Source organism: Mustelus asterias, chromosome 2 (assembly GCF_964213995.1).
Source record: "Mustelus asterias chromosome 2, sMusAst1.hap1.1, whole genome shotgun sequence".
Taxonomy (NCBI): domain Eukaryota; kingdom Metazoa; phylum Chordata; class Chondrichthyes; order Carcharhiniformes; family Triakidae; genus Mustelus; species Mustelus asterias.
The window spans coordinates 158,623,566-158,745,461 of NC_135802.1; the positions used below are offsets into that span (position 1 = coordinate 158,623,566).

General features: G+C 46.7%; 1 protein-coding gene and 1 pseudogene across 1 annotated transcript; one reads left to right on the forward strand and one right to left on the reverse strand.

Annotated features, from left to right (window-relative positions):
• The first annotated feature begins 30,280 nt into the window (after nt 1-30,280).
• lars2 (leucyl-tRNA synthetase 2, mitochondrial) lies at nt 30,281-121,533 on the forward strand. The gene is made up of 21 exons (XM_078199672.1): nt 30,281-30,314; nt 35,877-36,123; nt 36,917-37,045; nt 39,935-40,026; nt 43,167-43,227; nt 50,888-50,977; nt 52,136-52,279; nt 59,156-59,263; nt 60,584-60,743; nt 70,112-70,216; nt 71,669-71,784; nt 74,596-74,879; nt 78,132-78,230; nt 80,472-80,609; nt 82,010-82,113; nt 84,285-84,467; nt 85,617-85,786; nt 92,075-92,152; nt 104,538-104,649; nt 114,596-114,723; nt 120,905-121,533. Exons 2-21 carry the CDS (start codon nt 35,890-35,892, stop codon nt 121,082-121,084), a joined length of 2,715 nt encoding a protein of 904 aa, XP_078055798.1. The 5' UTR covers nt 30,281-30,314; nt 35,877-35,889; the 3' UTR covers nt 121,085-121,533.
• Nucleotides 57,683-57,896, reverse strand: LOC144482038 (U2 spliceosomal RNA; annotated as a pseudogene).
• Nucleotides 121,534-121,896: the final 363 nt, after the last annotated feature.

Genomic DNA, 121,896 nt, shown 5'->3' on the forward strand with positions numbered 1-121,896 from the left:
AGAACACTACAGCGCAGAACAGGCCCTTCGGCCCACGATGTTGCACCGACCAGTTAAAAAAAAAACTGTGACCCTCCAACCTAAACCAATTTCTTTTCGTCCATGAACCTATCCACGGATCTCTTAAACGCCCCCAAACTAGGCGCATTTACTACTGATGCCGGCAGGGCATTCCAATCCCTCACCACCCTCTGGGTAAAGAACCTACCCCTGACATCGGTTCTATAACTACCCCCCCTCAATTTAAAGCCATGCCCCCTCGTGCTGGATTTCTCCATCAGAGGAAAAAGGCTAACAACGCAGAATCGCTGAGCAGAAACTGATAGCCAAGTTCTGCACACATGAGGATGGCCTCAACCGGAATCTTGGGTTCATGTCACACTATCTGTAACCCCCGCCATTTGGCCTGGGCTTACAAAATCTCACTAACTGTCCTGGCTTGAGACAATTCACACCTCTTTAACCTGTGATTATCCCTCTGTCCACTCGCACTGTCTGTACCTGTAAAGACTTGATTCCCTGCAAAGACTCGCATTCCAACCATTATCTTGCAATTGTGCCTTTGTCTATATATGCCATGTTTGTGAACCCAACTCTCCACTCACCTGATGAAGGAGCAGCGCTCCGAAAGCTCGTGATACCAAATAAACCTGTTGGACTTTAACCTGGTGTTGTGAAACTTCTTACTATTAGAGAAGGGATTTAACCTTGTCATTTGACTTTGTAATATTTCAGAAACTTGCTAAATTCTTTTGGTATTTTCTGACAGGGACTTAGCGTGGAAAAGGGAAATCATTATGATAGCTGAGCATCGCTCTGTATAACACCGTGGGCATTCCACACAGTCTATTTATCATAGCTGGCAATTGGTGAATCAGGTTTGTAGCTCGTGTTACGGCAATCTGTGATTAATATTTAATCAGGAGGCATTCTTTTTAGTTTAAATCGTGATGGTTGAAGTGGGGCTTAGCCTGCACAGCTGACAGAATTATTCAAGTATTACTAAGTGTATTGCCATTATCTGCACTCTCAGGGAATGAGTGCAGGATAAAATCAAATTACTGACACGCTTAGTGAGTGAGCCACAGGAACGACAATGAAGTAAGAATAACCAAAGCGCGTTTTTCTGATTTGTACTTGAGATGTGGGCATTGCTAGCAAGACCGACATTCATTGCCCATCTCCAGTTACCCTTGACAGGTGGTTACCTCTGAGCCAGGAGCTCCAGGTTCTAGTCTCCCCCAGAACTTGATGGCCAAGGAAGGTGCATTCAAAACGTGGCCAAATAGTTTGAGAATCAACCTGCAAAATCTTCCCAAACACACACCAATGTCAGGTGGTAAGAGTGACATCTTCTTCGGAGACTTCAACATGTCATCGATGAAGACGAACATCGTGCCAAGGCCATCCCCACACCCCCACTACTTACCTTCAAACAACAATGCAACCTCAAACCATTGTTTGCAGCAAACTACCCAGCCTTCAGGAGAACAGTGACCACAACACCACACAGCCCTGCCACAGCAACCTCTGAGAGACGTGCCGGATCATCGACATGGATATCACCATCACACGTGAGAACACCGCCCACCAGGTACACGGTACATACTCATGTGACTCGGCCAAAGTTGTCTACCTCGTACACTGCAGGAAAGGATGTCCCGAGGCATGGTACATTGGCGAGAGCATGCAGACGCTTCGACAACGGATGAATGAACACTACTCGACAATCACCAGGCAAGAATGTTCCCTTCCTGTTGGGGAACACTTAGCAGTCACGGGCATTCAGCCTCCAATCTTCGGGTAAGCGTTCTCCAAGGTGGCCTTCAAGACACACAGCAACGCAGAATCGCCGAGCAGAAACTGATAGCCAAGTCCCGCACGCATGAAGGCAGCCTCAACCGGGATCTTGGGTTCATGTCACACTCCCTATAACCCCCACCATTTGGCCTGGGCTTGCAAAATCCTACTAACTGTCCTGGCTTTGAGACAATTCACACCTCTTTATCCCTCGCTCCACTCGCACTGTCTGTACCTGTAGAGACTTGTGAATTGTCTCAAAGCCAGGACAGTTAGTAGGATTTTGCAAGCCCAGGCCAAATGGTGGGGGTTATAGGGAGTGTGACATGAACCCAAGATCCCGGTTGAGGCTGTTAAGATTCACATTCCAACCATTATCTTGCAACTGTGTCTCTACCTATATAAATGTGCCCTGTTTGTGAACCCAGCTCTCCATTCACCTGATGAAGGAGCAGCGCTCCGAAAGCTCGTGATTCCAAATAAACCTGTTGGACTTTAACTTGGTGTTGTGAGACTTCTTATGGTAGTAAGAGCGGGGGAGACTCCTGGTCAGCCACGCTTGACGTGGAGTGGCGCCCCTTGAGATATAAGCCCCTGGCGACAGACTAGTGACCTGTGGCAGGAAAACCTCGCTATGGAATCAGATGAAAGTCTGCCTTGTGCGCCATTAATGTGGGAAGAGAAACAATGACAAGCAATCTTATAGCAGTGGCCCTAGTCCTTCTGTCCCCCACAAGTGGAATCATCTTATCAATATCTACCCTCTCGAACCCTTTCATAATCTGAAAGATGTCTCTCAGGTCACTCTTAGTCCTTTCCTTTATAGACGGAAGCATCAACATTGCTTTGTGATGAAGTGAGTGGATTTTCTTTCATTGTTTCCCGGGAGCTGGGTGCCACTGGCAGGACCAGCATCTGTTGCCCATCCCTAATTGCCCTTGAATGGAGTGAGTTACTAGGCCATCAAAGCCAACCACATTGCTGTCGGACTGGAGTCACATGTGTTGTGTTATTATAATGACCTTGGGCTTATTTACTGTACAAGACAAAAGGCACCAATCGCTCATGAAGGATTTGGGTAAACATGTTGTGGGTTCATTTATTAAGACTCGGCACATGAGAACAGTGATGCATGAATATAAATTTTGAAGACACCAGAGCTGTGTGTGTGTGTGCTCTGCTCCAAGCAAAAGTGAAACTAAGGTCAGGACTTTCCAGCCCCGTTGTGGTGGGACCCAACACAGGAGATTAAGTGGCGCACTCAAAATTCCATTGACTTTCAGCAGAACTGGATAATCCTGACAGTGGACGGGACAGGAAAACCCAGCCCTAAGATTAGATCACATGATGTATTTACCCTCTAATGATGTCATATCGATATCCCTTAAAGGTATATTACAACATGTAGGCCAGACCAGGTAAGGACAGCAGATACCCTTTCCTAAACAGCATTGGTGAGCCAGATGGACTTTTACAGCAGTCAGTGAGAGCTGTCATGGCCACCATTACTGAGACTATCTTTTCTTCCAGATTTACTGATTGAATTTAAATTCCACCAGCTGCCGTGGTGGGATTTGAACCCGTGTCCCTGGAGCATTAGCCTGGGCTCCTGGGTTACTAGTGACATTGCCAATGTGCCACCAGCTCCCCCAAAAATGTGAGTTTATATCAATGTCTCTGTCAAGCATTAAGTTCCTGATCTGAATTGTGCCATCACTGCCAAGCAGAAAGCTGGCATTTTCCGTCAGTTAACCAGCCGTGCACTTAACTATTTGTGGGGTAATCACCCAGATCTATTCCCCCAGCAGAAAGCCTCCTCTTCCATTTTTTATTCGGTGCTTCCAGCTCACCAAGGAAGCCAGTCCACATCCAACAACCTGCTCTGAAAACTCTGCTTTTGTATTGACAGTTGTGACAAATTCCAAAACAGCAGCTGAGACAATCTATAACATCTAAAACTGCTTGAGTCACTGTCTGTGCGGAGTCTGCACGCTCTCCCCGTGTCAGCGTGGGTTTCCTCCGGTACTCCGGTTTCCTCTCACAGTCCGAAAGACGTGCTGGTTTAGGTGCATTGGCCATGCTAAATTCTCCCTCAATGTACCCAAACAGGCGCCGGAGTGTGACGACTAGGAGATTTTCACAGCAACTTCATTGCAGTGTTAATGTAAGCCTACTTGTGACACTAATAAATAAACTTTAAAAACAATCAACATTACGAATTATCTGGTCATTATCACATTGCTGTTTGTGGGATCTTGCTGTGCACAAGTTGACTGCTGCAGTTCCTACGTTATAATGGATGCCTCGTTGAGTGCTGGGAGCTTGCGGACAATATCATAACGGGGATCGATCAACACAATGTTTCGCGGCTCCCATACCAATCACCCTGCCCATCTTCCACCCAATGACTACCCAGATCAAAAGTACACTCCCCTCGCTCCCCCCCTCCCCCACCATCCTATATTAACCCCTGATATGAAATGTTGCTTCAAAATGCTTTCTCATTGGGTAAGCTTTTCCAGGCCCGCCCACCACTGGGATTATCCAGTCCCACCGGGTTGCCAATTTAATTTCGGCGGGATCCCATAGTGGGTCCCGCCATGACGGTGATGGAAAATTTCGGACATTGTTTCTTCAGCTAATTTTACAGCTCTGCAAGTTTCCTATCAACCTGGAGCAGAATAATGCAAAGCTTGACAATTGCAGCATAATTGGCCAACCGTTGCCTAGCAACATTTAGAAAGGAATATAAAACAATATATTTATTAAAGAAAGAGACTTTGATATTTTATGAGGGGTGGAAGCAAATTAATTCCAATAAATCCAAACCAGCAGAGGAAATTATAGATTTCCTTAATATTGCCAAAGCGAAGAGGCCAAGACCAGGTACAGTAATGATACTTGATTAAATTATCAGGCAGTTTATCTGACATCCAGTACTGGAGGAGCAGAAATTTCATAGAATCATAGATAGCCTACGGTGCAGAAAGAGGTCATTCAGCCCATCAAGTCCTCACCGACTCTGACAGAGTATCTCACCCAGGCCCATTCTTCCACCGTATCCCCAAAACCCCACACATTTACCATGGCTAATCCATGTAACCTATTCATCTTGGGACACTAAGGGGCAATTTAGCATGGTCAATCCATCTAACCTGCACATCTTTGGACTGTGGGAGGAAACCAGAGCACTTGGAGAAAACCCACGCAGATATGGGGAGAATGTGCAAACTCCGCACAGGCAGTGACCCGAGCATCGAACCCGGGTCCCTGGCGCTGTGAGGTAGCAGTGCTAACCAACGGGCCACCGTGCCACCTCTTAAATATTGGGAAGAGTGAAGCCATTGGTTTTTATAGAAGGAGACCATTCGGCCCATCGAATCTGTACGACCACAATCCCACCCTATTCCCATAACCCCACACATTTACCCTGCTAACCCCCTTGACACTAAGGTCAATTTAGCATGGCCAATCAACCTAACCTGTTACCTCCACCTTTGGACTGTGGGAGGAAACCGGAGCACCCGGAGGAAACCTATGCAGACACTGGGAGAGCGTGCAAACTCCACCCAGACAGTGACCCAAGCCGGGAATCGAACCTGGGCCCCTGGCGTTGTGAGGTAGCAGTGCTAACCAACGGGCCACCGTGCCACCTCTTAAATATTGGGAAGAGTGAAGCCATTGGTTTTTATAGAAGGAGACCATTCGGCCCATCGAATCTGTACGACCACAATCCCACCCTATTCCCATAACCCCACACATTTACCCTGCTAACCCCCTTGACACTAAGGTCAATTTAGCATGGCCAATCAACCTAACCTGTTACCTCCACCTTTGGACTGTGGGAGGAAACCGGAGCACCCGGAGGAAACCTATGCAGACACTGGGAGAGCGTGCAAACTCCACCCAGACAGTGACCCAAGCCGGGAATCGAACCTGGGCCCCTGGCGTTGTGAGGTAGCAGTGCTAACCGTTGTGCCACCGTGCCGCCTATTTTTGGTCCCCAGTCCAAATTTCATTCCCTAGCAACCGAGTCCATCCCTCTCCACGGCAACAATCCGAGATTAAGCCAGTCTGTTTGAGGACTTGATGTCACATTTGACCCTGGAGGTGAGCTTCCGACTTCACATTCATGTCATCACTAAGACCGCTATCAGATCATGTGACCTTTGCCCCCGTCCCAGTTCACCCATTGTTGAAACTCTCACTTGCGCCTTCATTACCTCCAAACCAGACTCGTTCAACGCACTCCCTGCTGCTCTCTCACATTCGACCCTGTTTGAGGTCACCCCAAAACTCTGCTTCATGTGTCTTAACACGTACCGAGTCCCGTGTCCCTGTCACCCCCCGCCCCCCCCCCCCCCCCTGTGCTTACTGACTTAAATTGATTCCTGGTCAAGAATTGTCTTGATTTTAAAATTCTCATCAGGGGCCGGTGTCCCTTCACCAGATTCCCTTTATTTACAATCTTGTCGCCACTCCTAAGAGTGCTTCAGGTACACAGTCAGAATCCGGAGTGCCAATAGCCCTCAATATGTACACAGGTGAGGGTTCCTGTTTGGGAGGGCAATCATTACCTCAATCAGGGAGCTCATACTCCAAGAGGCCAACCTCATGGGCCTCGTTGACTCATTACTCCAATGCTCTCAAGTCCCTCCAAGGCCTTGGCCATCATCATCACTGTAATCTTCGCCAACCCGACACAACCCTCTGAGGTATCGGCATTCCTCTGGACTCGTAAGCTTCCCTGATTTTAATCACTCCACCATCGGTGGCCATGCCATCAGTAAACTTGGGAATTCTCTCCCCAGACCCATTGGACTCTCACATTCCTCCTTTAAGACTCTCCTACCCCTTTGACCAAGCTTTTGATCATCAGACCTACGGCGGAATACCACCCGTCACGGAATCGGAGCGGTCAAGGGGCGGACAATGGAAATGTCCGTCAACCTTGGGCCGGAATTTCGGGTCTCGCTCGAGCGAGGTCGTAAAATCCTGCCCCAAATATCTGTGGCTGAGGGCAATATTTTGTTTCGTGATATTCCTGTGAAGCACCTTGGGACATTTAATGATGCTAAGGGTGCTATATAAAGACAAGTTGTTGTTGTCAATGCCAATGAGACTTACAGGTGTGAATATATGTTAGGCAATAATGTGCAAGTAACGCCTTACATTAAATGGGGACTCAATCCTGAACTATCGAGAACTATTGAGTTACAAAGAGAGAATTAAGAGCCTCATTTGGTGAGATTGATTCTCCCTGAGTTGGAAGTTAATAGACAAATTCGGTTTCACTTTCTCCCTCTGCTGAAATATATTTGGAAGGTTCAATATCTTCCGATCATCCTGTTTAGGAACAAGTAAAGGAGTTGGTTTTCATTCAGTCCAGTGGGAGTTGTAGTGAATGATTCCCAACAAAATTCAATTGTGTCGCCATGCCAACAGTTTGATAAATTAAGATTCTGTTTATCTTTGCTACTTTTCCGCTCTCCAGAACGAGCTGGTTCCTCCTCCGGCTCCCATTCCATGTGTTTTCCACCCTCTCGCTCAGTCAGCAATTCGTGTGTGACAGTGAGTGTCAGAGGGGCAATTGAACTCTATGCGGTTTCACAGTCTGAAATACACCCACAGGCATGGTGGCACGATGGTTAGCACGGCTGCCTCACAGCTCCAGGAACCCGGGTTCAATTTCCGGCTGGGGTCCCTGTCTGTGTGGAGTTTGCATGTTCTCTCCGTGTCTGCGTGTGTTTCATCCAGGTGCTCCGGTTTCCTCCCGCAGTTCAAAGATGTGCGGGTTAGGTGCATTGGCCATGCTAAATTGCCCCTTAGTGTCCCGGGATGCATAGGTTAGAGGGATTAGCGGGGTAAATATGTGGGGTTAAGGGGATAGGGCCTGGGTGGGATTGCGGTCGGTGCAGACTCGCTGGGCCGAATGGCCTCCTCCTGCACTGCAGGGATTCTTGGTATTTTCAGCAGCGACTACTCGATAGTGACCAGAAATGGAAGCCCAGCGTGGACCATGTGGGCAAAATGGCCTCCTTCTTCTCCGTAATGACTCTATGGGTTGAATTTTAGGGGCACCGTACTCCCCGCCCCCTGCCATCGGTCAGCAGCAGACCCACCAAAAAGCCTGGCAGCCATTTTCCACTTGGCGTGGAGTTGGTTGGCTCAGGATGAGACTTTTGCCCTCACCTTGGGGAGGGTGTCCCACCTTGTGGAGGTGTCAGCCAATCCGATTGGCTGGCAGCTCTGTAGTCTCAGCAGCGCCATTTTCTAGTGGTGGCCACTGCCGGAAGTACAACTGGTCCACCGAAGGAGAGGAGGTTATGGAGACCGGGCTTCAGGGTAGGCTCCAGCTGAGGGTGGGAGACAGAGGTGTTGGGGCGGGGGAGGAGGGGGGGACAGCGAAGGGGGGGCTGTGAGGGGAGGAATGCTGGTGTGGTGTGGAGCCTGGTTTGGAGGCTTGACATAGAGGGTTGCAGGGGGAGGGGTATGACCTTGGCGGGGGTGCCTCTGCTGTGCCACTAGTGATACAGAAAGGAGGTTCCCCACCCCATTGCCTGACACCAGCTCACCTGGTTAAAGCTGTAGGCTACCTGCTTGGAAAGAGCTCTTTCTCTATCCAGGTAACATAGCAGTGCGAGTCATGAATTGGTCACTGAAGGGCCTCAATAGGCCCTCGGGCATTGGGGCTGCAAACCATAAAATGGGAGCCAGGTTGGGGGTGGTCAAATAGCCAGTGGGCAGCCCAAGCCCTGCATTGCCCTGCATTTTACAAGCCCACCCCCATACCTTCAAACACATCAGCTGGGAAGCTCACCACCCAGCCCCATGACTGTCCCTCTCTAATGATGTGGAGATGCCGGCGTTAGACTGGGGTAAACACAGTAAGAAGTCTCACAATACCAGGTTAAAGTCCAACAGGTTTATTTGGTAGCAAAAGCCACTAGCTTTCGGAGCGCTGCTCCTTCGTCATGACAAAGGAGCAGCGCTCCGAAAGCTAGTGGCTTTTGCTACCAAATAAACCTGTTGGACTTTAACGTGGTATTGTGAGACTTCTTAGTATGTCCCTCTCTAACTCAGAGTGACTATTTCCGCCCCTACAGCCACTCATCTTAGATCAGCTAACAGATTGCAGGCTGGGGATTAAACCTCAGGCATTCCAGAGAAAAGACACGGTGCAGTAAGAGGCCATTCAGCCCGTCGTGACTGCACCAGCCCAGGAAGAGCAAAACAGAAACTAGCCATTCATTTTAATCCCATTTTCCAGCACCGGGTCTGTAGCCTTGCAGGTTCCAGCACTTCACACACAGATCCAGGTACCTATTAACTGAGTTGAGAGTTTCAACCGTAACACTTTCCTGCTGTGTGTTGCTTACCAAACTCACGGGGCGGGATTTTTCGGCTGCACCCGCCCCCAAGACTGGAAATTCCTGCTCGAGGTCACGTGATGATTCCCGTGGTGGGAGGAACAGGAAAATTCCGCCCACTGACTTATCAGAAAATCATATCGGAGGTTATTGTCTCTCAATTATATAACTAACAGCAGCGAGTCATAGAATCCCTACAGTGCAGGAGGAGGCCATTCGGCCCAACGAGTCTGCACCAACCACAATCCCACCCAGGCCCTATCCCCGTAACCCCACACATTCACCCTGCTAATCTCCCTGATACTAGGGGCAATTTAGCTTGGTCAATCAACCTAACCCGCACATCTTTGGACTGTGGGAGGAAACCGGAGCACCCGGAGGAAACCTACACAGACATGGGGAGAATGTGCAAACTCTACACAGACAGTGGCCAGAGGCCGGAATTGAACCCGGGTCCCTGGCGCTGAGAGGCAGCAGTGCTAACCACTGTGTCACCGTGCCGCTCATCACATTATCATCACACCACATTAATTCATGACAATCATGTTAACGCTGTTTTAAAATTCTCCCCCCTCTCCCCTCTTTTTTTTAGTTATGTTTATTTTTCTCTCCAGGTTTTGTAATGAATTAACCTACAGAGTGGATCAGTTTTAAAGCTAGCATTAGATTTACTATTGCCACATGTACCGGGATACAATGAAACGTATTGTGTTGTGTGCTAGCCATACAAATCATACCATCCATAAGTACATCAGGGTAATTGAAGAGTGTAGAACATGGTGTTCCAGCTACACAGCAGGTGCAGAGAAGACTCAAGAGGACACTGCCAGTAATTCTGGTAACTTTACAATTGAATTTTAAAAGAACAGAATGATTATAATAGATGTAAGGGGAGAGTCTGCTAGAGACAGCTCGCAAAGACTCACCAGCCTTATCACTTATAGAATCCTACAGTGCAGAAGGAGGCCACTCGGCCCATTGAGTGTGTACCAACCACAATCCCACCCAGGCCCTATCCCCATTACCCCACCCATTTACCTGGCACTAATTTAGCATGGCCAATCAACCTAACCCAGCACATCTTTCAGACTATGGGAGGAAACCGGAGCATCCGGAGGAAATTCACGCCGACACGGGGAGAAGGTGCAAACTCCACGCAGACGGTGACCCGAGGCCAGAATCGAACTTGGGTCCCTGGCGCTGTGAGGCAGCAGTGCTAACCACTATGCCACCGTGCCGCCCACAGAGAGTGTCAGCTAACAAATATAGGTCTCAGGAAATAACAGACTTACTCAGCAATAACCTGTCCATTAAAATGAATGGTCGAATGGTGCTGGGTAAAGATCATTGTCCATCAGGTCCTCAAGATTTCCAATTTCCCACAGAATGATTTCTGAAGATTACATTCGAAGATGTATTTACAAAGCTTGACGTGTGAGGAGCGTCTGAGGACCCTGGGTCTGTACTCGATGGAGTTTAGAAGGGTGAGAGGGGATCTCAGTGAAACCTACAGAATATTGAAAGGCCTGGATAAAGTGGATGTGGGGAAGATGTTTCCATTAGGAAAAGAGACTCGGATCCGAGGGCACAGCCTCAGAATAAAGGAATGACCCTTTAGAACTGAGATGAGGAGGAATTTCTTCAGCAAGAGGATGGTGAATCTATGGAATACATTGCCACAGAAGGCTGTAGAGGCCGGGTTATTGAGTGTATTTAAGACAGAGATGGATAGGTTCTTGATTGGTAAGGGGATCAAAGGTTATGGGGAAAAGGCAGGAAAATGGGGTTGAGAAACTTATCAGCCATGATTGAATGGCGGAGCAGACTCGATTGGATGAATGGCCTCATTCTGCAGGGATTCTGTCTCGCATCCATTATGTTGGAAACTCCCTGATCCCTTTCCCTGTGGACAGAGGAAGATAAGACACAGAAGCCTCTATTTTAAGCTGGACTGGAGTGTAAGGCCCAGGTGACCAGATCAGTCCACCATCAGGCCTTTTGGCCTCTGCCCCTCATTGTTGGGGCTTTGCAGTTGCGGTTGTGTCTTGTATTCAAGCCCCACTCCAGAGATTTATGCCCACAATCCATGCCGGCACTGCCGGTGCTGTACTGAGGGAGTGCTGCACTGTCAGATGTGCCCTCTTTCACTAAACCAAATCTTTGCTCTCAAGAGGGATCTGTACGACCCCATTGCACTATTTCAAAGATGTGCACGGGGGTTTCCCTCAGTGTCCCAATCAATATTTTCCCCTCAGCCCACTGGTCACGATCTCAATGCTTCTTTTGTGGGATCTTGCTGTGCACCAATTGGCTACCATGTTTCCCACAGTGTGACAATGACCAATACACGATTGGTTGTAAAGCTCTCTGAGCCATATTGAGATTGTGAAAGGCACAGTACAGATCCCCTTTGCTTTGGGTGTTTTATCGTACAGCAATTCCATGGAGAAGGAGCAGCCCACAATAAAACTAGTGGGAGTTTGGTGGCATTTAGAGAATATCACCCCACTGGCTATACTTAGACAGACAGTCCCTCCAGATTGCAGATGAGTTGTCTCCACTTTGGACCGATGGGTTCTGAGATGGCTGATAGTCCAAAGCACGATCTGCAGACTCTGCCATCTGTGGGTTAGGTGGTGCAGGAAGGGTTGGGTGGATGGATTGTTTGGAGGTCTGTGCGATCCTTCCAATGCCTCAATTGGGGTGTAAGGTCCAGGGTGGCACAGTGGCACAGTGGTTAGCACTGCTGCCTCACAATGCTAGGGACCCAGGTTCAATTCCGGCCTCGGGTCACTGTCTGTGCGGAGTCTGCACGTTCTCCCTGTGTCTGCGTGAGTTTCCTCCGGGTGCTCCGGTTTCCTCCCACAGTCCAAAGATCTGCGGGTTAGATGGATTGGCCACGCTAAATTGCCCCTTAGTGTCAGGGGGACTAGGTAGGGTAAATGCATGGGGTTGTGAGGATAATGCCTGGGTGGGATTGTGGTCGGTGCAGACTCGATGGGCTGAATGGCCTCCTTCTGTACTGTAGGATTCTATGACTTCACCTCTAGATGTTTCTGATAAAGTCTCTTGCTGTGTTCATTGTTTTCCTGAATGAATCTTCTCCCTTTTGTCACGAGCTAGGGTTGGGATGTTTGACCTCTCCAGAGATGCTTTGAGGACTTCCTTAAGCATGTCTGCTCTCCTCCTGGGTGTCACCTGCCATGGCCAAGCTCCGAGCAGTTGCTTCAGGAGTTTGGTGTCAGGTATACGAATAGCATGTCCTGTCCAGTGGAGCTGGTTCTGAGCGAACAGTACCTCGATGCCGGGCAGGTTGGTTTGGGAGAGGGTGTTCCTGTCTTGCCATTGGATTTGGAGGATCTTACGAAGGTGCTGCTGCTGGCATTTCTCCAGTGCTTTGAGGTGCCGGCTGGAGCTTGTCCAAGTCTCTGAAGCACAGAGCAGCACGGCGATCACTGCTGCCCAGTAAACCGTGACCTCAAGCTTGAGTTTGAGATCCCAGTCCTCAAATACTCTTTTCCTCGGCCGCTCGAAGGCTGAGCTGACACGTGGAGGTGATGGTGAATTCTGCCGTCTGTATCTGCCTTCGTCAATAGGAGCCCCCAAGATACGGAAAGTGGTCCACATTTTCCAGGAGCCTGCCGTTGATTCTAATCGACAGGAGGGGGTGCTTTGCTGTGGGAGCTGGCTGGATGGGGTCTTCAGTTTTCCGAATATTTAGTGAAAGGCCCATTTTCTCATGTGTTCCAGAGAAGGGGTGGACAATGACCTGGAGCTTAGTTTCACACAATCATCATCTACACACTGAAGCTCAATGATTAAAGTTGGAGGGATTTGGGTTTTGGATTGAAGGCAGAGTAGATTGAAAAGTTTCCCGCCTGTTTTGTAGATTATTTCCACGCCTGTCAGAAATTTGCTGGGGGTGAGGGTTTGTATTCATAGAATCCTACAATGTAGAATGAGGCTATTCGGCCCATCGAGCCTGTGCTGACAACGATCCCACCCAGGCCCTATCCCCGTAACCCCACGCATTTACCCTAGCTAGTCCCCCTGACACTAAGGGGCAATTTAGCATGGCCAATCCACCTAACCCGCACATCTTTGGACTGTGGGAGAAAACCGGAGCACCCAGAGGAAACCCACGCAGACGCTGGGAGAACATGCAAACTCCACACAGACAGTCACCCAAGGCCGGAATTGAACCCGGGTGTTGGCGCTTGAGGCAGCAGTGCTAACCACTGTACCACAATGCTGCCCTTGCAGTGAGGGAATGGAGAAGAGAGTTGGCACAATGACACTGCCTTGTTTGGCCCCAATCTTCGACAAGCAGAGTACGAGTTACACTGATGTACAAGGCAAGTTTTTTACACAGTGGGTGGCGGGCGCCTGGAACTCACTGCCGGGGGAGGTAGTGGAAGCAGATACGATAGTGAGTTTTAAGGGGCATCTGGACAAATACATGAATAGGATGGGAATAGAGGGATATGGTCCCTGGAAGGTTTAGTTGAGTTGGGCAGCATGGTCGGTGCAGACTTGGAGGGTCGAAGGGTCTGTTCCTGTGCTGTAATTTTCTTTGTTCTTTGTTCAGTGGAGGGGTTGTGACAGACGGTGGTGAGATAGACCTGAGCGTTGTCAGTCCATTCATGGACCACAGCCAGGTGTTTCTCAGTGAGTATTTCGGTTTCCTCAGAATGGTATCCAGTCGATATTTGCTACACTTGTCAGTTCTTTAGCTGAAACGTGCAAGGAGGGAAAATCAGGTCCTTTAGCCATCTTTAACACCACAGGTTTTTACCAGGAATAGGCAGCAATCAACACTGACTATTTACAGCCCCATTTAGTTCAGCACAAACCTTGGCTGAAGTAACAGGTTATCAATGTATTATTCATAAATCTCAGGGCATCTGTTGCACAGTCAAGAATCATAGAAATCATAGAATCATAGAAACCTTACAGCACTGAAAGAGGCCATTCGGCCCATCGAGTCTGCACCGACCACAATCCCACCCAGGTCCTACCCCCATATCCCTACATATTTCACCCACTAATCCCTCTAACCTACGCATCTCAGTACACTAAGGGGCAATTTTAGCATGGCCAATCAACCTAACCCACACATCTTTGGACTGTGGGAGGAAACCGGAGCACCTGGAGGAAACCCACGCAGACACGAGGAGAATGTGCAAACTCCACACAGACAGTGACCCAAGCCGGGAATCGAACCCAGGTCCCTGGAGCTGTGAAGCAGCAGTGCTAACCACTGTGCTACCATGCCGTGAAGCTGAATTACCTGCACAGAAAATAGTTTAAAAAGATTAATCCAGATATTACAACATCCATTTAAAGGGACATCGAGTATAAAAGAACAAAGAACAAAGAAAATTACAGCACAGGAACAGGCCCTTTGGCCCTCCAAGTCTGCACCGACCATGCTGCTCCTCGGAACTAAAACCCCCTACCCTTCCGGGGACCATGTCCCTCTATTCCCATCCTATTCATGTATTTGTCAAGATACCCCTTAAAATTCACTATCGTATCTGCTTCCACTACCTCCCCCAGCAGTGAGTTCCAGGCACCCACCACCCTCTGTGTAAAAAACGTGACTCATACATCTCCTTTAAACCTTGCCCCTCACACCATAAACCTTTGCCCCCTAGTAATTGACTCTTCCACCCTGGGGGAAAAAGCTTCTGACTATCCACTCTGTCCATGCCCCTCATAATCTTGTAGACTTCTATCAGGTCGCCTCTCAACCTCCGTCATTCCAGTTGACAAATTATGTTACTGTTATATAAAGCATTGGTTAGGCCACATTTGGAATACTGTGTCCAATTCTGGTCGCCACACTACCAGAAAGACATGGAGGCTTTGGAGGGAATACAGAAAAGGTTTACCAGGATGTTGCCTGGTATGGAGGGTATTAGCTATGAGGAGAGATTGAATAAACTGGGATTGTTCTCCCTGGAAAGACGGAGGCTGAGGGGGCGACCTGACAGAAGTTTATAAAATTATGAGGGGTATCGATAGGTGATGCGCTATCAATTAGGCAAAAGACTACTTGTGTGCCAATACAACTGTAGGCTTTTATTCATTACAGAACGAGGAGCATATCCTAACAGATAACCGACCCGAACTGAACAAGGGGGAGGAAACAGCCACCTTTATACTAGGTGACAAGGGGAGGAGCCGGCAGGGGATGTGTCCAGGCATGACAAACACAACAACGGTGATCCAGACAGGACAAAGGCGCAACTGTAGTCCACCACAATAGGGTGAACAGTTGGAAGCTTTTTCCCAGGGCAGAGATGGCAATTACAAGGGGGTCAAGTTCAAGGTAAGGGGGGAAAGTTTCAGTGGAGATGTGCAGGGCAAGTCTTTTGCACAGAGGGTGGTGGGGGCCTGGAATGTGCTGCCAAGTGAGGTGGTTGAGGCAGATGTGTTAGTGACATTTAAGATTTATCTGGATAGACACCTGAACAGGCGGGGAATAGCGGGATACAGGCGGTTGGTCTGGATAGAACAACATGATCAGCACAGGCTTGGTGGGCCGAAGGGCCTGTTCCTGTGCTGTACTGTTCTTTGTTCCTTTTTTTGGCCTTATCAGCAAAGAAGACAATGATATTCAAGAATCTATGTTCTAAATATTTTCAATCGCTGGAAATACTTGCTTTCCATGTCCATCTCTTTGATGTCAATGCGGTGATGTACAAATGTGTCGGAAGAGGATTGATCTGTACTTAAAAAGCTGAAAATGTGTCAACCTTTCTCACTTTCGCCAAGAAACAAAAGACTGTGTTTTAATGGGATAGGAACACATGGGCTTGTGTGTGTGTTTCTGTGTGTGTGTGCGCGCGTGTGTGTGTGTGTGTGGGTGCATGTGTGTGTGTGCGTGCGTGTTTGTGTGTGTGTGTCTATGTCTGTGTGCGTGTGAGTGTGTGTGCATGTATGTCTGTATATGTGTGTGTGTGTGTGCGTGCATGCGTGTTTGTGAGTGCATGTTTGTGTGTGTGTGCATGCATGCATGTTTGTGTGTGTGTATGAGTGTATGTGTGTGCGTGCGCGGGTGTGTATACATGTGTGTGTGTGTGTTTGTGTGAGTGTGTCTGTGTATGTGTGTTTGTATGCATGTGTGTGTGTTTGTGTGTCTGTGTGTGTGTCTGTGTATGTGTGTGTGTGTCTGTGCGTTTGTTTGTGTCTGTGTGTGTATGTCTTTATGTGTTTGTGTGTGTGTGTGTGTCTGTGTTTTGTGTGTGTGTGTTTTGTGTGTGTCTGTGTGTTTTCTGTGTGTGTGTGTCTATGTGTGTGTTTGTGTCTGTGTTTTGTGTGTGTGTGTGTGTTTTGTGTGTGTGTTTTGTGTCTGTGTGTTGTGTGTGTTTATAGTGTGTGTGTGTTTAGTGTGTGTGTGTGTGTGTCAGGGGGTGAGGGTGGGGCAGTTAAAACTAGTGAAATTGACAAGGTTTCGGGGAGACAATGCTGATGTGGTGGGGTTGACAGAAATGAGATGATTTCCTCTGGTGGAGAGTGTTCTGGGGGGGGGGGGGGGCATTCCGAATGTTAAGAAGCATTTCTTTACATAATGGGTTGTGGAAATCTCAAACTCTGCCCCCCTCCCCCCCTCCCCCCGACCCCGGATTGCGGATCCCTGCTTGACTGTATAGGGAGGGCAGCTGCTCCTCCCAAGGCCACTGACACGGGGTGGGGGGGAGGGGGGGTGCAGGATCAAAGTGCCTCGTTTTGCCAGGAGTGAACCCGCTGGGCAGAATGCCCAGTCAGAAGGGTTCCGGAGCCAGGACAGCTCGCATGTGTTCAAACACTAATCAGCCATGATCAAATTGAATGGCAGAACAGGCTGGAGGGGCTGAATGGTCTCCCCTCGTCCCTGTAACAACTCCTTTCTCCCTGTTAGTGATTTACCAGCAAGCCTGTCCCTGTCAATAAACAAAATGGTCCCTCTTTCCCAACCATTGTGGGTTGTAGATTTTAAAAGGCTTTGCGTTGCACAGTCTTCGATGATTTCCTGAGATAAACAAATGGATTCAAGTTGTGTCGGTTGTGATGTTCCACAGACCAGTCCACCTGGTTTGTGTGTATCTGTTTCCAATGCCCCCAGGCAATGGCTTTCGTTGTAAATCAATGCAAATTGATTTGGTTACAAAGACCTTCATGATTCAGTCACAATTTCCTTTCTGTGAAGAGAATAATTATCAGAGATCCTCAAAATGTACCACAGCCTCGCTGCACGATACACTTACTTCACTGGCTCTGTGACAATTGAGATGTTGAGGCCAAAGTTGCTTGGCTATTCTGCCAGGACTGCCCCCTAAATCCAATGAGAGGCTCAGAGCAAGGCCAGACCAGACCAGCCTCACGGAGCCGGGTCCTGGATTGGGAATCCCTGCTTCACCATGTAGGGAGGGTCACTGCTCCTTCCAAGGCCACTGACACGGTTGCGGGGGGAGGGGAGGGGAGGGGGGGAGATCAAAGGCAGTGCCTCATTTTGCCAGGAGTGCCATACGAGAATAAGAGTGAGCCTGATGGGCAGAATGCCCAGTCAGATGAAGAATACAAGAAGATTCTCTGGGCAATCCAAGATCAGGAAAATGATTACTTGGTGGTACAGAATTTGAATATTGTCGAAAAGAGAGAGATGTTGCTGAAGATTTTCATTTTGCACGGGTAATTCAAAATAAGGATCATGCACAGGAATCCATTCTCTGCAAATTTTTAAAATTATTCATTAGTGGGACACGGGCGTTGCTGGCTGGCCAGCATTTATTGCCCATTAATAATTGCTCTTGAACTGAGTGGCTCGCTGGGCCATTTCAGAGTGGCTCTGGAGTCACATGTAGGCCAGACCAGGTAAGGAGGGCAGATTTCCTTCCTTAAAGACATTAGTGAACCAGATGGGTTTTTGCACCAATCGACAATGGTTTCATGGTCATCAGTAGATTCTTAATTCCAGATGTTTTCTATTGAATTCAGATTCCACCATCTGCCGTGGTGGGATTTGAACATAGATCCCCAGAACATTAGCTGAGCTTCTGGATTAATAGTCTAGCGATAATACCACTAGGCCATCACCTCCCCGGAATGGAATGCGTCCAAGCTTTGCACCTTATTTGAATTACACAGGGAGCCAATAATTCCCTGTTTCTTTCTCCATGGAAACGCCTCAGCCAATCCGAATAGACTTGCTGACCAATCAGCCGCCTTTTCTCCCAACAGTATAGATTGTGATTATCTGAAATTTGGCATTCTTGTGTTTGTCCTGATGAGTGCCAGACAAAAGGCTTCAGTAACGCGTCTCTCTTTTCAACAACTTTCAAGAAACGGATAAAATTTGTGGGCAGCAGCGGTGACTGGGCATCTGATGGGATCTTGGGAAACATCCCTCTGGAATTCTGAATTTAATGAGAAGAGCAATGATATGAGCTGTTTTGTGAGGATGTTTTTTTCCTAACCTCCAGGCAGATAGTTGACAGTGAGGTGTGTGGGCCATTTTGGACCAAACATAATACGGGAGGCGATGGTCTAGTGGTGTTGTCGCTAATTCAGAAACACAGCAATGCCCACGCCCCACGAATGAATAATAAAAGTTATTTTTACAGAGAATGGATTCCTGTGTATGATCCTTATTTTGAATTGCCGATGCAAAATGAAAATCTTCAGCAACATGGTTGTTGGATGCTGGAGTTTCTCTCAGCATCAGGTGAGTGGCTCTGATATGTCCAAAGTGGCAATGCCCATGCCCAGCTCCATATAAATAGGGCACCTTCCCAGTATAACTGGTGGACATTAGCCTGGAACTATGCCCTGAGGTTTCTGGTTCCATTTGAACTGGATATTAAGAATCCATGGTGCCTCGGCCTTTTGGCTAAGATCAAGTGTAGTATGGTCGGCAGCCCATGGTCGGCCGCACTTGGTTGAGGTCATTAGGTTACGCTGAGGCTTCATATGTTTCATATGAAGCAATTTTTAAAAGCGGCATCTCGGCCTTTTGGCTAAGATGCAAATGAGCTCAAGTCTTGGAGGAGGAACCTCCCCCTTCTCCAATCAGCTTGGCTCATGTAGATCAGGCCCAGGGCAGGGTGGTTTGGTCGCTCGCCCTGTCTTGTCAGCCTGGATCGGAAATGTCTCAACTTGTTGAGACTCTGAATTGGATTTGATTTGATTGAATTGGAAAAGTATTAAAAAAATAAAAAAATAAAAAAAATTAAGAATCCATGGTGTTGGTAGTTGACACATATTTTTGAGCTAAATTTTAAAAAATTTTTTTATTGGTCACAAGTAGGCTTACATTAACACCGCAATGAAGTTACTGCGAAAATTCCCTAATCGCCACACTCCAGCACCTATTCGGGTACACTGAGGGAGAATTTAACACGGCCAATGCACCCTAACCAGCACGTCTTTCGGACTGTGGGAGGAAACCAGAGCACCCGGAGGAAACCCTCGCAGACACAGGAAGGACATAGAGACTCCTCACGAACAGTGACCCAAGCCGGGAATTGAACCTGGGTCCCTGGCAGTGCTAACCACTGTGCTGTCCATTTTCTCTTACTCACTATGAATAGGACAAAAATCCAGCAGTAAAGGTTCAAGTTGTTTGACCGAGAGGTTGCTTCTTTGCTATTCTAAGAGTTAATCCCTGAACGGCAGACAGGGGTGTTTGATCAGTCTCCCAATGTTTGAAGCTCCCTCTATTGTTAAATCTTTCTTTGTGATGTTAATCTGACTCCGAAACCTGGGTGATTTGATGTGGATATTTTGATGACTAGTCAACATCAGACATGTTTACAGAGGGGATCGATTCAATCCGGTCACAAACACAATCAGTGCAGATCGAGTTCCAATTAATATGTCAAGCACAGCCGTTAAAGGTCTAAGCAACCTTTCTCGGAAGATGCTGAAGTGATTAATCAACACATTATAATGGGAAATGACTGTGCGCTGAGGGAATATGTGGCATTTCCCAGAACTGAAATGTTAAGCTGGCACGGTGGCACAGCGGTTAGCACTGCTGCCTCACAGCCCCAAGGGACACAGGTTAGATTCCGGCCTTGGGTCACTGTCTGTGTGGAGTCTGTACGTTCTCCCTGTGTCCGCGTGGGTTTCCTCCGGGTGCTCCGGTTTCCTCCCACAGTCCAAAGATGTGCAGGTTAGATGGATTAGCCATGACAAATATGTGGGGTTACAGGGACAGGGCCTGGGTAAGATACTCTGTCAGAGAGTTGATGCAGACTCGATGAGCCAAATGGTCTCCTAAACCGTAGGGATTCTATGACACTATCCAGTGCATTCTATCAATTAATCAGATTAATTCCAGGCTGAATTTAATGAAAGGAGCAATGATATGAGCTGTTTTGTGAGGATGTTTTTTTCCTAACCTCCAGGCAGATAGTTGACAGTGAGGTGTGTGGGCCATTTTGGACCAACCATAATAGGGGAGGCGATGGCCTAGTGGTATTATCGCTAGGCTATTAATCTGGAGACGCAGCTAATGTTCTGGGGACCCAGGTTCTAATCCCACCACGGCAGATGGTGGAATTTGAATTTTTTTTTAAAGTCTGGAATTAAGAATCTACTGATGACCGTGAAACCATTGTCAATTGTTGGAAAAACCCATCTAGTTCACTAATGTCTTTTTGCGACGTTAGTGTACCTTTAAGAAAGGTTTTTTTTAAATCATGTTCTCTGCAGCTCTCACAGCTTCAGTGTTTTTCATTGTGGCACCAGGTTGTTCCTAGAAGTCCTTTTATTGCTACTTAAATGGGGCTTGTTTATTTTTACTCTGGGATGTTTTATGACTCCGCATTGTTAGGAGGAAGGTCATGTGATTTGGACAGCTTTTTTTTCCCTACCTAGTGACTTTAAGGTTTCATTTTCTGGTTTGGTTGACAGAGATTTAGTTTTAGAAGGGACATCAAGCTGGAAAGTCTCTCTCTCTCTCTCCCTGGTTTTAGAAATTCTGCTGGTTCGCTGAAAGCAGGGCTTTTTGCTTTCCTGGAGTAGAGAAGCTGCTGTTGGTGGCTTGACCAGAGTCTCTCTCTGGTATTCTGGGCAGCTGCTCTGACTTTACACTGTTCTGAGTATATCAAGAGAACTGCAGCATTCATCCATAGGACTCAAGTTCCAGGATCACGTGGGCATCAGTCTTTGCAGTGTTAAACCTGTGAAAAGGTTTTTTTTGTCTATAGGAAGTTTTTATTTGATTGGAATGTCTTAGATATATTTGTTACGGGTTGTATATTATTGTGGTTGTTTTGTTTTTGTTTATAATTGATAAAGGTTATTGCTAGTTTTATTACTGTACATGTATAATAATAAAATATAATAGAAGTTTCAGACAGAGCTAGACACAGCTCTGATGAAGAGTTACCTAGACTCAAAACGTTGGCTCTAGTCTCTCTCCACCGATGCTGCAGACCTGCTTAGATCTTCCAGCATTTTCTAAAGATGGAGGGTTATAGGGAGCGGGATTAATTGGATAGGTATTTCATAGAGCTAGCACGGGGCCGATGGGCCAATTATCTTCCTTCTGAGTTGTAGTTAAAGTTTATTTATTAGTGTCACAAGTAGGCTTACATTAACACTGCAATGAAGTTACTGTGAAAATCCCCTAGTTGCCACACTCCGGCGTCTGTTCGGGTACACTGAGGGAGAATTTGGCACGGCCAATGCACCCTAACCAGCACATCTTTCGGACAATGAGAGGAAACTGGAGCGCCCGGAGGAAACCCACGCAGACATGGGGAGAACGTGCAGAGTCCACACAGACAGTGACCCAAGCCGGGAATCGAACCAAGGCCCCTGCCACCGTGCCGCCCTGATGTTGGAAAAAAATATGGGGAGAAAGGAATACACATTTTGAATAAAGGAAAATGGAAGGTGGGAGCTGGGCTGCGGTTGGGGGGGGGGGGGGGGGGGCGGGGGGGGGGAGAAATAATGATTTGTGAAAGATTGCAAAAGGAATTAGTTATTTCTATAGTTCTCTTTATTTAAACTACTTCATTGGAAAGCACATGGGAATAAAGATTTACAGGAAGAGAAACAGATGAAGAGGAGGAGGATTTTTGGCTCAGATATCACTTGGCGTGTTCTTGCAAAGATAACCTTTTGCCGCTCACATATTCCTGCATCTGTTGCTATAGTCGAGCTATATTTAAAAAAGGAAGGTTCAGCATTCCAGACCGAGCGCAGGAGAAACGGCCACATATTTAGGGCTGATTTTCTACGTTTGTTCCGCCAGAGAGGAGTTGAGATCACCAGCCATGTGGACTGGCAAATTACAGACTCAATATCAAACCATTTAAAAAATTTTTTTTTTGGGAGAGGTGGGTCACTGACAAGGTAAAGTCAACATCGTCCCCAGGTGACCATGGGCTGCTCTGCCCTTTGAGGGGCAGAGCTGACCAGTGGTGATTTAACCTGAGGATCACCACCCCTCAGGCAGGGGCAAGGTTGAGAAGGTGAGGTCTTCATGAATAACCTCAGCCGATACGGGAATTGAACCCACGCTGTTGGCATCTCTTCACATCGTAAACAAGCTGTCCAGCTAACTAAACTAGCCCACCCCCTGACGGGTCACTAGGCAGTATTTATGCTGAAGTGCCCTGGAGGAATTATGAGCCAACCATGGTGTTTTGTGCTAGAAGCATGCATAGGTCAGAGCTTGGGCAGCATTGGCTGTTTGCTTAACCAAAGGGTATGAGGTTTGTGCACCAGTCGTGGCATAGCTGTTAACAACCTTGCCTCCGAATCAGAAGATCGTGGGTTTCCCACTCCAAGACTTGACCATGAGTACCTAGGATGATAGTGCAGTACTGCAGGAGTGCTGCACTGTCGGAGGTGTTGCCTTTCAGAGCAGAGGAGGCGGCCTTTGACCGCGCACGGGATCGGAAGATTGTGCCGATGGCAATGGCCATTCGCGTTGCTTGATGGCCGTGCTGCTGGTTAACCCACCAAGGGAAGTGGCCTTTGGCAGAACTGTAAGATCTCACTGGCAGGAAGGGGCAAAAAATCCCGCATTCTATTTGCCTTGTTAGGTGGGTGTATAAAGTTCCCGGGTGCTGTTATTTCGAAGAGAGGGGAAAGTATTCCAGACCCACATTTATCCCTCAATCAACATCACAAATCTGTTCATTATTGCATTGTCCTTCGTGAGAACTTCCTGTGTGCAAACTGGCTGCTGTGTTTACAATGTTACAGCAGTGACGACACTTTAAAAGCACTTCATTGACTTAAAGTGCTTTCAGATGCCCAGTGATCATGAGAGATGCTACATAAGTGCAAGTCTTCCTTTCATGGCCATTTTCATAGAACCATAGAATCCTGACAGTGCAGAAGGAGACCATTCGGTACGTCACTGGAACGACGGAGGTTGAGGGGAGACCTGATAGAAGTCTACAAGGTTATGAGGGGCATGGACAGAGTGGATAGTCAGAAGCTTTTTCCCAGGGTGGAAGAGTCAATTACTTGGGGGCATAGGTTTAAGGTGCGAGGGGCAAGGTTTAAAGGAGATGTACGAGGCAGATTTTTTACACAGAGGGTGGTGGGTACCTGGAACTCACTGCCGGGGGAGGTAGTGGAAGCGGATACGATAGTGACTTTTAAGGGGCGTCTTGACAAATACATGAATAGGATGGGAATAGAGGGATATGGTCCCCGGAAGGGTAGGGAGTTTTAGTTCAGTCGGGCAGCATGGTCGGTGCAGGCTTGGAGGGCCGAAGAGCCTGTTCCTGTGTTGTAATTTTCTTTGTACTTTGTTCTTTGTCAAATCTGCACTGACTCCCTGACAGAGCATCTTACCCAGGTCTTATCCCCACGCATTTACCCCAATAATCCCCCTAACCATCACATCTTGGGACACCAAGGGGCAATTTAGCAGTGAATGGCAGGCCCTCAGTTTTCTGGTAAACACAGTCAGCTGACCTCCCAGTGTTCGAAATCCGTATGAAATGGTCACTGAAGATTCCTATAGTCACTTGCAGAGAGACGGGCTGAAGGTTTCACTTGCATTGAGAAGTGATTGAGGGACCTGAGTGCCTTGAGGCCTGTAGCCCTCAAGGAGATACTTCACTTTCCGAATATCTGTTCTGCTGACGTAAAGTCAACAACTAACCAAGCTTTTCACTAAAGTTGCCCAGGAACATCCTCCCAAAACTATTCTGTCTCTCTACTTCTCATCATGGTTCATCATTTGTTCTAATATCTCCAAATCTGATGCCATATTGTGTTCGATAACACTTCTGTGAAGTGCTTTGGGACATTTTGCTACATTAAGGAGGCTATATTATTCATTTGTGGGACAGGGGCGTTGCTGGCTGGCCAGCATTTATTGCCCATCCCTAGTTGCCCTTGGAGAGCAGTTGAGAGTCAACCGCATTGCTGTGGCTCTGGACTCACATGTAGGCCAGACTAGGTAAGGACAGCAGATTTCCTTCCCTAAAGGACATTAGTGAACTAGATGGGTTTTCCGACAACCGACAATGGTTTCATGGTCATCAGGAGATTCTTAATTCCAGATTTTTTTTTACTGAATTCAAATTCCACCATCTGCTGCGGCGGGATTCGAACCTGGGTCCCCAGAACATGAGCTGAGTTTCTGGATTAATAGTCCAGCGATAATACCACTAGGCCATCACCTCCCCTAAATATAAATGCATGTTGTTGTTGTCACCGCACAGTGGAGCAGGAGAAGGCCTGAGGAGATCCAGAGCCTCCTTGTCTACCCCATACATTGAGAGAATTCAATCTTTCACAGAACACAAGCAATGGGAGCGAGAGTGGGCCATTCAGCCCTTCAAGCCTGCTGCACCATTCAATAAAATCAAGGCTGGTCTTCTCCCTCAACTCCATCTATCCATAATACCTTCATGTTCCTCGATTCACATGACCAATAAAATCTATCAATCTCCGTCTTCAATCTACTAAATCGTGCCTCCCCTCCCTTCCCACCTTTTCACCAAAGGTGTTGAAAAGCGGCCTTCCCACTCTCACTCATACCTGCTTATGGTAGAGAAGATGTATTGATGTACAACAAATGGCCACTTAAGGGTCTCAACGCGCCAAAGGGTAGGCAGGCCAGTGAGTGCTTTACTCTCCTCTTCATATTATAGAGGCTGGGTCCGGGGTGGGTGGGAAGGTGATGGTCTAACCACCCGATATATTTATATGCCCCCCCGCGCCCACTGAATCCATGCCAGTGGAATGTGCCGCATCCATCCCTTGGATACATTACAAAAGTCCCCTCAGCCAAATCACTGATATAGATTGTAACAAGCTGAGACCCAAACACTGATCCTCGCTGTTCCTCACTAGCAACAGCTTACCAGTCTAAAAATGACCTTTTTATTTCTAAATAAAAATGCTGGATAAACTTAGCAGGCCTGGCGGCGTCTGTGGAGAGAAATAGAGTTAACATTTTGGATCTAAATGATCCTTCTACAGAACTTTTATTACTTCCTTATTCCTACTCTGTCTCTTGTCCTTTATCCAACCCTCAATCCATCCTTTTGTGAACAGTATTGATTTTGATTTGATTTGATTTATTATTGTCACATGTATTAATATACAGTGAAAAGTATTGTTTCTTGCGCGCTATACAGACAAAGCATACCATACATAGAGAAAGAAACGAGAGAGTACAGAATGTAGTGTTACGGTCATAGCTAGGGAGTAGGGTGTATTGTTGAACCAGGTTCTGTAACCTGTGCTTCGCAAACTTAATCTGGGCTCTGTATTTAAGCTGAATTTGGCTAACATGAAGGCCAGAATTCTCCGATTTCGTTCACCCCGCCGTCACTGCCAGCGAGAATGGAGAAATTGGCGCTTAGCTAAATCTCCATTCACAGCAGCGGGACTGGAGAATCCCAACCACGGGCGAGGTGGGAGAATTCCGGCAAAAAAAAGCAAAACTTTTCAGCACACGCATAAAGAATGAATCATTGTTGTAAATTTGAATGGTACAAATAGGAAAATGAACAATCACAATGTGTTACGTGTACCATGCAGAATTCAATGAAGTCACACGTCATCTATTGTAGAGCCATTGAATCACTTTTGCTTACATACTTGCTAATGAAATGTATGACAATTGTCAGTGCCAGATACCTTAGGGAATAAAGTGGAGGTCTTAAAAACTCCTGAATATATAAGTGGAATAACCATGGAAATGTGGACCAGAATTTTCCTGTCCCATTCTCTCCGAGGGTTGTTGGTATTTCTCCCAAGAGCAGTGAAGACTGGGTCACTGTATCAATGCAAAACTGGATTAGACAGATTTTTGATTGACAAGGGAATTTAAGATTATTGAGGGATGGGACGAAAGTGGAGTTAAGACCCCAATAAGATCAGCCATGACCTTATTGAATGATGGAGCAGGTTTGATGGGCCAAATGGCCTACTCCTCTTATTTCTTATGATCTCATCCATCAGTTTTGATGAAGAAAATTGTTGCATGATTTTGGGGACGATGGCTATATTATTGGACAGTAATCCACAGGCGATGTGAGTTCAAATCCCACCACAGCAGCTGGGGGAAATTTGCATTTATTGAATTAAAATAGACACTAGCCTAATCAATAATGATCATGAAACTACCAGATTGTGGTTGAAACCTCATCTGGTTCACTAATGTCCTTGAGGGGAGGAAATCTGTCACCCTTACCGGTCTGGCCTACATGTGATTCCAGATCCACGGCAATGTGGTTGACTCTTAACTGGTCGTCTGAGATGGTCTACAGCAAGACACCCCGTTGCGTCAACCTGCTCCAGAAAATTGCACTCTGATTGCAGTGATTGAAGAAGGCGGCTCACCATCACATTCCCAAGGGACGGGCGATAAGTGCTGGCTACATCCCATAAACAAATTTAAAAATTATCACAGCGAATTAACTATGCACAATTGACATTGTGGGTGGGATTTTCCAGCCGCGCTCATCCCAAAACTGGAAAATCCCACCCGAGGTCAACAAACCTTTGCATGGTCCACCCCTCGCCCGCTACGATTTCCATGACGGGCGGAACAGGAAAATTCTCCCCTTTGACTTTAGCAATTGTTAAAGTTATCCAATATATAAATCTTAGTCATCAACAAGAGAATTATTTTGGCAGCTTTTAACTGATTTATCCTGCAACCTATATAAATGTAGTTCAGTGAACATCAAATTGAACCTAAGACCAGATGTCAGGTTTATTCAATCCATTATATCTGTTCTGAGAAGGATTTGCAGTGATTAAGGAGACAGAGTGCACGACAGAATCTCAAAGCATTACCATAGATCATGGCGCATTAGCCAACCCTGCATATAAGATGACCCCATTTCTTTCAGCGTCAAAACCATGTTTAGGCCTATACTTGTGGTCAAAGTGTAGGCCCCTATTCTGTAAAGAGATGCTGCAATCGCATTTGTGGTCGATTTCAATTTTTCACCTTAGAAACACATGTTTTAATCGTCCTACAAGTCAGCACATGGATTCAAATAATGATACAAGCCCTGTTGCCAAGGAGATGCGTGGGAGTATAAGACACACCCACAGCAGGCCATATATGGCAGAATATCCAGTTCAGTGGATGGAGAGGAAGATGATTTGCTGTGTGAGGGATGATTCTGAAACCGAAAGTGCCATATCTGATCGAGAGTGGGATCCTTATTGTGCCGCCACTGTGAAATTGACTCAGAATGAACTGGATGAGTCAGGTGCTGATGACGATGAATTTGATGGATTTTAAAATGTTTCAATTGTGGTTAAAGGTTTGCTGGTAGAATTAATTTTTAAAAATTCATTCATTTTACCATATATGGGCGCCGCTGGCCAGGCCAGCATTTATTGCCCATCCCTAATTGCCCGAGGGCAGTTGAGAGTCAACCACATTGCTGTGGTTCTGGAGTCACATGTAGGCCAGACCAGGTAAGGATGGCAGATTTCCTTCCCTAAAGGACATTAGTGAACCAGATGGGTTTTTCCGACAATCGACAATGGTTTCATGGTCATCGATAGATTCTTAATTCCAGATATTTTTATCGAATTCAAATTCTGCCATATTGGAATTTGAACTCATGTCCCCAGAGCATTAGCCTGGGCCTCTGTATTACCAGTATAGTGACATTACCACTGTGCCACTGTCACCTCTTGGTGGGGCACTTGTAAGTGATGATGTTCCCATGTGCCTGCTGCCCTTTCTCTTCCAGGTGGTTGAGATCATGGTTTTGGAAATTGCCATTTAAAAAATAACCAAAATGTTCAAAAAATAAACACTATCTATTTCCTCCTGTGTTTTGTCTGCTGCTAGAGGGTCAGTACTGACCCTAGAGATGAACCCAGCGGGTCCTGGTTCAGAAGCAAGGGACACTATCCACTGCAACACAGCACCTTCCCGATGGCTCCCTAACATTGCCAACTGTGATTAAATTGGAGGTTTAATCGCATGACTCCCCCTCCCACAATGCTCCAGCCATTAATTGGCCAACACATCCACCCTTTCCTTCCTTTGTCAATCAGGAAGCACAAAGACTCATAACCCAGTTGGATGATACATGACTGTCAGCCAAACAATAAGAAAACAGACGGTTCAGGCGGTATTCTTCATAGAATCCTTACAGTGAGGAAGAGGCCACTCAGTCCATCGAGTCTGCGCCAACTCTGACAGAGCATCTTACCCAGACCCGCTCCCCCACCCTATCTCGTTAACCCCACACATTTCCCATGGCCAATCCATCTAATCTACACATTTTTGGACTGTGGGAGGAAACCAGAGCACCCAGAGGAAACCCATGCAGACACAGGAGAATGTGCAAACTCCGCACAGTGACCTGAGGCCGGAATTGAACCCAGGTCCCTGGCGCTGTGAGGCAGCAGTGTGCGCACTATGTGCCCCACCACTGTGCTGCCATCTTTTTGTTAATGCCCCGATGATTTTATTTTTCTCCAGGGTTGCACACAGCTGTGTCCTGGAGATTAGTCTTCATTTTCTGGGGATTCTCGACCAATCCTGGAGGGTTGGCCACCCCTTACAGAGGCTCTGCCATTAAAAAGAAGGTAAGGCAGATAGCGGAGTCAGAGAGCTTGAACTCTTCTTAAAAAAGTTTTTTAAAGTAATGTTTATTTATCAGTCACAAGTAAGGCTTACCTTAACACTGCAATGAAGTCACTGTGAAATTCCCCAGTCCAGCACCTAACCAAAAAGTACCTGGATCTGAACCTTAGGTGCTGTAAGTTACAGGACAGCTATGGCGCTGGGTGCAGGAAGGTGGGGTTACAAAGGACAGCTGGGTGTCCATGGGGAGACCATGCAGACGCTACGACAACGGATGAATGAACACCGCTTGACAATCACCAGGTAGGAGTGTTCCCTTCCAGTTGGGGAACATTTCAGCAGTCACGGGCATTCAGCCTCTGATCTTCAGGTAAGCATTCTCCAAGGCAGCCTTCATGACATACAACGCAATATCGCTGAGCAGAAACTGATAGCCAAGTTCCGCACGCATGAGGACGGCCTCAACCGGGATCTTGGGTTCATGTCACACTATCTGTAACCCCCACGACTTGCCTGGGCTTGCAAAATTTCACTAACTGTCCTATCTGGAGACAATACACATCTCTTTAACCTGTGCTTAATGCTCCCTCCACTCACATTGTCTGTACCTTTAAGACTTGATTATCTGTAAAGGCTCGCATTCCAACCATTATTCTGTAAATTGAGTCTGTGCCAATGTATACCCTGTTTGTGAACACAACTCCTCACTCACCTGAAGAAGGAGCGAGACTCGGAAAGCTCGTGCTACCAAATAAACCTGTTGGACTTTAATCTGGTGTGGTGAGACTTCTTACTGTGCATGGGCTGGCATGGACAAGATGGGCCGAATGGCCTCATGCTGTGCAGCATCTTCTCTATGGTTTCTAAAGGTTAGGAGCAGGGTTGGTGCAGTGTGTGGGATTGCCATTCATTCTGCAACATGCGCTCAAACAGCAGCCACGTGGCCCTGGAACCTTGGCTGCTGTCTCCGCGTTCCAGGGCACGTGGCTGCCGGCGGCGCGCCTGCGCAGATTCCCCCCTCCCATGTCAATAAAGCTGTGCCCGGATGCGGCTTCAATAAAGTTTTGTTGAGAGAGCCGGCAAGATGGCGGCGCCCAGGGAGTGAGGTGAGTTCTTGCTGCGCTTCACTCCGCCCGCCCTTTCCGGGATGAAAGGCAAATCCGCACCAATTCTGGCCGCTTCTCCCATGGCCTGGTGAAGCCAGACAACCCTCTTTATCTTCCAGCCCTGGCTGTGCTCTTCCCAGTTTATTGTCACCTCCAGAATCAGCTGCTGCCCTGATCTGTGGGACTGGACTGGTTTAGTTTAGTTGTGATTTTTTTTTTCAGACTGTGGCCCCCTCCTTTTTCTCCTCATCTTTTCTCCTCTCTGCCATTGATTTGTTATTGTCGCATGTACAGTGAAAAGTATTGTTTCTTGTATGCTGTACAGACCAAGCATACCGTTCATAGAGTACATTGTGGCTGCTTCCTGAGTTATTTGGGACTTGTGGGCTTCTTCTTTGTTCTGTGTCAACAAGCGTGTCATGCTCCCTGTCAAACGACAACAATTGGCATAGACATGTGCTTAATGTAATAAAATGACCCAAGGTGTTAGCTGCAGTGTCGTGAAGAAAAGTTTGACACCGAACCACACCTGAAGATATCCAGGATTGCAATCAATAGCCTATTCTAAGAGTGAGGATTTTAAGGAGGCAAGGGAGGCCAAAGAAAGTTGGGGAGGTGTCGTGAGGGAATTCCAGAGCTGGTGGGTGGGGTAAGAAAGAGAGGGTCTTGGTGCTGTGGTGGCACAGTGGTTAGCACTGCTGCCTCACAGCACCAGAGTCCCAGGTTCAATTCCTGGCTTGGGTCACTGTCTGTGACCATGCTAAATTTTCCCTCAGTGTATCCGAACAGGCACCAGAGTGTGGTGACTGGGGGATTTTCACAATAACTTCATTGCACTGTTATGTAAGCTGACTTGTCGCACTAATAAATAAACTTTAAACAAAGGCATGACCACTAATGATGGGCCAATTCAAATTGGGGATGTTCAAGAGGTCAGAGTTAGAGGATCGCTGATGTCTCATAGAGTTGTTAGATTGGAGGCGATTACAGAGGGAGGGGAGTGAGGCCATGGAGAGATTTGTGAGTGAGAATTTTAAAATCAAGTTGTTTCTTTACATAGTTCAGTGAGCATAGGGTGATAGGGGAACAGAGCTTGGTGCGAGTTATGCCACAGACAGCAAATTTCGGGTGACCTCAAGATTATGCAGGGAGAATAGCCAGGAGTGCATTGCATTAGTCAATGGAGTTCACAAAGGTATAGGTGGGGGTTTCAGCAGTATATGAGCTGAGATGGATGAAGTTGGACAATTTAGCTGTCTAAAACAGTGTGGTTTTTTTTAATCAATTGAGTGTTTAATAGTATTCAGTGGACATTACCTGTGCTCAATATATATCTCTACATTATACATTTATCAATATTCTATATCTGCCACATACAGATATAGTAGTTTGAAACAGTGGTTGCAGTTTGGTGATGCACAACATGTATTTGTTTCTCGGTAAATAAAAGTGCATAAAGACTCTGCTCCAGTAATATCTTTCACTGTCTGAACCATTGGGGTTTTTCTGTAGCTCCAGAATTATTTGTCCGTTCCCCCTTTTAAGCTGCTGCATGCCTCCACTTTCGACAATAGCATCCGATTTCTCACTCCTGATCAGTGAGCTGCCACAAGAGAGTGTGTACTGGTCTCAGCTGTACAAGCATGGAGTGACCAGTAAACTGGAAATGCCCCCCACTAATTCCTCCTGGCAGGGATGGTTCCATTCAGGTCACATGACCTGAGGAACCAATCGGGGAGCAGATCCCTCTGCACCGAAGCACTACAAAGTTTCTAATTGGGTTGCCACGTTAGATAAATAGCCAATCCAGAAGATTGAAGATGTGTCTGAAAAGTTGACTGGAGATCAATCTTGTACAAAACTGGATATGAGTCATACACATCAGCAGCTAGAATTAAATGATGCTTCCCGAGGTCGCAATAAACACACACAGGGTTTGTTCCAATACATGTCTGTCCTTTGGCATGTCTTCAGCATATGCAATTTTCCAGAAGACGCACACACAAGTACACAAGAAATAGCAGCAGGAGTGGCCACCAGGCTCGTCAAGCCTGCCCCGCGATTCAATACCATCATGCCTCAACTCCTTTTCTGTAACATTTCCCCATAGCCCTCTATTCCAGATTCTATCAAATATTTATCCATCTCCACTTTGAATATTTCTAATGATCCAGCCTCCACTTTGGGGCAGAGAATTCCAGAGATTCACCACCCTCTGCGAGAAGAAATTTCTATGCACCTCAGTTTTAAATGACCGGCCCTTTATCTTGTAGCGATGTCCACTTGTTTGAGACTTTCCTCACTGGTGAAAACATCTCACCATCTACCCTGTCAAGCCTCCCTCAGGATCTTATGTTTGAATAAGTTCACCATTCACTCGTCTGAACTCCAAGGAACACACCCAGACTATTTAGGCTGTCTTGCTAGGACAGCCCTCTCATCCCAGGAATTTGCCTGGTGAATCAATGTTGCTATATCCTTTATTAGGTAAAGGGACCAAAACTGCACGCAGTATTCCAGCTGAGGCCTCTCCATCGGACAATGCAGAGTCTGCTGCAAGGGCTGCCACAAGTTGTGGAATATCTTGATGATCTCAGAACGACAGAAACAGAGCATCTGGCAAACTTGGAGGAGTTGCTGGAATTCACCTCCGTACTTTTCAAGCCACTGAGGTAACCTGCCTGCATTACCGTGTAGATACACAGGGATTACACCTCACAGAAGACAAGGTCAAGGCCATAAAGGAGGCACTGACCCCTCCCTACCCCCCCCACAAATCACACCTGAGCTCAAGTCATTTTGAGAATTGTAAATTACTATGGATGCTTTTTTTTAAACCAAACTTGACGTTATTGGCTCCCTATATTCTGGTTTTAAAAAAAAGCCAGCATTGGTCTTGGAGAACTCAACACTATTCAAACCTGTTAGTACATTTTGAACCATCTAAGGATCTAAGAGCCAATTCTAATAGAATTGCTTAGTGCTCATCTTGGCATCTCCAAGATGAAGTTGTGTGTTGGCCTGGCATTGATGCTGACATAGAGCCTAGAGAAGCACTGTGAACCATGCCAGCTGCGACAAAGGTTGCCTGCTGCAGCCCCACTGCATCCTTGGGAATGGCCTGACTGGCCATTGGTACGAATCCATGTTAATGATGTTGGTCCATTTGTGGACAGCATTTCTGCTCACTGTCGATGAAGTGGATGGACATTTTTCAAGTGAAGTCTCCGCCATCGCATGCTGCCATTGAAAGATTATGCCAGTGTTTTTCCATCCACAGATTATCTGAAGTCATAGTGTCCGACAATGGAACAATATTCATAAGTGCTGAGATTCAAAACTTCACCTCACTGAATGGTATAAAGCAGATTAGAGCTGTGCCTTACCACCCAGCATCCAATGGACTAACTGAGTGAGCCGTCCAAACTTTTATGTCTTACCTAAAGAAACAGTTAGAGGAAACCTGGAGATCAGAATCTTGTGATTCCTCCTGGGCTCTAGGACCACTCCACATGCAACAACAGGAGTCCTGCCAGCAGAGTTGTTAAATAAACTGTCATCTCAGAATGAGACTGAGCCTCGTGTTTCCAAATTTGTTGGAGGGGGTAGAGGCCAGCCAAAACGTTCATAGAATCCCTATAGTGCCTACACAGTGACACAATGATTAGCACAGCTGCCTCACAGCACCAGGGACCCGAGTTCAATTCCCGGCTTGGGTCACTGTCTGTGTAGAGTCTGCACGTTCTCCCCGTGTCTGCGTGGGTTTCCTCCCACAGTCTGAAAGACGTGCAGGTTAGGGTGCATTGACCCGAACAGGCGCCGGAGTGTGGCGACAAGGGGATTTTCACAGTAACTTCGTTGCAGTGTTAATGTGAGCCTTACTTGTGACTAATAAATAAACTTTAGAGTGCAGAAGGAGGCAATTCGGCTCATTGAGTCTGCACTGAACACAATCCCACCCAGGCCCTATTCCCGTAACCCCTCATATTAACCCTGCTAATCCCCCTGACACTAGAGTTAATTTGGCATAGCCAATCAACCTAACCCATACATTTTTCGACCCTGAAGCACCCAGAGGAAACCCATGCAGACATGGGGAGAATGCGCAAACTCCACACAGACAGTGACCCAAGGCCAGGATTGAACCCACATCCCTGGCGCAGTGAGGCAGCAGTGCTAACCGCTGTGCCACCGTGCTGTCCAGTCAGAAGATAAACCGTGATTCTTGTCAGTCGGCATGGTCGTTTATGGTGGATGATACCGTGTACGTGAGGAATTTTGGTAGTGTGTCGAGCTGGGTCCCTGGAATCATTGTCCCTAAAACTAGGTTTCTGTTTTATCAAGTGGACGTAGAAGGAAGGATTGTCCGAAAACACACAGACCATTTGAGTAAAGGAGCGTTGCCTTAGCAGCCAGCTTTTGCTGTCAGGATAGATATTGTCACCTGGAAATGTTCCTGACTATCTTGGCACTGAAGCACCTGGTCATCCAGTGACAGGCACAGCCTTTGTCTCCATGGAAACCGAACTGAACTGCCTGCGCCTGAAGAGGCGCCATCATTGTGGTTTTGGCTGACAGCTTCCTGTGGAAGCGCCTCAGACAGAGAAGTTAACCATCCACAATGATTGTGAAACCTCCCGAAATAATTTATGACCCAATTAATGTTTAATTATCTTGGACTGTGTAAATTGAGTATTGACATTTGTATAAAAGGACATAAAGGGGGAGGGATGTGGTGTGTGTCCCTTTAAGGATCCATCTGCAGAATAAGAGTCACATGACCTGGTGTGCCAATTGGAGAGGTGGGTGGGAGATTACCCTGGTGAGCATGGGGGATATCTCGGGAGCTGATTGCAACCTTGAGGCTGCTAGCCTCTTTATAGTTTTAACCGGTAAGTAAATGAGTTGTGTTTTCCTTAACCTGGTGAACGAGCATCTTTACACTCTTCCTGTCCAACTCCTGTCTTCCAGTGAGGAAATGTAAATTACTCCTCAAGTGAGATCTATCATTGTTTCTCTAATTCTGGTGGGGATTTGTAAAAATATTTTCAAACTTTGCGAATACACAGATAATCGGGAGTAAATGGCTCATTGAGCTCCCTGTGGTATATATAATCGCTGAGCAGTGGGCTGGTATTTCTGATTAAGAAAAGTTGTGCCTGTCATGAATTTTAAAGCTTTAAATTGTCTGTGCGCAAGATCTCACTCCACCCCACCGTAAAAATGGAAGCTTTTTTGATTTGATTTATTATTGTCACATGTATTGGGATACAGTGAAAAGTATTGTTTCTTGCGTGCTACACATACAAAGCATACCGCTCATAGAGTACATAGGGGAGAAGGAAAGGAGAGAGTGCAGAATGTAGTGTTACAGTCATAGCTAGGGTGTAGAGAAAGATCAACTTAATTTAAGGTAGGTCCATTCAAAAGTCTGACCGCAGCAGGGAAGAAGCTGTTCTTGAGTCGGTTGGTGAGTGATCTCAGACTTTTGTATCTTTTTCCCGACAGAAGAAGCTTGTGTCTTTCCCCTGTAATGATAATCATCTGTTTAATTTTTAAAAGGTTGCACAAAAAAATGAAGACTGCCTTGCGGAAGCTGGGGCCTTGTTCTTCCTGCTTGAAAAAACATTTATGTCACTGGGCCAGTTTACTGGGGCAATATGGGAGGCAGGCGAGGGGGCACAGCAGAAACATTTCCAGAGAGGCAGGATCATGGGAAAGAGAGTATAAAGCTGAAACAAGGAAACGTGTCGAAGAACACTGGCACACGCGACTGAAGGAACAATTCCAGGCGATTTCTCAAACCGATGTAAGTATTTTTAAAAATGTTTTCGTGAATCTACAGAAAGAGACAAACCATGTGTAAAACTTCCATCAAGGGAGGAAGGGGCCTCTGGACAGACAGAGCTCATTCCATCTCTCAAGACTCAACATTAGGGATTGACAATGAATAAGGGCCTTGCCAGTGATGCCCACATGCTGAAATTTGGCCACTATTCCCTTGTATTTTTAAGCTATAATATTTGGGTAGTTGATGGGGTGGCACAGTGGTTAGCACTGCTGCCTCACAGCACCAGGGACCTGGGTTCAATTCCCAGCTTGGGTCACTGTGTGGAGCTTCCATGTTCTCCCCGTGTCTGTGTGGGTTTCCTCCGAGTGCTCCGTTTCCTCCCATAATCCAAAGGTTGGGTGCGTTGGCCATGCTAAATTCTCCCTCAGTGTACCTGAACAGGTGCCGGAGTGTGGCGACTAGGGGATTTTCACAGTAACTTCATTGCAGTGTTAATGTAAGCCTACTTGTGACACCAATAATTATACTTTAACTCTGCTTATCACCATGGACACTGCCAGACCAGTTGAATATTTCCAGCATTTTTCTGCTTTTATTTCTGATTTCCAGCATTGGCAATATTTGCTTTTGTTTTTTTGTCGTGTAAAATACAAGGTACCCCGTGCTACTCTTTATCCTTATTAGCCCTATTCTATGGTGCATTGAGCATGTAAGTTACAAGTTCAGATTGAAATGTCTTGGTCAGTGATAAACTCAGTGGCTATTATTTGCAATGTTTTCTTTCACAGATTATCTTTATTTTCCCCCTCAGAAATCAAAGCCAAAATGTTACGTTCTTTCCATGTTCCCGTACCCCTCGGGGAAACTCCACATGGGGCACGTTCGAGTTTACACAATCAGTGACACTATGGCCCATTTCCAGAGAATGCGTGGATTTCAGGTAACCTCATTCTAATGGCAAACGTGTCAAGCTGTGTTTTGCCTCCATGATTTTCTGTCTGTTTCCGTGTTATTTCTCTTGTGTCTGATAACAGTAGTGAGACGGAGGAGTGATTTGACTTGAATATCTGGTTACCCTCCTGTAATCTCGAGACCACAATGATAATTTTCAGAAATGCCACCTTGTCTGCAGGGCCATTGGAAAACGGTGATAAATGGGTAACCATGGCAGCGGTACCCACGTCCAGAGAATGACCAAAAGAAAGACCTTTGAGGTGGGAGCATGGGGTGCAGACTTAAAATGTTCTCCTTTTGAAGAATTGAAAGAACAAAAGGCAGCGTCGATTATATTCAATTTGATCTGGCAGCAGTTGGGGCCGAGTGCGACTGGGTAAAGTTACACTGACAATTCACACAGCTCCAATAGTGGAAATGAGTGTGTCTATTTAAATATATGCATCAGCATCTGTTGGTATTCTCTGTTAGGATGTGGATGTGACAGCATTTATAACCCATCCCAAGTTGCCCTGCACACTGGTGGTGAATCTGAAAAATGATCACTCGCTGATATTCTTCTTTTGGCAAATACAATCGGCAAATACCGTATACAATCTTTCCATCTGTGGGAGCTGCTTTTAATTAAAAACCCCTTTAAATATGAAGGATATCTCCGGTGTTTGCCATGCTAAAAGTTCTGTCTCCCTTAATGCTGTCTCCTTTTTAACCGCGACCATTTACCTTGGTTTTGCGTTTGTGTCCTTTGAAAAGCCTTCCTTCTCTGGGTAACGTGCTGGGTCAGTGTCCAATATAATTGGTGATGAACACAAGTTGAAATCGTGCTGTACACAATTAGCGTGAAAGGGTTTTGTAGAAAGGCAGTGAGATGGGGTTAGAGTCAGCAGTGTCAGTGTTAAAGCTGGCAGTACTCTTAGTAAGCTAAGACTCGAAGGGCTAAAATTAAGCTGTAAACGCACAAGTGGTATTCGGTCAGTTGATTCTCGAGGGCTTCTGTGCAGTTATCCCAAAGCACGGTTCCTCTTCTGCATCATTGAATCACTTTTTTCTCCAATGATTTTATATTGGAAAATACCAGCTAAATGCCAACCCCACAGCTAACCTCTCTGTTTTGATTTCACAAATGTCTTTGGAAGGAAAGACCAACAATTTTATATGATGCATACCAGTATTAACTTCAAGATTTCTTTTGATAAGTAAGTGCTATCATCATTTGGGAGGCACGGTGACACAGTGGTTAGCCCTGCTGCCTCTCAGCACCAGGGACCTGGGTTCAATTCCTGGCTTGGGTCACTGTCTTTGTGGAGTCTGCACATTCTCCCCGTGTCTGCGTGGGTTTCCTCCGGGAGCTCCCGTTCCCTCCCACAGTCTGAAAGACGTGCTGGTTAGGTGCGTTGGCCGTGCTAAGTTCTCCCTCAGTGTACCCGAACAGGCGCCAGAGTGTGGCGACTAGGGGATTCTCACAGTAACTTCATTGCAGTGTTAATGTAAGCCTACTTGTGACAATAATAAATAAACTTTAAACTTGGTTTGCTCAGCAGTCTCTGGATTACGTTGCCTAAACCAGCATTTGTGACATAAGCAGCCGGTAAAAGAGCACGATTCCTTGCAAACCTGTTTAAATTTCAGTGTGGTTGCTACGCAATGTGTTTTGAAATCCCTCTGACAATGGTCCAGCTCCAGTACCTGGGGCTTCAGATCATTGTGTGAGACAGAGGGCAACTGGCAGAGGAAGGGGAAATAATGTATTTATATAAATAACTTGAGACAATTTGCCTTATTCCTTGGAATCCATTGTTTTGGCTTTTTTTGACCAGATTACTCTTTTTTGTAAAGATTAACTTTCCCATAGAAGTCTCAGATCGCAACATGGGATATATAGATGTACTTTTACATTGTTATTACGAACAATGATTTGTCACATTAAACACTTATTTTTGCATTGTGTTTTTAATGCAACAAAATAAGCCCAGGGTGCTTTCAGAAACATTATTAAGCCGCATAAGACTATGTTAGGGCTGATCGCCCATAAACTTGGTTATAGAAGTAGGTTTTAAAGAGCTTCATAAAGGGGGGAAAGTGAGGTGGAGAGGTGGGCCAGTTTAAGGAAGGAATTCCAGAGCTTGACACCCAGACAGCTGAAGGCATAGCAACCAATGGTGCAGTAATTAAAATTGGGAATGCTCCAGTTACCAGGATTAAATAAGAGCGGATATTTTGGCAAATGTTTGGGTGGGTGGAGATGATGAATTTGGGTGGGAGAGGCCATGGTGGGATTCAAAAACAAGGATGTTCATACATTCATAGAATCCCTACAGTGCAGAAGAGGCCATTCTGCCCATTGAGTCTGCATCAACTCTCGGACAGTATCTTACCCAGGCCCTGTGTCTGCCAAATCCCTGTAATCCCACACACTTGCCCCGCTAGTTCCCCCCAACCTACACATCTTGGGCACTTAAGGACAATGTAGCATGGCCAATCCACCTAAACTGCGCATCTTTAGACTGTGGGAGGAAACCAGAGCACCCAAAGGAAACCCACGCAGACACGGGGAGAATGTGCAAACTCCACACAGACAATCACCCAGGGTCAGGATTGAATCTGGGTCCCTGGCGCTGTGAGGCAACAGTGCTAGCCACTGTTCATAAGTAATAAATGAATACCATTAAGCTGTCGCAATGAAGTATATCTTCAGAATGAGAACTTATAATGAATGTAAATAACTTGCCTTCAGCATTTAGGCTTGCTGCTTTCTGTGGAGCAAGAGTAGGCAGTTATATCTGAACTTTATTAAGAGACGCTGGGATGTGAAAGCAAAGTAAATACTTGTTTGAGGAAGGGGTTTGGTAACCATTATTCTGTCTATAAACTGCAGGTCTTACACCCGATGGGGTGGGATGCATTTGGCTTGCCTGCTGAAAATGCTGCAATCGAGCGTGGCCTAGATCCAGAGGAATGGACCAAAAGGTAAAAGGGCAGAGTTTTATTCCTGACAAACTTCATCGAAATGTATACGGCAGATCTTTAATTTCAGGTACTGCGTAAGTGACTGTCCAGGACGTTACGGGTGACATGGTAGCACAGTGGTTAGCACTGCTGTCTCACAACACCAGGGACCCGGGTTCGATTCCCGGCTTGGGTCACTGTCTGTGCAGAATCTGCATGTTCTCTCCGTGTCTGCGTGGGTTTTCTCCGGGTGCTCCGGTTTCCTCCCACAGTCTGAAAGATGTGCTGGTTAGGGTGCATTGACCCGAACAGGCGCTGGACTGTGGCGACTAAGGGATTTTCACAGTAACTTAATTGCAGTGTTAATGTAAGCCTTACTTGTGACTAATAAATAAGCTTTACTTTACACTTGGTTATTTCACACTGGCAGAAAGCACCTCTTCTTTCCAAAACGCAGGTTTACATGAAACAACTTTATAAAAACTTAAACTGTGCTTTTTAAACTGTCTGCAAAAGGTGTAATGGAAATCTCAGGGAATCCACCACATGTTACAATGTGTGTAGTGATGTGTGTCCAGAGCATTGACTCTGGTGTTGAATAGTTAATCCAGATTATTGCGATGCTCTGAAATTTTGATTATTGAGGTGCTCTATAACTCTGAGAGGTTATCTTCTGTTTAGGTGGTTTTTACTTAACCTGTTACGGACAGGAGCAGGACAATTCAAACTGCACTGATTTCCCCTCTCCAGCTGTCTGTAAGCAGAAGTTGTTTTGAATTAGTTTGTTAAAAGAAATAGACGATGGCGTGTTTTTCCCGTTCCTTGGATTTTGTTATCCAATTTTACTAATAATCCACAACAAATTCTGAAGGTTGGTTTTCCACATTCAAAATTCAGAAAAGCAGTGTTCACCATTGTGAAGGTGGGTGGGGGGAATATAGAGAAGTACTTTAGTAGTATAAGACCACAAAATATATATAGTTCACGTGAGTTCCAGTGTCAAAAGCCAGTGCCACCAGGGTATTTCCTTCATGGGGGGGGGGGGGGGGTTCCAATCCGATGTGTTTTAGTTGGATAAAGAAAACAAAAATCCTTCAAACAAATGATGCTGCTGCAGAACGGGCTTTTCCGTGTTTAGACCACCAGGCAGGCGTTGATCATGTATTTGTGGAGTCGAGGCTGCTTACCCAGCCTGGTCGCTGTTCTGTCCAGTGGATAAAACAGCAGCCTGGCTGTGCAGGCCAGATAGGCAATATTAAACTGTCCAACAGGAGGCTTGGGTCACATGACCTTCCTTCTCCACAATGACATCTTACTCGGAACACCCCCACATTCCCATAATCCCACGCATTCACCATGGCCAATCCAACTAATTTACACATCTTTGGACTGTGCACCCAGAGGAAACTCACGCAGGCACAGGAGAATGTGCAAACTCCATACAGACTGTCTCCCAAGGCTGGTTGAACACAGGTCCTTGGCGCTGTAAGACAGCAGTGCTAACCACTCTGCCACTGTGCTGTCCGCATGGTGAACTGGTGTTAGGGAAGGCGTTGTTGCATCAGACCCACTGACTCCCACGAGCAAGGTTGGCTGATCAAATGCAAAACGTTTCTATATTTGCCTCTAAAATCGGCCTTGAACAGTCCCAGTGCGATGTGAGTTGCTGTCTAGGCATAATGAGGTGTGACTTTCCAGAAGTTTGAGAAAGTAATTCTTTTGTCCTTGAAATTCTTGAGGGTGGCTCTCCGATGAAGGGCCAGCCCTGTGATCAGGTGACTTGTGGCAGCCATTTTAACTTCCTTATTCAGTAGAAAAAGACCAGTATTAAAAACAAATGGCACTAAAGATAAAGTTCTTGAATATATAATTGTGGGTTTTTCCCCGTGTTGTAGGAACCTGACATAACCTTATTTTGTTCCATCTTCTTTCTTACCTTGAAGTATATAATATTGTTGCTGTGTTATTGCCTATTATTTTAGAGATGCATTTGTATTAGAAGCGTAATAAGATGCTGTGAAGTGTTGTTAATTGGTCTTGGTGATGTGTGCCCGCTGCTTCAAGCTGTGAAGTAGTTGGTGGAAAACATTTTTATAATGAGGGTGGCACAGTGGTTAGCACTGCTGCCTCACAGCGCCAGGGACCCGGGTTCAATTCCCGGCTTGGGTGACTGTCTGTGTGGAGTCTGCACGTTCTCCCCGTGTCTGCGTGGGTCTCCGGGTGCTCCAGTTTCCTTCCACAGTCTGAAAGACGTGCTGGTTAGGTGATTGGCCGTGCTAAATTCAACCTCAGATTTCCTGAACAGGCGCCGGAGTGTGGCAACTAGGGGATTTTCACAGTAATTTCATTGCAGTGTTAATGTAAACCTACTTAACGCTAATAAATAAACTTTGAAACTTTAAATCTATTTTCAAGGATGATACAAGGATGTCTGTCCTCAGGAGACACGGGAACTCTCCTGATCCATTCGGTGATCCTCTTTGTTGTCTGTCAGTTTTCAAGTTTAAAAGTTTATTTATTAATGTCACAAGTAAGGCTTACGTTAACACTGCAATGAAGTTACTGTGAAAATCCCCTACTCGACACACTCTGGTGCCTGTTCGGGTCAATGCACCTAACCAACAGGCCTTTCGGACTGTGGAAGGAAACCGGAGCACCTGGAGGAAACCCACGCAGACATGGGGAGAACGTGCAGGCTCCACACAGACAGTGACCCAAGCCGGGAATTGAACCCGGGTCCCTGATGCTGCGAGGCAGCAGTGCTAACCCATTGTGCCGCCCCGTTTATGGGCTGAATTCTTGCTGTTTGAATGCTGCACGGAATTGCCTCAGATAGAAGTTCCTCTCTTTCTTTGGAATCTGCCCCATTTGTTTTATTTGATTGGATTACGGAGCGCTGGCATCACAATCGCTCCACTTTCTGTGGCACCTCTTTGGCATGCCGAAATTTAAGGATGAGCTTGGCATTAGACCGCACTGCTAGCCACTCTGCCACCATGCCATACTCTGAGATCATTAGTTAATCATAATCGCGTTTGTTAGGTTGCCAGATTTTGGAATAGCTTTCAGATTCATAATGTAGCTCCATTGTTCTCAGAATCTATAAAAGTATTTGGAAATGCACAGATAAAAAGCAGTAAGATATTTTCATTTTCTTCCAGTAATATTGCCCACATGAGAGAACAGCTTTCCAGCCTTGGTCTGTGTTTTGACTGGAAGAAAGTGAGTGACCGCAATCAAAAATATCACTGACCGGTCTCTGAAATTTTATTTTTAAAAATGAATGTTTAACTTAAATACTGTTTTAACAAATGGATGTTGCTCCACAGAACTTTACTAAATCATCGAATCCCTACAGTGCAGAAAGAGGCCATTCGGCCCATTGAGTCTGCACCAACTCTCCAAAAGGGCATCTTACCCAGGCCCAGCTCTCCCCATAACCCCCATGCATTTACCATCCACCTAACCTACACAATCTTGGGACACTAAGGGGCAATTTCGCATGGCCAAATCCACCCCACCTGCAAATCTTTGAATGGGAGGGGTGGGGAGAGGATGGGGGACAAAGTTAATCCAGTATTTGGAAATCAAAACAAAGTCCCCATTATATTATACGCTGTTGTCCACTGTGGGTCAGTGGGTAGCACTCTCGCCTCTTGACTTGGAAGGTTGTGAGTTCAAATCTACCCCAGCGCACACAATCCCAGTTGACACTATAGTGCAGCACTGAGGGAGTGCCGTACTTGCAGACATACTGTCTTTTCTGATATGACGTTAAGCCGAGGCCCTGTCTCCTCCTGTCGAGTGAATATAAAATATCCCATGGTATTGTTTCGCAGAAGAGCAGGGGAGTTATCCCCAGTGTCCTACTCAATATTTATCCCTCAATCCACACCCCAAAAATCCAATTGTGATCGTTATCACATTGCTCTTTGTCACAGCTTGCTGTGTGAAAATTAGATGCTTTGGTTCTGACAATGCTGACAATACTCCAACAGTATTTGATTGGCTGGAAAGCACATTGGGAAGTCCAAAATGCTGTGGAAGGCTTTGGGGAAATGCGTGTCAGATTTGTATTTGAGTCATTGGTTATCAGTGCTTATTTTCCATCTTAACTATTTTTCTGTAAAGGTTTCCTTTTATTGCAGGATTGAAGCCAAAAGTGTAAACATAAGAATCAATACCGATTCCGGTGCCATGCGTAATAGGATCATTGCACCGATGTGGTGTCAAACCGGCTAACCTCTTTAAGGGGAGGCGATGGCTTGGTGGCATTTTCGCTCGACTATTAATCCAGAAACTCAGCGAATATTCTGGGGTCGCGATTTGAATTCCGCCACGGCAGATGGTGGAATTTGAATTCAATAGAATAGAAGCTCTCATAGTATCCCTACGGTGCAGAAGGAGGCCATTTGGCCCATCGAGTCTATACCGACCAAAATTCCACCCAGGCCCTATCCCCGTAACCCCATGCCCTAGCTAGTCCCCCTGACACTAAGGGGCAATGTAGCATGGCCAATCCACCTAACCCGTACATCTTTGGACGGTGGGAGGAAACTGGAGTGCCCGGAGGAAACCCAAGCGGGGAGTATGTGCAAATTCCACATAGACACTGACCCAACCTGGGCCCCTGGTGCTGAGAGGCAGCAGTGCTAAGCACTGTTCCACCATGCCACCCCAGATTAGAAAAATATCTGGAATTAAGAATCTACTGATGATCATGAAACCATGAGAACGGCACGGGTGGCGCAGTGGTGAGAACTGCTGTCTCACAGTGCCAGAGACCCGGGTTCGGTTCCAGCCTCGGGTCACTGTCTGTGTGGAGTCGGCACGTTCTCCCCGTGTCTGCATGGGTTTCATCTGGGTGCTCTGGATTCCTCCCAAAGTCCAGGTTAGGTTGATTGGCCATGCTAAATTGCCTCTAGTGTCCCAAGATGCGTAGTTTAGGGGGATTAGCTGGGTAAACACGTCAGGTTACAGGGATAGGGGCTCGGTGGGATCGTTGTCGGTGCAGGCTCGATGGGCTGAATGGCCTCCTTCTGCACTGCAGGGATTCTATGAAACCATTGTCGATTGTCAGAAAAACTCATCTGGGTCACTAATGTTCTTTAGGGAAGGAAATCTGCTGTCCTTACCTGGTCTGGCCTACATGTGACTCCAGAGCCACAGCAATGTGATTGCCTCTCAACTGCCCTCCGAAATGGCCGAGCGAGACACTCAGTTCAAGGGCAACTAGGGATGGGCAACAAATGCCTCGCCAACCAGTGACACCCATGTCCTGTGAATGAATATTAAAAAATTGAGGCGATGGCTTGGTGGCATTTTCGCTAGACTATTAATCCAGAAACTCAGCTAATGTTCTGGGGATGTGGGTTTGAACCCTGCCACGGCAGATGGTGGAATTTGAATTCAATAGAATAGAAGCTATCATAGTATCCCTACAGTGCAGAAGGAGGCCATTCGGCCCATCGAGTCTGTACATTTATCCATTCGGTTTTCTAGGTCTTGACCTGAATTTGATTTGTGGCACCCTGTGGGGTACCTTGTACAATAATGAAGGGGAGAAAAATACCACCTGAGTTTCTTTGAGCCTCTTGTATATTTCCAAAAATATATATATAATCTGTGATTTGAGTGGCACCATAATGCCAGAACTAGTTGCATTTTAAAACCAGAGATTCCAGCTTACTGGAGATTCTCATTAAACCATTTGTGGTGATAAAAGGTGAGGTGGTGTACAGACCATTAGTTGCTTGAGATGTGCAGTTATTTTCTGGTTGGTAATGATGATGAGGAGACTTGGTGCAGGATAGGATAGGATACGAACAACAGAGTTTTGTATGAGCTCGCCCAGAGAGCAGGGGAATAACTGGATATGGAGGTGACACAAGCACGGGTTAGGTGGAGCAGAGGCAGGTGATGGCAGTAGGCAGTCATTGGGGTGAAGAGGTTAATGGGAGTTCAGTTGGAATGCTGAGGTTGCAAACACTCTGATTGTGTCTTGATGGAATCCACGGTGAGAGTGGCAGTGCCCAAAGACAAAGGCTTGGTTTCCCCGTTTTAATTGGAGCATTGTGATTTAACTCGAGGCTGGTTGCTGATCAGATAGGTCTAACCAGGCAAGAGCAATCCAATAACACGGAAAGTGGCTATGTGGAACTGGGGGGAGGGAGTTGACCAGGTCGAAAGGCTGCAGGGGGATCTGAAAGGATGCAGAGCACCTTGGGTCACCTGCCACAGAGAATCTTCCCCCGTGAAATTTGTTTAGTGCCATTTTCAGTGCTGAGAAGGAAGTTGATATCGGAGTTGAGGGTAATTTCTGTGAAAGGTGGTTGCTCAAAACACACCTTGGAGAGGAGAGGGAGTTTAGAGATGGGGCAATGAGGTTTTAAACTGATTGCTCCCTCGGTCCACAATGGGCCCTACTCTTGCCCTTGTTATCCTCTGCCACTTAACATAGAATATCTTGGGGATTCTCCCTAATGCCAGTGCTTTTCCATGTTCCATCTTTGCTCTTCTAATTGCTTTTTTACGTTCCCTTCTTGTACTTTCTATGCTCCACAGAGGCCTCTGCTGATTTGCTCCCTTTTCTACCTGCTAAAACCCTTCCCTTTGTTTCTGGGTGGCACACTGGTTAGCACTGCTGCCTCACAGCACCAGGGACCCAGGTTCGATTCCTGGCTTGGGTGACTGTGTGGAGTCTGCACGTTCTCCCCGCGTCTGCGTGAGTTTCCTCCGGGTGCTCCGGTTTCCTCCCACAGTTAGAAAGACATGCTGGTTAGGTGCATTAGAACATAGAACATTACGGCGCAGTACAGACCCTTCGGCCCTCGATGTTGCGCCGACCAGTGAAACCAATCTAAAGCCCATCTAATCTACACTATTCCAATATCATCCATATGTTTATCCAATGACCGTTTAAATGTCCTTAATGTTGGCGCGTCCACTACTGTTGCAGGCAGGGCATTCCACGCCCTTATTACTCTCTGAGTAAAGAACCTACCTCTGACATCTGTCCTATATCTATCACCCCTCAATTTAAAGCTATGTCCCCTCATGCTAGCCATCACCATCCGAGGAAAAAGGCTCTCACTGTCCACCCTATCTAATCCTCTGATCATCTTGTATGCCTCTATTAAGTCACCTCTTAACCACCTTCTCTCTAACGAAAACAGCCTCAAGTCCCTCAGCCTTTCTTCATAAGACTTCCCAACATACCAGGCAACATCCTGGTAAATCTCCTCTGCACCCTTTCCAATGCTTCCACATCCTTCCTATAATGCGGCGACCAGAACTGTACGCAATACTCCAAGTGCGGCCGCACCAGAGTTTTGTACAGCTGCAACATGACCTCATGGCTCCGAAACTCAATCCCTCTACCAATAAAAGCTAACACACCGTACGCCTCCTTAACAACCCTATCAACCTGGGTGCCAACTTCCAGGGATCTATGCACATGGACACCGACATCTCTCTGCTCATCCACACTACCAAGTATCTTACCATTAGACCAGTACTCTGTATTCCTGTTACTCCTTCCAAAGTGAATCACCTCACACTTATCCGCATTAAACTCCATTTGCCACCTCTCAGCCCAGCTCTGCAGCTTATCTATGTCCCTCTGCAACCTGCAACATCCTTCCGCACTGTCCACAACTCCACCGACTTTAGTGTCATCCGCAAATTTACTAACCCATCCTTCCACGCCCTCATCCAGGTCATTTATAAAAATGACAAACAGTGGCCCCAAACAGATCCTTGCACCACTAGTAACTGAACTCCAGGATGAACATTTCCCATCAATCACCGCCCTCTGTCTTCTTACAGCTAGCCAATTTCTGATCCAAACCGCTAAACCACCCTCAATCCCATGCCTTCGTATTTTCTGCAATACCGTGGGGAACCTTATCAAATGCTTTACTGAAATCCATATACACCACACCAACCGCTTTACCCTCATCCACCTCTTTGGTCACCTTCTCAAAGAACTCTAAGGTTTATGAGGCACGACCTACCCTTCACAAAACCGTGTTGACTATCTCTAATCAAATTATTCCTTTCTAGATGATTATAAATCCTCTCTCTTATAATCCTTTCCAAAACTTTGCCCTCAACAGAAGTAAGGCTCACCGGTCTATAATTACCAGGGTTGTCTCTACTCCCCTTCTTGAACAAGGGGACAACATTTGCTATCCTCCAGTCTTCTGGCACTATTCCTGTAGACCATTGGCCATGCTAAATTCTCCCTCAGTGTACCCGAACAGGTGCCAGAGTGTGGCGACTTTTTCACAGTAACTTCATTGCAGTGTTAATGCAAGCCTACTTGTGACAATAATAAATAAACTTTAAAAACTTCAAACTTATCCAGTCCGGAGTATTTCTCGGCATCCGGGCTTCCCTGGGCGCATTGCTCCAACGTTTCACCCTAAGGGGTATTGAAGATGGGCTTTCATTGAGGTTGTTCTGGAAGGGAGGGAGATCTGACACTGATCCATCCAACCAGCTCGCTTCATTCACAATTTAGACATCGAACTGGAAAAAGTCCCATTCTCCTTCACCACCGAATCGGGAAGAAATGGGCTGAGTTCATTTTGTCAGTCTTGGCAACTTTGCCAGTTCGCATATTCATTAATTTTTAGTTATGCATCAACAACGTGATTAGGCATGCCTGGGAATTAGTGTCAACCTGGGAGGGGGATACTCGTCACTTCTTGTGTGCTCTGTTTCCGCTGGCATCGCTTTGTAACGATTCACATCTTGTTTCGATGATCTGATGTCTCCCTGAAGTCATTTAAACTTCAGAATTTACAACCATCGTGTAGCCCAAGACTCCTTCGTAATCATTTGAATGAATTTTTAATTTTGACAGAATGCTCTCCTGTTGACTCATTAAATTGTCATTATTACAAAAAATGGAAAGAGCTGAACAAGATTTCCCAGAATGAAGTGCTGGTGAAATCTGAAACCCCTCCCGCCTCTACAGCAAGAGCTGCGCTCCAGAGGGTACGTGGATGGCGCACATTTCACTGCATCGTAGTAAAAAGGAGTGGAAATGAAAGTAATTTTTAAAGAGAGGAAATGTTTTCTGAGACTCGAAGAACAGACAACATTTCACCAAAATACCGAGGATGCTGGAAATCTGAAATAAACACACAACAATGCTGGCTAAACTCAGCTGGTCTGGCAGCATCCGTGCAGAGAGAAACAGAGCTCATGTCTCGAGTCCGTATGATTCTTCAGAAGTGAAGAAGGGTCGAAATGTCACTGTCCCAACCGTAACCTCCCCCTCATCTCAAGTCCTTCAAGGTGTGTTTTGACTCGCCATCTTTCTCAGAAATGTCCCCCAACTCGGATTTCAGATTCAGAATTCAGCTTCTCTCACGGCACTGAAGTGGAGCTAAGTGAGTTTCATGGAGGGCGTTCTCTGTGACGGGTGACCCATGGTGCTCTTCTTCCTTTCAGGTGGGCGGGGGGGGGGGGGGGGGGGGGGGCAGTGGAGGAGTTGGGGCAGAATATAAGGTCAGGGATAGGTCAGAGCTGGGAAGAGATCGACAAAAATGACTTCTTTAGTCCTTAATGTTACCTTTTAACGTCCCCTTTGCCTTGTGTCCATGACACCTTTGTATCACTAGTCTGTGCAGGCAAAGAATAAAGTGCATCATTTTGATAACTTTAATTCTGGTTACGAGAACATGAGACATTTTATAAATATATGAAGTAAGTTGGCCAATTGTGGAAGAGAAAGGAAATGCTGTGTAGGTGGAAGATGCGACTTGAGGGGCAGTGTCAGCATTTTGCATCTGTTGTCACAATTTCAAAGTCAGCAGACGAGACATTTCCAAAACCTTCCCTTGACTGAAAACCTCAATCAAAAATGTGTGCAGGTTGGGTGAATTGGCCACGCTAAATTGCTCCTTTTGTATCCAAAGATGTGTGGGTTAGGTGGATTAGCCATGGGAAATGTGTGGAGTTACGAGGATAGGGTGGGGGATGGGGCCTGGGTAAGATACTCTGCCAAAGAGTCAGTGCAGACTCGATGGGCTGAATGGCCTCTTCTGCACTGAAGAGATTCTATGAAAACAGGGAGGGACGAAGCAGTCTTGATGAGGGCATAGACTGATGAATCGGGTAGCAACGTGGTAGGTGTGATGGAATGCAGCAAAGTGTGAAGTAGGGAGGAAGAATGAGGAAAGATTGTATGAACTGATGCAATTTTAAAGGGAGAGCACAGAGAGAGAGAAACATTTGGCTTCGTAGAGGCCGAGAGTGCAGCCACAATGAATTGATACTAAACCTTTTATATGTTTACCAGTTAGTTCTGAGCTAGATCATTGCGTTTCATTCTGGGCCATCACACCTTAGGAAGGATGTCGAGGTCTTGGCGAAGATTCTGAAAGCATTGGCCAGAATTATACAGGGATGAGGGACTTCAGTTAAGTGCAGACCATGGAGGAGCTGGAATTGTTCTGCTTTGGAGCAGAGCAGGTTGAGGGAAGATTTAATCAGGATGTAGGAGGGGTTTGAATAGAGTCGGTAAGGCTGTAACTTGCGAGTGGGTCAGTAAACCGGAGGTAATTAGTAAGAAGAAGTTGATTGGCGATTAAGACAATTCTTTCACATTGCAGGTGGTTATGATCTGCCAAGGGTGGTGTAAACAGATGCAGCAGCATTCAAAAGGGAATTGGGTAGCAACTTAAAAAGGAAAGAAATTGCAGGGTTATACAGAAATTAATCAGTAGGCCTTTCAGAGCTGCACAAGCCGAGTTGAACACCACCAATACTGGCTGGCTGATTTTTGTCGTGATCGACATGTGCATTAAATAGTTTAATAGGCAGAATTTGCTGTTAGCTGTGTTTTATTCTGTTCCCTTTCCCCCTACAGGAGGTGACCACCTGTCAGCCTGAGTATTACAGGTGGACCCAATTACTCTTCCTCAAGCTGTATGCAGCTGGCATGGCCTACCAGAAGGAAGTGAGTTACAATCACTCGAGATCATCGAAGCGTCGTGAGTTTGGCAAACGTGACAAAACTGTGCAGAATAGTGTGAGGGAGAATTTACACAGTGATCTATCCAGAGATGCAAATTGGACGCACCACAAGAAACTCAAGCTAATGGTTGCGTTGAATCCACTTGACCTGTGCATCTTAACACTCTGTAGTATGGGGTGTGTATATAGCAATCAGTCTGGGGTTATTTGGTGAGTTATTAATTTCTCTTGGCGCAGGTTGTTCTGTGCGTCAGTGCATGGAGCTGTTTGTGACAATGGTTTATCATGTTGCGTTCAGTTTTATCCCAAAATAATTTGAAGGCAAGGGTGGATAGAAGTGACACGGCCCATATACAATATGTGAGTGAAATCAGACTGCGAAGTCTGGATCTGGGTGCTGTTGTAAATGATGAATGCAATGCTCAAGAAGTCTGTAAATAATATCCAAATCTTGAAGTGGGCCGAAGGGCCTGTTCTGTGCTGTATTGTTCTATGAGTACCTTAGAATCAGTCCCACGTAGCTTTAATTTTAACCGGTCGCATTGTGGAATTAATTTTTTATAGAAATCATAGAAACCCTACAGCGCAGAAGGAGGCCATTCGGCCCATCGAGTCTGCACCGACCACAATCCCACCCAGGCCCCACCCCCACATATTTTACCCGCTAATCCCTCTAACCATACAGTCCAGAAGAGGCCCTTTGGTCCATCGAGTCTGCACCGACACACGAGAAACACCTGACCTCCCACCTAATCCCTTTTACCAGCACTTGGCCCAGAGCCCTGAATGTTATGGCGTGCCAAGTGCTCAGGCACTTTTTAAAGGACGTGAGGCGTCCTGCCTCAACAACCCTCCCAGGCAGTGCATTCCAGACCCTCTGGGTAAAAATGTTTTTCCTCATATCCCATCTAAACCTCCTACCCCTCACCTTGAACTCGTGTCTCCTCGAGACTGAACCTTCAACTAAGAGGAAGATTTTGTTCCACTCAGTCGTTAATGTCTCAGGAACTGGTCCGTGGATGAATATTTCTGGTTTGCTAGCTACAGCGTGCTTGTTCCAAATGAGTTCTTTAAACTTCACATTCCCATGTTATTTCAACAGTGTTGGTCTGTAACGTATTTCCCCACTACTCTTTTTCAGGGACTAGTGAACTGGGACCCGGTGGATCAGACGGTGTTGGCAGATGAGCAAGTGGATGAGAATGGCTGTTCCTGGCGCTCTGGGGCTAAAGTTGAACAGCGATACCTCAAGCAGTGGTTTATAAAGACGACAAACTATGCAAAGGTAAGGAGCCAATAAGGTGTACAAGCAGAGTTGAAGAGCAGGAAGTCTAACCTGACGGTATACCCAAGTATTCCACATTGTCATCCCCTCGAGTAACACTTTTCACTTAATGCAAGAGATTTCCTTAATGGGTGGCACGGTGACACAGTGGTTCGCAGGGATCCGGGTTCGATTCCCAGCTTGGGTCACCGTCTGTGCGGAGTCCGCACATTCTCCCCGTGACTGCGTGGGTTTCCTCCGGGTGCTCCAGTTTCCTCCCACAGTCTGAAAGACGTGCATTGGCCATGCTAAATTCTCTGTGTACCCGAACAGGCACCAGAGTGTGGCATCTCGGGGCGATTTTCACAGTAACTTCATTGCAGTGTTAATGTAAGCCTACTTGTGACACTAGTAAATAAGCTTTAAAAACTTTTAATTATGATCGGCGCAAAAATTAATAATCAGAAGATTTTGTCATGTGAGTTGGGCAAATTCAACTTGTGTTAAATTATTTGGAATAAGGATTTAGGCTATATCCAGGAATTTTTCAGTAGTAACATGTACAGCACACCTGCACTAAATCACTGATTTTGGCAATTAAGGGCTGTTTAATTGCTACTTTTTCCGGTGTCAGTCATGACCTCTTAGTCAGAAGGCTGTGGGTCCAAGTCTCACTTAAGTGACTTGAGAACATAGTCTAGGCCGGTGCAGCGCTGAGGGAGCTTTGCACTATGGGTGGTGCAACTTTCAAATGAAATGTCAAGCCGAAGCCTCATTCGGGTAAAAGACCCCACGGTGCTGTTCAAGGAAGAGCGGGGGAATCTCCCTGGCATTCTGGCCATCATTATCTTCCAGTCAGCACCGAGTAACAGATAATCTGGTCGTTGCCGCACTGCTGTTTGTGCGAGATTGCTGAACACAAATTAGCCGTGGAATTTACCACATCACAACGCTGGCACCATTTCAAAAAAATATATTCAATTCAAACACTTTGTGTGGTATCCTGAGGCTATGAAAGGATCTGTATAAAATGTTAGGTTCTCTCTAATCTGCCCATCAGGATGAGTCGGGCCACGGATAATTAACCTCAAATTGTTTCCCAGTTATTTTTAATTTGAAGGTAGTTTTTGCAAAGTGTGGCATTTGATTTTGGGCTGCGGGAGGGACCAGAAAGGTTTAGTTTCTTTTGTAAATATTCAGTGATCAACAATGAAGATCGCTCCAGTGAAGAGCAGCAATGCTGGTGAGCTGCAACGCACGCGACGCGAGAACTGAAAGATGTACCGGGTATCAAACAGAATCCGGGCGGAAGGCAGAGTCCGGGGAATAAGTGGATAATCCCAGTCACATGAGGAGATTAGCAGGGTAAATACGTGGGGTTATGAGGATAGGACCTGGGTGGGATTGTTGTCAGTGCACACTCGATGGGCCGAATGGCCTCCTTCACTGTGGGATTCTCTGATTTACTATATGTAAATCTGATGCATTTTAAGTGCTGAATTTGTAAGCTATAATTAAAGTAATATATGGAACATTAGCTGAGTAACCCACAACCGGCTTGAGGAAGAAACTGGAGAATACTCAATGAGATCACCTCAGCCCTGGAAGAGGTGAAAGAAAGAGGATTAAAAATGAGAGGCCAGTGGGCGAACCAACCAAAGGAAAATAGGGAGTGTAGGGAAGAATAAGACCCTGCCCCCACAGATATGAAAGCTCAGATGCCACATGAGCATCAGTTCCACAATGAGTGAAAAAGAAGCCGGCAGCCATGAAACCACCTGTATCATCCCCAGGACCCACACCCACCCCCCGCATCACTAGCAACACTGAGAATGGAGAATACAGCCAAAGACAGCGTGAGGATTGCAGACTGCCCAAAAGATCAGTTAGCTTTGGCTGGGAGAATGCAACAGGGCAAAAGACAAAGCCGCTATAATTGGCATGTGAGGCAAGGGTGTAGTCGTGAACTTGCACAAGAAAATAGGATAACACTTGTCAAACAAAACCCAGGAGTGCAGCACCACTACCACCTGAACCTCCCGAGGTAGAGGACACTGCATTGTAAACAGTGTTTCAGTAATACTGGATTGAAGGGACAAATGCTGCTGCTTATGGGGCGGCACAGTGGTTAGCACTGCTGCCTCACAGCGCCAGGAAGCGGTTTCAGTTCCAGCCTCGGGTCACTGTCTGTCTGCGTGGAGTTTGCACGTTCTCCCCATGTCTGCATGGGTTTCCTCCCGGTGCTCCTGTTTCCTCCCACAGTCCAAAGATAGAATCCCGACGGTGCAGAAGGAGGCCATTCGACCTCTCGAATCTGCACCGACCACAATCCCACCCTGGCCCTATCCCCGTAACCCCATGCATTTACCCTAGCTAGTGGATTGTTGGTGCAGACTCGATGGGCCAATTGGCCTCCTTCACTGTGGGGTTCTATGATCTAACGTATGTAAATCTGATGCATTTTAAGTGCTGGATTTGTAAGCTATAATTAAAGTAATATATGGAAAATTAGATTTACAAATGAAGGTTTTTTTGTATTTGAAATGCTCTGTTGGTTTTCATCAGGCACAGTGTTGGCTGTTAGTTGATGAGCAATTTAGCAGGAGAAGTTGACAGCTGCTTGGAGTGCAGCTTCGTGTGATAATTACTGCACCCACCTGCTCAAATTGATGGCTATCGATGAACTGGTCTAATTTCAATTGTAATCAGCCTCTCAGTAAGCGCTACCTGCTTCAAGGGGCACTGCATTGTTAATCTAAAATGTTGTAATTAATTTTGTGTGTGTGCGTTGAAGATTGAGCAGTGGGGACACAGCATGCAGTTGCCCCACATTATACTGTATCGCTTGAGTCGCACCACTTTGAACTTGGGAAAAGAAATATTGTACCTGTCCCATAGATTTCAAATCCTGCTACTGATGAAATAAAATTATAATTGCTACCACTGCATTAAGTTGCGCTTTACTGAGGCACTTTTGATGTGCTGTCTCTGGGTTTTTTTAAAAAAGTCTCATACATAGCCAGTTGCCATAGATGTTACATGTTGAATTGCAATGCAGATTCACAGCATCAAAGAATCTCCTGTGCTCTAAAAGGGTTCTAGAAACTTTCAAACTTCACTTCCAATCAGTCTGATGTCTGCGAGTTACGGTTAATCTTGCCGAGTGTGTGTGTGTATTCTCAGGGCTGGCGCATCGTCGCATGAGTTACTTTCAACTCAATGTGAGGAAATCTCAAGAAATTGCTGCATAATTAAGAGATATCAGTGTATTTATTCCGTCCCTTTCTGAATCCTTCTCCACCCTCAACCCCCACCCGCTCTTGTTCTCTCCCTCATCCTCTCCCTCCTTCCGTCCTGCTCTCTTCTCTCCTTCCTTCCCTCCCAACTTTCTTCTTCCCTCCCCCCGCTTTCTCCCTCCCTCCTTCCCTCCCCCCGCTCTCTTCCTCCCTCCTTCCCTCCCCCCGCTCTCTTCCTCCCTCCTTCCCTCCCCCCGCTCTCTTCCTCCCTCCTTCCCTCCCCCGCTCTCTTCCTCCCTCCTTCCCTCCCCCCGCTCTCTTCCTCCCTCCTTCCCTCCCCCCGCTCTCTTCCTCCCTCCTTCCCTCCCCCCGCTCTCTTCCTCCCTCCTTCCCTCCCCCCGCTCTCTTCCTCCCTCCTTCCCTCCCCCCGCTCTCTTCCTCCCTCCTTCCCTCCCCCCGCTCTCTTCCTCCCTCCTTCCCTCCCCCCGCTCTCTTCCTCCCTCCTTCCCTCCCCCCGCTCTCTTCCTCCCTCCTTCCCTCCCCCCGCTCTCTTCCTCCCTCCTTCCCTCCCCCCGCTCTCTTCCTCCCTCCTTCCCTCCCCCCGCTCTCTTCCTCCCTCCTACCCTCCCCCCGCTCTCTTCCTCCCTCCTTCCCTCCCCCCGCTCTCTTCCTCCCTCCTACCCTCCCCCCGCTCTCTTCCTCCCTCCTTCCCTCCCCCCGCTCTCTTCCTCTCTCCTTCCCTCCCCCCGCTCTCTTCCTCCCTCCTTCCCTCCCCCCGCTCTCTTCCTCCCTCCTTCCCTCTCCCCGCTCTTTTCCTCCCTCCCTCCTTCCTGCCCCTGTTGTTTTTTGCCTCCCTCCTCTCCCTCTCACTCTCTCTCCCTCATTCCCGTGGTTTTTTTGGCTATTTGTTGCTTTTACAGTTCATTCAAATCCCAAGTCAAAAACTCCAATGAGTATCGGTGGTGATGCCGCTTTTCCAGGTTGTCACCTGTTTTGCTTTTAGTTTTTTTTGCAGACTAGGATGCCTTGTGATGGATCAAGAAAGCGATTGATGGATGAGCTGCTTTGATAGGCCAGGCAGAATCTATGGAAAGTTGTTGGGGGAAGTAGTTGTGGAGCAGTGGTATTGTCACTGGACGAGTAGCCCACAAGTCCAGGCTAATGCTCTGGGGGACATGTGTTCAGATCCCACCACGGCAGCTGGTGGAATTTAAATTCAATTACTAAATCTGGAATATAAAGCTAGCCTCAGTAATGGTGACCATGAAACTATCATTGATTGCTGTAAAAACCCATCTGGTTTGCTGATCTTTCGGGAAGGAAATCTGCCATCCTTCCCCGGCCTGGCCTGTATGTGACTCCAGAGCCACAGCAATGTGGTTGACTCTTAACTGCCCCCTGAAAATGCTGAACAAGTCACTCCGCTCAAGGGCAAGTAGAGATGGACAACAAATTATGGCCTTGTAAGCAACGTCCACATCCTATGGAAGGAAATGAATGACTCTGGCTGATGACCTTCAAGGTTCTGATGAAAGCTCATTCAGCTGAAGTATTGACTCTTTTTGTCTCCACAGACACAGCCTGCGTATTTTCCAGCATTTAGAAATTTCAGTTTTGTTGGTATTTTAAGCTAACAAGGGTTGAAGTTTTTGCTTATTTCAACAAATAATGGTCTTTTAGAGTTTTGATTAAGATCGCAGAGTGACAGTTCTGTTAAATTGGCTCAAATTTTTTAAAAATACTTTTCCAATTCAATCAAATCAAGTCCAATTCAAAGTCTCAACAAGTTGAGACATTCCCGATCCAAGCTGACAAGACAGGGCCTTCACACCTGTCTTGGGCCTGATGTACATGAGCCCAGCTGATTGGAGGAGGGGCAGGGTTCCTCCTCTAAGGCTTGATCTCATTTGCATCTTAGCCAAAAGGCTGGGATGCCGCTTTTAAAAATTGCTTCGTATGAATATGAAGCTTAAATGTAACCTAATGACCTCAACCAAGTGCAGCATCCTATCCATACTACACTTGATCTTAGCCAAAAGGCCGAGAATTGGCTCAAATTTTTTAAAAATACTTTTCCAATTCAATCAAATCCAGTCCAATTCAGAGTCTCAACAAGTTGAGATATTTCCGATCCAGGCTGGCAAGACAGGGCAAGCGACCATTCACCCTGTCCTGGGCCTGATCTACATGAGCCAAGCTGATTGGAGGAGGGAAAGCAATTCCTCCTCCAAGACTTGATCTCATTTGCATCTTAGCCAAAAGGCCGAGATGCCGCTTTTAAAAATTGCTTCATATGAAACATATGAAGCTTCAGTGTAACCCAATGACCTCAACCAAGTGCAGCCGACCATGGGGTGCCGACCATACTACACTTGATCTTAGCCAAAAGGCCGAGAAGCGATAAATTGGCTCAAATGCTGAGTGTTACTGTGCTTTTTACAGTACGGGCATTATTGGATGTTTGTTGCAGGTTAAATTGAACTGTTAATCCATCTCTAGGGTCAGCCTGGCCGAATGATCCATTTTTTTTCCAGTGCGTTCTGTATGTCGCGTTTGATCTGCGCTTTCAATAATTGACATTTTGAGTAATGTCCAATGGGGGAAATCCGAACATGCCCGACTGTCGGAACACTTATTTTATTGCCTGCTTGAGGATTGAGATTTAGCTGAAGTGCCTGGAACACCTTAGTTAAAATGTGGCCCTCGGGCAAACCTACTGAGTGAGTCAACGCTCGCGTTCTCCAGCATCATTCTGTAATGATCTCAGTGGCTGTGGTAAGCACACCATTCATTTTAATGGGGGGGAGGGGCTTTCTGCAGAGTAATAATGAACCATTGATGCACCATTACTATCACATTAGCTTTCAGCAAATTCAGACCCACGTGGTCTTTATCAGATAAATACCTTCTTGTTGGCTGCATGCTTGTTTTAACGTTCCTGGAACTGATTGGCCCCTAAATGAAATTGGAGAGGGGAATAAAACTATTTCAACTGGCTTGATTCAGATTGAGTCTGTGTCTTTATATGCCCTGTTTGTGAACAGAATTCCCACTCACCTGAAGAAGGGGCTTGGGGCTCCGAAAGCTTGTGTGGCTTTTGCTACCAAATAAACCTGTTGGACTTTAACCTGATGATGTTAAACTTCTTACTTGATTCAGGCTGGCCATTCCTGGTTTCTCTTTGGTAGCTATGAAATACATTGAGCGATTAGATTTTGTCCGTGTGCTGGTGTCTGATGAGTCACTATTTCTGGATAAAAGCAAATTACTGCGGATGCTGGAATCTGAAACCAAAAGAGAAAATGCTGGAAAATCTCAGCAGGTCTGGCAGCACCTGTAAGGAGAGAAAAGAGCTGATGTTTCGAGTCCAGAAAGGTTCATCTGGACTGGAAACATCAGCTCTTTTCTCTCCTTACAGGTGCTGCCAGACCTGCTGAGATTTTCCAGCGTTTTCTCTTTTGGAGTCACTATTTCTGCTTGTTTATTGGCAGTTGACCAAGGAAGCCACCGTGATTACTTAGTCATTCGAATCTGAGATGCTTTAAGGTGGAGTGCACATCTGGAGTGTGATGGACGCATTTAAGAGGGGGCGATTGCTGGATTGAAGACTTTTACTTGAGTCGATGCGCTTGATTCAACGTCTGTTTTTTATGGTTTGCAGTCCTTGCTGGATGCCCTGGAAGATCTTCCTGATTGGTACGGTGTCAAAGAAATGCAAGCAAACTGGATTGGATCTTGCACTGGATGCTACTTTGACTTTGAGTTGAAGGTAAGTATTATGGACTTCAGACCAACATTGAAGCTTCCTGCCCCTTCACCTGAATGGAAAAAGGATCTCAGACTGCCGAGTTTGCAAACCTACACTTAATGCTGTTGGTTTACCAACCAGGAACAGCACAACTCTCTCGCTCCTATTTTTCTGCTATTGGGTTAGAAGGCTGGGAGGATTAGGTTTGAGGGACACAAGGTGATGGATGTACACCTTGTTAGTGATTGCAATTGTACAAATCGAGAAGCTACAGGTGATAGGTCGAGGGAGCGGCAGACGAGCAAGCGAGTTTACACTGAGGCAAGATTTGAGAAGGCAGCCGGGAGGTGAACAGTGATAGGGATTGAAATAGCCTTGGCTGAGGGAAGGTGTTCTGGGGAGAGATTGAGTAGGTAGGTCCAGGAAGTCAGTGGATAATGGCAACTTTCAAAGGTGGTGAGAGAATTGGAACATTCCGTGGGGCTTGAAGGAGGAGGAGGAGGAAGTGTCACGCGGTTACGGTAGAGACCATCTGATTTGCCAATAGTCACACCACTACTGTGGCAGTTTTGATCGGAGCAGCTGGTGGGAAGTGTAGCCAGATAGAGAATCTTTGGTAAAGGACAAGGTATCACCACCTTTGAACCTAACACATTCTCTCCTCGCTGGGTTGTCTTTTATTTGCTTTTAAAAGATTTCAGTCCATACGTGGGTAAGTAATACTGATTTAAATTAAACATTGTTGCTAAAGGGGGATAAACAAATGGTGGTTTTGTTTAAAATTTCCCCCACCTCCACGTTTTACCGATTTGTACATAGAAATCCTATTTAAAACCATGAATATAGCCCTAACTGCATCTCTACCAAACCCAACTTGATGTGGAGATGCTGGCGTTGGACTGGGGTGGACACAGTAAGAAGTCTCACAACACCAGGTTAAAGTCCAACAAGTGTATTTGGAATCACGAGCTTTCGGAGCACTGCTCCTTCACTCACCTGAGGAAGGAGCAGTGCTCCGAAAGCTCGTGATTCCAAATAAACCTGCTGGACTTTAACCTGGTGTCGTGAAACCCAACTTGGTCAGATAAGGCTGTAGTGAGTGGGTAGTTGCCTGTGCATTAATGCCCTTTGAACCTGCTTTGTTTGCTTTGCCTGTAAACAGAACAGCTGCAGAAAATACTGGTGGGTTGCCTATTTGGCCTGTTCCTCTTCACGACCCACTCCCTATGCCGCCCCCTCCCCCAGCTTGTAGAACTGTCTGCTTACATCACGTGCAGCCAGCAGCTGAGAAATCCGAGTTATTGTATCATTCAAATAAAGTGAATATCCGCTCTGCCCTAGGTGAATGGAAAATCTGCTGGTGAAAAGCTCCCCGCGTACACCTGCAGCCCCGATGCTGTTTATGGTGCATCCCACCTTTCTATCCTACCCAGTCACAGATTATTGCAAAGCAACAGTCCCCTGAGAGACATTCTCCAAAAGTGTTTTGTACCTGACACAGGTAAGAATATGTGGAAAATCTCCAACAGAAAATAAAAGCAATTATTTCTATATGGATGTATATATGTGTGTGTGTGTGTATAATCATCGAATCCCTACAGTGCAGAAGAGGCTATTCAGCCCATCGGGTCTGCACCAGCTCTCTGGCAGAATCATACCCAGGCCCCCTCCCCTGCCCTATCCCTGTAACCCGTTTACCATGGCTAACCCATTTAACCTAAAAATCTTGGCACACTAAGGGGCAATTTAATATGGCCAATTCACCCAACCTACACATCTTTGGAGTGTGGGAGGAAACCCACGCAGACACGGGGAGAATGTGCAGACTCCACACACAGTCGCCCAAGGCCAGAATTGAACCCGGGTCCTTGGTGCTGTGAGGTAGCAGTGCTAACCACCATGCCACCCATTATGTCTGCGTGTGTGTATATGTTATAAATGTGTGTTATACTTTCCAACTAATCAAGTATTGCAATCTTGTGCTATGCAATCGGTGTCTTGAGAGTGTTCGCTGACACACAATGTTGAATTTTGGATGAAAATTGGACAATATTTAGATGTGATTCCCATCCTATGCTTGGTGCTGACAGAGGGAAGGACCTCTGTCATGGCCAGGTCTCTGAGCTGGCATCTCTGGAGCTGTGACCTAGAATGCCACGGTTTTTATTGCTAAACGTCAGTGGAAAACTACATCTCCAAGGTCTGTAGGTCGTAAAACGATCTCTGAAGTATGCGAGCAATGTGTGAATTATATTTTTGTCATCCTTGGCCTTGATTGAATTCAGGAGTTATATGATACAAGCTCACTGCTGAAGGAGGTTTCCTTTATCTGTTATCTGTATCCTCTCTCTCTATTGTCCAGGGAGCTGTTAAATGTATTCCATTTCCCTTTAACTGGTACAAAGACAGTGAGCAGAGGAAGAACGGCAGTTAGATTGTCCACCTGTTTCTTTTGGCACTGTCCAGATGCATGGACTAATTCCATGTAAATTCCTTTGGAGTCGTGTCTCCTAAGTAACGCACTGGTTATTCACTCTAATCTTGGAGTGACAAATCCTTTTCCCTTTAATGGTTGTGGCCTTTGAGTAAAATAATTTTTCTAATCTCAGTAAATGCCAAACTGAGGCAGCACCATCCCATCAGGAACTGTTTTCAGGCTGCCGCTGTCACCAAGGAGACGACAAGTCGATGGAAAGGGGAAACCATTTGTATGGACTTGATTGACCCTTGACCTTGGAGGAGGCGAAAGGCCAATGTGCTAAGCCAGTGTCAAATCGGCTTCCACCTTGTTTACAGATTGCAGGAGGTTTTGTTATTTTTATGGTGGATTCCGTTTTTCTTTTACTGGAAATTAATTTAAAGTTTATTTATTCGTCACAAGTAGACTTACATTAACACTGCAATGAAGTTACTGTGAAAATCTCCTAGTCGCCACGCTCCGGCGCCTGCTCGGGGACACTGAGGAGAATTTAGCATGGCCAATGCACCCTAACCAGCACGTCTTTCTGTGGGAGGAAACCGGAGCACCCGGAGGAAACCCACGCAGACACGGGGAGAACGTGCAAACTCCACACAGACAGTGACCCAAGGCGGGAATCGAACCCGGGTCCCTGGCGCTGTGAGGCAGCCGTGCTAATCATTGTGCCACCACGCCACCCTTTAAGCAAAAGTTTTTAGTGGTTCTCAATGTAGAAATAATGCCAATACATGAAATAGGTGCAGGAGTAGCCCAGTCTGCCCCATTGAGCCTGCTCCGCCATTCAACAAGATCATGGCTGATCTGTGTGTGTTTCTAATTCCCCATTCCCATCTACCCCCGCTAGCCAAAGGAATCAATCTACCTACACCGTAAACAATATTCAATAACCCTGCCTCCACTGCCTTCTGAGGCAGAGAGTTCCAAAGTCTCTCAACTCTCTGAGAGAAAAGAAATTCTTGTCTTCTCTGCCCTATAAGGGCAACCCCTAACTTTCAAACAGTGGCCCCCTGGTTCTGGGCTCAGTTACACGAGGAAACATCCTTTCTGTGTCCATCTTGTTGAGATTGTGCAGGATCTTTTATACTTCAAACAAGTCGCCTCTCTCTCTCTTCCAACTGTAGTGAAATAAGCCCACTGTGTCTAACCTTTCCTCGTAGGACAACCCACTCAATCCAGGTATCAATCTAGTAAAAACTCCTCTAAACTATCTCCAAAATGTTAATCTTCTGTGGTTGAAACCAAAATAGTCCCAAATTACATCTCTCATTTCTCCTCCTAAACCTGCACAAAACCAATAATGCAAAGGCTTACAAAGGAACAAAGCACAGGAATGGACAGTGCAGCATAGGAACAGGCCCTTCGGCCCTCCAAGCCTGTGCCGAGCACATTGTCCTATCTACCGCCTGTATCCCTCTATTCCCTCTCTGTTCATGTGTCTATCCAGATAAGTCTTAAATGTCACTAACGTATCTGCCTCGATCACCTCACTTGGCCGTGCATTCCAGGCCCCCACCACCCTCTGTGTAAACAAAGTTCCCCCACACATCTCCACTGAACCTTCCCCCCCCCTTATCTTGAACTTGTGCCCCCTTGTAATTGTCATTTCTGCCCTGGGGAAAACCTTCCAACTGTTCACCCTATCTGTACCCCTCATAATTTTATAAACTTCTGTCAGGTCGCCCCCTCAGCCTCCGTCTTTCCAGGGAGAACAATCCCAGTTTATTCAATCTCTCCTCATAGCTAATACCCTCCATACCAGGCAACATCCTGGTAAATCATTTCTGTATTCCCTCCAAAGCCACCACGTCCTTCCGGTAGTCTTACAGTCCAGGGAACTGGAAATGGTCGTTGTTCTTAGTAATTTGTGTGTATCTGTGTGTTAAGTGGATCATATTGTGGCAAACGGGTAAATAACATTCACTTGTACTGTTTTGTCGCTGTGTCTGACTGCCCATTTCTCTCATCCTCCATGTTTTTTGCTTTTCTATCCTCACTAAAGGTGTTTTGTGTTCAAATCATCCTATAGCTTTATTCATAAATAAAAATAAAGTGTTTGAAAAACACAGCAGGCCTAGCAGCATCTCTGGAGAGAGAATCAGAGTTAACCTTTTCAATCCAAGAATGACTTCTTCAGAACTTGGGTTTAAACCCCCACTCCCCTCACCCCCCAGGCGGTTAGAATTGGCTGGCTGACCCTGTCGACGTCTGTGTGGTTTCGTGCGGAGCTGACTGGATAGTGATCAGAAGTAGGAACCCGGGGCAGTTTTCCCCCTTCCTCACTTAAGGGCCCTCAGGTGACCTGTCGCACCCCTGGCTGAATGAGAGATGCTTCATGCGTGGGCTTGAGATGATGCGACCACAAACGGATGGCAGATCCTTCGATCAGAGCCGCTTCTTTGATAGTTTATGAATATCTTATCTGCTCTTTGTCCCTTTATCAGTCCATTCCTCCCCAGACACTGGCAGGTTTGGCCAAAGGGACAGGCAAACCACCATGAGTGCCGTTCTAACCCAGAAGCTGGTCCTAGTTCTTCCTCAAGCTTGTGTTTCCGGTAGCTAAGCTCATGAAATGAGCAGAATAAGAACAGAGGGCTTTAACCTCCATGGAGCTGTATGTGGATATTTTCCCACTGGACCGCAGTACAATTTGTCCTTTTCAATTGTAACCTGGTGGGGTTGCACAAATTATTGTAGGGAACATGAGACACACAAGCATAAAGTGGATTGCAGTATTCCAGTGACAGGACTCTGTATATTTATTACTGAAGCTGCTATTACTTCCTGCATTTTTATTTTTCCCTCCACTCATCCTTATCTGTGGCAGGCAGAACAAATCATATTGGCGAGAAGTTAATATGAAGCAATTACATGGCATCTGAAGGTATATAACACACAGCGCCAGGGACCCGGGTTCGATTCCCGGCTTGGATCACTGTCTGTGTGGAGTTTGCACATTCTCCCCGTGTCTGAGTGGGCTTCCTCCGGGTGCTCTGGTTTCCTCCCGCGGTTCAAAGATGTGTGGGTTAGGTGGATTGGCCATACTAAATTGCCCTGTAGTGTCAGGTCGAGCTAGAGTAAATGCTTGGGGTTATGGGGAAAAGGCCTGGGTGGGATTGTGGTTGGTGCAGGCTCGATGGGCCGTATGGCCTCCTGCACTGTAGGATTCTATGATTCTATACAGTAACATGGCACAGTAGCACAGTGGTTCGCACTGCTGCCTCACAGCACCAAGAACCCAGGTTTGATTCCAGCCTTGGGTGACTGTCTTTGTGGAATTTGCACCTTCTCCCCCATGTCTGCGTGAGTTTCCTCCAGGCGCTCCGATTTCCTGCCACGCTCCAAAGATGTGTGGGTTCGGTGGATTGGCCATGCTAAAATGCCCCTTAGTGTCCCAAGATGTGCAAGTTAGGGGGATTCACAGGGCAATAAGTGGGGTTATGGGGATATGGCCTGGGTGGTGTGCTCTGTCGGAGACTCGATGGGCCGAATGGCCTACTTCTGCACTCTAGGGATTCAATGATTCTAACAGGTGACTGGTATTTCTTTTCTATTGAATGAATATTCTGCGGTACCGATGCAGGAAACTGGTGCGTTCGTTCCAGTGTTCTCTTCATTATAATCTGGCAAAGTTACTTTACTGTAGAAATGCTATTGATACAATAACCTGCACATCACTCATTGTGGGGGGGGTCCTGGGAAAAGGACACATTTGGCAAGCGCTGGTGTTTGAACAGGAAATTACAATTGCAGCTATTTCCCTGCAACGGGATTTAATTTCCACAAATCTGTTTTTTTTTTAGTACAGAACTGGAGGAAATTGTTGTCATGAGACCCTGTCTCCATCAGGAAGTAACTGTGTGGAGGAATGTTTGTTCTTCTGTCAGCAGAAGACACAGTGTTGACGGTGTGATCTCTTTCTCCACCCACCCACCCGTCTCCAGTAACCAACGGAGATTAGTTCATTTTCCAAAGGATTGGCAGCAACATTCAGACTGACAGGAAAAATAATTGACCGCAATAGAAAGGAATTGCCCCCCCCCCACCACCACCACCCACCAGGCTATATCCCCTTTAGCTCTTGTTTGAAGATCCTCCTATTATGATCGAGTTGTTTGGAGTGCTCACTCCACGTTTATGCGACTTGCCATTGGCTCACACGGGAATGTCCTGTCAAAACATCTGCCGATTGGGAAAGGGAAACTTGCTCCCAAAATATCTTCGGTGGAACAGTCTTCCTCATACTGCGGTCCTGAAAAATACTTTGGCCCCACGCACAAAGAAGTGAAACTGGGGATATTTCACACCCCTTCACTCGTCTTCAGCCCTCTGGATTCCCCTAGTTTATAGCTTGGTCTGTTTTCTTTGTGTTAGATTGTAGGATTTTTTTTTGTAGCTCCTATTTTGATGGATCTCGATGGGCTGAAGGGCCTCTTCTGCACTGTATGATTCTGTGATCTGATAATATGATTCCTTTAGTTGTGCTTTCCCACAGAAGCTAGTGGCTTTGCTTTAAATCCAAAGATGTGCAAGGTTTTTACGCAGAGGGTGGTGGGTGCCTGGAACTCGCTGCCGAGGGAGGAAGCGGATACAATAGTGACTTTTAAGTGTCTTGACAAATACATGAATAGGATGGGAATAGAGGGATATGGTTCCCGGAAGGGTAGGGGGTTTTAGTTCAATCTGGCAGCGTGATCGGTGCAGGCTTGGGGGGCCAAAAGGCCTGTTCTTGTGCTGTAATGTTCTTTGTTCTTTATTATGTGCGGGTTAGGTTGATTGGCCATGCTAAATTGACTCGAGTGTCAGGGGGTCAGGCAGGGTAAATATGTGGGCCTAGGTGGGATTGTGTTCGGTGTAGACTCAATGGGCTGAATGGCCTCCTTCTGTACTGTAGGGATTCTATGATATGATTCTGTGATATACAAAAGAGCTGTTATTATCTAATCATCACAGCCGCCGATGGACTGCGTCCACTTTGATTACCTGAATTTCTTTTGCATGACAATTTATTTCAGCCCATTTTCCCCCAGAGGCCACGGCCTTCACCTGTGCCTCTACTTGACCTGCTATAAGCACGAATGAACTAATGGCTATCTGTGTCTGCTAATAATCCAAGTCGTGACATTTTCTTCAGAAATACTGTACAGACAAGGGCCTTATTAAAAAGGATTTCAGTGATTGCGTGTGCACGATGGTGTGGTGCTATGCTATACAGCCTGGATAGGCCCCAGTTTCGACCTCAAGCCTTGCTGAATGTACCAATCCCACCCAAGGTGGCAGCAGGGACTACAATTGGCTGCTGCGTTCCTGGGGTAGGGGTGGGAAACATCGAGCTGAATTCCCACTTCTGCTTGTTGTCCACCCACTGGATATTGAGGTTTGTGGACAGGGTCGATCCACCATTTGGCCTCTTGCCACTAATCACTGTTGAACTGCAGCCACTTTGATGCATTGGAGGATTGGTGTTGGTGTAGTCTGTGGAGCTGTGAAACCTTCGGGAGAGAAGGGCGAAGGGAGAAATGATTAGACACAGCAGGTCAACCAATGGTTCAATTATAAATTCTTGTTCTCAGGTCTGAATGGGGACAGCACGGTGGCACAGTGGTTGGCACATTGGTTAGCACTGCTGCCTCACAGCGCCAGGGACCTGGGTTCGCTTCCCGGCTTGGGTCACTGTCTGTGTGGAGTTTGCACATTCTCCTCGTGTCTGCGTGGATTTCCTCCGGGTGCTCCAGTTTCCTCCACAGTCCAAAGGTGTGCGGGTTAGGTGGAATGGCCATGCTAAATTCACCCTTAGTATCAGGAGGACTAGCTAGGGTAAATACATGGGGTTATGAGAATAGGGCCTAGGTGGGACTATGGCCGATGCAGACTCGATGGGCCGAATGGCCTCCTGCTGCACTGTAGGGATTCTATAATCCCTCTGTGGTCTCACTTTCTCTTGTGCTCCCTCTTGGTAATCCCCTGAGTAGCACAGTGGGATACAGTCAGGAGGAAGTTGCCATGGGAATTCTCAACTTCGACTCTGGACCCCATGAATTCTTATCAGGTCAAACATGGGCAAAGAAACCACCTGCTGATTGCCACACAACACCACATCCAACCATAAATATTGGTGGGCAATTAAACAACTCACTAGAGGAGGAGGCTCCACAAATATCCCCATCCTCAATGATGGAGGAGTCCAGCACATGAGTGCAAGAGATGAGGCTGAAGCATTTGCTACAATCTTAAGCCTGAAATGCCGAGTGAATGATCCTCCTCTGAAATCCCCACGTTACAGATGCCAGTCTTCAGCCAATTTGATTCACGCCACATGATATCAGGGAACTGCTGAAGGCACTGGATACTGCGAAGGCTTTGGACCCTGACAATGTTCCAGAAATAGTACTGAAGACTTGTGCTCCAGAATTGCTGTGCCCCGAGCCAAGCTATTCCAGTACAGATACAACACTGGCATGGAAACATAGAAGATAGGAGCAGGGGGAGGCCATTCGGCCCTTCGAGCCTGCTCCGCCATTCATCATGATCATGGCTAAACATCCAACTCAATAGCCTAATCCTCCTTTCTCCCCATAACCTTTGATCCCATTTGCCCCAAGTGCGATATCCAGTCTCCTTTTGAATACATTCGATGTTTTGGCATCAACCACTTCCTGTGGTAATGAATTCTACTGTCTACCTGGTAATGTGGAAAATTGCCCAGGTATGTCCTGTATATAAGAAATAGGATTTGAAATGTCTGATCTGGCCATTTATCTGGCGGAATGTCCCTCTAGTTATATCTCCTGTTTAAAGTAATTTAAGTGCAGGTAAGTCTGTCCTTGCAGGGTTTGACATGGTGCTTCATTGCAGCTGTTGTTGGAGGTTAATCATCTCAGCCCCAGGACATCGCTGCAGGAGGTCCTCAGGTTAATAACCTAGGCCCAACCATCTTCAGCTGCTCCATCAGTGACCTCCCTTCCATCATAAGGTCAGAAGTGGGGATGTTCACTGTTCAGTACCAATTGAGTCCTCAGATACTGAAGCGGTCTATGTCCAAATGCAGCAAGACCTGGACCATATCTAGACTTGGGCTGACAAGTGGCAAGTAACATTCATGCCATATTGGTGCCAGGCAATGACCATCTCCACCATGAGAGGATCTAACCATTGCCCCTTCACATTCAATGCCATTACCATCGCTGAATCCCCCCACTATCAACATCTTGGGGGATACCATTGCCCAGAAACTGAACTGGACCAGCCATATAAATATTGTGGCTACAAGAGCAGGTCAAAGGCTAAAAGTCTTGTGCTGAGTAACTCGCCTCCTGACATCCCAAAGTCTGTCCACCATCTATAAGGCACAAGTCAGGAGTGTGATGGAATACTCTTCACTTGCCTGGATGGGTGCAGCTCCAACAACACTCGAGCTTGACAGCATCCAGGACAAAACGGGCCTTAATGTTGCAAATCCAGTGATGATCAAGTGCAATGCTCTATAAGACATAGGAGCAGAATTAGGCCACTCGGCCCATCGAGTCTGCTCCGCCATTCAATCATGGCTGATATTTTTCTCATCCCCATTCTCCTGCCTTTTCCCCATAACCCCTCATCCCCCTTATTAATCAGGAACCTATCTATCTCTATCTTAAAGACACTCCATGACCTGGCCTCCACAGCCTTCTGCGGCACAGATTCACCACTCTCTGGCTGAAGAAATTCCTCGTCATCTCTGTTTTGAAGGATTGGCCCTAGTTGCAAGGGAGAGCAGCTCTTACTAATTGGAGAAAGATTAGGGCATTATTCTCATGTATAAGAACCGATTTTCACGGGGTGGACGGGAGTGGGGAGGCAACTGGACTGAAGAGAAAGGAGCTTGCACAGATGTTGTGCTGGGTTTTGTGAATAAAGTTATGACAAAGCAAAACTGACTGCAGTTTTCTCCTTGGATGGATGGATGGATTTCAATTTAAGTGTCCAATCGCACTGATCACCTTTCCCTCTTGTTCTTGCTGATTTTTGTCTTGTTTCCTTGACTCACTCCTGCATCTTTTAATCATTCCTTTTCGCTCATTGCATTTTTCTCTCACTCCATCCGTGTCTTGTCTGTCTTTAATTTTTCTCCTGCATCGAATTCATTGTCGTTGAGGAAGTAATTTATTTGCGTGAAGTTGGGTGTGATCCTTCATCAAGACATTTTCTATATAAATGGAAATATTATCATTATCCTCGTTGCTGGACCTGAATTGTCTCCGACTGTTCCGGGGAAAGTTCACAAGAAGAGATTGCACTTGCTGTGTGTGAATGATGAGCTCCCCTCGTGAAAAAAGCACCTGCACAATTGTTGAAAAGGAAGTGATTTATTACGCATCCCCACCGTGATTCATTTTTTTTTGCTTGCTTTCAAGACTGCCAGACGCCAGTGACGGGGGTGAACCTTTTAAGTGGCCAGGAGATTCCTGTTGTCATTTCTGCCAAGAAAGAGTTTGAAGGCCATTTAGACACGGTCATAGGTAAGGCAGCCATTCTTGTTCATTATCCTGATTGAAGGGAGCTGGTAATTAGAGATTGTTTTACATTATTGCAAGGACAGACTCTTCCTATCTATAAATGTCCTCGGTCAAATGTTCAAATTTTACAATTTGTTTCCTCTTCTCCTTTCTAAAACCTTCCGAGTGGATGACTCACGGCCTTGGAGAAAAATAAAAGATCCCACTTTTTCTCTCAACAAAAAAGAATTTTGAAATTTGTATCTTTTAATTTATACCTCGCACATTTCCTCTCTGCTCCACTCCCAAAGATAGAGGAAGTAAATAAGTAAGTTTATTTATTAGTGTCACAAGTGGGCTTATATTCACGCTGCAATGAAGTTACTGTGAAAATCCCCTAGTCGCCACACTCCGGCACCTGTTCGGGTACACGGGGGGCGGGGGGGGAGAATTTAGCACGGCCAATGCACCCTGACCAGCACGTCTTTCAGACTGTGGGAGGAAACCCACATAGGGAGAACGTGCAGACTCTACACTCCACATAGACAGTGACCCAAGGCGGGTATTGAACCCGGGTCCCTGGCGTTGTGAGGCAGCCGTGCTAACCACTGTGCCACCGTGCCGTGTACGGCACTTGGGCTTTGGCAGGAGCAGTGGAGTGGACAAATGGGCCTGGGTGCAGACTGGGTGAGCTTTCGAATTGTTCACCCCGAACCTTTCTGCTTCTTTCTTTTTCTTTTAAGACACTCCTTAAAAGTTGCTTCTTTGACCAAACCTTTTCCTCACCTGTCCTAAATCATCTTGTCCAGCTTGGTGTCTGCTTTCGTTTGACTATACTCCTGCAAATGAGCTTGGGAATGTTTCACTATGTTAAAGGCGCTATATAAATACACATTCGGGTGAAACATTTCCAAACGACCTCCTGTGCTCACCTGCACGGGTTGCATCATATACTTAGTGGGGATGGTTAGGAGGTGGCGGGAAAGATTTATGTGACATACATCGACAGATATAATTTGCTACCAAGTTAATGAATGCATGAGAGTAGGAGGCACTTGAAGGCGACCAATGCATCAGATGATCTCTTGAACTCCCGGCAGCCCCTCTTGCTCTCCTGTTTGAAGTAAGCGGGTGTTGCAAGTGTGTTTGCAGCAGTAATGCTCAAATATGTGCCCAGTTTGGTAGGCAACAGATTTCTCATTGGACGCAAAGGCTAAAGTCACATTGAGGTCTTTCCCTAGTGCGGAGAGGAGGAGGGGAAGAGACAGACATCCCTCGCCGCCTCCTGTAGGCTGGCTAAGATCAGCGTTTGTGGAGGGTGTAGCCTTGGTTACTACACGGTCCTCATATGGACGCTGCGGGGAAGGGACCGGGGTGCCGCACTTCAAGGGAAGGGGAAACTTTGAGGACAGGAATGTTGCTTGACATTGCCGATAATTCTCCCTTCCCTTCACTGTTTTGTTTCTGTCGACAAAGGTATTCCCAGCCTCCATCCAGAGGATGCAGCAGTCGCAGAAAGGTTGGGTCTGGAATGGCGAGAGGTTTTTGAAAGCCTGCCTGACGGCACAGAGCGGTTACAGAATTGTGCCGAGGTTAGTGAGGTGTCTGCTGGAGCTATGGTTTCGACACTCGTGTCTAATCGATGCTGGAAGTGCCTTGGATTTTCACCCTTTGCAAAGTGCACGCAGACAAACTCTGCTGTACCCCCACCCTCTCGCACGGATTAGTTAATCTAACTGGAAATTGATCAACCTCTAAGATTATTGATTGAATTAGTTGTGGCCGTGTGTTATGTTATGTGTTGCACACAATATTGATGGCAGCGTGTGGAATTGGTCTCCACGTTCCACTATAGGGAGCAGGAATAGGCCATTCAGCCCCTCAAGTCTGCTCTGCCATTTAACTAGATGATGGCTGATCTTCTACCTCAACGCCATCTTCCCGCAAGATCCCCATATCATAGAAACCCGACAGTGCAGAAGGAGGCCATTCGGCCCATTGAGCCTGCACCAACCACAATCCCACCCAGGCCCTATCCCCGTAACCCCATGTATTTGCCCTGCTAATCCTCCTGACACTGAGGGGCAAGTTAGCATGGCCAATCCACCTAACGCACACATCTTTGGACGGTGGGAAGAAACCCACGGAGACACGGGGAGAATGTCCACACAGACAGTCACCCGTGGCTGGAATTGAACCTGGGTCCCTGACGCTGTGAGATAGTAGCAGTGCTAACCACTGTGCCACCGTGCTGCCAATCTCTGACTGTCTCAGGAATCTAGAAGTTTATTGATTTCTGTCTTGGGCATACTGAATGTCTGAGCCTCCATAGCCATCCTGGGTAGAGAATTCCAAACATTCACCACCCTCTGAGTGAAAAGATTCCTCCTCACTTTGACCCTAATGGTTTACCTTTGAGACTGTGTCCTCTGGTTTTAGTCCCCCGCTCCCCGCAACCAGGGGAAACATCCTTCCTGCATCTACCTTGTGGAGCCCTGTAAGAATTTTGCGCACTTCAGCGAGATCACCCCCTTGTCCTTCTGAACTCCGGTAAATGCGGGTCCAGTCTGCTCATTCTTTCCTCGGAGGATATTCCTTCCATCCCCGGGGATTAGTCTGGTGAGTCTCACTGAACCATGTGGGATCTGACTCCTTGGGCTGAGAAGGTTTATGAGGTTGTGTCTGTTTGAGTGGCTTGATCAACACGTCAAATACTGGGCAGACATCTAGACCTGAAACTGAGGCTTCGGCCCAGGTTTTGCGTTGAGCTGTGAAGCAACAACACTTGCCACTGACTGCTTCCCAAATCTAGTGATCTCTTTCTCTGACGCGGATTGCCCTTTGCCCGTTGTTGGTTCGAATCTGGAGCCAAATTAAAGGGATCTCCAGGCATCCCAACAGTCATCAAGCAGGGCTGGCAGCTAATCGCATTCAAGTATTCTCATAGACAGCAAAGCAGGGGTCAAAAACCACTAAATCTCCTCTTGGATTTGGGTAAAAGCTAAAATATCTCAAACAATTTTTTTTTTAAATGAACAGAATTTCTTAGAATTTTGACATTCGCCAAATATAAAATTGTCCTTTTCAGGGTCAGAGAGAGAGTTTATCAGTAATTCTGAAATTAGTTCACCGTTAAAAATCTGGTTACTTCTCATTCAACAAAATGTAATTTTTTTTTTCACGGGTTTTCACAACAACACTAAGAGCGTATGGGTGGAAGCTGTCACCTATTCTCTGATTATTTATTTCCCCTGTTGATTGCAATCTGAGGGGAACCTCCATCACGCTTACTCTCTGCAGAAACATCGAACCACTGACGATAGCTTCTGGATTCCTGCGGTTAACTGCACACGTGCAGACTCCCGGAATGGCTGTCAGTTTGAGGAGTAACAGTGAATCATAGAATCCCTACAGAGCAGGAGGAGGCCATTTGGTCCATCGAGTCTGCACCGACAACAGTCCCACCCAGGCCCTATCCCCGTAACACCACATTTGCCCCGCTAATCCCTCTAACCTACGCATCCTGGGACACTAAGGGGAAAATTTAGCATGGCCAATCAACCTAACCCGCACATCTTTGGACCGTGGGAGGAAACCGGAGCACCCGGAGGAGACCCACGGGGAGAATGTGCAAACTCCACACAGACAGTCACCCAAGCTGGGAATCGAACCCGGGACCCTGGAGCTGTGAGGCAGCAGTGTTAACCACTGTGCTACCGTGCCGCCCAATGTTGGAAGTAACGCCATCATGCCTCCTGTGGTCATTAAAACCTTTTGGTAATCGGTGGGGGTTAGAAAGCAAATGGTGGGGAGGGTTGGAATCTACTTTGTGGCAGCTACTGTCAATTATTTGTAATGAATATTCATAGATTCATAGAACCTACAGTGCAGAAGGAGGCCATTTGGCCCATCGAGCCTGCACCAACAACAATCCCCCCAGGTCCCATCCCCGTAACTCCACATGTTTACAGTCTTAATCCCCCTGACGCTAAGGGATAATTGAGCATGGCCAACCAACCTAATCTAATCTGAATGTTTTTGGATTGTGGGAGGAAACCGGAGCACCCGGAGGAAACCTACGCAGACACGGGGAGAATGTGCAAACTCCACACAGACAGTGACCTGAGGCCGGAATTGAACCTGGGTCCCTGGCGCTGTGCAGCAGCAGTGCTAATCACTGTGCCACCGTGCCGCCCCATATCCATACACTATTATGAGAAATTAACTGTTCCAGTAGATCATTAGTATTGAAAATAAATGAAACTTTTGGGAACTGGTTTAACGTTTCTCTACCAAGGTTTTGTCAAACGTTCGAAAAAAGGTGTTTATCAGAGCTTGCTTATTAATGGCAGATAAACAAATGTAATAATTTATTATACAACTCGGACTGTTTAAATTTTCAGTTCACAGGACTTGATAGACAATCGGCAACACAGGCCATCTTGAAACGCGCAAGGGACCTTGGAATCGGTGGCTACCTTACAAGCCCAAAAATGCGTGACTGGTTAATATCTCGGCAGCGTTACTGGGGCACTCCTATTCCCATTGTCCATTGCCAGTCCTGTGGCACCGTACCTGTCCCTTGCGAAGACCTGCCTGTGCTTTTACCCAAGATTAAGTCACTTACAGCTAAAGGACTTTCCCCACTAAGGACAGCTTCTGAGTGGCTCAACTGTACCTGTCCTAGGTAAGTCAGTTATTTATGCTTTAATAAAACTGCTGCAGTAGTCCACAAACTAGAACGTGCCGAATCTGTGGAGAGAGAGATGTGCCAGAGTTAACGTGTTAGCTTGATGCCCTGTTGTGACTAGTTTTTAATCATAGAAATCATAGAATCCCTACAGTGCAGGAAGAGGCCATTCGGCCCATCGCGTCTGCACCGACCACAATCCCACCCAGTCCCTACCCCCATATCCTTACATATTTTTACCCGCTAATCCCTCTAACCGACATATCGCAGGACACTAAGGGGCAATTTTAGCATGTCCAATCAACCTAATCCGCACATCTTTGGACTGTGGGAGGCAACCGGAGCACCCGGAGGAAACCCACGCAGACACGAGGAGAATGTGCAAACTCCACACTAACTCCACATTAATGAGAACTGCAAATGATTTTGAAAGGTAACTGATGAGATAATCAAATTAAAATTGTGAAGTGCAATAAATTCCAGTGTGAGAATTCACCAATTATTTCTGTTGGCTTTTCCTCGCCAAGCATGGGAAAGTGACTTGTTGAGTTTTAGTGACTGTACTCAAATGGAAAAATTTCATCAGCTTGTTTTGCAAGAGAAAGAAGTTGAGTCTATTTCGGTGTTGCCAGGACTGCACTTTTGTTATTCTTTCACGGGATGTGGGCATCGGTGGCTGGACCAGCACTTATTGCCCATCCCTAATTGCCCTTGAGGGGGTATTTAAGAGTCAACCACATTGGAGTCACATGTAGGCCAGACCCAGTAAGGACGGCAGATTTCCTTCCGAAAGGAAATTAATGAACCAGATGGGTTTTCACGACAATCGACAATGGTTTCATGGTCATCAGTAGATTCTTATTGTTCCCAGGTGCTTGCACGGATATGAAACAAGCTGATAAGGTTAATTCTTTTACACAGAGATCAGTGCAGCCAGTTAACAACAGAATCAGGGGGTACTTATTGTCTCCATGGCTACCTTGCCTTTGTAGCGTGTCGATGCAAAACAAATTTTTTTAACCATCATATTCTAACAGTGCTGACCAAGGGACAGGCATCTTGGGTTCAATAATCAACATTTGATGCACCAATTCTGGATTAGATTTACTTATCTTGACGATGGGGTTGAGAGTAAAGTTGTGAAGTTGCAGTCCAGGCAATCTGCCACTCGTGTCCAACTGTGACTGGTGTGAATGAGGTACATCAGGGAGTAACTATTTCCACTGATGGCTGAGTCCGTAACTAGAGAATATAAGTCCCAAGACCAAAAGAGAAAAGGGGAGGAATTAGATTTTTTTAAAATTAGGGTGGCACAGTGGTTAGCGCCAGGGACCCAGGTTCGATTCCGGCCTCAGGTCACTGTCTGTGTGGAGTTTGCACATTCTCCCCGTATCTGCGTGGGTTTCCTCCAGGTGGTCCGGTTTCTTCCCACAGTCCAAACATGTGCGGGTTAGGTTGATTGGCCATGCTAAATTGATTCTAGAGTCAGGCGGATTAGCAGGGTAAATATGTGGGGTTACGGGAATAGGGTCCGGGTGGGGATTGTGGTTGGTGCAGACTCGATGGGCCGAATGGCCTCCTCCTGCACTCTGGGGATTCTATGATTGTGTGTTGTTAGCAATTGGAGGGCCCTACCAGAAGCAGTGACAACTTGTAAAAAGATTTTCAGATGAAAAAGACCCGAGCTATAGGGGAAACGGGGCTGTAAATAGCACTCTGAGAGCTAGCACAGCAAGGAAGGGATGAATGGCTCTGGGTGCTGCAAAATTCCACGATTCTAGACCGTTAAACAAGAATAGAGTGATTCAATAGTGAAGAAGAGGAGGTGTCTCAGACCAAGATACAGTAATGTTTTTCACAAAGTTCCAATGTTAGAATCTGAAGCAGTAAGTTGTGGTGTTGTCACTGGATTAGTATCCCAGAGACCCGGGTTCGAATCCCACCACGGCAGATGGTGAAATTTGAATTTGTTAAAGGTGACGGCCATGATACCATTGTTGTAAAAACCCATCTGGTTCACTAATGTCTTAACCTGGTCTAACTCGGCAATGGCCAAACAAGCCACTGAAGGGCAATTGGGGATGGACTGGGATGGACTGGGATGGACTGGGCCAGCAACACCCACATCCCATGAATGAACAAAACAAATTCTCCCATTAAATTTCACGTATGCAGAAAATCCCATTGTTTCAAAGCTAATCCTGGGAGACATTTCAGTGTGGAGGGGCGTGTTTTGGTGACATCAGCCCCTTTGAGAATATTGCCCAGTCTGGTTTGCGTGTGGTTGGCCAGGTTTCCATAAATCCTGTTGTAAAAGCAAACTCCAGGTTGACTCCAGATGCCCCTGTCGCACGGACCAACATTTTTCAAGACAACCATGTCTACTCGTCAGTGGCTGTCTGACTGTTAGTGGTGCACAGCCAATTCGGTACCTTCCAAGAGCCAGCACAGCAACGATGGGCAAAAGTTGCTGCTTGCCATTCAGCCCATCATTGCTGTGCTGGCTCTTGGAAAGTGCTATTCAAATCCCCCATTCCCCCTATCCGTAGAATCCCTTCAGTGCAGGAATCCATCTTGACTGTAAAGAGCAGATCGGTTTACACCGGAGAAGTGAGCAGTCACCTTCCGAGTTACTAATGCTACAAAGTAGTTACAACACCAAATTGGGCTATTGGTCCATGATGGCGTTATGCTGCGTGAGAACCTCCTCCCACCCTTCTCCATCTAACCCCATCATTGTATCCTTTTATTCCTTTCTCCTTCTCATTTATCTAGCTTCCCCTTAAATGTATCAATGCGAGTTACCTCGATTGCTCCTTGTGGTAGCAATTTCCCCATTCTAAGCACTCTACTGGTCGAAGACATATTTTTCCTGAATTCCCCAGTGGATTTATTAGCGAGCAGCTGATATGTGCTGCAGCTTGACGCTTCCTCCGGATAACTTTTTGGGTTCTGATGGAAGATCGTTGACCTGAAACTGTTTCTCTCTCTCACTCACTCTCCACAGATGCTGTCAGACCTCCTGAGTGTTTCCAGCCCTTCTGGTTTTGATTTCAGATTTCCAGCATTTTGCTTTGGCCCAATCCCTTTAGTTGGGCAAAGTTGCTGCTTGCTGATGGTGCTTGGACCAGGATAGCTCGTTATAATGTTTAATTCAGACGGCGGTAGTGTTCCACGGAGGTTTAATCACCTGACTGTTTGTTTGGTGCTGGATGTCGCAGAATCTGTAACTCGCCTCTTCCCGTACAGATGCAAGGGAGTCGCCCAACGAGAGACGGACACCATGGACACCTTTGTGGACTCAGCGTGGTATTACTACAGATACACAGACTCTCATAATACTGAAAAGTAAGTTTGAAAGTGACTATTCTTACATTTTTCTTCTCCCTTTTAATAGACTCACCTAAACAATTGGGTGGCACGGTGGCACAGTGGTTAGCGCTGCTGCCTCACAGCACCAGGGACCCGGGTTCAATTCCAGCCTCGGTCACTGCCTGTGTGGAGTTTGCACTTTCTTCCCATGTCTGCGTGGGTTTCCTCCGGGTGCCCCGGTTTCCTCCCGCAGTCCAAAACTGTGCGGGTTAGGTTGATTGGCCTTGCTAAATTGACCCTAGTGTCAGGGGGATTAGCAGGGTAAATATGTGAGGTTATGGGGATAGGGTCTGGGTGGGATTGTGGTTGGTGCAGACTCGATGGGCCAAATGGCCTCCTTCTGCACTGTAGGGATTCTATGATTATTCTTGGGTTAGCGGAGTTGGCTGAAGTGATGCCAACAGCACGGGTTCAATTCCTGTCCCGGCTGAAGTTACCCAAAAAGGCACCGACTTCTCAACCTGGTCCCTCGCCTGGGGTGTAGCGATCCTCGGGTTAAATCTCCACCAGTCAGCTTTCCTCCTCAAAGAGGGAGCAGCCTACGGTTCTGGGACCCCGACGACCTCACCTTTACACTCACTCCTGAAATTTTCAATAGACCCCCCCCCCCCGAGTCTCGACTGCCTGTTGGGAGAAGAAAGTTCCAGATTTCCACTACTTTGAGGGACTGCTTCCTGACATGGCCCTTGAATAGCCTAGCTTTATGCCCACCCGTTCTGCAGCACCCCACTAAGGGTGGGAGTGGGGGAGGGAATAGATTCCAATGCCTCTACTCTTATCAAATCCTTTAATTGCCTTAAACGCCTCAAGTGGGCCATCGCATAATCTAAACACAAGAGAATGCATGACTCTGTCTACCAGCCTCTAATTTAACCCTTTTGTAGATTCTAAGGTGTAGTTTCCAGACCTTGACCAGGTACTGCATACACAGTCTATTCAGAACTCTATACAATTGCAGCATAACTTCCACCCTTTCAAATTCCAGCCCCCTCCCCCCTCCCCCACCATCCCGGGATTTCCAGTGTTTCCTTGCCTTTTATGCATTGAGTTTTTTTTTCTTTTGCATCCTCCGAATTTATCACTTCGTAGGAACAAATAAATCTTAATCGTGCCAGTATGATAACGGTGGCACAGTGGTTAGCGCTGCTGCCTCACGGCACCAGGGACCGGGGTTCAGTCCCTGGCTTGGTCACTGTCTGTGTGGAGTTTGCACATTCTCCCCGTGTCTGCGTGGGATTCCTCCGGGTGCTCCGGTTTCCTCCCACAGTCTGAAAGACATGTTGGTTAGATGCACTGACCGTGCTAAATTCTCCCTCAGTGTACCCGAACAGGCGCCGGGGTGTGGCAACTAGGGGATTTTCACAGTAACTTCATTGCAGTATTAATGTAAGCCTACTTGTGACACGAATAAATATAAAATTTAAAAACAGTACTACAGTTCGCTTTGACACGAGGCGGGGTAACTCGCTTCATGTGCTGAGAGTGGAAGTGTCTTTTATCCTTGCCCGCTGGATCAGGGAAGGATGTTTAGGGCTAATTTGCTTCGGGGATGGAATTGTGAAGTCTTAGCAATTGGGGGACAGCCATTCACTATTAAAAATTACTTTCGTTGAGGTAAAGGGAATAAAATGCCACCTTTTATCCATGTGGTTGTAATTAAGTGTCCCACATGAAGGCAGTGTTGGTATCCTATAATCCCATATATGTTGCAGGTCTTTATCTGGTTGCTTGGCAACCCAGAAAGATGGGAAGTGGGGAATGTGCATATTATTTTCCTCGACCAAGGATTAAATATTCTGCAAACAGTTGACTGTGTGGAGTTTGCACGTTCTCCCCATGTCTGCGTAGGTTTCCTCCCACACTCCGAAAGACGTGCAGGTTAGGTGGATTAGCCATGGTGAATGTGTGGGGTTGTGGAGATAGTACCCTGGGTGGGATTGTGGATGGTGTAGACTCGATGGGCCGAATGGCCTTCTCCTGCACTGTAGGGATTCTATGTCCAGGTTTGGTGGATTAGCCAGGGTGAATATGTGGGAATGCGGGGATCGGGCTGGGGGAGAGGGCCTGGGTAAGATGCTCTGTCAGGGAGTCGGTGCAGAACTCGAGAGGCTGAATGGCCTCCTCTGCACTGCAGGGGTTCTACGATACAAGTAGGCCCAAAAACAATGCATCTGCTGTGAAAATAGTGTCAATCACTGTCATTCACTTGTTTTGAAGGCCTTTTGACAAGACACTAGCGGACTTCTGGATGCCTGTAGATCTGTACATCGGAGGGAAAGAACACGCTGTCATGCATTTGTACTATGCAAGATTTCTCAGCCATTTCTGCAATGATCAGAACATGGTGAAATACAGGCAAGTATCTCCACTTCAGAGGAAGCTGTAACAAGCAGTTGTGTAACTGTCTTTGTGCTCCCTCCACTCACATTGTCTGTATCTTTAAGACCTGGTTGGTTGTAGAGATTCGCATTCTAATCAGTATTCTGTAACTTGATTTTGTGTCTCTGTGCCCTGTTTGAGAGCAGATTTCCACTCCATCTGACGAAGGAGCAGCGCTCCGAAAGCTAATGGCATTTGCTACCAAATAAACCTGTTGGACTTTAACCTGGTGTTGTTAAAACTCTTACTGTGTTTACCCCAGTCCAACGCCGGCATCTCCACATCATAACTGTGTTTGTGGCAGAGATTTACATGGTGTGTAACACAATTATCACACTGGCTCACTGGAGTAGACTTTTCCTGTGCATTTTTTTTTTTAAAGCACCATGCGCCTGGGAGGTTCCTTGGGTTTGTTAACGGCTAATGTGTTATTCCAGTGTAGACAAAATGTACAACTGGCATTCAGCTGCAGTTCCGGGCATCTGCCCCAAGGGGGTGCAAGTGAGCTGTGTGTGTGTCCTCCAGTGTCCTCCAGTGGGAGAGGTTTGTTACTGCAGTACCTCAAATCCCATTTATAGCTGCTGGGCCCTGATGTTTCCTCTGATTTATCTGGTAACATACCCACCTGACAGGTATTTTGACCACGGCCATTGTATTTCCCTTTTTTTTGTATTGGGATGTTTTAACTGAACAAAATATGCATCAGAACCTTTTGGGACCACCTTTTGGGCACGGTGGCACAGTGGGTTAGCACCGCTGCCTCACAGCGCCAGGGACCCGGGTTCGATTCCCAGCTTGGGTCACTGTCTATGTGGAGTTTGCACGTTCTCCTCATGTCTGCCTGGGTTTCCTCCGTGTGCTCCGGTTTCCTCCCACGGACCAAAGATGCGCGGGTTAGGTGGATTGGCCATGCTAATGTTGCCTCTTAGTGTCAGGGGGATTAACAGGGTAAGTACATGGGGTTATGGTGACAGGGTTTCAGTGGGATTGCGGTCGGTACAGACTTGATGGGCTGAATGGCCTCCTTCTGCACTGTAGGGATTCTATGATTCTGTTTGCCCTTAATGATTATCTGGTGGGAGAGCTTACATTTGGTCACAAGGTAACACGTGCAGCTATAAAGTATCTCCAAGTGCTTAGTATTTCACAGTCAGTCTGCCAAGCTCAATGCTCACTCTGTGGTGCCTGTCGCTTGAAGTTGGCCTGTACTAGTCGGACGGTGAGGCTTTTGTGTTCAGTAGAATAGCCACCTTGACGGCTCCGGAATGCTTCACCTGCAGGGAGAGAAACAGTAAGTGCCATCCGCCAGTTGTGCTTTGACCATTTTAATATTTCCTTTTGCCTGATCTGTGCCCTCCATTCCTTCCTGTGTGCAGGGAACCGTTCCGCAAACTCCTGGTACACGGACTTATCAAGGGGAAAACATTCCGAGTGGCCTCGAGTGGCCAGTATCTGAAGAAGGAGGAAGTAGATTTCAGTGGTAGGTGGCCATTGAAGTTAAATGAATGGATTTGGGAAGGATTCCAGTGACAATCAGATGGATGTAAAGGAGGAAAATGCCGCTATTTGACTCTAAACCACAAGCGTGTTTGCTTTTTATTTATCAGTGTCACAAGTCGGCTTACATTAACACTGCTATGAAGTTACTGTGAGAATCCCCTAGTCGCCACACTCCGGCGCCTGTTCGGGTGCACTGAGGGAGAATTTAGTACGGCCAATGCACCCTAACCAGCATGTCTTTCAGACTGTGGGAGGAAACTGGAGCACCCGGTGGAAACCCGCGCAAACACGGGGAGAACGTGCAGACTCCACACAGGCTGTGACCCAAGCCGGGGATCGAACCCGGGTCCCTGGAGCTGTGAGACAGCGGTGCTAACCACTGTGGTTACATCTATTTATCTGTAGTTACAGATAGGTACCAGACACACAGAAATCATAGAAACCCTACAGTACAGAAAATGCGCACACAGGCTTTTCAGGTTACTATCATTGGGGCTGTCTTCATATCCTTCAATTCTGCAGTGGTTATTAAATGTAGGATATTGTTTAATACAAAGTGTGTTACAGGACAGTAATAGACTGGTGATTCATATTTATTCATCTGAGCCCCTAGCTGTGTATTGCTCTGTCCGTGCACTCTGGCCTCTTCTTCTTCGCCTGTGGATTAATCTGGGGATTATTAAACCAGTTGTTTTTTAAGTTTTGCTTCTGTTTTTACAGGGGTCTGGAGGCAGTCTGATCCGAGAACTTTGTGAAATGTCAGACTCCGACCATCATTTGAATTGGAGTGGTTTAACTAAAGGACATATAATAAGAAATGGGGGAGCGCACAGGATAGAATAGAATAATACAGCACAGGAGGCCATTCGTGCCATCGTGTCTGTGCTGGCTCTTTAGTTAGAGCTATCCAATTAGCCTCAATCTGTTGCTTCTTTTCCCCCACCCCAAACTTTTCATCTGAGTATTTATCCAGTTCCTGTTTGGAAGTTACTATTGAACCTGCTCCCACTTTCCTTTCACTCTTTTGGGGTTTTGCCAATGGGCTGGAGATCAAGTGGACTTTATTCTGGCCACTGGTTAAAATGATGTGCACAGGGTATAACTTTCCCATTGCAAGTAGGCCCTCAGCTCTCGGAACAGGCGACCTTTACTCGTACCCGAGTTAAAATGGCGGGAGGGTCACGGGAACTCATTGAATGCAAATGCCTCCCACTCTGGCTACCACTGGAACCTCACCCCTCGATTTTCCCCGATCCACACCCAGTACTTAGCTGAGTTAGAATTGGTGCTATACAAGGAATGAGACTGTGCTGTATTGACGATAGATCCTTATCCTCCTCCTCCCCCCCCCCCCCCCCCCCCACCCCCACTTCTTATCTCCCATCCTTAGTGTCTGCTGCTTCTAATTCCATAAGACATCGGAGCAGAAGTAGGCCATTCAGCCCATCGAGTCTGTTCCGCCATTCGATGAGATCGTGACTGATCTGATATGATAATCCTCGATGCCCTTACTGATTAAAAATCTCAACCTTGAACATACTCAACGACCCAGCCTCCACTGCCCTCTGCAGTAAAGAATTCCACACATTCACTCCCCTCTGAGAGAAGAAATTCCTCCTCGTCTCCGTCTACTGAGGGTCTGGGTCCTTCCAGCCTGCTCCACCATCCTGTAAGATTGTGACTGACCCTTTGACATCCGCTGCACTATCCCATCTCCCTTCATTCCCATAGTGTCAAAAAACCTTTCGATCTTTGTCCCGAATATTCTCAACCACCGAGCTCTCTGGGATGAGGGAATTCCGAAAGATTCTCAACTTTTTTGAGTAAAGACAATCCTCCTCAGTTCTTTGTGGGCGTCCCCTCATTCTGAGACTTCCATTGGCTTCTCCAGCGAGTTGTCCTGTGTGATTTGAACAGCAGCAATCACGAGTTTTAATTAAAAGAAAAACTAAAATGTACTTCACTTTGTGCCAGTTTTCCGTACAGATTTGACTCCAGTTCACATGGTCTGTTATTTCTTGAGTCCAGCGAGTGGACCCGATCGGTTTTATCTGGATAAAGTCGGCATCGCTTTTGGCTGATGCACAGACACATCTGGAAATGAAACGTGATGCAAGTTAATTTTACTCCTCCTCCTTCTGCCCGCGCCAGGTCCCGAGCCAGTCCGTGCCAGAACCTCGGAGAAACTGCAGATCACCTGGGAAAAAATGAGCAAGTCCAAGCACAACGGCATTGATCCGGCGGAAATGATCCGGCAGTATGGGATTGACACTGTTCGCCTGTACATCCTGTACGCTGCTCCTCCTGAGCAAGATATCCTGTGGGACATCAAAAGTAAGTGACTGAGCTCCTCTGCTTCAAGCCACCACATTGTGCACCCTTTTTGATGCAGTTGGGTGTGTTGACTTTGATGTGGAGATGCCGGCGTTGGACTGGGGTGGGGACAGTAAGAAGTCTCACAACACCAGGTTAAAGTCCAACAGGTTTATTTGGTAGCACAAGCTTTCGGAGCGCTGCTCCTTCATCAGGTAAGTGGCGGGGCACCTCACCTGATGAAGGGGCAGTGCACCGAAAGCTTGTGGCTTGTGCTACCAAATAAACCTATTGGACTTTAACTTGGTGTTGTGAGACTTCTTTTACTGTGTTGACTTTGGCAGCACAGAAGGCCATTCAGCCCATTGAACCCTCATGCTGGAATGCATTACCGAGGTAGGGGATGGCATACTTCTCCATTGCTTTCTTCCCCCTTTCCCTATCTTTTCTGGGATTGATTTACTAGCTTTCAGGTCTGGATTGGGGGAGTTTTCCAAACCTGTGTGTTAACATCCTTCAGCTTGAAAGCACAAATAAACCCTCCACCCCAAACAAAAACTGGTGGTACAAGGAGAATGTTTTGTTGAATGTGGAAGCATCATTTAAAGAAAAGCACTAAGGGCAGGTGTTGACCTCAATTTGGGTTAGCTGAGAGAGAACGTCGCCCTGATTTTATTCATTGGCATTACTGGCTGGCGAGCATTTATTGCCCATCCTGAGTTGCCCTCAGTGTCTCGCTCGGCCATTTCAGAGGGCAGCTGAGAGTCAACCACATTGCTGTGGCTCTGGAGTCGCATATAGGCCAGACCAGGTAAGGACGGCAGATTTCCTTCCCGAAAGGACATTAGTGAACCAGATGAGTTTTTCCAACATGGTTTCATGGTCATCAGTAGATTCTGAATTCCAGATTTTTTTAAAATATTGAATTCAAATTCCAATATCTGCTGTGGCGGGATTCGAACCAGGGTCCCCGGAACATTAGTTGTGTTTCTACCGAGGGATTTCTCAATGTTGACAAAGGCGAGTTGATGCCCTTCCCTCAATGCTCTTGATCTGAGTGTCCCGCTCAGTTCCAGAGCATTTAGGGATGGACAACAAATGCTTGCCTGGCCGATGACGCCCGCATCCCGTGAAAGCATTTTTGAAATGTTTTTCTCCTTCTGAACCCAGCGGACGCCATTCCTGGTGTGTTGAGGTGGCAAGTCCGTCTTTGGGCCCTGGTCACCAAGCTGATTGACGCTCGGAATGCTGGAATAAAGCCCAGTCCTGACCTGCTGACCAAAAAGGAGAAAGAGGAAGCCAAGAAGATATGGCAGAGCAAAAACTACACGATATCACAGGTAAATGTGTGCGCCTGGTTAGTTCAGGAAAGCTGCCATTTTATACAGTTAGTCTGGAACATAGGACGGCAAAGGCATATTGACAAGTCTCTCTTTCACAGGGGCAGTCCAGTTGCTTTGTTCCCTCTGTTTAAAAAAAGTTATTGGACCAAATCTTCCATTCTCCAGATTGCCAGAGAGAGGATTCTGACACCTGTGTCAGACTCCTATTTATTGACTACAGCTCAGCCTTCAACACCATTATTCCCACGAAACTCCTCTCCAAACTCCGTGGTCTGGGTCTCGGCTCCTCCCTCCCTCTGCAACTGGATCCTGAACTCCCTAACCCACAGACCGCAATCAGTAAGGATGGGCAACAACACCTCCTCCACAATCATCCTCAACACCGGTGCCCCACAAGGCTGTGTTCTCAGCCCCCTACTATACTCCTTATACACCTATGACTGTGCGGCCAAATTCCCCTCCAACTCGATTTTCAAGTTTGTTGATGACACCACCGTAGTGGGTCAGATCTCAAACAATGACGAGACAGAGTACAGGAAAGAGATAGAGAATCTGGTGAACTGGTGCGGGAACAATAATCTCTCCTTCAATGTCGACAAAACAAAGGAGATAGTTATCGACTTCAGGAAGCGTAAAGGAGAACATGCCCCTGTCTACATCAACGGGGACGAAGTAGAAAGAGTTGAGAGCTTCAAGTTTTTAGGTGTCCAGATCACCAACAACCTGTCCTGGTCCCTCCATGCCGACATTATAGTTAAGAAAGCCTATACATTCTCAGAAGATGTACGACTGAAGGTGCATTGCAGGAGCCTGTGGATGTCCTAGCGTATGGCTCTCTGTTGGGATTGCTCGGGAAGTTTAAACTTCCACTTGGCTATTTCCCCTGCTCCCCAGGTTCTCCATGAATGTCTTCAATCCTGAGTCAGAGACTTTGGACAGTTCCTCAACCTGGGTAGTTACTGGGCAAGCACAAAACTGCTCCCCACTCCCAACCCAACTACCAACCTGTTCACCATCCTTGACCACCATTCACTCACATTCATCCACTTGCCTGTTCACCAATATCCACACTGGACGTTGCAATTTCCCTTATGGCGGCATGTTCCGTAAGACGGGCAGGGTCTGCCTTTCCCCCAACTCTACTCTGCTCCAGCAGAGTTCCCTGAGGGCGCTGCACTGTGCATTAGTGACAGCCGTGGTTGGAACGCCGCAGCATCGAGTGGGGGCAATTGATGAGTGCAGCATCAATCCAGCTATCGTTGCTGCTACTCTGCCCTCCCAAACCTTCATTCATTCATGGGACATGGGCATCGCTGGCTGGGCCAGCATTTATTGCCCATCCCTAGTTGCCCTTGGGAAGGTGGTGGTGAGCTGCCTTCTTGAATCGCTGCAGTCCACGTGCTGTGGGTTGACCCACAATGCCGTTAGGGAGGGAATTCCAGGATTTTGACCCAGCGACTGTGAAGGAACGGCGATATATTTCCAAATCAGGATGGTGAGAGGCTTGGAGGGGAACTTGCAGGTGGTGGTGCTCCCATGTATCTGCTGCCCTTGTCCTTCTAGATGGAAGTGGTCGTGGGTTTGGAAGGTGCTGTCTAAGGATCTTTGGTGAGTTGCTGCAGTGCATCTTATAGATGGTACACACTGCTGCCGGTGAGCGTCGGTGGTGGAGGGAGTGGATTTAAAAGTTGGAATCTCTTAATTCTGTTGGTTTGATTAGTTATTTTCATGCCCTGAAGGAACAGAAAAGCGTTAACATAAAGGAGCTGTCAAACTCGTTCCGAGATTCCAATCTCTCCTCCATTCTACTTTCTCCGCTCCAAGAAGAAATAATCTGATGCCAACTCCAGGATATCAGCATTCACACTGTTAATGCTGAGTGCTAGCATAGACCTTTGGGCTGAATGGGCTCCTGTACCGTAAATACTGTGATTACAGAATTTCAAAAGCTGAGAGTTCCACAGGGAGAGCAGAAAGCAGTGTCTATCGTCTGTTTAAGAGGTGTGCCTGTAGATGGCAGTGTTAGAATAACGTTCTGTAACTGAGGGGCGTTTGAAAGTTATGTCACTGAAATCTGAGTGCTGATAGAATGGAATTCCTACAGTGTAGAATGAGGCTATTCGGCCCATCAAGCCTGCACCGACAACAATCCCACCTAGGCCCTATCCCCGTAATCCCCCGACACTAAGAGATAATTCAGCTCGGCCAATGCACCCTAACCAGCACGTCTTTCAGACTGTGGGAGGAAACCGGAGCACCCGGAAGAAACCCACGCAGACACGGGGAGAACGTGTGGATTCCACACGGACAGTGAGCCGAGACCGGAATTGAACCCGGGTCCCTGGCGCTGTGGGGCAGCAGTGCTAACCCACTGTGCCGACCCTTTACTGATCTTTACTGTACCTTGGAAACCAGAGGACGTGGCGCTGTACATAAGCAAAGGTCAGTTCAGGTAGATTCCATGAGGAAAGATTAAGACACGAGAGCAATGTTCCCGACACTTGGATTGAGGGAACAGAGTACAGGACTACAAATCCCTCCTTCCCAGACAGAGTAGCAATAGGTGAGTAGAGCTTCCTCTTCATCCTCGGAGAGAAATGTCAGACCCCAACATTGTGTTTTACAAACCCACCACCACCGATGAATCCCCCCTCCATGTTAAAGAAACAACACGCACGCACGCAATAGAGGCCAGATTTGCAATCGTCTTTCCACTAACCGTGCGTTCTCCTGTTCTGACCGATGGAGACTGTCTACACCAGAGACCCCCCCTCCCTTTTCTCAAACCTCCCCCCCCCCCCCCCCCCCACTTTCTCAAACCTCTTCCCCCACCCCCCCCTCCTCTTGACCTCAGCCCCCAGCACCCTCTCCCTTTTCTCAATTGCCCCCCTTTCCCTCTTTTTGACCCCTGCCTCCCTCTAGTTTCACTGTATTTTATCCCCTGCCTTCTGACCTCCACCACTCTTAGTTCCGACTCCCGATGTCCAGCACCACGCGAGAGCAACCTGTATCATCTTCACGAATGAGAGGCTTTCAAAAAAAATTAACTAAATCCTTAAGCATCGTTTGGATTGGGGGTCTTTTTTTTGTGGGTGAAGAGGGAGAGATGAAATTCTCTGTTTAAAACCCCGCAAATTCGTACGAAGGGACTTGCATCGATCAGTGGCATCCCAGTAACCGGATTAAATTACGGTTAAAAACCATAATGCTAACAAGTAGTGGGTTTCAGCTTTGCTGCGATGAATTACCTGCCCACTCGCTGTAGTTGAAGTACAACACGCAGCACAACTACTCCTGATGAAAGAGGAGAAAAAAATATAGGAGCTTAAAGAAGCAGTTTCTAACTGAATATTGTACAAAGCTCCCTAGTTCACGTCACTGTCCTGTCGTGTTCTTGCTTCATGTTCAGCTGATGATTAAATGTCAGTGAAAATTTTGGAGTGTTTGTGATTTGACTGAGCCAGAAGCTTCTGAGGCCTCCAGTCTCTTTCCTCGGATCGAGGACAGAGGAGTTAAAAAAAAAGAAGCAACGTGTATCTTTCCAATTAATTAAGGACCCCACGCACCCCGGACATTCTCTCTTCCACCACCTTCCATTGGGGAAAAGATACAAAAGCCTGAGGTCACGTACCAACCAACTCAAGAACAACTTCTTTCCTGCTGCCATCAGACTTTTGAATGGACTTACCTCGCATTAAGTTGATCTTTCTCTACACCCTAGCTATAATTGTAACACTACATTCTGTGCAGTCCTTTTCTTCTCTATGAACGGTATGCTTTGTCTGTACAACGCGTAAGAAACAATACTTTTGACTGTATACTAATACATGTGACAATACTCAAATAATTATGCCCTGTGCTGTTGAATACGGTTGTCAAAAATTGTCAAGGCGTCTGCTTCTCCCCGTCCGAGAGAGGCGGAGCAGATGGGAGATCTCTTAGTCAAGGGAGGAATGACGACATGTAGCAATAGGTAGGGGGTGAATAAGTAAGAGAACTGACTATAGCATGGGCTGGAACTTGTAGAATTATACTGAGCAGCTGAACCAAACAGACCAGGCAGGGACGAGTGTGAACATCTGGTTCCATTCTATGCCAGAGTTGGTTGATCTCCACTATATTGTAACACTTGGCCACCATATCTTTAATTTGGAGAGGGGAAAATGGACTGGGACTCCTGCTAGTGATTACTATGGAGTGACCTCTACTAGAAATCATAGAATCAGACCACACAAAGAAAGCCATTCAGCCCATTTGGAAGAACTATCTAATTAATTCCGCCTACTGCTCCTGCCTCCACCCCTTCCCTATGGCCCAGTCTCTCTGTTTAACAATTCTGAGTGTGCTAATAGCTTCACTAACAACTAATTTAAGATAATCAGGCAAGCTCAAACATGGCTCATTCACACTCGCTGAAAATGATAATCATAAACCGGAATCCTTCCTCTGCAAACAAAAGGAATATGTTCAAACCATGTGCTTTGCTTGAATTACCTGGAAATTTGGAGTCTATAGCTGCCCATTGGCCACGGCCGTGGCCGTAGAGAATGCAATCAGTCAATCTGCCAACCAATCACCAACCTCTTTCTCCTGTTTATATAAATTGTTGAGTTCATTTGAAATTTAACATTTTCGCTTTTGTTCTGATGAGTGCCAGATGGAAAACTTCAACAGCATGTCTCTTTTCAGCAATATGTTCAAATATATATCCAGCTCTCTTTTGAAAGTTACTTTTGAATTCCCTTCCACTGCCCCTTTAGGCAACATGTTCCAGATTATCATTTGCTTTGTGAATGTTTTGTGAAATCGCCTTTTTTTTTCCTTTGGCAGTGATCTTAAATCCGGTTACTGGAAGCAATTTCTCAAAACCTTGTGCGGTTATTTATTGATGTTGGAATGCGCCGGGGCAACTGTGCTTACAATTGCCGTCCAGGTTAACTTGTGATTAGCAGCCTCTGCAGGGTGCCATTTAGTTAACGCCCATCGTGGCAGGAGGGCTGGGGAGGGAGAAAACCGGTGGCAAAATGGAGGAAAATTCACTTTTTATTCTTTCCTGGGATGTGGGTGTCGCAGGCGTTTATTGTCCAACCTGACTGCCCTTGAACTGAACATTTCCAAGGACGGTTAGCAGTCAACCACATTATTTTTAAAATTCATTCGTGGGACATGGGCGTTGCTGGCTGAACCAGCATTTATTGCCCATCCCTAGTTGCCCAAGGGCAGTTGAGAGTCAACCAGGTTGCTGTGGCTCTGGAGTCGCATGTAGGCCAGACCGGGTAAGGACGGCAGATTTCCTTCCCTAAAGGACATTAGTGAACCAGATGGGTTTTTCTGACAATGGTTTCATGGTCATCAGTAGATTCTTAATTCCAGATCTTTTTTGTATTGAATTCAAATTCCACCATCTGCCGTGGTGGGATTTGAACCCGGGTCTCCAGAGCATTAGAGTTTCTGGATTAATAGTCTAGCGATAATACCATAAGGCCATCGCCTCCCCATTACCTGTGATTCTGGAGTCACATGTAGGTCAGACTGGGTAAGGATGGCAGATTTCCTTCCCTAAAGGACATTAGTGAACCAGATGGGTTTTTACGATAATCAATGATAGTTTCATGGTCATCTATACTGATTATGTGGAGATGCCAGCGTTGGACTGGGGTGGGGAACACCAGGTTAAAGTCCAACAGGTTTATTTGAAATCACGAGCTTTCGGAGCGCTGCTCCTTCCTCAGGTGAAGTTATTACTGATGACTATAGCTTTATCATTCCAGCTTTATTAACTGAATTTGAATTCTACCAGCCGCTGTGGTGGGATTTGAACTCGTGCTCAGAGCCATTAGTCTGGGCCCCTGGATTGCTAATTCAATTACATCACCACTCTGCCACTGCCTTCCCGGGGAGGGGGAATAAAAACAGGTCGCAATGACCTCCTGGAGCCTTTACTCTTTCAGTAAGATGTTATAAAATGACTCGTCTATCAGATCACACCGCTAAAGACCCAAAACATGACTTCATACTATCTATAATTTTAAAAGAAACGAGGCTTTAATCTCTGGCTTCAGATGATCAACAGTTAATTATGAAGGTTATTTGCATGATTCGTGTTATGGTTTGAACCTCACCTTCTGCCTTGTAGACATTATTTATAATCTAGTTCAGTGAAGCTGCACAAAGATCTATACAGATTTTGGAGAGGGGATAAATGTCTGCAATTTCCACTAGGCTGGGCAAGTACAGGCAGCGATTGTTTTTAATTGTGTTTCCCTTGCTTTTAAATGTGTTTAGGTAACCGGCTACATGACAGAGGATTTCCTGTTGAATGCTGCAATCTCCCGGCTAATGGGCCTCACAAACACTCTATCAGTAAGTGCAGTTACTCGGATTCCTTGCTGGCAAAGAGGTTGGGGGGCACCACAAAGGGTATGTCAGGGAAAGGGCACACCACCTGGCAGACAGCTTCAAATGGAGCGGCACTGCTGCCTCACAGCACCAGGGACCCAGGTTCGATTCCCGGCTTTAGGTCACTGTCTGTGTGGAGTCTGTGCATTCTTCCCGTGTCTGCGTGGGTTTCCTCCGGGTGCTCCTGTTTCCTCCCACACCTAAGATGTGCGGGTTAGGTGGATTGGCCCCCATGCTAAATTGCCCTTTAGTGTCCTGGGATGTGCATATTAGAGGGATTAGCGGGGTGAATATGTGGGTTTACGGGGATAGGGCCTGGATGGGATTGTTGTCGGTGCAGGCTCGATGAGCCGAATGGCCTCCTTCTGCACTGTAGGGATTCTAAATTCCTCGAGTTGGTATTAAGGACATTCTGGTCGCTTTCACCTTTCAAGCACAAAGCAACTGTCTACAGGTTTGTTCTCCTTAAACACCTTTTTAAAAAAAAAATTGTTCAAACATTTATGGGTGGGATTTTCCGGCCACGCCCACCCTGAAACCGGAAAATCTCACCCGAGGTCAACACACCTTCGCACGGTCTGTTCCCCCCCCCCCCCTCCCATTATGATTCCCGTGGCAGGCAGGATGGGAAAACTCCCCCCAATGTGAATTGCAACAATATGTGCTGTTGCGGTGGAAGTTGATAATTCTTCGATCTGCCCAATCGTGATACTTCTGAAAGTGTAACTTTGAGCAATGTCTGCATTGTGGAAACCGGGAACTCCCGACTGCAGGGAGGAAAAGAAGATCTGCAGACAACAAAAAACAGAAAATGCGGGAAAATCTCAGCATCGGTGGAGAGAGAGAAAAGAGCCAACATTTAGAGTCTGGATGAAGCCTCTGAAGAAGAATCATCCAGATGCTGTCAGACCTGCAGAGATTTTCCGGCATTCCCTGTTAGTGTTCCAGATGTGGAGATGCCGGCGTTGGACTGGGGTAAACACAGTAAGACTTTTAACAACACCAGGTTAAAGTCCAACAGGTTTATTTGGTAGCAAATACCACTAGCGTTCGGAGTGCTGCTCCTTCGTCAGATGAAGTGGATATCACGTGAGGACACCATCTACCAGGTACACGGTACCTACTCTTGCAACTCGGCCAGCATTGTCTCCCTGATACGCTGCAGGAAAGGATGTCCCGAGGCATGGTACATTGGGGAGACCATGCAGACGCTACGACAACAGATGAATGAACACCGCTCAACAATCACCAGGCAAGACTGTTCTCTTCCTGTGGGGGAGCACTTCAGCAGTCACGGGCATTCAGCCTTGGATCTTCAGGTAAGCGTTCTCCAAGGCAGCCTTCACGACACACGACGGCGCAGAGTCGCTGAGCAGAAACAGATAGCCAAGTTCCGCACACATGAGGACGGCCTCAACCGGGATCTTGGGTTCATGTCACACTATCGGTAACCCCCACAGCTTGCCTGGACCTGCAGAATCTGTCCTGTCTGGAGACAATACACATTTCTTTAACCTGTGCTTAATGCTCTCTCCACTCACATTGTCTGTATCTTTAAGACTTGATTAGCTGTAAAGATTTGCATTCTAATCAGTATTCTGTAACTTGAGTTTGTGTCTCTGTGCCTTGTTTATGAGCAGATATCCACTCCATCTGACGAAGGAGCAGCGCTCCGAAAGCTAATGGTATTTGCTACCAAATAAACCTGTTGGACTTTAACCTGGTGTTGTTAAAACTCTTACTGTGTTCCGGATTCCAGCTATGGCAGTGATTTTGCTTTAGATCCGCAGCTAAGGTGACTGACCAGATTTATGGCAGTGCTCTCTCGGGATGACATTTGAGCAAGTTGGGTTTCGCTTCTCCTCCCTATTGCAGCGTTGTCTAAAAGAGGGAGGAAACAAGCTGAGGGTGAGGGGACTTCTGCCCCCTTATCACTTGTCCTTCATCCCAGCTAGTAGCTGGTGTGTTAGAAGTGAGGTAAGTGATTTTGGTGCAAGATGGTGAAGAGGCCAGAGAGTTTACCCAAGAAAAGGAGTGAATCATTCAGCTAATTTAAGCCCATTCCACCATTCAGTTAGATCGTTGTTGATCTGTATCTCTGTCCCACTCGAACACCTTGGCTCCATGCACCATCACACAATTATATTAATCCCAGTCGAGAATTTTTTAATTTGTGGGACATGGGCGCTGCCGGCTGGGCCAGCATTTATTGCCCATCCCTAGTTGCCCGAGGGCAGTTGAGAGTCAACCACATTGCTGTGGCTCTGGAGTCACCTGTAGGCCAGACCAGGTAAGGACAGCAGATTTCCTTCCCTAAAGGACATTCGTGAACCAGATGGGTTTTCTGACCGTGGTCATCAGTAGATTCTTAATTCCAGATTTTTTTTATTGTTGAATTCAAATTCCACCATCTGCTGGGGTGGGATTTGAAGTGGAGATGTCGGCGTTGGACTGGGGTAAGCACAGTTAGAGTTTTAACAACACCAGGTTAAAGTCCAACAGGTTTATTTGGTAGCAAATACCATAAGCTTTCGGAGCGCTGCCCCTTCGTCAGATGGAGTGGAAATGTGCTCTCAAACAGTGCACAGACACACAAATCAAGTTACAGAATACTGATTAGAATGCGAATCTCTAAAGCCAGCCAGATCTTAAAGGTACAGACAATGTGGGTGGAGGGAGCATTCAACACAAGTTAAAGAGATGTGTATTGTCTCCAGACAGAACAGCTAGTGAGATTCTACAAGCCCAGGAGGGAAGCTGTGGGGGTTACTGATAATGTGACATAAATCCAACATCCCGGTTTAGGCCGTCCTCATGTGTGCGGAACTTGGCTATCAGTTTCTGCTCAGCGACTCTGCGCTGTCGTGTGTCGTGAAGGCCGCCTTGGAGAACGCTTACCTGAAGATCCAAGGCTGAATGCAGTCATGGGCATTCAGCCTTGGATCTTCAGGTAAGCGTTCTCCAAGGCGGCCTTCAATCTGTGTTTTTCTTAGCCACTATCTTTCAGAGCTCCGTAAAGACTCTGTCTCCATGAAGCATCTTGTGTCCTTTGCAAATGCAGCATCAAACTATAGAATCCCTACAGTGCAGAAGGAGACCATTCGGGCCATTCAAGTCTGCACTGACTCTGAAAGAGTATGGAAGCAGCCGCGATGGGTGGGAGATGTGACCGGGGATGAATTGGTCTTTTTTTTGCTTCCACCTTTCCCCATGTCAAATACACCTCCAGAGCTCAAGCCCAAAGGAACTGGGTAAGAATGTGTAGTAAAATGTTCCAAGGCACTTCACAGAAGCAATATCAATGAAAACATCTGTTTATTTTTAGAAATCAGAAGAAGGATCAGCATCTTTCCCCTTACTGTACTCATTCTTTGTGTGCAGATTTAAACCTTAGTCGACTGCAGGGCACTAAAAACCAATTCTAACTAACTGTTTGCGGCATATTTCCTCAAGGTTTAAAGCTTGCATGGTTTTTTAAAAAAAGTTTATTTATTAGCGTCACAAGTAGGCTTACATTAACACTGCAATGAAGTTACTATGAAAATCCCCTAGTTGCCACACTCTGGCGTCTGTTCGGGTACACTGAGGGAGAATTTAGCACGGCCGATGCACCTAACCAGCACGTCTTTCGGACTGTGGGAGGAAACTGGAGCACCCGGAGGAAACCCACGCAGACACGGGGAGAACATGCAGACTCCGCACAGACAGTGACCCAAGCTGGGAATCGAACCCGGGTCCCTGGCGCTGTGAGGCAGCGGTGCTAACCCGCTGTGCCACCGTGCTGCCCACAGGGCTGTTGATCAACTAAAAATTTTATTCATCTTGCAACTCAAATGTTTCAATTTTGACAATATACTTCACTTCAGAATCGTAATCAGCTTCGAATTCTTTTATCGTCTTGACTCACTTTTGTACCCCTCCTACCCAAGTTTCCACATTTTTATTTCGTTTACCTCTTTAGGTTCAGCCTCTGGAGGCACTGTTCAGTCCAGTTGCAGCCACCAGTTTGAATTTAATCTTGCTATTTTGATTGAGATCCAGTTGTAACCAAATTGAAGGAATGAATTACATAATTGGCCAGTGTTAACTAGATCACAAAGGGGCTGGTTGCTGAGGAGACTATTTTGACAACATTTGCTCCGTTTTCTGCTCAGGGGTACAGTTGCTGGGCTTCTCTCTCGGCTCCTCGGCCCACTCCCTAAATCATCTTGATGTCCTTCCAGTTTTTCTCGAGGTCCATTGTGGAAATGCACAATCGGGCTGGAAAATATCAAGTGTTGAGAAGCAGCAAAGAAGAAATTCCCTCGAGCAGTTGCCTGGGCAATTAATTGCAACACAAATACTATTCCCAATAACGAGAAAAATGTTGGCACCTTCTGAACTCTATCCTTTCCCACTCTTTCTTTTCCACGCAGATTGAATAAACAGATCCGTGAAAGTATTTATTCTGTGAGGCGAATCTTCTGAAAATAACCTGGCCTCTGACGAATGAAGGCCAGATTTTTCAGCACTAGTTAAAGGAGCCTCCTTGACCAAATCTCCAAAACATGAGGGCTTCTGGCCTTAAAGTAACACTGAAAGCTGTAGATAATTAACAGCGGATGTCTATATACACATTGCCTTATATGATGAGCACTGATAGCTTCAAATGGGCGCGGTTAGTCCTGAACGATGTGTCCCTTTTAAGTTTGTTCAGGTGGTTTTTATTAGAAAAGCTCCCTGAAGAACACACAGTTCGTACAAATCTTCCCTAAGGCATAAAGGGCATTTCTTTGTTTTTCTGAGCCCCAGTTCTTGGGGCTGTTCTCATGATCTCGCTGGGAGTATATCAGATTCGTTTTTTTACGGCCAAAAGCCATTTGTGATGTGTGAAAACACTGCAGCCTGGTGTTAAACGTTTCTGCATTTTATGTTACGATTTCTTAAAAAAAAACAAGATTACAAGGAGCGCTCCTATATTGTATTGTGGAATGATAGACACGGTTTGGTGCCAGTATTGTTCCTCTAAGCTTGCCATACCCCAGCAAGCTGACTTCAAAATTCTCATCCCTCCATGATCTTGCCCTAACTGACAGCTGCGTATCTTTGCATCCGCCATTGCCGTAATGTTTGACTTCTCCATCTGTTCTTCTCTTCCCTGGTTTCAGTCACTGTGCTCTAGTTTTTTATTCTCCTGTGGAATGTGGGTGCCACTGACTGGGCCAACATTATTGCCCATCTATAATTCACCTCCAAATCGATTTTCAAGTTTGCTGACGACACCACCATAGTGGGTCAGATCTCAAACAATGATGAGACAGAGTACAGGAATGAGATAGAGAATCTGGTGAACTGGTGCGGCAGCAATAATCTCTCCCTCAATGTCAACAAAAAAAGAGATAGTCATCGACTTCAGGAAGCGTAAAGGAGAACATGCCCCTGTCTACATCAACAGGGACGAAGTAGAAAGGACTTCAAATTTTTAGCTGTCCAGATCACCAACAACCTGTCCTAGTCCCCCCATGCTGACACTATAGTTAAGAAAGCTCACCAATGCCTCTACCTTCTCAGAAGACGAAGGAAATTTGGCACGTCAGCTACGACTCTCTCCAACTTTTACAGATACAACCAGAAAGAATGCTTTCTATGGTGTATCACAGCTTGGTATGGCTCCTGCTCTGCCCAAGACCGCAAGAAGCTACAAAAGATCGTGAATGTGGCCCAACCCATCACGCAAACCAGCCTCCCATCCATTGACTCTGTCTACACTTCCCACTGCATCAGCAAAGCAGCCAGCATAATTAAGGACCCCACGCACCCCGGACATTCTCTCTTCCACCTTCTTCCGTCGGGAAAATGATACAAAAGCCTGAGGTCACGTACCAACCGACTCCAGAACGGCTTCTTCCCTGCTGCTGTCAGACGTTTGAATGGACCTACCTTGCATTAAGTTGATCTTTCTCTACACCCGAGCTATGACTGTAACACATTCTGCATTCTCTCCTTTCCTTCTCTATGAACGGTATGCTTTGTCTGTACAGCGCACAAGAAACAATACTTTTCACTGTATGTTAATACAAGTGACAATAATAAATCAAATCAAAGAAAGTGATGGTGAGTCGCCGCCTTGAACCGCTGCAGACCGTGTGTCGTTAGCAACACCCACAGTGCGTTAGGGAGGGAACTGCAGAATTTTGACCAAGTGACAGTGAAGGAACGGCAATTTGGTTTCAAGTCAGGTTGGTGGGTGATTCGGCGGAGAACTTGCAGGAGGTGGTGTCTGCTGCCCTTTTCCGTCTAGCCATAGAGGGGCAGGTTTTGAAACTATTGACGAAGCCTTGATGAGTTGCTGCAGTGTGCAAACTAGAGCTATGGTGGCCCCATGAGCTTGCTTGACCTGTCAACGGCTGATCTGTCTGTCCCCCATAATCATTGACTCCTTTGCAGATGAGAAGTCTGTTGAATTTTGTCCCATCTCCACTGTCCTCTGGAGTCGTGAATTCCAAGATTAATGATCCTCTGAGAGAAATTCTTCCTCCTCTTAAATGGCAGACCCATTATTTTGAAACTGTGCCCTCTAGCTTGCCCCATGAGAGGAGATACCCTCTCAGGATTTACCCTGTCAAGCCCCCTCGGAATCTTAACATGTTTCAGTAAGATCATCTCTCATTTTTCTGAACTCCAATAGATATAGACCCAACCTGCTCAACCTTTTCTTGGAGGACAATCCCTTCACCTTGGGAATCAACTTAGTGAACCTTCTCTGAACAGCTTCTGTTGCAACTGTGTCCCTCAAATAAGGAGACCAAACTGTGTGTAGAACTTCAGATGCAGCCTCAGCAATGTCTTTGACTGTGGCAAGACTTCCCTTCTTTTATACTCCATTCGCTTTGCAATAAAGATCAGCATGCTATCAGCTTTCCTAATTACTGTGCCTGCGTTCTAACTTCTTGTGATTCATAGAATCCCTACAGTGCAGAAGGAGGTCATTCAACCCATCAAGTACCCAGCTTCACACAGGCCCTGTTCCTGTAACCTCACATATTTACCCTGTAAATCCCCCTGACACTAGGGTTAATTTAGCACGGCCAATCAACCTAACCCGCACATCTTTGGACCGTGGGAGGAAACCGGAGCACCCGGAGGAAACCCATGCAGACATAGGGAGAATGTGCAAACTCCACACAGACAGTCACCCGAGGCCGGAATTGAACCCAGGTCCCTGGCGCTGTGAGGCAGCAGTGCTAACCACTGTGTCACCCCGGGGGTTCATGTGCAAGGACACCCAGATTCCTCTGTTCCACAACATTATACCGCTTTGATATTCTGTTTTCTGTTCTTTCTGCCAAAGTGGACAACCCCACAATTTCCCACATTATATTCCACTGCCAATTTTTTGCCCACTCACTTAACCTATCCCTATCCTTTTACAGACTCCATGTTGTCCTCAACTTTATTCCTGTCTTTGCGTCATCAGCAAATTTGGGGAAAACAGTCAGTCCCTTCAGCTAAGTCACTGATATTGATCATAAATAGCTGAGGCCCCAGCACTGATTCCTGGCACTTTGCCAACTTGAAAATGACCCATTTTTCCCGACTGTTTCCTGTCAGTTAGCCAATACTCTATCCATGCTAATATATCCCCTCTAACACCATGAGTTCTTATCTTGTGTAGTGACCTTTTATGTGGCACCCTATCAAATACCTGTTGAAAATCCAAATGCACTATGGGGGCTCAGAAAAAATTCGAAGTGCCGACCATTGTTTTTCAGCAAGGGGAGGGGGGAATCAGATTTTATGACACTTAGGTTGTGGCTCTTTTTTCAACTGATTCTTGCCAGCATGGGGAGGGGGCTGGGCCTACGCTCACCGGCAAACTGGCTACAGATTGCTAGTGGGCGCTATTGTGCATGCGCCCTGATCTCCCAGTGCAGTGTGTCACGAGTTCACCGTGCACAGGGAGATTGTCACTCCCTCCCCACCCTGGACATCGCAGCCCCCGGTGTGACAAGCCGGTAAGATTGTTCCCATGCTCTACTTGCTTGCCTTTATCCACACTGTGTTACATCCTCAAATAACTCTAATAAATTTGTGGAGTGAGTGAATGTTTATGGTGGTGGTTCCGGGATGGTGTCGAGCTTCGAGTGTTGTTGTTGCACTCATCCAGTATTCCATCACACTCCTGACTTGTTTTGTCGATGGGCATTGAGGAGTCAGAAGGTGAGTTACTTGCCGCAGAATTCCTAGCCTCTGATCTGCTTTTGTAGTCACAATATATATGCCTGGCCCAGTTTGGTTTCTGGTTAATGTTGTACACCCACCCCAAGACCTTGCTGGTGAGGGTTCCAGTGATGACGATGCCTTTGGATATCAAGGGGAAGATGGTCCGACTCTGTCATGTTGGAGGTGGTCATTGCTGGGCTTACTTGTCATTTATCAGCCCAAGTCTGGATATGGTCCCAAGCCTTCCAGTTTAAAGTTTATTTATTAGTGTCACAGGTAGGCTTACATTAACACTGCAATGAAGTTACTGTGAAAATCCCCTAGTCGCCACACTCTGGCACTTGTTCGGGTATGCTGAGGGAGAATTTAGCACAGCCAATGCACTGAACCAGCACGTCTTTTGGACTGAGGGGAAACCGGGGCACCCAGAGGAAACCCACGCAGACATGGGGAGAATGTGCAGACTCCACACAGTCACCCAAGCCAGGAATGGAACCCAGGTCCCTGGCGCTGTGAGGCAGCAGTGCTAACCACTGTGTTGCCCCTGAGGTGTCGGAATATTCAGCTTCAGTAACTCGAACTCTGAGGACCCCAGTGCCCAGTTCTGTCTGCCCCCTCTCTGCTTTAAACAAAACCTCAAGACCCAAATTTTCGGCCAAACTTTCGATTTCCCATTTCTGCAAATCCTTCCATTCCTTCTCCCGCTTGCTCTCATTGTCTTACCCTCCTGTCACTGAAGGTTAGGGTACATCTTTGTCCACATAAAGGACATTGTGGACCTGAAAATTGTAACATTAGGTTGAGGGTTTTGAGAGAGAGGGAGAGAGAGATAACCAATGTTATAGTTGAGGATAACCAGCAATAGCATTTTGCGTGGGGTGGAATGTATGCTGGCTGGAGATTGATGAGTTTATATAAAGTGGGGCCAGGGTAACGGTTGCCCTTGCAATTGAATTCTTACGAACTGACTGCATGCTTACTTAGCAACAATTAGACATTTTGGTCTTAAAGGAATACAAGACAATAATACATCCTCCAGAGTATAATCCTGTCTTTATGGCATCTCTTGCTTTTTAGTAACCACCACCATGGTGAATCTCCCAGTAAATATTCTATTAAATTCAATCTAAGGGCAGTCATTTAATTGAAGACGCATTCTGTGCTGTTTGTAATTAAAAGTTTAACGTTTATTTATTAGTATCACACGTAGGCTTACATTAACACTGCAATGAAGTTACTGTGAAAATTCCCTAATCGCCACACTCCAGCGCCTGTTCGGGTACACTGAGGGAGAATTTAGCACGGCCGATGCGCCCTAACCAGCACATCTTTCGGACTGTGGGAGGAAACCGGAGCACCCGGAGGAAACCCTCGCAGACACGGGGAGAGCTTGCAGACTCAGCACAGACAGTGACCCAAGCCGGGAATCGAACCCGGGTCCCTGGCGTCCTGTGCCACCTTGCCGACAGTGGGTCTTTAAATGTTGCACTGTGACACCTAGATAAATGCTATTTTATAATGAATATATTACCCCAGCATTCTGCAACCTGCACGCAGACTTCCCGCACGTCACTCAAAGTGCTTTCTGAGAAAGTGAACAGCCACCACTGACATTTCAAATACCAAGCATGAGTTTAAAGAAATTCCAAAAAGATTAATATTCCACAGTCACACGATTTAAATTAATTCACTGAATTGTCTTCCTTTTGTTACATGTTTTATTTGAAGGTCACATCCTTCAAAAGCTGAGAACAGAATGTGATATTTTTACCCAGTGGTGTGACTGACCCAAATTTGGATTATTTAATATACGCAATGTATCTAATTCCCGAGAGTGCATCAGTGCTGTTCAGTCACTCGTACTGACGGGGTTATCCTTCTTGACCTTCTGGCATGTTCTGCGCAGTATGCTTCTCTTCACACAGTCTGGAAAAACAAGAGGACCAATTTTAGATGCTTAGCTGGGGTGATATTCTTTCAGGGGCCACGTTAGCGAGGAATTAGTTCTGAGCACACTTCTGCTGGCAGTCTCAAATTTAAATAGTATATTGAACCAAAGGAAAGAGTGAAGTTACAGAGGCGGAGAAAGGCACGGAGATGGGAATGAGAAAGAGAGCCCTTTTCACTTAATATTTCTCTCAGAATACTTTTCCAACCTCCATGTGTTGCCACCGGCTACAGAAATAACAGGTCTTCCCATTGCGACCGCAGTATGGTTTTCTTTTTGTGTGCCAGTCTGGCTAAACCATATTTTTGTGCCCGAGTCGGAAGCTTGTGGGCTCTCCGACAGATTTAATCTCATAATTCAGTTTTTAAAAAACGTTTATTAATCTCACAAGTAGGCTTACATTAACACTGCAGTGAAGTTACTGTGAAAATTCCCCGGTCGCCACACTCCGACGCTTGTTTGGGTACACTGAGGGAGAATTTAGCACAGCCAAATACACCTAACCAGCACGTCTTTCGGACTATGGGAGGAAACCGGAGCACCCGGGGGAAACTTGCGCATACACTGGGAGAGCGTGCAGACTCCGCACAGACAGTGATCCAATCTGGGAATCGAACCCCGGTCCCTGGCGCTGTAAGGCAGCAGTTCTAACCACTGTGCCACCTAATTCAGGCCAACCATTCGAGCATGGTTTCGTTGTTTTTTTTTTGGAGGTACTATCTGCTCTGGTACACAGATGACGGTAAGTTATCCAGGTGTCCCAGCCAGCATCCCTCCATCCATCAACATTTGTTATTTCTGGCTCTCTGCTGGGACTCCATTTTTAAAACATTGGCGCCACTGCAAGAAGCAATCAGTTGGTTGTAAAAAGCACTTGCGTTTATGTTGGGGACGCAATGGCCAGAATGTTGCCATCCCGCCCGCCACGGGAATCGGAGCGGGCGAGGGGCGGACCACGGAAAGGTCCGTTGACCTCGGGGCAGCATTTTACGGTTTTAGGACGAGCGAGGCTGTGAAATTCCACCCAATGAGGCGAAACACCAGATTGTTTTGTGCATGCGGAGTTTGTTCGTGGTTCTGAGAGCTTGTGCTCCCAGCGACATTGCGAGTCCAGCCCTGACCTCTGTGCCCTTGCTAACGTTGTCGCTTGCCTGGTGGATACTCTGATGTTTCTTAAAAATTGTAAACCATCCCTCCTGGGTAGCATTAACCACACCGTTGGATTGAATTTGAATATTTTGCAAATGACAACCTTTCACATTAAATAAGCATTAGCCTAATGCAAGCTGATGGAGAAATTTCAGTAACTTTTTTAAAGAATCTTTTGTATTTTTGAAAAAAAGCTCCAAAATGGAAATGTCATGTTGCTCAGATACTGTTTCTGGGCTCAGCATTTGAGCTCAACAACTTCAGGCGGTGAACTTTCCCCTCCATCTTGATCCCTTTTTTTTTGTTTCCTTGGTTTATCCCATACAGCCCCCACCCCACTCCCTCCCCCACTGGGCCATCTGTCACTTGTTCTTTAGTTTTGCTCCCACAGAGTGCTGACCTTTGTTCTCTTGTTAACACATTCTGCTGTCTGACCTTTATGCCACTATTAGCACCACATTCAGTCCTTAATGCTACCATTAACACTCCCTTTGCCTTGTGTCCATGACATCTTTCTCAATCTCTCTTTAGCTCTGACCCATCCCTAACCTTCTGATCTGCCCCTACCAACCCCCCCCTCGCCCCCAACTCTATAATCCATGATGTGGTGATGTCGGCATTGGGTTGGGGTGGGCACAGTAAGAAGTCTCACAACACCAGGTTAAAGTCCAACAGGTTTATTTGGAATCACGGGCTTTCGGAGCGCTGCCCCTTCATCAGATGAATTAGGACTTTAGCCTGGTGTTGTGAGACTTCTTGCCATATAATCCGTTACATTTCTAAGCCTCTTTAGCTCTGGAGAAGAGTCAGATGGACTTGCAACATTAGCCCTGTTGCCCTCGCCACAGATGCTGCCAGACCTGCTGAGTTTATCCAGCAATTTCTGTTTTTATTTTCAGATTTCCAGCATCCGCAGTATTTTGCTTTTAATTGGTGATGTCTGTTGTTCGCGGTGGATCATGTGTCAGTGTCTCTTGTAGAACTTGACTTTAGCTTTATGCAATTGTTAAAGATTGTATTGTCTCTCACCCTGCTCGCCCTTACTTTCAGCAAGCTTCATCTCCAGTGATACTGCACAGCGTGGAATACGAAGATGCTCTAGCGACCTTGAGTATTATGACGGCGCCCATGGTTCCATATCTAGCATCAGAGTTGTGGAAAGGTAAGAGTTTTTATTACATTTTTTTGTTATGTAAACAGTCGCACTGGCAAAAAGATATTTGCCGTCCCAATCTTTGAATGCAGTGTTACATTTGCTGTTGAGTATGCTGTGTTTGGTGAGCATTTTTAAACCTTAAACTTGAGGGCGATTAGGGATGAGTAATAAATGCCAGTCTAGCCAATAATACCCGCATCCCATGAACTAATAAAACATTTTAAAGTAAGTTATAATATGTAATTGATGACGAACATGTAGCTGTCGTGCCATCAGCGGCAGAGTCCCAAATATTGCACCAATCTTGAATTCCAACAACCTCGCTGCGTTCTCTCCTGCCCGATACTCGATGGGCTGAATGGCCGCCTTCTGCACTGGAGAGATTCTAAAAACCCAAATGCCACAAGACATGAGTGTTAACTTTTTCCCAGCAAAGTGGAATAACTTTTTCCTTCTGTTTTTATTTACTTACTGGTTAACAGCCTCGCTGCATTTAATTATTTGTTTTAATGTTGCAATCCTGTTCGCTGGTTGTAGGCGAGAGCAACAGTTACTAATTGGGGAAAGGTTGGGGCATTATTCTCGAGTGTGTTTAAGAATGGGTGGAGGGAGGAAAACGGAGTCTGGCTGTGTTCTCGGGGCTGTGAGAATAAATTTGCGTTGAAGAAAAGACTGGCTGCAGATCCCTCCTTTGCTCGATGAATGAGCAGTGAGTTATAACCAAGTCATCTTCTCTTTCACAATTACCATCCTGTGTCATTTCCCCCTCTTATTTTTAAAGAGATTGGTTCATCGATCACATGTTTCCAACCACCCGTTCCGTCGGGTTATTTTCTCGAAACCAATTTAACACAAAAGGAAGCATTTGAATACTGGATGACTGAGATCTCCGCAGACACAGACAGACCCTCCTAAAGTTTGTTTATTAGTCACAAGTGGGCTTACATTAACACTGCAATGAAGTTACTGTGAAAATCCCCTAGTCACCACACTCCGGCGCCTGTTCGGGTACACTGAGGGAGAATTTAGCATGGCCAATGCACCTAACAAGCACGTATTTCAGACTGTGGGAGGAAACCGGAGCACCCGGAGGAAACCCACGCAGACACAGGGAGAACGTACAGACTCCACACAGGCAGTGACCCAAGCCGGGAATCAAACCTGGGTCCCTGTTGCTATGAGGCAGCAGTGCCACCGTGCCGTCCTCTGCTGCTGCACGTACCCAAAGGAGCAGCACCTGCAACTCGTGTCACCCAAGCTGCTTATTGTCTGTACAAATAATGACTTTTAACAATGCGTCTGGTTGCTTGCCAAGGTTTGTCGAGAGTTCTCCCAGCCGTCCTTCCTGGAGGTTATGATTTTCGTGTCGGCTGTGGCTCCGTCAGCGGCACTCTCGCCTCCGAGTCAGAGGGTTCAAATCCCACTCGGACCAGAGCACAAAAATCCAGGCTGACACTCCGGCGCAGCGCTGAGGGAGGTGCTGGCTTTCGGTGGGGGGCGGGGGGGGGGGGACCTTATCTGTCCCCTCGAGCAGACCGAAGTGATCCCGTGGCATTGTTTTGAAGAAGCGCTGGGTATTCCCGGTGTCCCGGCTGACACACATCCCTGTAGTTAATGTCTCAAAGGATAATCGGACAATCTCGGCATTATTACGTGGCTGTCTGTGGGAGGTTGCTGAGTGTGTGTTGGCTGCTACATTGTCTGCCTTACAAAAGAGGCTGTGAAACATTTGGCCTGTTTGGCGTGTCTTCCCTATGATGACTGTGCTTGTCTACTGTCTGAGGAACTGAAGCCGTTCTGTCGCACGCATCGCTGTGCGCAGCGCAAAACAATGTGGTTTTGCAGCTTGTGTTTGTATTTCTGTTTGTAGCTCATGAGGGAATTGCTCAGTGGAACCCTGTGGTTGCAAACATATGCCTTTTGAACCTTCTGCCGTCATTTAGTTCCTTATACAGTCGCAGTGTGCTATAGTGCTTTGCACAACATGACTTCTGACAGAAGAGAAAACTCAAATGATCCCGAGTTTAAGAAATGTTTGATTTGATTTATTATTGTCACATGTATTAACATAGTGAAAAGTATTGTTTCTTGCGCGCAATACAGACAAAGCATACCGTTCATAGAGAAGGAACATAGAACAGTACAGCACAGAACAGGCCCTTCGGCCCACGATGTTGTGCCGAGCTTTATCTGAAACCAAGATCAAGCTATCCCACTCCCTATCATCCTGGTGTGCTCCATGTGCCTATCCAATAACCGCTTAAATGTTCCTAAAGTGTCTGACTCCACTATCACTGCAGGCAGTCCATTCCACACCCCAACCACTCTCTGCGTAAAGAACCTACCTCTGATATCCTTCCTATATCTCCCACCACGAACCGTGTAGTTATGCCCCCTTGTAATAGCTCCATCCACCCGAGGAAATAGTCTTTGAACGTTCACTCTATCTATCCCCTTCATCATTTTATAAACCTCTATTAAGTTTCCCCTCAGCCTCCTCCGCTCCAGAGAGAACAGCCCTAGCTCCCTCAACCTTTCCTCATAAGACCTACCCTCCAAACCAGGCAGCATCCTGGTAAATCTCCTCTGCACTCTTTCCAGCGCTTCCACATCCTTCTTATAGTGAGGTGTCCAGAACTGCACACAATATTCCAAATGTGGTCTCACCAAGGTCCTGTACAGTTGCAGCATAACCCCAAGGCTCTTAAACTCCAACCCCCTGTTAATAAAAGCTAACACACTATAGACCTTCTTCACAGCTCTATCCACTTGAGTGGCAACCTTTAGAGATCTGTGGATATGGACCCCAAGATCTCTCTGTTCCTCCACAGTCTTCAGAACCCTACCTTTGACCCTGTAATCCACATTTAAATTAGTCCTACCAAAATGAATCACCTCACATTTATCAGGGTTAAACTCCATTTGCCATTTTTCAGCCCAGCTTTGCATCCTATCTATGTCTCTTTGCACCCAACAACAGCCCTCCACCTCATCCACTACTCCACGCGAGAGAGTGCAGAATGTAGTGCTACAGTCATAGTTAGGGTGTAGAGAAAGATCAACTTAATGCGAGGTAGGTCCATGCAAAAGCCTGATGGCAACAGGGAAGAAGCTGTTCTTGAGTTGGTGACCTCAGACGTTTGTATCCTTTTCCCAAAGGAAGAAGGTGGAAGAGAGAATGTCCGGGGTGCGTGGGGTCTTTAATTATGTTGGCTGCTTTGCCGAGGCAGTGGGAAATGTAGACAGAGTCAATGGATGGGAGGCTGGTTTGCGTGATGGATTGGGCTACATTCACGACCTTTTATAGTTTCTTGCAGTCTTAGGCAGAGCAGGAGCCATACCAAGCTGTGATACAACCAGAAAGAATGCTTTCTGTGGTGCATCTGTAAAAGTTGGTGAGAGTCGTAGCTGACATGCCATATTTCCTTAGTCTTCTGAGAAAGTAGAGGCGTTGGTGGGTTTTCTTAACTATAGCGTCAGAATGGGGGGACCAAGACAAGTTGTTGGTGATCTGGACACCTAAAAACTTGAAGCTCTTGACCATTCCTACTTCGTCCCCATTGATGTAGACTGGGGCATGTTCTCCTTTACGGGTTCCTGAAGTTGATGACGATCTCCTTTGTTTTGTTGACATTGAGGGAGAAATTATTGTTGCCGCACCAGTTCACCAGATTCTCTATCTCATTCCTGTGCTCTGTCTCCAATGTATCCAAAGGCATTAACATATTTGGCTTTAAGGGCCTGACTCTTAGAAACAGAAGCAGGAATATTTCATCCAGCAAGCCTGCCCTTTTAACCTCGTTTTGTTTATCTCCTTGCCTAAGCTTTTCATCCTTGAGGAATGTGTCCAGTTGTAGCATCGCGGCAACGCCACTGGACTAGGAACCCAGAGACCTCGGCTAAAGCTCTGGAAACCTGAGTTCAAATCCCACCACAACAACTGGGGGAATTTAAATTCAATTAATTAACCTGGAATGGAATGTTAGTCTCTCTCTAATAATTGAAACAACTGGGTTGTCATTAAAAGAACTGGTTCAGTAGCCACCTTCTTTCTGCATGACTCCAGATTCACAGTAATAAGCCCAGTTGTAACAGACCCTGCAGAAATCACTGGGTGTACGTCACCACATAGACTGAAGCAGTTCAAGGAGGCAGCTCTCCACTGTCTTGAGGGGAATTAGGGATGAGCAGCAAATGCTGTCCTAACCAGCAATGCTCACATCTCAAGAGTGAATTGAAGTTCTCATCGCTGGCTTGTTTGGCTGCTCAGGGAGACGAGAGGTGAAATCGTTGGGCCTCTGACGCAAATCTTTGTCTCTGGACACAGGTGAGGTCCCAGAGGATTGGAGGATAGCCAATGTGGTCCCATTATTTAAGAAGGGTAGGAAGGATAACCCGGGTAATTATAGGCCGGTGAGCTTGAGGTCCGTGGTGGGGAAGTTGTTGGAGAAGATTCTTAGAGATAGGATGTATGCGCATTTAGAAAGGAATAAACTCATTAACGATAGTCAACATGGTTTTGTGAGAGGGAGGTCATGCCTCACTAACCTGGTGGTGTTTTTTGAAGAAGTGACCAAAATGGTTGACGAAGGAAGGGCCGTGGATGTTGTCTATATGGACTTTAGTAAAGCGTTTGACAAAGTCCCTCATGGTAGGCTAGTGAAAAAGGTTGGATCCCATGGGATAAAGGGGGAGGTGGCTAGATGGGTGGAGAACTGGCTTGGTCATAGAAGACAGAGGGTGGTAGTGGAAGGGTCTTTTTCCGGCTGGAGGCCTGTGACTAGTGGTGTACCGCAGGGCTCTGTATTGGGACCTCTGCTGTTTGTGATTTATATAAATGATCTGGAAGAAGGAGTAACTGGGGTGATCAGTAAGTTTGCGGACGACACAAAACTGGCAGGACTTGCAGATAGTGAGGAACATTGTCAGAGGCTACAGAAGGATATAGATAGGCTGGAAATTTGGGCAAGGAAATGGCAGATGGAGTTCAATCCTGATAAATGCGAAGTGATGCATTTTGGTGGGAATAATGTAGGGAGGAGCTACACGATAAATGGAAGAACCATAAAGGGTGTAGAGACGCAGAGGGACCTGGGTGTGCAAGTCCACAGATCCTTGGAGGTGACGTCACAGGTGGAGAAGGTGGTGAAGAAGGCATATGGCATGCTTGCCTTTATAGGACTGGGCATAGAGTATAAGAGTTGGGGTCTGATGTTGCAGATGTATAGAACGTTGGTTCGGCCGCATTTGGAATACTGCGTCCAGTTCTGGTCGCCACACTACCAGAAGGACGTGGAGGCTTTGGAGAGAGTACAGAGGAGGTTTACCAGGATGTTGCCTGGTATGGAGGGGCTTGGTTATGAGGAGAGATTGGGGAAACTGGGGTTGTTCTCCTTGGAAAGACGGAGGATGAGGGGAGACTTAATAGAGGTGTATAAAATTATGAAAGGCATAGATAGGGTGAACGGTGGGAAGCTTTTCCCCGGGTCGGTGGTGACGTTCACGAGGGGTCATAGGTTCAAGGTGAAGGGGGGGGGAGGTTTAACACAGATATCAGAAGGACATATTTCACACACAGGGTCGTGGGGGCCTGGAATGTGTTGCCGGGCAAGGTGGTGGAGGCGGACACACTGGGAACGTTTAAGACTTATCTAGACAGCTATATGAACGGAGTGGGAATGGAGGGATACAAAAGAGTGGTCTAGTTTGGACCAGGGAGCGGCGCGGGCTAATTGTTCTTTGTTTCTCGTTTCAAGGCTTCATTCTATGATCATCTTGCTGGTGCCAGTACAGAGCGAGACTGCGGATAGTTGGGAACCTGTCTCGGGGGCAGGGAATTCATATGGTGTTCGTGGAAGTAGAAATGACTAGGGTTGGGAAGCATTTTCCGATCGGGGCCATTGTGATCTCCTGGACTCGTTTCGATCGCCTCAGGGGGTCGGAGAGGAATTTCCCAGATTTTTTTTCCCCATATTGGCCCTGGGGTTTTTCACTCTGGGTTTTCGCCTCTCCCTGGAGATCACATGGTCTGGAATGGGGGGGTGGGGGTGAGTTAATAGGTTGTAATGAACAAAGCATCATAGCTGTGAGGGACAGCTCGGTGGATAGGATATTGGTATGTAGATAGGCTGGAAAATTGGGCGGGGATCCTGGATTCAGGATTCAATCCTGGACCGGGGAGCGGCACGGGCTTGGAGGGCCGAAGGGCCTGTTCCTGTGCTGTATTGTTCTTTGTTCTTTGTTATGACATAGGAGCAGAATGAGGCCACTCAGCCCATCGAGTCTCTGCCATTCAATCATGGCTGATATTTTTCTCATCCCCATTCTCCTGCCTTTTCCCCATAACCCCTGATCCCCTTATTAATCAAGAACCTATCTATCTCTGTCTTAAAGACACTCAATGACCTGGCCTCCACAGCCTTCTGCGGCAAAGAGTTGCACAGATTCACCACTCTCTGGCTGAAGAAATTTCTCCTCATCTCTGTTTTAAAGGATCGTCCCTTTAGCCTGAGGTTGTGCCCTCTGGTTCTAGATTTTTCTACTAGTGGAAGCATCCTCTCCTCGTCCATTCTATCCAGGCCTCGCAGTATCCTGTAAGTTTCAATAAGATCCCCCCCCTCATCCTTCTAAACTCCAACGAGTGCAGACGCAGAGTCCTCAACCGTTCCTCATACGACAAGCTCTTTATTCCAGGGATCATTCTTGTGAACCTCCTCTGGGCCCTTTCCAAGGCCAGCACATCCTTCCTGGTTTGGTAATTTTAGGAGTCTGTTTCACCGCAGGACTGGGGCACAATATCCCTCGATCCCTTTAGTCCCAAGAGCTATATCTAATTTCTTCTTGAATTCAGACAACATTTTGGCCTCGACTACTTTCTGTGGCAGTGAATTCCACACATTCACCACCCTCTGGGTGAAGAAATTTCTCCTCACCTCAGTCCTAAAGCCTCAAACTGTGACCCCTAGCTCTGGACTCCCCCACCATCGGGAACATTCTGAATCTACCCTTGTTAGAATTCTAAAAGTTTCTATGAGATCCCCCTTCACTCTTCTAAACTCCAACGAATACAATCCTAACTGAACTTTGTCAAACTGGCTTTTGCAGAATTTCCTGGATCCAACCAGAATGACTGTTGGAGCAGTGTAAAAATCCAAATGGCTTATTAATGTTCCAATGGGATGGACCTGCCTCCTCTACCTATCCTGTTCAACTTGACTCAAGCCCGCGCCAAGGGGCTGACCCTTGTCCTCCTCGCAGCAAAACCTGTTACCTTGCCCGCGCCCCGTGACCAAACTTAACAACAGAACCTGCCACTTGCACAAATTTCTCATTGCACCTGTGCGGCTCCAGGAAGCAGCTGCTCAATATGAATGGGCCTCGACATTACACAACCATTCACCTGGGTGTGGCTTTCCTTTCTTAACGTGTCACTTCAGCACTTCTTGCTGTTTCCAATTTGAACAGAACGACACTGACCCCAGGCGCTGCTTAGAAATTCCTGCTGGGAATGATTCTGGCGGCACAGTGGTTAGCACTGCTGCCTCTCAGCGCCAGGGACCCGGGTTCGATTCCTGGCTTGGGTGACTGTGTGGAGTTTGTACATTCTCCCCGTGTCTGCATGGGTTTCCTCCGGGTGCTCCGGTTTACTGCCACAGTCCGAAAGACGTGCAGGTTAGGTGCATTGGCCGTGCTAAATTCTCTCTCCCTCCGTGTACCCGAACAGGTGCCAGAGTGTGGCGACTAGGGGATTTTCACAATAACTTCATTGCCATGTTAATGTAAGCCTACTTTTTTGATTTGATTTATTATTGTCACATGTATTAACGTAGAGTGAAAAGTATTGTTTCTTGTGACACTAATAAATAAACTTTAAACTCAAGTGGCCTTCCGCCCCATCTCCACCTCTTGAATGTTACCGGTTCATGTCCCCATTTTCCACAGATATAAAAACAATAACCCTTGGATTAGTAACTGTTTATATGATCCTGTCATCACTGTGATTGTGTGTCTGGTTTTGGTACAACGAACAATCATATCGAAGTTTAACCTTTGGTTATTGTTTGGGGCAGATTTGGGATTTGGCTCGCATTAACAGGATAAGGAAATGGACAGTTCCTTCCTGAAGCGAGGGGTCTAACATGTTCAAGTGATTCTGCCGTTACATTTGTATCACGTTTAAAAAAAAATGATGATTGTGTGTGACACCCACAAAGTTCAATTCACTGCTGCTGTAAACCCTGTGCCAGCTCTGTTACTCTTTACAAGCCTGGTTTACAAATGTACCTTTTTCCTTTAGGAGTGTAGGAATCGCTGGTAAGGCCAGCATTGAATGCCTAGCCCTAATTGTCCTTGAACTGAGTGACTTACAGTGCCATTTCATAGGACAGTTAAGAGTCTGGAGTCTCGTGTAGGCCGGGTAAGGATGGCAGATTTCCTTCCCTAAAGGGAAGGAACCAGATGGGCATTTACAATCATTAATGATGATTACCATGGCCGCTTTTGCTGAAATCATCTTTTTCTTCCATATTTTTTATTCATAGCAGCCATGATGAGATTTGAACCCTTGTCTCCCGGAGCATTAGCCTGGGCCCCTAGATTACGAGTCCAGCGACAATACCACTACACCACCGTCCCGCCCAAAGATTTAGACCTCAAAGTCTGAGCCTGCGAACATGCAGAATTGCACACTGCACAAGATCAGCCATGATAACTCAAATTACATCTCCTTTAACGAGCTGTCAGTCCTAATTGCCTGGAGAAGGTGGTGGTGAGCTGCCTTCTTGAACTGCTGCAGTCCCTGTGATGTACCCACAGCGAACAATCTGAAGTTGGTGGAGGGAAGTTGTTAGGGAAGAAACATAGAAATATAAGGGGGTAAAATAATTAAAGCATTAGGAAGAGTGAAATATGACTTTGGAGATATGGAGAGGGGGGCGTTTGAATGATTCATCTTTGATTTACCAAAAATGTGGAAAGCTTTGCCTGCCCCGTAGCTGATAATCCAGCTGTATCCAAACATCAAACTCAAAATGCATGTGATTGTTGTCAAAATCAGGTCTTGTTTGCTTAATTGCCAACGACAGTCCACCAATTACTCCAAAAGTTCTTTGAGCCTGGGTTGAGTTGGAATTTCGAGTAATTACTGCAAACATAGCTGTTGATTTTACTTCTAAAGCAGCACAGGTATTTTGGTCTCCACATCCACCCCCCAAAGAAGTGTTACAGGACCCCTCTGAAGTCCTGGTGCACTGACTTCGGGATTCATCCAGGAAATTTGAACTTCCAATGGGCAATTTCCCAGTATCTAGAACACTCCAAAACAGTCTAAAGCCTGAGTTAGTGTCAGAGAATTTGAACAATTCCAATTTCAAGTTGGAATGGATAGTTTAATATGGCTATGTGTAGTTTCAATGGATAACTACCCAGGAAATGTCAGGCAGATGAGTCCTAGCCTAACCCCTGGGTCACTATGCCACCGACCCCCTCAACTCCCCAGCCCCCCAACTCTCCCCACCCTGCCGACCTGATCTGATTAACGCCCTCCTGATCAATTCCCCAATACCCTGCTCCTTGACCAGCCCCACCATCAGATTGATTCCTCCTCCCCACCCCAGATCCAATCTCACCATCCTGCCCAGGTGCATTGGGTGCCCTCTGGATCCCTCTGAAGTCCTGATGCACTGACTTCGGGAGTAATCCAGGAAACTTGAACTTCCAATGGACAATTCCCCTGCAATTTGTGTTCACAGAATGGCCTGTGCTTTTCCAAGTGGCACGGGGTGGATATGGGGGGATTTATCCTTGCAATGCGCACAGTTGGATCTGAAGTACTCCTCCCTTGTGGCAGACAAACATTATTTCCTTCAAGGCGCCACTAGCCTCAAGTCTTTTGGGAAACACATTTTCCTCTGTCCATTGATGTACCAAATGAATGTATTCCTGTCTGTTACAGGTCTCTCCAGTGTCCAGACTAAGCTTACCGTTCACTATCGGTGGGACACAGATGTGCTGTTTCAGCAGTGGCCAAACGTGGACCCAGTGTATCTCGAGCAGCCCGACACAGTGCAGATGGTTGTCAGGGTAAGAGCAGACGCGGGAAGCGAGGAGGATAAATCATTGCCTGTGAGAAGCAAATCTTTTGCTTCCTCCAGCATTTCTTTCTGTATTACTTTTTTCCATGGTCTTGTGTCCTTTACTATTCCCAGTCTGCCGGACTGACGCACTTCAACTTGCTTCATTCCCAAGTGGCCCTCCTGTCCTGGGGGTAAATGGTGCAGGGTTCCACGCTACCAGACACCTAGTCTGGACTCGGTATGTGACCTGCAATCCAGAGTAATGTGGGTCACTCTTTGAATCGAAACATGCAACATGCCACTCCGTTGTACAGGAACGGACAATAAATTCTGCCTTTGCCTGTGATGGCCATGTCCTCTGAATTAATGGATGCATGATGAGTCAGTCTCCAGTAGTATTGCCGAAGGAGAGTGACGATCAGGTTGCAGTGCATGGGTCATGCTGCAGGGAGCAGGGCAAGGATCTATCTGCTGGGTATTGGGTGCAATGGTGTTTTATTCAGCCCACGATTGAATTTGGCAGTGATGGATGGAGAAGGGAAGGCGAGGTTGACGGACTCTGATGGCAACGTACCACACTGTCTGCCAGGTGGTAGCAACTGAGTTATCAATGGGGTCGCTGTCCTTTCTCCACAAGGTCCTGATTCCATGGGAAGGTAAGTAGCTAAACTTTATTCCCATCCTGTCCCATCACGGCCCATTTTGTTATCAAGGGGCGGCACAACACATCAGACTGATTCCTCCTCTCCACCCCAGATCCAGTCTCACCATCCTGCCCAGGTGCATTGGGTGCCCTCTGGATCCCTCTGAAGTCCTGTTATCAAGGGGCGGATACCTGGAAAGCTACCCTTGGCTGTCCCTGGCCCAACTCATCCCCCTAAGATTGTGGGGGATACAGCAAGATACCATTCCCTCCCTCAGTCCCTAACTTCCACACCCCGGGGCACAGGAATGTGGTTAATCTGTAAATATCCCTAGCCCTCTTCATAAGCATTCAGCCAATGTTTCATTCAGTACCCCATGAGAGTATGATCATAGAATCCCTACAGTGCAGAAGGAGGTCATTCGGCCCATCGAGTCTGCACCGACCACAATCCTACCCAGGCCCTATCCCCGAATCATAGAAACCCTACAGTACAGAAAGAGGCCATTCGGCCCATCGAGTCTGCACTGACCACAAACCTACCCAGGCCCTACCCCCATATCCCTACATATTTACCTCACTAATCCCTCTAACCTACACATCTCAGGACACTAAGGGCCATTTTTTTTTAGCATGGCCAATCAACCTAACCTGCACATCTTTGGACTGTGGGAGGAAACCGGAGCACCCGGAGGAAACCCACGCAGACACGAGGAGAATGTGCAAACTCCACACAGACAGTGACCCAAGCCGGGAATCAAACCCAGGTTCCTGGAGCTGTGAAGCAGCAGTGCTAACCACTGTGCTACCGTGCCGCCCATGTATTTACCCTGCCAATCCCCCTGGATCAATTTAGCACGGCCAATCCACCTAACCCACACATCTTTGGACTGTGGGAGGAAACCAGAGCACCCGGAGGAAACCCACGGGAAGAATGTGCAGACTCCACGCAGACAGTGACCCGAGGCCGGAATTGAACCTGGTTCCCTGGCACTGAGACAGCAGTGCTAACCACTGTGCCAGTGTCTCTCCTGCAGGTTGTGTGGGCTGGCTTAAGGAAATAATCAATATTTAATAAAATAATTATTTTGAGAATGGAGAGAGAGCTATCCAATGTTACTCGAAATGAATCCATAAGAAATAGGAGTGGGAGGGGTCCATTACACCACCCACCAAGCATGCTCCACCCATCACTAAAATCATGGTGGATCTGGCCTTGACTCTCCTTTCTTTCCCCTGCGCCCCCGCCCCCCCCAATAACCCTCAACTCCCTTGTCAGTCAAAAATATGTCCAGCTCAGCCTTGAATATATTCAACGATTCCACCTTAGCTGCTCTCTGAGGAAGGGAATTCAAAAGACTAATGGCCTTCTGAGAGAGGAAATTCTGCCCCCTCTCCATCTTAAATGGAAATCTCCTTATTTTGAAACTGTGCCCCCTTAGTTCTAGATTCCCCCTTGAGGGGAGGCATCCTCCCAACCGGCATCCACCCAACCGGCATCCACCCTGCTAACGCTCCCTCACAATCTGTCATGTATCAGTAAGGTCACCTCTCCCCCTTTTTAAACTCCAAATGAATAGAGGCCCAACCTTTCCTCATAAGACAAACTCCTCATCTGAAGAATCAGCCCAGCGAGCCTTCTCTGTTTAATGACAAGTATTTTAGATGTCTTGAGACAGGTTTGTGACAAAAAACAGGATCAGGAGGCTTGGGAAATGGGTTTGGGATGGAGGCAGGATGCAGATGATGGTATAAATCATGTAAAAGAAGTATGCATGTTCCAACTTGTCGGCTGGAATTGAAATCAGTAAATATATCTTTTAACTATTTCCTTCCAGTAATGCTTTGCAATTCCTGCATGTCCCACTAGATTGGGTGACTCTGTTAACAACTAAGGTGTGATATCTTGAACATCAAACCTCCCATTGCAGTCCCACTGATGGAGGTCGCTGGCATTGGAGGCAATATATTGGGTCGGGCCTTGGGGACAAAATGTTCACGCATGAATTTAATGGAACACGTGCCTTGTACAAAGTTCCATATTTCTAATGGTTGTACCTCCACAAAATTAATAAAATGAAAGGCCATACGCATCCAGTGTGAAATGTAATATTGCTTCATCCAGGTTGGGTGGATTGGCCATGCTAAATTGCCTCTTCGTGTCCCAAGATGTGTAGGTTAGAGGGATTTGTGGGGTAAATACATGGCGTTATGGGAAAGGGCCTGGGTGGGATGCTCTATCAGAGAGTTGGTGCAGACTCGATGGGTCAAATGGCCTCCTTCTGCACTGTCGGGATTCTATGATTCTATCTCACCCAGTTTCCTGTAGTTTCAATAGTCAAGTTATGTTGTTACAGAGTATATAGAGTGCTGGTTGACCTGGGAGTGATTAATGCTAAGACTGAATGTGAACATTGGAAAGTGGAAACCTTTAATTCCCATCATAAACGCCCCTCTCTAATCAGACTAACAGCCATGATAACTTTCCCCCCAAAATGATCAGTTGTGTCCTGAAACCTTCATGGATAGTTCTAGAATGGTACCCCTCACGTTTAATGCCCCTCAAAGCTTGTGGCATCCTTTTGCCAAAGATTGACCTTCAAGTTAACTCCGTCAAATCTGTACCTTCCCTCATAAAAGACTACAAAAGCTCAGGTGTTTTTATTGTGGTAAGATCTATTACATTGGGCATTGAGTCATGGTTGCATAACATCACAACAGAGTAATTACTTCTGATCAAACAGGAATTTGTAGTTTTGTGCAGTTGGGTGGCACGTGTTTGTTTGAACTTTTGACTCTTAAAATGCACAACTGGCACTGAATTCTTTACAGATCTGCTTTTTGGTGCTGTGTTGAGATTTTTGGACAAGATACCAATATCCCGACTCGAATGTTTCAAAGACTTGCTCAAGCGAAGTTGCTTTAGAAACAGATATCCCTCCGGTCTCTGGTCCATATCCCGCCTGCTTCTAGTGGGTTTGTGGCTCGGAGGGTGCATTCTGGTGGAACTGCGTGTGACTATTACGTCTGCGTGTTCCAACTTGTCTGAAAATTCCTAAAAGGTAAAAATGTTGTTGACCGTTTTTGAACCTACCATTGCGTGGGTGTGAACTCTGTAACTGACGTGAATTCTACCCCGGGCTGGTAACTGTTTATCCTTTCATGGGACATGGGTGTGGCTGGTAAGGCAAGCATTTGTTGCCCATCCCTGATTGGCCTTTGTAATGAGTGAGTGGCTTGCTCGGCGGCTTCAGAGAGCAGAGTTGGGTCTGGAGTCACATGTAGTCGCAGGTCAGGTAAGGATGGCCGATTACCCTCCCTAAAGGGCATTAGTGATGGGTTTTTAACAACGATCAATAATAGTTGGGGCGGCACGGTAGCACAGTGGTTAGCACTGCTGCTTCACAGCTCCAGGGTTCCGGGTTCGATTCCCGGCTCGGGTCACTGTCTGTGTGGAGTTTGCACATTCTCCTCGTGTCTGCGTGGGTTTCCTCCGGGTGCTCCGGTTTCCTCCCACAGTCCAAAGATGTGCAGGTTAGGTTGATTGGCCAGGTTAAAAATTGCCCCTTAGAGTCCTGGGATGCGTAGGTTAGAGGGATTAGCGGGTAAATATGTGGGGATAGGTAGGGCCTGGGTGGGATTGTGGTCGGTGCAGACTCGATGGGCCGAATGGCCTCCTTCTGCACTGTAGGGTTTCTATGATTCTATGAGTTTCACGGTCACCATTACGGAGACTAACTCTCCACTCCACATTTTCATTAATGAATTGAATTTAAATTCCACCAACTCCTGTGGTGGGATTTGAACCCAGAGCATTAGCCTGGGCCTCCTGCATTACTAATGCAGTGACATTACCACTATGCCACTCCGTCTCCCTACGTGCGAAGTCTAATCACCATCCCTTCAAACCTCACTGAGTGATTTAACAGGTACCTGATCCATCAGGGAGGTCATTGGTTATGGGGGGCTGATAGAGAAGAGGAATTACGGCCGCAGTCATGATCTTATTAAATAGTCGAGTTGGTTTGAGGGACCGAATGTTCTAATATTTCATATGTTCCTATCAGAAACTGACCCAACTCCAGACCGAAAGTTGTACTTGTCACCTCAGCTCCACACAGCCTCGTGCCCACAGCCCCACACTTGCCATGTTTGAGAAATAGAATTGTTCAGCAAAACTTGCTGCCGTTGTGACGTTATTGGGGCATTGTCACTCACTCCCCTTGTTTATTCTGTAGAACGTTGCATATATGGACCTGGAAGATCTCAATTTTAATCCTCAAACCACACGGTGGCATAGTGGTTAGCACTGCTGCCTCACAGCACCAGGAACCTGAGTTCAATTCCGGCCTCGGGTCACTGCCTGTGTGGAGTTTGCACGTTCTTCCCGTGTCTGCGTGGGTTTCCTCCGGGTGCTCCGCTTTTCTCCCACAGTCCAAAGATGTATGTGTTAGGTGAATTGGCCATGCTAAATTGGCCCTCATGTTGGAATTAGCAGGATAAATGTGTGGGGTTGCGGGAATGGGGCCTGGGTGGGATTGTGGTCGGTGCAGACTCGATGGGCCGAATAGCCTCCTCCTGCACTGCATTCTCTGACTCTATGGAATCATCTGGTCATGGCCAGAGCAGCCAGGAAATTGTGGGGGTAGCAGAGAGGATGGGGTGTCAGCAATTACCTCAGAAGAGTGTTCATGGTGTGGATTAGTTGAGGGCGGGACGCAATGTAGTGGTGATTCTCTAAAGCTGAGATCTAGTTCCACAGCTGTCAAATTATCAAAAGTTGGAACTACTTTCCAGTATGAAGTAAATGTGAGGGGATATGGGAAGTGAATCCAAGTTTATAAACTGTATCTTGTGTATCTGCCACAGCATTGGTGGCCAAGGTTTTGCTTGCCTAGGCCCTAAGCCCTGGAATTCTCTCCCTTAACCTCTCCCCTTCTCTCCTCCTTGGATGCTCCTTATTTCCCCAAGTAGGTCTAGACAAAGTCTTGATTGATAATGCTGCTCTGTAGCATCTTGGGACATTCTAACACATCAAAGACGCACTCTAACTGCAAGTTGTTTCTTCTCCAGCACAAGGTCCAATTGTATTGGAGAGCTGGATTTTCTGTGGTACTATCATATCGGCACATGGCTTTAATAATCGAATTTGCAGCTGCACTGTTAGTACAATTCAAAGCCAATTGATAGCATGATCTTGAGGGTTTCATGGTTGCTGACTAACTGTTAAATTCAATACACTGTCAACCCATTCTCCTAGGAATGATGCCATGAAGCCACTGGCCACTTGCTTTAACTAGATGTGGGCTCAGCAGATCAGCGGCCAAGCAACAGGGAACTACAATGGAGCATCGTGCACTCGACTCAGGGGCTTGCAAAGAAGCCGCATTGGGAACGAGTACAACACCTGAGGCCACATCTGGGAATCTGAGTTTAGTTACCTCCATGTACAGGCTTAGAAATGGTGATGAGATACAAAGCACATTAATAGCATGTTGTCCTGTCGCTCCAATGTTTCTCATCTCTCCCTCTCTCTCTCCACCAGATCAACAACAAGGTCTGTGGCTCAGTCAACCTGCCCCAACAAGTGGTCAAAAACGCAGAGAGAGTGCAGGAGCTGATTCTGCAAAGTGAGCTGGGCATCCAGCAACTCCAGGGACGGGTCATCAAGAAAGCTATCCTGTCTCCCAGGACTGCCCTCATCAATTTCCTTGTGGAAGAATAACGAGAGCTCCTTAAACATTCTGTCGTTTTGGCCTCACGCTCCCTTCAAAGCCAAGTCCAGCAATCCTCACCGCAAGCTCATTCCGGGAAGCAGCAAATGGAGCCGAGGAGCTGTGCTCTGAAACTCCAGAGAAGGTCAAAGTCGGGTTTCACCTCCTCCCTCTGGTTTGTGGAGCTTCAGTTAGAGTTGGGAGTGATAGGACTGTGATGAAATGCTATTGACTGTGGCATCAATCAGTTGGTCGATTCGGTTGGAGCGAAGCGCGAGAGACGGGGAGTGGCCAACAGCAATGGACAGGAGATTAAATTATTGAAACCAGAAATCAAAGCAATTTGGCCCCATCTTTATGATGCTAAATTAGCAATCGTGACTAGACAGACGTAATGCAATTTTGATGATCCAATCGCGTTCAACTGTTTAGTAAATGTAATAAATGTTTTATTTAAACGTAATAAGATAGTCTGCGTTTATTTTTATAACAAGGCAGTGGAATAATAATTTAGGGGATTTTAAAATGTAATTCTGCTATTAATGCAATGTGATGCCATGATTATTAATCATAGAATCCTGACAATGCAGAAGGCGGCCATTCAGCCCATCGAGTCTGCACCAATCCCAATCCTACCCAGGCCCCATTGCCGTAACCCCACATATTTACCCTAGCTAGTCCCCTGACACTAGGGTCAATTTAGCATGGACAGTCCACCTAACCCGCACATCTTTGGACTGTGGGAGGAAACTGGGGCACCCGGAGGAAACCCACGCAGACACGGGGTGAGCTTGCAAACCCCACACAGACAGTGACCCGAGGC

What these genes read in the sequence shown, in the direction of transcription:
- lars2 (XM_078199672.1), top strand. Translation starts at nt 35,890, where the DNA reads ATGAAGACTGCCTTGCGGAAGCTGGGGCCTTGTTCTTCCTGCTTGAAA. An exon ending in TGTGTTTTGACTGGAAGAAA is followed by an intron (nt 43,228 to 50,887) that starts GTGAGTGACCGC and finishes TTCCCCCTACAG; the next exon opens with GAGGTGACCACCTGTCAGCC. An exon ending in ACTTTGACTTTGAGTTGAAG is followed by an intron (nt 59,264 to 60,583) that starts GTAAGTATTATG and finishes GCTCTGCCCTAG; the next exon opens with GTGAATGGAAAATCTGCTGG.